The 144179-nt window shown below is 48.7% G+C and overlaps 2 protein-coding genes across 6 annotated transcripts; both read right to left on the bottom strand.

Moving 5' to 3' along the window:
* Nucleotides 1-9784: 9784 nt before the first annotated feature.
* TNK1 (tyrosine kinase non receptor 1) lies at nucleotides 9785-40424 on the bottom strand. Its single transcript, XM_077261475.1, has 14 exons — nucleotides 40132-40424; nucleotides 26400-26570; nucleotides 18122-18192; nucleotides 14930-15139; nucleotides 14703-14855; nucleotides 14335-14612; nucleotides 14131-14257; nucleotides 12998-13144; nucleotides 12793-12887; nucleotides 12510-12674; nucleotides 11843-11916; nucleotides 11409-11761; nucleotides 10398-10493; nucleotides 9785-10317 (listed from the first exon to the last, which is right to left on the bottom strand). The coding sequence occupies exons 2-14, from the start codon at nucleotides 26560-26562 to the stop codon at nucleotides 10192-10194; spliced, it is 2058 nt and encodes a 685-aa protein (XP_077117590.1). The 5' UTR covers nucleotides 26563-26570; nucleotides 40132-40424; the 3' UTR covers nucleotides 9785-10191.
* Nucleotides 40425-62463: 22039 nt separating this feature from the next.
* Nucleotides 62464-122619, bottom strand: TMEM95 (transmembrane protein 95). Of its 5 annotated transcripts, none has more exons than XM_077261472.1 (9): nucleotides 122439-122619; nucleotides 122251-122346; nucleotides 120967-121193; nucleotides 120831-120887; nucleotides 119185-119265; nucleotides 117149-117169; nucleotides 102663-102743; nucleotides 92667-92754; nucleotides 62464-62551 (listed from the first exon to the last, which is right to left on the bottom strand). In XM_077261472.1, exons 1-9 carry the CDS (start codon nucleotides 122504-122506, stop codon nucleotides 62518-62520), a joined length of 753 nt encoding a protein of 250 aa, XP_077117587.1. In that variant the 5' UTR covers nucleotides 122507-122619; the 3' UTR covers nucleotides 62464-62517. The 5 variants fall into 5 exon arrangements, with proteins under 5 accessions (XP_077117587.1, XP_077117584.1, XP_077117585.1 ...); XM_077261469.1 differs by having other exon boundaries at nucleotides 62467-62551; nucleotides 92671-92754; XM_077261470.1 differs by having other exon boundaries at nucleotides 62467-62551; nucleotides 92671-92754; nucleotides 120967-121190.
* Between the last annotated feature and the right edge of the window lie 21560 nt (nucleotides 122620-144179).

The raw sequence follows: 144179 nt of genomic DNA, 5'->3' as shown, positions 1-144179 counted from the left end.
CCCTGTGGCCGTGTGTGTTCTCTGCTGCCCCCTGTGGCCGTGTGTGTTCTCTGCTCCCCCTGTGGCCGTGTGTGTTCTCTGCTGACCCCCTGTGGCCGTGTGTGTTCTCTGCTGCCCTCCTGTGGCCGTGCGTGTTCTCTGCTCCCCCTGTGGCTGTGTGTGTTCTCTGCTCCCCCTGTGGCCGTGTGTGTTCTCTGCTCCCCCTGTGGCCGTGTGTGTTCTCTGCTCCCCCTGTGGCCGTGTGTGCTCTCTGCTGCCCCCTGTGGCCATTCGTGTTTTCTGCTGCCCCCTGTGGCCGTGTGTGTTCTCTGCTGCCCCCCTGTGGCCGTGTGTGTTCTCTGCTGCCCCCCTGTGGCCGTGTGTGTTCTCTGCTCCCCCTGTGGCCGTGTGTGTTCTCTGCTCCCCCTGTGGCCGTGTGTGTTCTCTGCTGCCCCCTGTGGCCGTGTGTGTTCTCTGCTGCCCCCTGTGGCCGTGTGTGTTCTCTGCTGCCCCCTGTGGCCGTGTGTGTTCTCTGCTCCCCCTGTGGCCGTGTGTGTTCTCTGCTCCCCCTGTGGCCGTGTGTGCTCTCTGCTGCCCCCTGTGGCCGTTCGTGTTCTCTGCTGCCCCCTGTGGCCGTGTGTGTTCTCTGCTGCCCCCCTGTGGCCGTGTGTGTTCTCTGCTCCCCCTGTGGCCGTGTGTGTTCTCTGCTCCCCCTGTGGCCGTGTGTGTTCTCTGCTGCCCCCCTGTGGCCGTGCGTGTTCTCTGCTCCCCCTGTGGCCGTGTGTGTTCTCTGCTCCCCCCTGTGGCCGTGTGTGTTCTCTGCTCCCCCTGTGGCCGTGCGTGCTCTCTGCTGCCCCTGTGGCCGTGTGTGTTCTCTGCTGCCCCCTGTGTGTGTTCTCTGCTTCCCCTGTGGCCGTGTGTGTTCTCTGCTCCCCCTGTGGCCGTGTGTGTTCTCTGCTCCCCCTGTGGCCGTGCGTGCTCTCTGCTGCCCCTGTGGCCGTGTGTGTTCTCTGCTCCCCCTGTGGCCGTGTGTGTTCTCTGCTCCCCCTGTGGCCGTGTGTGTTCTCTGCTGCCCCCTGTGGCCGTGTGTGTTCTCTGCTGCCCCCCTGTGGCCGTGTGTGTTCTCTGCTCCCCCTGTGGCCGTGTGTGTTCTCTGCTGCCCCCTGTGGCCGTGTGTGTTCTCTGCTGCCCCCTGTGGCCGTGTGTGTTCTCTGCTCCCCTGTGTGTGTTCTCTGCTCCCCCTGTGGTCGTGTGTGTTCTCTGCTCCCCCTGTGGTCGTGTGTGTTCTCTGCTGCCCTCTGTGTGTTCTCTGCTGCCCTCTGTGTGTTCTCTGCTGCCCTCTGTGTTCTCTGCTGCCCCGTGTGTGTTCTCTGCTCCAGTGTGTGTTCTCTGCTGCCCCCTGTGGCTGTTCGTGTTCTCTGCTCCCCCTGTGGCCGTGTGTGTTCTCTGCTCCCCCTGTGGCCGTGTGTGTTCTCTGCTCCCCCTGTGGCCGTGTGTGTTCTCTGCTGACCCCCTGTGGCCGTGCGTGTTCTCTGCTGCCCCCCTGTGGCCGTGCGTGTTCTCTGCTCCCCCTGTGGCCGTGTGTGTTCTCTGCTCCCCCTGTGGCCGTGTGTGTTCTCTGCTCCCCCTGTGGCCGTGTGTGTTCTCTGCTCCCCCTGTGGCCGTGTGTGCTCTCTGCTGCCCCCTGTGGCCGTTCGTGTTCTCTGCTGCCCCCTGTGGCCGTGTGTGTTCTCTGCTCCCCCTGTGGCCGTGTGTGTTCTCTGCTCACCCTGTGGCCGTGTGTGTTCTCTGCTGCCCCCTGTGGCCGTGTGTGTTCTCTGCTCCCCCTGTGGCCGTTCGTGTTCTCTGCTGCCCCCTGTGGCCGTGTGTGTTCTCTGCTGCCCCCTGTGGCCGTGTGTGTTCTCTGCTGCCCCCCTGTGGCCGTGTGTGTTCTCTGCTCCCCCTGTGGCCTTGTGTGTTCTCTGCTCCCCCTGTGGCCGTGTGTGTTCTCTGCTGCCCCCTGTGGACGTGTGTGTTCTCTGCTGCCCCCTGTGGCCGTGTGTGTTCTCTGCTGCCCCCTGTGGCCGTGTGTGTTCTCTGCTCCCCCTGTGGCCGTTCGTGTTCTCTGCTGCCCCCTGTGGCCGTGTGTGTTCTCTGCTCCCCCTGTGGCCGTGTGTGTTCTCTGCTCCCCCTGTGGCCGTGTGTGTTCTCTGCTCCCCCTGTGGCCGTGTGTGTTCTCTGCTGCCCCCTGTGGCCGTGTGTGTTCTCTGCTGCCCCCTGTGGCCGTGTGTGCTCTCTGCTCCCCCTGTGGCCGTGTGTGTTCTCTGCTGCCCCTGTGGCCGTGTGTGTTCTCTGCTCCCCCTGTGGCCGTGTGTGTTCTCTGCTGCCCCCTGTGGACGTGTGTGTTCTCTGCTGCCCCCTGTGGCCGTGTGTGCTCTCTGCTCCCCCTGTGGCCGTGTGTGTTCTCTGCTGCCCCTGTGGCCGTGTGTGTTCTCTGCTGCCCCCTGTGGCCGTGTGTGTTCTCTGCTCCCCCTGTGGCCGTGTGTGTTCTCTGCTCCCCTGTGGCCGTGTGTGTTCTCTGCTCCCTCTGTGGCCGTGTGTGTTCTCTGCTGCCCCCCTGTGGCCGTGTGTGTTCTCTGCTCCCCCTGTGGCCGTGTGTGTTCTCTGCTGCCCCCTGTGGCCGTGTGTGTTCTCTGCTGCCCCCTGTGGCCGTGTGTGTTCTCTGATCCCCCTGTGGCCGTGTGTGTTCTCTGCTCCCCCTGTGGCCGTGTGTGTTCTCTGCTGCCCCCTGTGGCCGTGTGTGTTCTCTGCTGCCCCCCTGTGGCCGTGTGTGTTCTCTGCTGCCCCCCTGTGGCCGTTCGTGTTCTCTGCTCCCCCTGTGGCCGTGTGTGTTCTCTGCTCCCCCTGTGGCCGTGTGTGTTCTCTGCTCCCCCTGTGGCCGTGTGTGTTCTCTGCTGCCCCCCTGTGGCCGTGTGTGTTCTCTGCTCCCCCTGTGGCCGTGTGTGTTCTCTGCTGCACCCTGTGGCCGTGTGTGTTCTCTGCTGCCCCCTGTGGCCGTGTGTGTTCTCTGCTGCCCCCTGTGGCCGTGTGTGTTCTCTGCTCCCCCTGTGGCCGTGTGTGTTCTCTGCTGCCCCCTGTGGCCGTGTGTGTTCTCTGCTGCCCCCCTGTGGCCGTATGTGTTCTCTGCTGCCCCCCTGTGGCCGTTCGTGTTCTCTGCTCCCCCTGTGGCCGTGTGTGTTCTCTGCTCCCCCTGTGGCCGTGTGTGTTCTCTGCTGCCCCCTGTGGCCGTGTGTGTTCTCTGCTGCCCCCTGTGGCCGTGTGTGTTCTCTGCTCCCCCTGTGGCCGTGTGTGTTCTCTGCTGCCCCCCTGTGGCCGTGCGTGCTCTCTGCTGCCCCCTGTGGCCGTGCGTGTTCTCTGCTGCCCCCTGTGGCCGTGTGTGTTCTCTGCTGCCCCTGTGGCCGTGTGTGTTCTCTGCTGCCCCCTGTGGCCGTGTGTGTTCTCTGCTCCCCCTGTGGCCGTGTGTGTTCTCTGCTGCCCCCCTGTGGCCGTGCGTGCTCTCTGCTGCCCCCTGTGGCCGTGCGTGTTCTCTGCTGCCCCCTGTGGCCGTGTGTGTTCTCTGCTGCCCCTGTGGCCGTGTGTGTTCTCTGCTCCCCCTGTGGCCGTGTGTGTTCTCTGCTGCCCCCTGTGGCCGTGTGTGTTCTCTGCTGCCCCCTGTGGTCGTGTGTGTTCTCTGCTGCCCCTGTGGCCGTGTGTGCTCTCTGCTGCCCCCTGTGGCCGTGTGTGTTCTCTGCTCCCCCTGTGGCCGTGTGTGTTCTCTGCTGCCCCCCTGTGGCCGTGTGTGTTCTCTGCTCCCCCTGTGGCCGTGCGTGCTCTCTGCTGCCCCCTGTGGCCGTGCGTGTTCTCTGCTGCCCCCTGTGGCCGTGTGTGTTCTCTGCTGCCCCTGTGGCCGTGTGTGTTCTCTGCTCCCCCTGTGGCCGTGTGTGTTCTCTGCTGCCCCCTGTGGCCGTGTGTGTTCTCTGCTGCCCCCTGTGGCCGTGCGTGCTCTCTGCTGCCCCCTGTGGCCGTGTGTGTTCTCTGCTGCCCCTGTGGCCGTGTGTGCTCTCTGCTGCCCCCTGTGGCCGTGTGTGTTCTCTGCTGCCCCTGTGGCCGTGTGTGTTCTCTGCTCCCCCTGTGGCCGTGTGTGTTCTCTGCTCCCCCTGTGGTCGTGTGTGCTCTCTGCTGCCCCCTGTGGCCGTGTGTGTTCTCTGCTGCCCCCTGTGGCCGTTCGTGTTCTCTGCTGCCCCCTGTGGCCGTGCGTGCTCTCTGCTGCCCCCTGTGGCCGTGTGTGTTCTCTGCTGCCCCTGTGGCCGTGTGTGCTCTCTGCTGCCCCCTGTGGCCGTGTGTGTTCTCTGCTGCCCCTGTGGCCGTGTGTGTTCTCTGCTCCCCCTGTGGCCGTGTGTGTTCTCTGCTCCCCCTGTGGCCGTGTGTGTTCTCTGCTGCCCCCTGTGGCCGTTCGTGTTCTCTGCTCCCCCTGTGGCCGTGCGTGCTCTCTGCTCCCCCTGTGGCCGTGTGTGTTCTCTGCTGCCCCCTGTGGCCGTGTGTGTTCTCTGCTCCCCCTGTGTGTGTTCTCTGCTCCCCCTGTGGCCGTGTGTGTTCTCTGCTCCCCCCTGTGGCCGTGTGTGTTCTCTGCTGCCCCCTGTGGCCGTGTGTGTTCTCTGCTGCCCCCTGTGGCCGTGTGTGTTCTCTGCTGCCCCCTGTGGCCGTGTGTGTTCTCTGCTGCCCCCTGTGGCCGTGTGTGTTCTCTGCTGCCCCCTGTGGCCGTGCGTGTTCTCTGCTGCCCCCTGTGGCCGTGTGTGTTCTCTGCTCCCCCTGTGTGTGTTCTCTGCTGCCCCCTGTGGACGTGTGTGTTCTCTGCTGCCCCCCTGTGGCCGTGCGTGTTCTCTGCTGCCCCCTGTGGCCGTGCGTGTTCTCTGCTGCCCCCTGTGGCCGTGTGTGTTCTCTGCTGCCCCCTGTGGCCGTGTGGGTTCTCTGCTCCAAATGTGGCCGTGCGTGTTCTCTGCTGCCCCCTGTGGCCGTGCGTGTTCTCTGCTGCCCCCTGTGGCCGTGTGTGTTCTCTGCTGCCCCCTGTGGCCGTGTGGGTTCTCTGCTCCCCCTGTGGCCGTGTGTGTTCTCTGCTGCCCCCTGTGGCCGTGTGTGTTCTCTGCTCCCCCTGTGTGTGTTCTCTGCTCCCCCTGTGGCCGTGTGTGTTCTCTGCTCCCCCCTGTGGCCGTGTGTGTTCTCTGCTGCCCCCTGTGGCCGTGTGTGTTCTCTGCTGCCCCCTGTGGCCGTGTGTGTTCTCTGCTGCCCCCTGTGGCCGTGCGTGTTCTCTGCTGCCCCCTGTGGCCGTGTGTGTTCTCTGCTCCCCCTGTGTGTGTTCTCTGCTGCCCCCTGTGGACGTGTGTGTTCTCTGCTGCCCCCCTGTGGCCGTGCGTGTTCTCTGCTGCCCCCTGTGGCCGTGCGTGTTCTCTGCTGCCCCCTGTGGCCGTGTGTGTTCTCTGCTGCCCCCTGTGGCCGTGTGGGTTCTCTGCTCCAAATGTGGCCGTGCGTGTTCTCTGCTGCCCCCTGTGGCCGTGCGTGTTCTCTGCTGCCCCCTGTGGCCGTGTGTGTTCTCTGCTGCCCCCTGTGGCCGTGTGGGTTCTCTGCTCCCCCTGTGGCCGTGTGTGCTCTCTGCTGCCCCCCTGTGGCCGTGCGTGCTCTCTGCTGCCCCCTGTGGCCGTGTGTGTTCTCTGCTGCCCCCTGTGGCCGTGTGTGTTCTCTGCTGCCCCCTGTGGCCGTGTGTGTTCTCTGCTCCCCCTGTGTGTGTTCTCTGCTGCCCCCTGTGGACGTGTGTGTTCTCTGCTGCCCCCCTGTGGCCGTGCGTGTTCTCTGCTGCCCCCTGTGGCCGTGCGTGTTCTCTGCTGCCCCCTGTGGCCGTGTGTGTTCTCTGCTGCCCCCTGTGGCCGTGTGTGTTCTCTGCTCCCCCTGTGGCCGTGTGTGTTCTCTGCTGCCCCCTGTGGCCGTGTGTGTTCTCTGCTGCCCCCCTGTGGCCGTGTGTGTTCTCTGCTGCCCCCTGTGGCCGTGTGTGTTCTCTGCTGCCCCCTGTGGCCGTGTGTGTTCTCTGCTGCCCCCTGTGGCCGTGTGGGTTCTCTGCTCCAAATGTGGCCGTGCGTGTTCTCTGCTGCCCCCTGTGGCCGTGTGTGCTCTCTGCTGCCCCCCTGTGGCCGTGCGTGCTCTCTGCTGCCCCCTGTGGCCGTGTGTGTTCTCTGCTCCCCCTGTGGCCGTGTGTGTTCTCTGCTCCCCCTGTGGCCGTGCGTGTTCTCTGCTGCCCCCTGTGCGTGTTCTCTGCTGCCCCTGTGGCCGTGTGTGTTCTCTGCTCCCCCTGTGGCCGTGCGTGTTCTCTGCTCCCCCTGTGGCCGTGTGTGTTCTCTGCTGCCCCCTGTGGCCGTGTGTGTTCTCTGCTGCCCCCTGTGGCCGTGTGTGTTCTCTGCTCCCCCTGTGGCCGTGCGTGTTCTCTGCTGCCCCCTGTGCGTGTTCTCTGCTGCCCCTGTGGCCGTGTGTGTTCTCTGCTCCCCCTGTGGCCGTGCGTGTTCTCTGCTCCCCCTGTGGCCGTGTGTGTTCTCTGCTGCCCCTGTGGCCGTGTGTGTTCTCTGCTGCCCCCTGTGGCCGTGTGTGTTCTCTGCTCCCCCTGTGGCCGTGTGTGTTCTCTGCTGCCCCCTGTGCGTGTTCTCTGCTGCCCCTGTGGCCGTGTGTGTTCTCTGCTCCCCCTGTGGCCGTGTGTGTTCTCTGCTGCCCCCTGTGCGTGTTCTCTGCTGCCCCTGTGGCCGTGTGTGTTCTCTGCTCCCCCTGTGGCCGTGCGTGTTCTCTGCTCCCCCTGTGGCCGTGTGTGTTCTCTGCTGCCCCCTGTGGCCGTGCGTGTTCTCTGCTGCCCCCTGTGCGTGTTCTCTGCTGCCCCTGTGGCCGTGTGTGTTCTCTGCTCCCCCTGTGGCCGTGCGTGTTCTCTGCTGCCCCCTGTGCGTGTTCTCTGCTGCCCCTGTGGCCGTGTGTGTTCTCTGCTCCCCCTGTGGCCGTGCGTGTTCTCTGCTCCCCCTGTGGCCGTGTGTGTTCTCTGCTCCCCCTGTGGCCGTGCGTGTTCTCTGCTGCCCCTGTGGCCGTGTGTGTTCTCTGCTGCCCCCTGTGGCCGTGTGTGTTCTCTGCTCCCCCTGTGGCCGTGTGTGTTCTCTGCTGCCCCCTGTGGCCGTGTGTGTTCTCTGCTGCCCCCCTGTGGCCGTGCGTGTTCTCTGCTGCCCCCTGTGCGTGTTCTCTGCTGCCCCTGTGGCCGTGTGTGTTCTCTGCTCCCCCTGTGGCCGTGTGTGTTCTCTGCTGCCCCCTGTGCGTGTTCTCTGCTGCCCCTGTGGCCGTGTGTGTTCTCTGCTCCCCCTGTGGCCGTGCGTGTTCTCTGCTCCCCCTGTGGCCGTGTGTGTTCTCTGCTGCCCCTGTGGCCGTGTGTGTTCTCTGCTCCCCCTGTGGCCGTGTGTGTTCTCTGCTCCCCCTGTGGCCGTGTGTGCTCTCTGCTGCCCCCTGTGTGTGTTCTCTGCTGCCCCCTGTGGCCGTGTGTGTTCTCTGCTCCCCCTGTGTGTGTTCTCTGCTGCCCCCTGTGGCCGTGTGTGTTCTCTGCTCCCCCTGTGTGTGTTCTCTGCTCCCCCTGTGTGTGTTCTCTGCTGCCCCCTGTGGCCGTGTGCTGCACTTGCTCCTGACCTCATACTTCAGATTCTTCCCAGGTTGCTCAGAGCTGGGGGCGCAGATACCAATCACACTGGAAATCCCCCACCCACCCTGTGCATTGTACCAGAAACACAGCACTGCCACCATGTGGTCATCAACGGTACTGCACCCTCCCGTTTTTCCTCAGCTCAGCACCTGCACTCAGCAGTGTGTGGTCCTCACCCAGCGGCCGGGGGACTGCACACAACGGTCGGGGGACTGCAGTCAACACAGCAGTCAGGGGGCTGCACACAGCGGTCAGGGGGCTGCACACAGCGGTCAGGGGGCTGCACACAGTGGTCGGAGGGCTGCACACAGCGGTCGGGGGGCTGCACACAGCGGTCGGGGGGCTGCACACAGCGGTCGGGGGGACTGCACAAAGCGGTCGGAGGGCTGCACACAGCGGTCGGAGGACTGCATACAGCGGTCGGAGGGCTGCACACAGCGGTCGGGGGACTGCACACAGCGGGCGGGGGACTGCACACAGCGGGCGGGGGACTGCACACAGCGGTCGGGGGGACTGCACAAAGCGGGCTGGGGGCTGCGGTCGGCACAGCGGTCGGGGGGCTGCGGTCGGGGGGCTGCACACAGCGGTCGGGGGGCTGCACACAGCAGTCGGGGGGCTGCACACAGCGGTCGGAGGGCTGCACACAGCGGTCGGGGGACTGCACACAGCGGTCGGGGGACTGCACTCAGCGGGCGGGGGGCTGCACACAACGGTCGGGGGGACTGCACAAAGCGGTCGGAGGGCTGCACACAGCGGTCGGAGGGCTGCACACAGCGGTCGGGGGGCTGCACACAGCGGTCGGAGGGCTGCACACAGTGGTCGGAGGGCTGCACACAGCGGTCGGAGGGCTGCACACAGCGGTCGGGGGACTGCACACAGCGGTCGGGGGACTGCACACAGCGGTCGGGGGACTGCACACAGCGGTCGGGGGACTGCACACAGCGGTCGGGGGGACTGCACAAAGCGGGCTGGGGGCTGCGGTCGGCACAGCGGTCGGGGGGCTGCGGTCGGCACAGCGGTCGGGGGACTGCACACAGCGGTCGGGGGACTGCACACAGCGGGCGGGGGACTGCACACAGCGGTCGGGGGGACTGCACAAAGCGGGCTGGGGGCTGCGGTCGGCACAGCGGTCGGGGGGCTGCGGTCGGCACAGCGGTCGGGGGGCTGCACACAGAGGTCGGGGGGCTGCACACAGGGGTCGGGGGCCGCACACAGCGGTCGGGGGGCTGCACACAGCGGTCGGAGGGCTGCACACAGCGGTCGGAGGGCTGCACACAGCGGTCGGAGGGCTGCACACAGCGGTCGGAGGGCTGCACACAGCGGTCGGGGGACTGCACTCAGCGGGCGGGGGACTGCACACAACGGTCGGGGGGACTGCACAAAGCAGTCGGAGGGCTGCACACAGCGGTCGGAGGGCTGCACACAGCGGTCGGAGGGCTGCACACAGCGGTCGGAGGGCTGCACACAGCGGTCGGAGGGCTGCACACAGCGGTCGGAGGACTGCACACAGCGGGCGGGGGACTGCACACAGCGGTTGGGGGGACTGCACAAAGCGGGCTGGGGGCTGCGGTTGGCACAGCGGTCGGGGGACTGCACACAGCGGTCGGGGGACTGCACACAGCGGTCGGGGGGACTGCACAAAGCGGGCTGGGGGCTGCGGTCGGCACAGCAGTCGGGGGGCTGCACACAGCGGTCGGGGGGCTGCACACAGCGGTCGGAGGGCTGCACACAGCGGTCGGAGGGCTGCACACAGCGGTCGGGGGACTGCACACAGCGGTCGGGGGACTGCACACAGCGGGCGGGGGACTGCACTCAGCGGTCGGGGGACTGCACACAGCGGTCGGGGGACTGCACTCAGCGGGCGGGGGACTGCACTCAGCGGGCGGGGGACTGCACTCAGCGGTCGGGGGACTGCACACAGCGGTCGGGGGTCCTCACCCAGCGCCCGGGGTCTGCGGTGCATGTGGACCTACACACCAATATGTGACCAATTTCTGTTGGGCAGATCTACCAATCACAGCGCTGCACGGTGGCTCCGGCTGATTGGCCGGCTCATTAACCCCTTCCCGGAGGCAGAGACGTGAGTGTGATTACAGCTTTATTGTCGGCAGTGAGCCGCTCCCTCCTCCGCACACATCGGACCAGTTCCGGCACATATGTAACATTCCTGCCAGTGTTCAGTCCACGCTGGGAGTTGTGATCCGCTCCCACAGTCACACTGCAGTGACCCTCTGATAACACTTCCTGGCTCCTCTGATAACACGGCTATGCCGCCTCTGTACGACACGTTTCGCGCCCCTTGTTCTGTGGCATGGGGCGCTCTCCATCCGGCGGTCCAGCAGATTCTGTTCTTCAATCCGTTGGGGTCCACCATAACGTCGTGACCCCCAGAACGAGGCGTCCAGCACCCCGGGGTCCTCAACATGGCGACCAGTTGGCCCCAAGAACTGGGGCCTTTGTCTTCATGACCGTGCCCGTCCTCTGGGCAGTCACTGGGGGTGCAGGGCCCGGCGCAGCACGTAGCGGGACGCGGCCTCCAGGTTCCACTGACACTTCTCCAGGATCCGGCGGCAATCCTCCTTACTGTGGCGGCTCACGTTGTACAGCTGCTCCACCTGCGCAGGAGAACACGAGGTCACAGCGGGCCGACCAGTGGCAGCTGCCCCCAACATGGCGCTCACAGGTCCCCACTCACCTTCAGAGCCTGCACCGCGCGGCCAAGGTCACCACCGAAGCTGCGGAGAGCGTCCCGGCACTCCTCTGTCGTCACCCCGTGAACTCGATCCTCCACCTGAGCAGAAGAGACAAGGTACTTCAGTCATCTCCAGAGCTGCGCTCACATCTCATACTCCAGAGCTGCACTCGCATCTCATTCTCCAGTCAAGTCCAGTGCTGCACTCGCATCTCATACTCCAGAGCTGCACTTGCATCTCATACTCCAGAGCTGCACTCGCATCTTCTACTCCAGTCACTCCAGAGCTGCACTCGCTTCTTCTACTCCAGTCAACTCCAGAGCTGTGCTCGCATCTCATACTCCAGTCACTCCAGAGCTGCACTCGCATCTCATACTCCAGTCACTCCAGAGCTGCACTCGCATCTCATACTCCAGTCACTCCAGAGCTGCACTCGCATCTCATACTCCAGTCACTCCAGAGCTGCACTAGCATCTCATACTCCAGTGCTGCACTAGCATCTCATACTCCAGTCACTCCAGAGCTGCACTCGCATCTTCTACTACAGTCACTCCACAGCTGCACTCGCATCTTATACTCCAGTCACTCCAGAGCTGCACTCGCATCTTCTACTCCAGTCACTCCAGAGCTGCACTCGCTTCTTCTACTCCAGTCAACTCCAGAGCTGTGCTCGCATCTCATACTCCAGTCACTCCAGAGCTGCACTTGCATCTCATACTCCAGTCACTCCAGAGCTGCACTCGCATCTCATACTCCAGAGCTGCACTCGCTTCTTATACTCCAGTCAACTCTAGAGCTGTGCTCGCATCTCATACTCCAGTCACTCCAGAGCTGCACTCGCATCTCATACTCCAGTCACTCCAGACACCTTCAGAGCTGCGCTCGCATCTTTTACTCCAGTCACCTCCAGAGCTGCACCTCCCATCTCCTAAAATGCAGCATAGCAGGTGATAGAACAAGGTCTGCAGCTCTGGATGTGACTGGAGACATGTTGGGATGATGAGGGTAGTCACCTCTTTGATCTTCCTCTGAAGGTCGTTCTCTGTTGAGCCTCCTTTCTGTGCTACCACTTTCCCGTCTGACGGCAACCTGTGGACTACATCCCCAGCTCGTATGATGGGGGAGGGGTAGTCAGTGTTGGGCAGGGGAAGGAATCTCTCCTTGGGGGCGGATAGCTTTGGTTTGGGCAGGATTGGTGGGCGGATATTGGCAAGGATTCTCCGCGGGGGTTGGTCACTCATTCGTCTGGGGGATGGGTCTCGGGGTGGGGAGCTCTCCAGATCTCGCCCGCGGAGTCGGGGTCCGGGCAGGTTCAGACGAGTGTTCTGTGGGAAGTCCGAGAGGGACTCCAGACTCTTCGAGAGTCCTGAGGTGGAAAAACCAAAAGTGAGATCAAGGGCCATCACCAGCTGGAGCAGCCAGGGGCTCGAGAACAGGGGGCACTCACGCTGCATGTGCAAAAGCTTGACTCCTCCTCCAGCTCCGCCTCTCCGGGCAGCATCTTTTCCTCTGTTACGCCTCCTGTAATTAACACAAAATGATAAGAACAAAAGCTACAGAGACAGGGGCGGGCCGAGCACAGGGATGGGGGTGGGCCGAGCACAGGGATGGGGGTGGGCCGAGCCCAGCGAAAGGCGGAGGGCCGAGCCCAGGAAAAGTGGGCAGGCTGAGCCCAAGGATAGGAGTGGGCCGAGCCCAGGGAAAAGGCGGCGGGCCGAGCCCAAGGATAGGAGTGGGCTGAGCCCAGGAAAAAAGGCGACTGGCTTAACCCAAGGATGGGACTGGGTCGAGCCCAGGGAAAAGGCGGCGGTCCGAGCCCAAGCATAGGAGTGGGCCGAGCCCAGGAAAAAGGCGACTGGCTGAACCCAAGGATGGGAGCGGGCCGAGCACAGGGAAAGGGGGCGGGCCGAGCCCAGGGAAAGAGGGGGGGGGGGCCGAGCCCAGGGAAAGGGGGCGGGCCGAGCCCAGGGAAAGACGGGGGGGGGGGGGGGGGGCCGAGCCCAGGGAAAGACGGGGGGGGGGGGGGGGGGGGGGCCGAGCCCAGGGAAAGAGGGGGGGGGGGGCCGAGCCCAGGGAAAGGGGGCGGGCCGAGCCCAGAGACATTGTGCACTCACTCGTTCTCGGTCTCTGCATCCCCCAGGTTCAGCTTCACCAGGCTACTTGTCACCTGTGTGCAGCTCCGTGCCTGAGCCATGTCTTCGGGGCCGACCACTGATGAGGGGAACAGGCCGGTTTTCAGAGTGCGGCGGTTCTGCCCTCTCCACATCTGTGAATCAGACCTATCAACATGGAATAAGGAGAGAGTTGTCATGGGGTGAGTAGATGAGTGGCAAACAGAGTAACCCACAAATCTCCGCTGCACCCTGAGATTCGGAGTGTTCCAGTAGTAGTACCTACCCTCCATCAATGACCGTGACTGTGTCCCCCGAATCCAAACGCAGCAAAGAGGGGTCCGCAATATCCTGCAGAACTCGGACCTCCGCCATACGCACCTGTCAAAGACATCGACTGGTCAGTATGAGGACTGGGGGTGCAAATGAGAATGGGAGTCTAGGGTATCATGGTACAGAGGTCTCGGGGGTGGGACATGGGGGGCACTCACCTCCTTGATCAGGTTGATCAGGCTGCTGAAGTTGGGGCGATGTTCTGGTTTGTGGGACCAGCACTTCATCATGATTGAGTAGATGCCCTGTGGACAGTCCTCCGTCCGCTCCAGCCGCTCACCCTCCCGGTCTATCTTAGCTAAGATCTGAGGACGCAAAGAAAAACTTCTAGAGAATGTCCAACTGGAGGCCATGGGGGACCCCAAAACTCAGCTGCCCGGAACCCTGCAGCACAGGAAGGGGCATCTGTCATATAGGAGGCTAAATGATCCCATGATATGGAGGGTGGGATTCTGGAGAACACCATGTTCCCTAGGAACACACGATCATGCAGGAAGTCCTCTGGGGGACCCCATGTTCTCTTATGAGGTAAACATCATACTGTGGAGGGTATCATGTTCTCTTGGGAATATGTAGGGGTCCGGAGACTCCATCTCCTCATGGGACATACCCATGATATGGAGGGGGGATTCTGGAGAACCATGTTCCCTAGGAACACATGATCATGCAGGAAGTCCTCTGGGGGACCCCATGTTCTCTCGTGAGGTAAACATCATATTGTGGAGGGTTCTCTTGGGAATATGTAGGGGTCTGGAGACTCCATCTTCTCATGGGACATACCCATGATGTGGAGGGGGGATTCTGGAGAACCACGTTCCCTAGGAACACACGATCATGCAGGAGGTCCTCTGGGGGACCCCATGTTCTCTCGTGAGGTAAACTTTATATTGTGAGGGTATCATGTTCTCTTGGGAATATGTAGGGGTCCGGAGACTCCATCTCCTCATGGGACATACCCATGATATGGAGGGGGGATTCTGGAGAACACCATGTTCCCTAGGAACACATGATCATGCAGGAAGTCCTCTGGGGGACCCCATGTTCTCTCGTGAGGTAAACATCATATTGTGGAGGGTTCTCTTGGGAATATGTAGGGGTCTGGAGACTCCATCTTCTCATGGGACATACCCATGATATGGAGGGGGGATTCTGGAGAACACCATGTTCCCTAGGAACACACGATCATGCAGGAAGTCCTCTGGGGGACCCCATGTTCTCAGAGGACATACCCATCATATAAAGGAAGCTCCGGGGACCCCATGTTCTCAGGACATATTTTATGAGGACATACCTGTCTTCCGCTTAGACCCAACCAGGGCTCCTGGCCATAGCTGAACATCTCCCACAGGGTGACCCCGAACATCCAGACATCGGACGGGTGGGAGAAGGTTCCGATCTTCAGACTTTCCGGGGAGCACCTGTAATGTATGGTAGAGTCATTACCGAGGCTCCTTGCACCTTGCTCCCCCTGCGCCCTGACTGTGCGGGGCCTCACCATGCGAAGGGAATCTTGCGGTGGGCAGACATGATGTAATGGTCGTTGTGCCCATTGAGCGCCCTCATCAGGCCGAAATCCCCGATCTTCACCACCTCCTCACTGCTCATCAGGATATTTCGTGCCGCCAGGTCGCGGTGGATGAACTTGCGAGATTCCAGGTAGCTCATCCCTGATGCGATCTGCATGGCATAGGACCACAGGAGCGACAGCGGGAAGGAGCCGTAACGAGACCGCAGGGTGTCATGGAGAGAGCCCAGGGGGGCCAGCTCTGTCACCTAGCAACCATAGAAACAATGAATGAGGAGAGTCGCCCCCAGACATCCCGGCCCGCTCTAATCTACGCCAGGCGTGCGGCAGGTCCTCACCATCTTCAGTGGCTGCGCCAGGACAACCCCGTACAGGCGGATGAGGTGCGGGTGATCCAGGGCGTACATAGAGTTCACCTCCTGCAGGAAGTCAACCAGAGCGTCGGGGTCGGTGCCGCCATCTGTGCGGAGCGACTTCACAGCGACATTCAACTGTAGAGACACACGGAGCCATTATATCAACCATTCCCATGATGCTCCAGGTGACAGGAAGAACTACCACGTACCACTCTCCCGCCTGGTATCCGCCATTCTCCTCTTCTGACCACCCCAAAACATCCGTCCCCGAGGCGTTCAAATAGGCTCAGGTCCCGCTCATTGATCAGACACTTCAGGGAGCAGTCCGAATCCCCCCGCGGAGCAGCAGAGGACGGCGAGGTGACGGGATCGGGGAAAGCGGGAGAATCCGGGCTGTCAGGACTCCGTGTAGAGAACATCTGTGGTGAAGGGAAAGAGGTGAGTGACAACAAATAGATGAAGCTGCCACTACAGAGGTTGTCAGACCCCGGCCCCCACAACAGCTGTAATGCCACAAAAAAAAAAAAATCACATAAAAACTCATGGGAGGGATATGATGGAGGAACGATCCGGAGATCGTGGGAGGGATATGATGGAGGAACGATCCGGAGATCGTGGGAGGGATATGATGGAGGAACGATCCGGAGATCGTGGGGGGGATATGATGGAGGAACGATCCGGAGATCGTGGGAGGGGGATATGATGGAGGAACGATCCGGAGATCGTGGGAGGGATATGATGGAGGAACGATCCGGAGATCGTGGGAGGGATATGATGGAGGAACGATCCGGAGATCGTGGGGGGGATATGATGGCGGAACGATCCAGAGATCGTGGGAGGGATATGATGGAGGAACGATCCGGAGATCGTGGGAGGGATATGATGGAGGAACGATCCGGAGATCGTGGGAGGGATATGATGGAGGAACGATCCGGAGATCGTGGGAGGGATATGATGGAGGAACGATCCGGAGATCGTGGGAGGGGGATATGATGGAGGAACGATCCGGAGATCGTGGGAGGGATATGATGGAGGAACGATCCGGAGATCGTGGGAGGGATATGATGGAGGAACGATCCGGAGATCGTGGGGGGGATATGATGGAGGAACGATCCAGAGATCGTGGGAGGGATATGATGGAGGAACGATCCGGAGATCGTGGGGGGGATATGATGGAGGAACGATCCAGAGATCGTGGGAGGGATATGATGGAGGAACGATCCGGAGATCGTGGGGGGGGGATATGATGGAGGAACGATCCGGAGATCGTGGGGGGGATATGATGGAGGAACGATCCAGAGATGATGGGAGGGATATGATGGAGGAACGATCCGGAGATCGTGGGAGGGATATGATGGCGGAACGATCCGGAGATCGTGGGAGGGATATGATGGAGGAACGATCCGGAGATCGTGGGAGGGGATATGATGGAGGAACGATCCAGAGATGATGGGAGGGATATGATGGAGGAACGATCCGGAGATCGTGGGAGGGATATGATGGCGGAACGATCCGGAGATCGTGGGAGGGATATGATGGAGGAACGATCCGGAGATCGTGGAAGGGGATATGATGGAGGAACGATCCGGAGATCGTGGGAGGGATATGATGGCGGAACGATCCGGAGATCGTGGGAGGGATATGATGGAGGAACGATCCGGAGATCGTGGGGGGGGATATGATGGAGGAACGATCCGGAGATCGTGGGAGGGATATGATGGCGGAACGATCCGGAGATCGTGGGAGGGATATGATGGCGGAACGATCCAGAGATCGTGGGAGGGATATGATGGCGGAACGATCCGGAGATCTTGGGAGGGATATGATGGAGGAACGATCCAGAGATGATGGGAGGGATATGATGGAGGAACGATCCAGAGATGATGGGAGGGATATGATGGAGGAACGATCCAGAGATGATGGGAGGGATATGATGGAGGAACGATCTAGAGATCGTGGGAGGGATATGATGGAGGAACGATCTAGAGATCGTGGGAGGGATATGATGGAGGAACGATCTAGAGATCGTGGGAGGGATATGATGGAGGAACGATCTAGAGATCGTGGGAGGGATATGATGGCGGAACGATCCGGAGATCGTGGGAGGGATATGATGGAGGAACGATCTAGAGATCGTGGGAGGGATATGATGGAGGAACGATCCGGAGATCGTGGGAGGGATATGATGGAGGAACGATCCGGAGATCGTGGGAGGGATATGATGGAGGAACGATCCGGAGATCGTGGGGGGGGATATGATGGAGGAACGATCCGGAGATCGTGGGGGGGGATATGATGGAGGAACGATCCGGAGATCGTGGGAGGGATATGATGGAGGAACGATCCAGAGATCATGGGAGGGATATGATGGAGGAACAATCTACAGATTGTAGGACATGGGAGATGGTGTGTTGGAGGTACGATCAGGAGATCATGGGGGAGGGTGTGATGGCGGTACAATCTGTACAATGTGGGAGAGGATGTAATGTTGGTATGATCCATAAGTTGATGGATAAACATGGCAGTACGATCCAGACATCATGGAGGAGGGTGAGGAACATGATCCAGGGTTTGTAGGGGACAGTGTGACTGAGGTTCCAGTGACTGTGGGACAGGGTGTGATGGTGGTATAATATGGAGATAGTAGGGTGCAGGGTGTGATGGCATGGTATGGAGATCTTAGGGGAGACTGTGGGGAACAACTGTGACGGGGGTACAGTTCATAAAGCGTGTAAGGCAGAATGTGAGGGTGATATGATCCGAAGATCATGGGTGGGGGGAAGAAACAGGATTTGATGGCTGCATCATCTGAAGATCATAGTGTAGCTGATGGACTTCATGAGACTTAGGCCGGGATCACACACAGCGAGATACGGCCGAGTCTCGCAGGTGAAAACCCAGCTCTGGCGCCGGCACTCCGGAGCGGAGCGTGAGGCCGCACAGCAATACATGGAGCTGCACGCTCCGCTGCGGACTGCCGGTGCCAGAGCTTGTTTTTAACCTTTGAGACTCAGCCGTATCTCGCTGTAGTGTGACTCCGGCCTTAGGCTTATATAAAGAAGTCCCATACAAAGAAGGGAATGTCCTCATGAAAAGTTCTACTGGTCACCCGGGCTCAACTGCTGATTCCTCCTCCACGCCAGGTTGCTTAGTCTACATCTCATCAACCTCTAGCAATAACGAGTAAACACCCGGCAGTGAATCACTTCTCCTGAGCCGCACCCGCATCTCTGTGTGAATCACTTGTGTAAATGACACCGGACATAGAGGTCACTACAGCAATAACAACCTGCGGCTGTAGGGGAACTACACTTACATACTTCCCTTCTGATGGGGCTCTAAGACGGCAAACCTCTCAAAATGGTAAGATTGGAGCCTCCATGGTTAAATCCAGCTCTCACCTTGTACATCCAGGATTTAGGCCGCACTTGAGGCTTCCTCCTCTTCAAAGCTTCAAAGAGTCTTCTCTGGGCTGAAATGAAAATGTGTGAAAATCATAAGAGGACAAAATTCCCACCAAACTGATAATCCAAGGAAATAAGATACGGCGCTCCCACAATGAGGTCCAGAAGGACAAGAGATAGTGCAGGGTGAAACTAGATGGGCAGGAGATGGTGGAGGAAGAAACTAGACGGACAGGAGATGGCAGAGGAAGGGACTAGACGGACAGGAGATGGCAGAGGAAGGGACTAGACGGACAGGAGATGGCATAGATGGATAGGAGGTGGTGGAGGATGTGACTAGATGGATAGGAGGTGGTGGAGGATGTGACTAGATGGATAAAAGATGACAGGATGACATTAAAAGGATGGAGATGGTCGAGGATGAGAGTACATAGACTAGAGATAGTGGAGAATGAGACTAGGTGGATAGGAGATAGTGGACGAAGTGACTTAATGGACAACAGATGACAGAGGATGAGATTATATGCATGTGAGATGGCAGAGTATGGGACTAGATGGACATGAGAGGATGGAGGAGGAGACTACATGGCTAAAAGATGAAAGGGGATGGAACTGGATGGACATGGCAGAGGAGGAGACTAGAGGGATAGAAGTAGATGAATATGAAATGGTGGAGGAATGGACAAAAGATGATGGAGTACGGGACTAGATGGACAGGAGATGGCAGAGGAAGGGACTAGACGGACAGGAGATGGCAGAGGAAGGGACTAGACGGACAGGAGATGGCAGAGGAAGGGACTAGACGGACAGGAGATGGCAGAGGAAGGGACTAGACGGACAGGAGATGGCAGAGGAAGGGACTAGACGGACAGGAGATGGCAGAGGAAGGGACTAGACGGACAGGAGATGGCAGAGGAAGGGACTAGACGGACAGGAGATGGCAGAGGAAGGGACTAGACGGACAGGAGATGGCAGAGGAAGGGACTAGACGGACAGGAGATGGCAGAGGAAGGGACTAGACGGACAGGAGATGGCAGAGGAAGGGACTAGACGGACAGGAGATGGCAGAGGAAGGGACTAGACGGACAGGAGATGGCAGAGGAAGGGACTAGACGGACAGGAGATGGCAGAGGAAGGGACTAGACGGACAGGAGATGGCAGAGGAAGGGACTAGACGGACAGGAGATGGCAGAGGAAGGGACTAGACGGACAGGAGATGGCAGAGGAAGGGACTAGACGGACAGGAGATGGCAGAGGAAGGGACTAGACGGACAGGAGATGGCAGAGGAAGGGACTAGACGGACAGGAGATGGCAGAGGAAGGGACTAGACGGACAGGAGATGGCAGAGGAAGGGACTAGACGGACAGGAGATGGCAGAGGAAGGGACTAGACGGACAGGAGATGGCAGAGGAAGGGACTAGACGGACAGGAGATGGCAGAGGAAGGGACTAGACGGACAGGAGATGGCAGAGGAAGGGACTAGACGGACAGGAGATGGCAGAGGAAGGGACTAGACGGACAGGAGATGGCAGAGGAAGGGACTAGACGGACAGGAGATGGCAGAGGAAGGGACTAGACGGACAGGAGATGGCAGAGGAAGGGACTAGACGGACAGGAGATGGCAGAGGAAGGGACTAGACGGTCAGGAGATGGCAGAGGAAGGGACTAGACGGACAGGAGATGGCAGAGGAAGGGACTAGACGGACAGGAGATGGCAGAGGAAGGGACTAGACGGACAGGAGATGGCAGAGGAAGGGACTAGACGGACAGGAGATGGCAGAGGAAGGGACTAGACGGACAGGAGATGGCAGAGGAAGGGACTAGACGGACAGGAGATGGCAGAGGAAGGGACTAGACGGACAGGAGATGGCAGAGGAAGGGACTAGACGGACAGGAGATGGCAGAGGAAGGGACTAGACGGACAGGAGATGGCAGAGGAAGGGACTAGACGGACAGGAGATGGCAGAGGAAGGGACTAGACGGACAGGAGATGGCAGAGGAAGGGACTAGACGGACAGGAGATGGCAGAGGAAGGGACTAGACGGACAGGAGATGGCAGAGGAAGGGACTAGACGGACAGGAGATGATGGAGGAAGAAACTAGACGGACAGGAGATGGCAGAGGAAGGGACTAGACGGACAGGAGATGGCAGAGGAAGGGACTAGATGGCCAGGAGATGATGGAGGAAGAAACTAGACGGACAGGAGATGGCAGAGGAAGGGACTAGACGGACAGGAGATGGCAGAGGAAGGGACTAGACGGACAGGAGATGGCAGAGGAAGGGACTAGACGGACAGGAGATGGCAGAGGAAGGGACTAGATGGAAAGGTTGGTCTGCAGTGCCTCTTTGGAAATTGTGGGATCTGTTAAATTTTGATAGCGAGACCACAGAATGTGTCCTACATCTCTGGGCAGGTGGTGAAGGTAACTAATACTAAATCTTAGTACAAAGAAAAGTAGAACTGCACCAGTGTTTCACAGTTGTAGATGTATGTCCCCTTACATTTCTGAAGTACAGCAGAAATTATCAGCATGAAAACGTCACTTGTAGAATCACGTTTGAAGAAGAAAATGCGGCACTCACCACGTTGATGCTGGTTTTCCAAAGTCCTTTATTTCTTTCACCTTTAGTGGTTTAGACATGAAAATGGAAGTGCAGACCATGGATGGAGACCCGTTGACACGATTACACGCAAAGCGGCCGTAGTCCATCTCCTTTCTCCCCGCATGCCTCCTTGACCTGCACGTCCATTTTCATGTCTAAGCCACTAAAGGTAAGTAAAGGACTATGGAGAACCAGCATCAACGTGGTGAGTGCTGCATCTTCTTCTTCAAACATGATAACTAATACTAATTCTACTCATTTAAGAGCAGCCTGATTCAACAGGCAACTGGAGAACGTGGCATACTTGATGGACAGGAGATGATGGAGGATGACACTGGATGGAAAGGAGATGGCAGAAGAGGAGACAAGATGGACAAGATATGGTGGAGAAGGAGACTAGATCAAAAGGAGATTATGAAGGATGAAACTAGATGGACCGGTGATGGCGGAGGAATGGACAGGAAGTGGAGTATGGCACTAGATAGACTATGGATGACAGAGAATAACACTAGTTACACAGAAGATGACAGAGGTTGGGAATAGATGGACAGGAGACAATGGAGGATGAAACTTGATTGACAATAGATGGTTGACAATAAGACTAGATGCAAAGGAGATTGTGTTGGATGAGACAGACAGATAGACAAACTGATAAAGGATTGGACTAGATGACCTATAGGTGATGAAGGATGAGACTGGATGTACAGGAGATGGCAGAAGATAGGACTACATGGACAACAGGTCATGGAGGGTTAGGCTAGATTGATAGGAGATGGAGGATGATACTAGATGGAATATAGATGGAGGACGAGACTAGACGGACAGGAGGTGACGAAGGATACAACTGGATACATGGGAGATGATGGAGGATGGAACTATGTGGACAAGCGATAGTAAAGGATAGGACTGAATGGATAGGAGATAGTGGAGGATGGAACGAGATGGATAGGAGGTGGTGGGGGATGTGACTAGATGGATAAAAGATAACAGGATGACATTAAAAGGATGTAGATGGTCGAGGATGAGAGTACATAGACTAGAGATAGTGGAGAATGAGACTAGGTGGATAGGAGATAGTGGACGAAGTGACTTAATGGACAACAGATGACAGAGGATGAGATTATATGCATGTGAGATGGCAGAGTATGGGACTAGATGGACATGAGAGGATGGAGGAGGAGACTACATGGCTAAAAGATGAAAGGGGATGGAACTGGATGGACATGGCAGAGGAGGAGACTAGAGGGATAGAAGATGACAGGATGGGAGTAGATGAATATGAAATGGTGGAGGAATGGACAAAAGATGATGGAGTATGGGACTAGATGGACTATTGATGGCAGGCTAACACTAGATGCACAGAAGATGACAGAGGTTGGGAATAGATGAGCAAGAGATAATGGAGGATGAAACTTGATCGACAATAGATGGTTGACAATGATACTAGATGCAAAGGAGATTGTGTTGGATGAGACTAGATGGACTATAGATCATGAAGGGTGAGACTGGATGCACAAGGGATGACAAAGGATAGGACTAGATGGACAACAGATCACGCAGGATGAGACTAGATTGACAGGAGACAGTGGAAGAGGAGACCAGATGGATAGAAGATGACAGATGATGGGACTAGATGGACAGGAGATGGTGGAAGATGGGACTACATGGACAGGAGATGGTGGAAGATGGGACTAGATGGACAGCAGATGGTGGAGGATGGGACTAGCTGGACTGGAGATGGTGGAGTATGCGACTGGATGGACAGGAGATGGTGGAGTATGCGACTAGATGGACAGGAGATGGTGGAGTATGCGACTAGATGGACAGGAGATGGTGGAGTATGCGACTAGATGGACAGGAGATGGTGGAGTATGCGACTAGATGGACAGGAGATGGTGGAGTATGCGACTAGATGGACAGGAGATGGTGGAGTATGCGACTAAATGGACAGGAGATGGTGGAGGATGAGACTAAATGGACAGGAGATGGTGGAGGATGGGATCAGATGGACAGGAGATGGTGGAGGATGAGAGTAGATGGACAGGAGATGGTGGAGGATGAGAGTAGATGGACAGGAGATGGTGGAAGATGGGACTAGATGGACAGGAGATGGTGGAGGATGGGATAAGATGGATAGGAGATGGTGGAGGATGAGACTAAATGGACAGGAGATGGTGGAGGATGAGACTAAATGGAAAGCAGATGACGCAAGATGGGACCAGATGGACAGGAGATAGTGGAGGATGGGATCAGATGGACAGGAGATGGTGGAGGATGAGAGTAGATGGACAGGAAATGATTAGGGTATTTTTTTATCCACTTCTATGGAAAATTGAATCAGCTTTTTAATTCTCCGCAAGCCGCTCCAGGAATGACGGGAGTATGAGAGATCTCCACACCTCATTCACTTCCCATGACTCAGGACACGTGAGAAAGTATCAGACACGAAGGAGGCAAATCACCAAGAACAACACAACATAGGAAGTCTTATGTAATGGACAAAGGAAAGGACACTTCCCTGCCAGACCAAAGCAGAACTACAGCCCCACCATGTGGGATCCAGTCCTACAGATCAGCACTACAGCCCCCATCATGTGGATCCAGTCCCATAGAACAGCACCACAGCCCCCATCATGTGGGATCCAGTCCTACAGATCAGCACCACAGCCCCCATCATGTGGATCCAGTCCCATAGACCAGCACCACAGCCCCCATCATGTGGGATCCAGTCCTACAGATCAGCACTACAGCCTCCATCATGTGGATCCAGTCCCATAGACCAGCACCACAGCCCCCATCATGTGGGGCCCAGTCCCATAGACCAGCACCACAGCCCCCATCATGTGGGACCCAGTCCTACAGATCAGCACCACAGCCCCCATCATGTGGGACCCAGTCCTACAGATCAGCACCACAGCCCCCCATCATGTGGGACCCAGTCCCATAGATCAGCACTACAGCCCCCATCATGTGGGATCCAGTCCCATAGATCAGCACCACAGCCCCCCCATCATGAGGGACCCAGTCCCATAGATCAGCACTACAGCCCCCATCATGTGGGACCCAGTCCCATAGACCAGCACCACAGCCCCCATCATGTGGGATCCAGTCCCATAGATCAGCACCACAGCCCCCCATCATGTGGGATCCAGTCCCATAGACCAGCACCACAGCCCCCATCATGTGGGATCCAGTCCCATAGATCAGCCACAGCTCCCATCATGTGGGATCCAGTCCCATAGACCAGCACCACAGCCCCCATCATGTGGGATCCAGTCCCATAGATCAGCACCACAGCCCCCCATCATGTGGGATCCAGTCCCATAGATCAGCACCACAGCTCCCATCATGTGGGATCCAGTCCCATAGACCAGCACCACAGCCCCCATCATGTGGGATCCAGTCCCATAGACCAGCACCACAGCCCCCCATCATGTGGGATCCAGTCCCATAGATCAGCACCACAGCCCCCATCATGTGGGACCCAGTCCTACAGATCAGCCACAGCTCCCATCATGTGGGATCCAGTCCCATAGACCAGCACCACAGCCCCCATCATGTGGGATCCAGTCCCATAGATCAGCACCACAGCCCCCCATCATGTGGGATCCAGTCCCATAGATCAGCACCACAGCTCCCATCATGTGGGATCCAGTCCCATAGACCAGCACCACAGCCCCCATCATGTGGGATCCAGTCCCATAGACCAGCACCACAGCCCCCCATCATGTGGGATCCAGTCCCATAGATCAGCACCACAGCCCCCATCATGTGGGATCCAGTCCTACAGATCAGCACCACAGCCCCCATCATGTGGGACCCAGTCCTACAGATCAGCACCACAGCCCCCATCATGTGGGACCCAGTCCTACAGATCAGCACCACAGCCCCCATCATGTGGGATCCAGTTCCATAGACCAGCACTACAGCCTCCATCATGTGGATCCAGTCCCATAGACCAGCACCACAGCCCCCATCATGTGGGATCCAGTCCTACAGATCAGCACCACAGCCCCCATCATGTGGGACCCAGTCCTACAGATCAGTACCACAGCCCCCATCATGTGGGACCCAGTCCTACAGATCAGCACCACAGCCCCATCATGTGGGATCCAGTCCCATAGATCAGCACTACATCTCCCATCATGTGGGATCCAGTTCCATAGATCAGCACCACAGCCCCCATCATGTGGGACCAAGTCTTACAGATCAGCACCACAGCCCCCATCATGTGGGATCCAGTCCTACAGATCAGCACCACAGCCTCCATCATGTGGATCCAGTCCCATAGAACAGCACTACAGCCCCCATCATGTGGAATCCAGTCCCATAGAACAGCACTACAGCTCCCATCATGTGCGATCCAGTCCCATAGAACAGCACTACAGCCCCCATCATGTGGGATCCAGTCCTACAGATCAGCACCACAGCCCCCATCATGTGGGATCCAGTCCCATAGAACAGCACTACAGCCCCCATCATGTGGGATCCAGTCCCATAGAACAGCACTACAGCCCCCATCATGTGGGATCCAGTCCCATAGAACAGCACTACAGCCCCCATCATGTGGGATCCAGTCCCATAGAACAGCACTACAGCTCCCATCATGTGGGATCCAGTCCTACAGATCAGCACCACAGCCCCCATCATGTGGGATCCAGTCCCATAGAACAGCACTACAGCCCCCATCATGTGGGATCCAGTCCCATAGAACAGCACTACAGCCCCCATCATGTGGGATCCAGTCCCATAGAACAGCACTACAGCCCCCATCATGTGGGATCCAGTCCCATAGAACAGCACTACAGCTCCCATCATGTTGGATCCAGTCCCATAGATCAGCACCACAGCCCCCATCATGTGGGATCCAGTCCTACAGATCAGCACTACAGCTCCCATCATGTGGGATCCAGTCCCATAGAACAGCACTACAGCTCCCATCATGTTGGATCCAGTCCCATAGATCAGCACTACATCACCCATCATGTGGGATCCAGTCCTACAGATCAGCACTACAGCTCCCATCATGTTGGATCCAGTCCCATAGATCAGCACTACAGCCCCCATCATGTTGGATCCAGTCCCATAGATCAGCACCACAGCCCCCATCATGTGGGATCCAGTCCCATAGATCAGCACTACATCACCCATCATGTGGGATCCAGTCCTACAGATCAGCACTACAGCTCCCATCATGTGGGATCCAGTTCCATAGACCAGCACTACAGCTCCCATCATGTGGGATCCAGTTCCATAGACCAGCACTACAGCTCCCATCATGTTGGATCCAGTTCCATAGATCAGCACCACAGCTCCCATCATGTGGGATCCAGTCCCATAGATCAGCACCACAGCTCCCATCATGTGGGATCCAGTCCGATAGATCAGCACCACAGCCCCCATCATGTGGGATCCAGTTCCATAGACCAGCACTACAGCCCCCCATCATGTGGGATCCAGTCCTACAGATCAGCACCACAGCTCCCATCATGTGGGATCCAGTCCTACAGATCAGCACCACAGCCCCCCATCATTTGGGATCCAGTCCCATAGACCAGCACCACAGCTCCCATCATGTGGGATCCAGTCCCATAGACCAGCACCACAGCTCCCATCATGTGGGATCCAGTCCCATAGATCAGCACTACAGCTCCCATCATGGATCTTACCTGGTCTCCCCATTCCGATCTGATCCAGGTCAAACGGCTTCACAAAGTCGAAGTGTCCCGGGCGCGTCACGTTCATCTCGTCCCGGATCTTGGCGTAGAACTGTTCCAGCTGGAGCTCCCGCAGGAGCGAGAGAAGCCACTCGGAGCCTTCCTCCGTCACCATGTCCGCACCTGGAGGGAAGAGAGCGCCGGTCAGGAGTGTGTGCGGCGGGGACGAGCAGCCGGGATTTATGGCTGCGGTGTACACCTCCACCACGCTGTATACACACAACACGCGCTGAGTGACGGGACACGCCTGCTCCGTGTGTACCGCGTCACCCTCACGTGTGGGACATCAGAGACAACATGTACGGGCAGGCGAGGAATGAGGAAGAGACAGGAGCATCAAAACACAGGGAACCTCTCCTCCTACCATTGTCCTGCCTAGTAATACTGCCCCATCATCGTCCTGCCTGGTAATACTGCCCCACTATTGTCCTGCCTGGTAATACTGCCCCATCATCACTGTCCTGCCTGGTAATACTGCCCCACCATCACTGTCCTGCCTGGTAATACTGCCCCATCATCGTCCTGCCTGGTAATACTGCCCCATCATCGTCCTGCCTGGTAATACTGCCCCACCATCATTGTCCTGCCTGGTAATACTGCCCCATCATCGTCCTGCCTGGTAATACTGCCCCATCATCGTCCTGCCTGGTAATACTGCCCCATCATCGTCCTAGTAATACTGCCCCATCATCGTCCTAGTAATACTGCCCCATCATCGTCCTAGTAATACTGCCCCATCATCACTGTCCTGCCTGGTAATACTGCCCCATCATCGTCCTGCCTGGTAATACTGCCCCACTATTGTCCTGCCTGGTAATACTGCCCCACCATCACTGTCCTGCCTGGTAATACTGCCCCATCATCGTCCTGCCTGGTAATACTGCCCCATCATCGTCCTGCCTGGTAATCCTGCCCCATCATCGTCCTGCCTGGTAATACTGCCCCACTATTGTCCTGCCTCGTAATACTGCCCCATCATCACTGTCCTGCCTGGTAATACTGCCCCACCATCTTCCTGCCTGGTAATACTGCCCCACCATCTTCCTGCCTGGTAATACTGCCCCACCATCGTCCAGCCTGGTAATACTGCCCCATCATCCTGCCTGGTAATACTGCCCCACCATCGTCCTGCCTGGTAATACTGCCCCATCATCGTCCTGCCTGGTAATACTGCCCCACCATCCTGCCTGGTAATACTGCCCCATCATCGTCCTGCCTGGTAATACTGCCCCACCATCGTCCTGCCTGGTAATACTGCCCTATTATTGTCCTGCCTGGTAATACTGCCCCATCATCGTCCTGCCTGGTAATACTGCCCCACCATCGTCCTGCCTGGTAATACTGCCCTATTATTGTCCTGCCTGGTAATACTGCCCCACCATCGTCCTGCCTGGTAATACTGCCCCACCATCCTGCCTGGTAATACTGCCCCATCATCGTCCTGCCTGGTAATACTGCCCCACCATCGTCCTGCCTGGTAATACTGCCCTATTATTGTCCTGCCTGGTAATACTGCCCCATCATCGTCCTGCCTGGTAATACTGCCCCACTATTGTCCTGCCTGGTAATACTGCCCCACCATCACTGTCCTGCCTGGTAATACTGCCCCACCATCACTGTCCTGCCTGGTAATACTGCCCCATCATCGTCCTGCCTGGTAATACTGCCCCATCATCGTCCTGCCTGGTAATACTGCCCCACCATCATTGTCCTGCCTGGTAATACTGCCCCATCATCGTCTTGCCTGGTAATACTGCCCCACCATCATTGTCCTGCCTGGTAATATTGCCCCATCATCGTCCTAGTAATACTGCCCCACCATCGTCCTGCCTGGTAATACTGCCCCACCATCGTCCTGCCTGGTAATACTGCCCCACCATCGTCCTGCCTGGTAATACTGCCCCACCATCGTCCAGCCTGGTAATACTGCCCCACCATCGTCCAGCCTGGTAATACTGCCCCACCATCGTCCTGCTTGATAATACTGCCCCATCATCTTCCTGCCTGGTAATACTGCCCCACCATCATCCTGCCTGGTAATACTGCCCCATCATCGTCCTACCTGGTAATACTGCCCCACCATCGTCCTGCCTGGTAATACTGCCCCACCATCGTCCAGCCTGGTAATACTGCCCCACCATCGTCCAGCCTGGTAATACTGCCCCACCATCGTCCTGCTTGATAATACTGCCCCATCATCTTCCTGCCTGGTAATACTGCCCCATCATCGTCCTACCTGGTAATACTGCCCCACCATCGTCCTGCCTGGTAATACTGCCCCACCATCTTCCTGCCTGGTAATACTGCCCCATCATCACTGTCCTGCCTGGTAATACTGCCCCATCATCATCCTGCCTGGTAATACTGCCCCATCATCGTCCTACCTGGTAATACTGCCCCACCATCCTGCCTGGTAATACTGCCCCACCATCTTCCTGCCTGGTAATACTGCCCCACCATCGTCCTACCTGGTAATACTGCCCCACCATCCTGCCTGGTAATACTGCCCCACCATCTTCCTGCCTGGTAATACTGCCCCACCATCGTCCTGCCTGGTAATACTGCCCCACCATCGTCCAGCCTGGTAATACTGCCCCACCATCTTCCTGCCTGGTAATACTGCCCCACCATCGTCCTGCCTGGTAATACTGCCCCACCATCGTCCTGCCTGGTAATACTGCCCCACCATCTTCCTGCCTGGTAATACTGCCCCACCATCTTCCTGCCTGGTAATACTGCCCCATCATCACTGTCCTGCCTGGTAATACTGCCCCATCATCATCCTGCCTGGTAATACTGCCCCATCATCGTCCTACCTGGTAATACTGCCCCACCATCTTCCTGCCTGGTAATACTGCCCCACCATCTTCCTGCCTGGTAATACTGCCCCACCATCGTCCTGCCTGGTAATACTGCCCCACCATCGTCCTGCCTGGTAATACTGCCCCACCATCTTCCTGCCTGGTAATACTGCCCCACCATCGTCCTGCCTGGTAATACTGCCCCACCATCTTCCTGCCTGGTAATACTGCCCCACCATCGTCCAGCCTGGTAATACTGCCCCATCATCCTGCCTGGTAATACTGCCCCATCATCGTCCTGCCTGGTAATACTGCCCCACCATCGTCCTGCCTGGTAATACTGCCCTATTATTGTCCTGCCTGGTAATACTGCCCCATCATCCTGCCTGGTAATACTGCCCTATTATTGTCCTGCACCGACGTCTGATACTGGACCTGTAGTGGAGGCTCCTCATGGGGTCTGGCCTCCATGTTGGGCTCTATCGTTCCTGTCAGGACAGTTTTGGAGGGAAACATTCCCGCCTAAAATTCTGTTGCTGGGCAGAGTCCTGTCAACAGCAGCTGATTGGGCTATACAAACACCTAATTGGGCTATACAAACACCTATGAGGTGCTGTTGCTGGGGTTGCATCTGCCCGGTGACAGGTGGTGATTGGATTCTCCCATCCATGTGACCCCTGCTACAGTATTTATAGCAGTCTCTGGGGCTGAGGGGCTCGTCAGTCGGGAATCATCTGCTGTGTGGGTGCGGTCTCCTGCCCCGGTTCTCATCACGATTCCTGTCGCTCTGTCTTTATTAGGAGGGTAATGTCACTCACCACATTGAAAAGTCTCCATACTGATGGTGGCCATTTATCATAGCGGGACTATCCTGAATTTCAGGAGCGGTCCCAGGAGGCCGGGGTACGTCCCGACTAAGCTCAGTCTGTGTCCTTAGGACCAATGTGCAGCTGATATAACAATGGAGCAGGAGCCGATAGCTCGTCCTCCACCATTCTGTCTATGTGAAGACTGAAGGACCTGACAGGACCTTTAGGTCATGTGACTGTCAGAGGAGAGGATCGGGACACAGGCCCATGAGGTGTGTATGTAGCACAGATGTGTGCGCGCTGATGTATAAGGGCAGTGTGTGTGCACAATGGGAGGACGTCATACTTTGGGATGGGCAGCATACTGTGTGACGGGGTACTGTGGGGGCATCTACTGTATACGGAGCACTGTAGGAACATGAAAATGGTTCCATACTCTGTGGGGTCACCAGTGGGCTCACCTAGTATTTCTGGGGTGGGCGTATATAAAGGACAAGGTTAGGTTACAGGATTATAAAGTAAAAATTGGCGTGAACCGCAGTACGTGTCTTTTTTTTACTACATTGGGAGGAGTGACTTTAAGGTTACGTTCCCTTAGAATGTTCTTGCTGTGGACCTCCGAGGTCCTGCTTTGCATGGCACCTATATCCATTGTGCATTGGCCATGTGGTAGCATGACACATCCTGGGGGCTTGATGGTAACAGGAATCCCTCTATTGTCCTACAGACCAGACGCCGGCCCTCTACCGTCCTTAACTGACAATTAATGGGGTCAGGACAGGCTCGGATGTGGAATACATGAACGTTGTTCCGGATAATTAGTAAATGAGTCATTAGAATTTTGTGCTGGGTGACTTCATGTCTCTCGGGGGTGCCGGCCTCACCCTACCCAGATATAAACAGGACATCACCAAATCTGCCAAATATTATCACTACCTATGCCGGGGGCGTCCACACCTATGACTGTGCCACAGCGGAGCAGGACCCAAAACATTCACAGCTTTTTATGATCTCGTCCCATCCCATGAACTCATGCAACTCAACACGTGTACCGCCACTTCCCAAACATCAGAGCCAACCCTAAAAATCCAGAGCCTCAGAACTAGATCTGATGTTAATCTGCAGAACCTTCTACCCGAAACATGGTCTACACCGTACACCCTTCACCGTTCCCCCAGTCCGCCCCAGCGCCTCAACCCCTGTCCGCCCCAGCGCCTCAACCCCTGCCCGCCCCAGCGCCTCAACCCCTGCCCGCCCCAGCGCCTCAACCCCGGCCCACCCCAGCGCCTCAACCCCGGCCCACCCCAGCGCTTCAATCCCGGCCCACCCCAGCGCCTCAAACCCGGCCCGCCCCAGCGCCTCATCCCCGGCCCATCCAAGCGCCTCAATCCCGGCCTACCACAGCCCCTCTCCCTGCCCACCCCAGCACCTCAACCCCTGCCCACCCCAGCACCTCAACCCCTGCCCACCCCAGCACCTCAACCCCTGCCCACCCCAGCGCCTAAACCCCTGCCCACCCCAGCGCCTAAACCCCTGCCCACCCCAGCGCCTCAACCCCTGTCCGCCCCAGCGCCTCACCCTCTGTCCGCCATATAGCACCCCTTCTTTCTCCACCTTGTGACACTAGGCTGTAATGACGGGCGTACACGAGGGCGCTCCATGGCAGGACAGCTTATTATAAACACTTTCTAAATCCAGAATAGTTTATGTAATTTTGGAAACAACCAGCGAGAGTATGAGCACAGCAAGATGAGCGGCCGCACCCCGCACCACTGCTCACGTGTGGTGGGTGTGACTGGCACATCGCCCACATTATGGGGCCACACGTGTCTCTGTCCTTCCCGGGCACTGATTTGTGTTTTCTGTTCTACCAGTGTACTGTGCCCCCATTACATGAGACACGAGTGTGACCTCTGAGGAGCCTGGGGTGACGGCACCCTCCCAAATACTGGGCAACAGAGCTAACCATCTATCACGCCCTCACCGGCAGTGCGGTGTGCGAACACTCCACAGAATACACACCGTCACAATTATACGCTCACCCTCCCTATAGTGCGTGCACACTCAGTCTGTGGCGCGGGGCAGTGGGCTATGTGGCCCCCGGCCCGTTACATGAAGGTGGGGTCCTGGCTGGGAGTGTGGACTTGTGCTGTGGGGGCGCTACGCCGGTGCAGGCCGCATGGAACCAGTGACTTTGGTTGGCCAGGATCAGGTGTTGGACAGTTCAATGAGGGAGACCACCACTCAGAAACAATGACTTGGGGGGGGGGGGATTATACACGGTAGATGGACGTTCCTCCACAACACGGAGCATTTTCACACAAACCCGTGTGTCCCGTGTCCTCACTTGTCCCCTCTACTCCACCACAAGCGTCCAGTGAGAGTCCTAGTCCCACCCGCGGTTCCGCGTCTGTAAGGGTGCCACCATGGCCGCTGACGCTCTGGACCACCTGCCCAGGACACTCTCTCCGTCTTACACACTCTCTCCCGTCCTGGCTCATTATCTCCGAGTTATAAGCTCAGGGCCGTACTGCCCGCTGTCCTCTGCCAGGACCCGTCTCCGATCGATCACTCGGTTTTCGGTCACTTCTCTCATTCCTCCCACTAGGACCTTGCTATCCACAGTCACGGGCTCCTGTCTTGTTAGGGACACGCGTGTCACAAGACCCTGCTCACTGATCAGATCTTAGGTCTTCTTTCTACACACAACAGGCCCTGTCTGACGTTATGGAGGGAAACAGTCTCTGTCCCTTCATATTAGCCCCTCTCACTCTGGGCTGGTCCCAATCAATAACTCTAAGTCTCTCTACAGTCTAGCAACATTTAACATTAACGCATGTCACAGTTCACATTACACTTGTTCTTCAAGGGGGCATGTGGGCAGTATGTCCATCTCCTTACACTATCACACTACTTCACAGTGTTACACTCAGGCTGTGGATACACCACACTACATTACACAGAGACACACTTACCAGTGTTGTACCCGCAGACTGAGTGTGAGTGTAACACTGAGTGTGTGTCCGTGTAATGTACTGTGAGTGTGTGATGTAAGGTGATGTACCCATAGACTAATTGTCAGTGTATCACCCTATGTCACACACTCACGGTACATTACATGGACACACACTTAGTGTTACACGCACACTACATTACACGGACACACACTCAGTGTTACACTCACGGTACATTACACAGACACACACTCAGTGTTACACTCACTACATTACACAGACACACACTCAGTGTTACACTCACGGTACATTACACGGACACACACTCAGTGTTACACTCACACTACATTACACAGACACACACTCAGTGTTACACTCACGGTACATTACACAGACACACACTCAGTGTTACACTCACACTACATTACACAGACACACACTCAGTGTTACACTCACGGTACATTACACGGACACACACTCAGTGTTACACTCACACTACATTACACGGACACACACTCAGTGTTACACTCACACTACATTACACAGACACACACTCAGTGTTACACTCACACTACATTACACGGACACACACTCAGTGTTACACTCACGGTACATTACACAGACACACACTCAGTGTTACACTCACACTACATTACACGGACACACACTCCGTGTTACACTCACACTACATTACACACACACACTCTGTTACACTCACACTACATTACACAGACACACACTCAGTGTTACACTCACGGTACATTACACAGACACACACTCAGTGTTACACTCACACTACATTACACGGACACACACTCCGTGTTACACTCACACTACATTACACAGACACACACTCAGTGTTACACTCACTACATTACACAGACACACACTCAGTGTTACACTCACTACATTACACAGACACACACTCAGTGTTACACTCACGGTACATTACACGGACACACACTCAGTGTTACACTCACACTACATTACACAGACACACACTCAGTGTTACACTCACACTACATTACACGGACACACACTCAGTGTTACACTCACACTACATTACACAGACACACACTCAGTGTTACACTCACACTACATTACACGGACACACACTCAGTGTTACACTCACACTACATTACACACACACACTGTTACACTCACACTACATTACACAGACACACACTCAGTGTTACACTCACTACATTACACAGACACACACTCAGTGTTACAGTGTTACACTCACTACATTACACAGACACACACTCAGTGTTACACTCACGGTACATTACACGGACACACACTCAGTGTTACACTCACACTACATTACACAGACACACACTCAGTGTTACACTCACTACATTACACGGACACACACTCAGTGTTACACTCACGGTACATTACACGGACACACACTCAGTGTTACACTCACACTACATTACACAGACACACACTCAGTGTTACACTCACTACATTACACGGACACACACTCAGTGTTACACTCACGGTACATTACACGGACACACACTCAGTGTTACACTCACACTACATTACACGGACACACTCAGTGTTACACTCACGGTACATTACACGGACACACACTCAGTGTTACACTCACGGTACATTACACGGACACACTCAGTGTTACACTCACACTACATTACACGGACACACTCAGTGTTACACTCACGGTACATTACACGGACACACACTCAGTGTTACACTCACACTACATTACACGGACACACACTCAGTGTTACACTCACGGTACATTACACAGACACACACTCAGTGTTACACTCACACTACATTACACGGACACACTCTGTTACACTCACACTACATTACACAGACACACACTCAGTGTTACACTCACTACATTACACAGACACACACTCAGTGTTACACTCACGGTACATTACACGGACACACACTCAGTGTTACACTCACGGTACATTACACGGACACACACTCAGTGTTACACTCACACTACATTACACGGACACACACTCAGTGTTACACTCACGGTACATTACACAGACACACACTCAGTGTTACACTCACACTACATTACACGGACACACTCTGTTACACTCACACTACATTACACAGACACACACTCAGTGTTACACTCACTACATTACACAGACACACACTCAGTGTTACACTCACGGTACATTACACGGACACACACTCAGTGTTACACTCACGGTACATTACACGGACACACACTCAGTGTTACACTCACACTACATTACACGGACACACACTCAGTGTTACACTCACGGTACATTACACAGACACACACTCAGTGTTACACTCACACTACATTACACGGACACACTCTGTTACACTCACACTACATTACACAGACACACACTCAGTGTTACACTCACTACATTACACAGACACACACTCAGTGTTACACTCACGGTACATTACACGGACACACACTCAGTGTTACACTCACACTACATTACACGGACACACTCTGTTACACTCACACTACATTACACAGACACACACTCAGTGTTACACTCACTACATTACACGGACACACTCAGTGTTACACTCACGGTACATTACACGGACACACACTCAGTGTTACACTCACACTACATTACACGGACACACACTCAGTGTTACACTCACGGTACATTACACAGACACACACTCAGTGTTACACTCACACTACATTACACACACACACTCTGTTACACTCACACTACATTACACAGACACACACTCAGTGTTACACTCACTACATTACACAGACACACACTCAGTGTTACACTCACGGTACATTACACGGACACACACTCAGTGTTACACTCACACTACATTACACAGACACACACTCAGTGTTACACTCACACTACATTACACGGACACACACTCAGTGTTACACTCACACTACATTACACAGACACACACTCAGTGTTACACTCACACTACATTACACGGACACACACTCAGTGTTACACTCACACTACATTACACACACACACTGTTACACTCACACTACATTACACAGACACACACTCAGTGTTACACTCACTACATTACACAGACACACACTCAGTGTTACAGTGTTACACTCACTACATTACACAGACACACACTCAGTGTTACACTCACGGTACATTACACGGACACACTCAGTGTTACACTCACGGTACATTACACGGACACACACTCAGTGTTACACTCACACTACATTACACAGACACACACTCAGTGTTACACTCACTACATTACACGGACACACACTCAGTGTTACACTCACGGTACATTACACGGACACACACTCAGTGTTACACTCACACTACATTACACGGACACACTCAGTGTTACACTCACGGTACATTACACGGACACACACTCAGTGTTACACTCACGGTACATTACACAGACACACACTCAGTGTTACACTCACGGTACATTACACGGACACACTCAGTGTTACACTCACACTACATTACACGGACACACTCAGTGTTACACTCACGGTACATTACACGGACACACACTCAGTGTTACACTCACGGTACATTACACAGACACACTCAGTTACACTCACGGTACATTACACGGACACACTCAGTGTTACACTCACGGTACATTACACAGACACACACTCAGTGTTACACTCACGGTACATTACACGGACACACTCAGTGTTACACTCACGGTACATTACACGGACACACACTCAGTGTTACACTCACGGTACATTACACGGACACACACTCAGTGTTACACTCACACTACATTACACAGACACACACTCAGTGTTACACCCACGGTACATTACACAGACACACACTCAGTGTTACACTCACGGTACATTACACGGACACACTCAGTGTTACACTCACGGTACATTACACGGACACACACTCAGTGTTACACTCACGGTACATTACACGGACACACACTCAGTGTTACACTCACGGTACATTACACGGACACACACTCAGTGTTACACTCACACTACATTACACAGACACACACTCAGTGTTACACTCACACTACATTACACAGACACACACTCAGTGTTACACCCACGGTACATTACACGGACACACACTCAGTGTTACACTCACGGTACATTACACGGACACACACTCAGTGTTACACTCACGGTACATTACACGGACACACACTTAGTGTTACACTCACACTACATTACACAGACACACTCAGTGTTACACTCACACTACATTACACAGACACACACTCAGTGTTACACTCACGGTACATTACACGGACACACACTTAGTGTTACACTCACACTACATTACACAGACACACACTCAGTGTTACACTCACTACATTACACAGACACACACTCAGTGTTACACTCACGGTACATTACACAGACACACTCAGTTACACTCACGGTACATTACACGGACACACTCAGTGTTACACTCACGGTACATTACACAGACACACTCAGTTACACTCACACTACATTACACGGACACACACTCAGTGTTACACTCACACTACATTACACGGACACACACTCAGTGTTACACTCACTACATTACACGGACACACACTCAGTGTTACACTCACACTACATTACACGGACACACACTCAGTGTTACACTCACGGTACATTACACGGACACACACTCAGTGTTACACTCACACTACATTACACGGACACACACTCAGTGTTACACTCACGGTACATTACACGGACACACACTCAGTGTTACACTCACACTACATTACACAGACACACACTCAGTGTTACACTCACACTACATTACACAGACACACACTCAGTGTTACACCCACGGTACATTACACGGACACACACTCAGTGTTACACTCACGGTACATTACACGGACACACACTCAGTGTTACACTCACGGTACATTACACAGACACACACTCAGTGTTACACTCACACTACATTACACGGACACACTCAGTGTTACACTCACGGTACATTACACGGACACACACTCAGTGTTACACTCACGGTACATTACACAGACACACACTCAGTGTTACACTCACGGTACATTACACGGACACACACTCAGTGTTACACTCACGGTACATTACACAGACACACTCAGTTACACTCACGGTACATTACACGGACACACTCAGTGTTACACTCACGGTACATTACACAGACACACTCAGTTACACTCACGGTACATTACACAGACACACACTCAGTGTTACACTCACTACATTACACGGACACACACTCAGTGTTACACTCACACTACATTACACGGACACACACAGTGTTACACTCACACTACATTACACGGACACACACTCACTGTTACACTCACACTACATTACACAGACACACACTCAGTGTTACACTCACACTACATTACACGGACACACACTCAGTGTTACACTCACGGTACATTACACGGACACACACTCAGTGTTACACTCACACTACATTACACGGACACACACTCAGTGTTACACTCACGGTACATTACACGGACACACACTCAGTGTTACACTCACGGTACATTACACGGACACACACTCAGTGTTACACTCACACTACAGTACACGGACACACACTCAGTGTTACACTCACGGTACATTACACGGACACACACTCAGTGTTACACTCACGGTACATTACACGGACACACACTCAGTGTTACACTCACACTACAGTACACGGACACACACTCAGTGTTACACTCACGGTACATTACACGGACACACACTCAGTGTTACACTCACTACATTACACGGACACACACTCAGTGTTACACTCACACTACATTACACGGACACACACAGTGTTACACTCACTACATTACACAGACACACACTCAGTGTTACACTCACACTACATTACACAGACACACACTCAGTGTTACACTCACTACATTACACGGACACACACTCAGTGTTACACTCACGGTACATTACACGGACACACACTCAGTGTTACACTCACACTACATTACACAGACACACACTCAGTGTTACACTCACTACATTACACGGACACACACTCAGTGTTACACTCACGGTACATTACACGGACACACACTCAGTGTTACACTCACACTACATTACACGGACACACACTCAGTGTTACACTCACGGTACATTACACGGACACACACTCAGTGTTACACTCACACTACATTACACAGACACACACTCAGTGTTACACTCACGGTACATTACACAGACACACACTCAGTGTTACACTCACACTACACGGACACACTCAGTGTTACACTCACGGTACATTACACGGACACACACTCAGTGTTACACTCACGGTACATTACACGGACACACACTCAGTGTTACACTCACGGTACATTACACAGACACACTCAGTTACACTCACGGTACATTACACGGACACACACTCAGTGTTACACTCACGGTACATTACACAGACACACTCAGTTACACTCACGGTACATTACACGGACACACTCAGTGTTACACTCACGGTACATTACACAGACACACACTCAGTGTTACACTCACTACATTACACGGACACACACAGTGTTACACTCACACTACATTACACGGACACACACTCAGTGTTACACTCACACTACATTACACAGACACACACTCAGTGTTACACTCACACTACATTACACGGACACACACAGTGTTACACTCACACTACATTACACGGACACACACTCAGTGTTACACTCACACTACATTACACAGACACACACTCAGTGTTACACTCACGGTACATTACACGGACACACACTCAGTGTTACACTGACGGTACATTACACGGACACACACTCAGTGTTACACTCACATTACACGGACACACACTCAGTGTTACACTCACACTACATTACACGGACACACACTCAGTGTTACACTCACGGTACATTACACGGACACACACTCAGTGTTACACTCACACTACATTACACGGACACACACTCAGACCCCAGTAACAGCAGGACATGGACGCTCTCTCCTTACAGTATAGACAGGTGAGAGGGGCCACATTTACATGTGGACAGGTGACGACCCCCAGGACCCCACACCCCATCACTCGCCATTGTGGCCCCCGACTACTGACAGACATAACCTGGATCCCACAGGTCCACTCACCTGCGAGACGGCCAAAGAGCAGACGAGCAGTCTGAATCCACACCAGGGCGCCTGTCTCTTGTGGCCTGAGGCCTGCTGCACTCTAGGAGACTCTCCGCACACACCGCCCTATACCGGACTATATACCGTCCTCTCCTCCTACCACTTTCTCCTGTCCCCGCCTGTCTCTCTCTGATGTTACCCGGGCTGTCTCTTACATGGGTCCTCCAGGCCTCTCTCTGCACAATGGCTGCACTCACTGTGGATCTCTCAGTATCTGCAGTCTCTTGTGTCTCTGTGGGACCAGTCTGACCACCTGTACCTGTCCCTCCCTGTAACGTGACCCCGGCCACCGCCATTACAGACCTCCCCCATTAGAGGCCTCAGTGCAGTAGAATGTCAGCTCTCGGGCTCAGCTGTGTCCTCCTGTAATGTGACCCCGGCCTCCCCCATTAGAGGCCTCAGTACAGTAGAGTGTCAGCTCTTGGGCTCAGCTGTGTCCCCCTGTAATGTGACCCCGGCCTCCTCCATTAGAGGCCTCAGTGCAGTAGAGTGTCAGCTCTTGGGCTCAGCTGTGTCCTCCTGTAATGTGACCTCGGCCTCCCCCATTAGAGGCCTCAGTGCAGTAGAGTGTCAGCTCTTGGGCTCAGCTGTGTCCTCCTGTAATGTGACCCCGGCCTCCTCCATTAGAGGCCTCAGTGCAGTACAGTGTCAGCTCTTGGGCTCAGCTGTGTCCCCCCTGTAATGTGACCCCGGCCTCCCCCATTAGAGGCCTCAGTGCAGTAGAGTGTCAGCTCTTGGGCTCAGCTGTGTCCCCCTGTAATGTGACCCCGGCCTCCCCCATTAGAGGCCTCAGTGCAGTAGAGTGTCAGCTCTCGGGCTCAGCTGTGTCCTCCTGTAATGTGACCCCGGCCTCCCCCATTAGAGGCCTCAGTGCAGTAGAGTGTCAGCTCTCGGGCTCAGCTGTGTCCTCCTGTAATGTGACCCCGGCCTCCCCCATTAGAAGCCTCAGTGCAGTAGAGTGTCAGCTCTCGGGCTCAGCTGTGTCCTCCTGTAATGTGACCCCGGCCTCCCCCATTAGAGGCCTCAGTGCAGTAGACTGTCAGCTCTCGGGCTCAGCTGTGTCCTCCTGTAATGTGACCCCGGCCTCCCCCATTAGAGGCCTCAGTACAGTAGAGTGTCAGCTCTCGGGCTCAGCTGTGTCCTCCTGTAATGTGACCCCAGCCTCCCCCATTAGAGGCCTCAGTGCAGTAGAGTGTCAGCTCTTGGGCTCAGCTGTGTCCTCCTGTAATGTGACCCCGGCCTCCCCCATTAGAGGCCTCAGTGCAGTAGAGTGTCAGCTCTCGGGCTCAGCTGTGTCCCCCCTGTAATGTGACCCCGGCCTCCCCCATTAGAGGCCTCAGTGCAGTAGAGTGTCAGTCCTCGGGCTCAGCTGTGTCCCCCTGTAATGTGACCCCGGCCTCCCCCATTAGAGGCCTCAGTGCAGTAGAGTGTCAGCTCTCAGGCTCAGCTGTGTCCTCCTGTAATGTGACCCCGGCCTCCCCCATTAGAGGCCTCAGTGCAGTAGAGTGTCAGCTCTTGGGCTCAGCTGTGTCCTCCTGTAATGTGACCCCGGCCTCCCCCATTAGAGGCCTCAGTGCAGTAGAGTGTCAGCTCTCAGGCTCAGCTGTGTCCTCCTGTAATGTGACCCCGGCCTCCCCCATTAGAGGCCTCAGTGCAGTAGAGTGTCAGCTCTCGGGCTCAGCTGTGTCCTCCTGTAATGTGACCCCGGCCTCCCCCATTAGAGACCTCAGTGCAGTAGAGTGTCAGCTCTCGGGCTCAGCTGTGTCCTCCTGTAATGTGACCCCGGCCTCCTCCATTAGAGGCCTCAGTGCAGTAGATTGTCAGCTCTCAGGCTCAGCTGTGTCCTCCTGTAATGTGACCCCGGCCTCCCCCATTAGAGGCCTCAGTGCAGTAGAGAGTCAGCTCAGGCTCAGCTGTGTCCTCCTGTAATGTGACCCCGGCCTCCCCCATTAGAGGCCTCAGTGCAGTAGAGTGTCAGCTCTCGGGCTCAGCTGTGTCCTCCTGTAATGTGACCCCGGCCTCCCCCATTAGAGGCCTCAGTACAGTAGAGTGTCAGCTCTCAGGCTCAGCTGTGTCCTCCTGTAATGTGACCCCGGCCTCCCCCATTAGAGGCCTCAGTGCAGTAGACTGTCAGCTCTCGGGCTCAGCTGTGTCCCCCTGTAATGTGACCCCGGCCTCCCCCATTAGAGGCCTCAGTGCAGTAGAGAGTCAGCTCTCAGGCTCAGCTGTGTCCTCCTGTAATGTGACCCCGGCCTCCCCCATTAGAGGCCTCAGTGCAGTAGAGTGTCAGCTCTCAGGCTCAGCTGTATCCTCCTGTAAGGTGACCCCGGCCTCCCCCATTAGAGGCCTCAGTGTAGTAAAGTGTCAGCTCTTGGGCTCAGCTGTGTCCTCCTGTAATGTGACCCCGGCCTCCCCCATTAGAGGCCTCAGTGCAGTAGAGTGTCAGCTCTCGGGCTCAGCTGTGTCCTCCTGTAATGTGACCCCGGCCTCCCCCATTAGAGGCCTCAGTGCAGTAGAGTGTCAGCTCTCAGGCTCAGCTGTGTCCTCCTGTAATGTGACCTTGGCCTCCCCCATTAGAGGCCTCAGTGCAGTAGAATGTCAGCTCTTGGGCTCAGCTGTGTCCTCCTGTAATGTGACCCCGGCCTCCCCCATTAGAGGCCTCAGTGCAGTAGAGTGTCAGCTCTCGGGCTCAGCTGTGTCCCTCCTGTAATGTGACCCCAGCCTCCTCCATTAGAGGCCTCAGTGCAGTAGAGTGTCAGCTCTCAGGCTGAACTGTGTCCTCCTGTAATGTGACCCCGGCCTCCCCCATTAGAGGCCTCAGTGCAGTAGAGTGTCAGCTCTTGGGCTCAGCTGTGTCCTCCTGTAATGTGACCCCGGCCTCCCTCATTAGAGGCCTCAGTGCAGTAGAGTGTCAGCTCTCGGGCTGAGCTGTGTCCTCCTGTAATGTGACCCCGGCCTCCCCCATTAGAGGCCTCAGTGCAGTAGACTGTCAGCTCTCAGGCTCAGCTGTGTCCTCCTGTAATGTGACCCCGGCCTCCCCCATTAGAGGCCTCAGTGCAGTAGAGTGTCAGCTCTTGGGCTCAGCTGTGTCCTCCTGTAATGTGACCCCGGCCTCCCCTATTAGAGGCCTCAGTACAGTAGAGTGTCAGCTCTTGGGCTCAGCTGTGTCCTCCTGTAATGTGACCCCGGCCTCCCCCATTAGAGGCCTCAGTGCAGTAGAGTGTCAGCTCTTGGGCTCAGCTGTGTCCTCCTGTAATGTGACCCCGGCCTCCCCCATTAGAGGCCTCAGTGCAGTAGAGTGTCAGCTCTCAGGCTCAGCTGTGTCCTCCTGTAATGTGACCCCGGCCTCCCCCATTAGAGGCCTCAGTGCAGTAGAGTGTCAGCTCTCAGGCTCAGCTGTGTCCTCCTGTAATGTGACCCTGGCCTCCCCCATTAGAGGCCTCAGTGCAGTAGAGTGTCAGCTCTGGGGCTCAGCTGTGTCCCTGCTGTAATGTGACCCCGGCCTCCACCATTAGAGGCCTCAGTGCAGTAGACTGTCAGCTCTCAGGCTCAGCTGTGTCCTCCTGTAATGTGACCCCGGCCTCCCCCATTAGAGGCCTCAGTGCAGTAGAGTGTCAGCTCTTGGGCTCAGCTGTGTCGCTCCTGTAATGTGACCCCGGCCTCCCCCATTAGAGGCCTCAGTGCAGTAGGCTGTCAGCTCTCGGGCTCAGCTGTGTCCTCCCTGTAATGTGACCCCGGCCTCCTCCATTAGAGGCCTCAGTGCAGTAGAGTGTCAGCTCTCGGGCTCAGCTGTGTCCTCCTGTAATGTGACCCCGGCCTCCTCCATTAGAGGCCTCAGTGCAGTAGATTGTCAGCTCTTGGGCTCAGCTGTGTCCTCCTGTAATGTGACCCCGGCCTCCCCCATTAGAGGCCTCAGTGCAGTAGAGTGTCAGCTCTCGGGCTCAGCTGTGTCCTCCTGTAATGTGACCCCGGCCTCCTCCATTAGAGGCCTCAGTGCAGTAGAGTGTCAGCTCTCGGGCTCAGCTGTGTCCTCCTGTAATGTGACCCCGGCCTCCCCCATTAGAGGCCTCAGTGCAGTAGACTGTCAGCTCTCAGGCTCAGCTGTGTCCCCCTGTAATGTGACCCCGGCCTCCCCCATTAGAGGCCTCAGTGCAGTAGAGTGTCAGCTCTCAGGCTCAGCTGTGTACTCCTGTAATGTGACCCCGGCCTCCCCCATTAGAGGCCTCAGTACAGTAGAGTGTCAGCTCTCAGGCTCAGCTGTGTCCTCCTGTAATGTGACCCCGGCCTCCCCCATTAGAGGCCTCAGTGCAGTAGAGTGTCAGCTCTTGGGCTCAGCTGTGTCCTCCTGTAATGTGACCCCGGCCTCCCCCATTAGAGGCCTCAGTTCAGTAGAGTGTCAGCTCTTGGGCTCAGCTGTGTCCTCCTGTAATTTGACCCCGGCCTCCCCCATTAGAGGCCTCAGTGCAGTACAGTGTCAGCTCTTGGGCTCAGCTTTGTCCTCCTGTAATGTGACCCCGGCCTCCCCCATTAGAGGCCTCAGTGCAGTACAGTGTCAGCTCTTGGGCTCAGCTGTGTCCTCCTGTAATGTGACCCCGGCCTCCCCCATTAGAGGCCTCAGTGCAGTACAGTGTCAGCTCTCAGGCTCAGCTGTGTCCTCCTGTAATGAGACCCCGGCCTCCCCCATTAGAGGCCTCAGTGCAGTAGAGTGTCAGCTCTCGGGCTCAGCTGTGTCCTCCTGTAATGTGACCCCGGCCTCCCCCATTAGAGGCCTCAGTGCAGTAGACTGTCAGCTCTCAGGCTCAGCTGTGTCCCCCTGTAATGTGACCCCGGCCTCCCCCATTAGAGGCCTCAGTGCAGTAGAATGTCAGCTCTCGGGCTCAGCTGTTTCCTCCTGTAATGTGACCCCGGCCTCCCCTATTAGAGGCCTCAGTGCAGTAGAGTGTCAGCTCTCGGGCTCAGCTGTGTCCTCCTGTAATGTGACTCCGGCCTCCCCCATTAGAGGCCTCAGTGCAGTAGAGTGTCAGCACTTGTGCTCAGCTGTGTCCTCCTGTAATGTGACCCCGGCCTCCCCCATTAGAGGCCTCAGTTCAGTAGAGTGTCAGCTCTTGGGCTCAGCTGTGTCCTCCTGTAATTTGACCCCGGCCTCCCCCATTAGAGGCCTCAGTGCAGTACAGTGTCAGCTCTTGGGCTCAGCTGTGTCCTCCTGTAATGTGACCCCGGCCTCCCCCATTAGAGGCCTCAGTGCAGTACAGTGTCAGCTCTCAGGCTCAGCTGTGTCCTCCTGTAATGAGACCCCGGCCTCCCCCATTAGAGGCCTCAGTGCAGTAGAATGTCAGCTCTTGGGCTCAGCTGTGTCCTCCTGTAATGTGACCCCGGCCTCCTCCATTAGAGGCCTCAGTGCAGTAGATTGTCAGCTCTTGGGCTCAGCTTTGTCCTCCTGTAATGTGACCCCGGCCTCCCCCATTAGAGGCCTCAATGCAGTAGAGTGTCAGCTCTCGGGCTCAGCTGTGTCCTCCTGTAATGTGACCCCGGCCTCCCCCATTAGAGGCCTCAGTGCAGTAGACTGTCAGCTCTCAGGCTCAGCTGTGTCCTCCCTGTAATGTGACCCCGGCCTCCTCCATTAGAGGCCTCAGTGCAGTAGAGTGTCAGCTCTTGGGCTCAGCTGTGTCCTCCTGTAATGTGACCCCGGCCTCCCCCATTAGAGGCCTCAGTGCAGTAGAGTGTCAGCTCTGGGGCTCAGCTGTGTCCCTCCTGTAATGTGACCCCGGCCTCCACCATTAGAGGCCTCAGTGCAGTAGACTGTCAGCTCTCAGGCTCAGCTGTGTCCTCCTGTAATGTGACCCCGGCCTCCCCCATTAGAGGCCTCAGTGCAGTAGAGTGTCAGCTCTTGGGCTCAGCTGTGTCGCTCCTGTAATGTGACCCCGGCCTCCCCCATTAGAGGCCTCAGTGCAGTAGAGTGTCAGCTCTCGGGCTCAGCTGTGTCCTCCCTGTAATGTGACCCCGGCCTCCTCCATTAGAGGCCTCAGTGCAGTAGAGTGTCAGCTCTCGGGCTCAGCTGTGTCCTCCTGTAATGTGACCCCGGCCTCCTCCATTAGAGGCCTCAGTGCAGTAGAGTGTCAGCTCTCAGGCTCAGCTGTGTCCTCCTGTAATGTGACCCCGGCCTCCCCCATTAGAGGCCTCAGTGCAGTAGACTGTCAGCTCTCAGGCTCAGCTGTGACCCCCTGTAATGTGACCCCGGCCTCCCCCATTAGAGGCCTCAGTGCAGTAGAGTGTCAGCACTTGTGCTCAGCTGTGTCCTCCTGTAATGTGACCCCGGCCTCCCCCATTAGAGGGCTCAGTGCAGTAGAGTGTCAGCTCTTGGGCTCAGCTGTGTCCTCCTGTAAGGTGACCCCGGCCTCCCCCATTAGAGGCCTCAGTGCAGTACAGTGTCAGCTCTCAGGCTCAGCTGTGTCCTCCTGTAATGTGACCCCGGCCTCCCCCATTAGAGGCCTCAGTGCAGTAGAGTGTCAGCTCTCAGGCTCAGCTGTGTCCTCCTGTAATGTGACCCCGGCCTCCCCCATTAGAGGCCTCAGTGCAGTAGAATGTCAGCTCTCGGGCTCAGCTGTGTCCTCCTGTAATGTGACCCCGGCCTCCCCTATTAGAGGCCTCAGTGCAGTAGAGTGTCAGCTCTCGGGCTCAGCTGTGTCCTCCTGTAATGTGACCCCGGCCTCCCCCATTAGAGGCCTCAGTGCAGTAGAGTGTCAGTGCAGCGCCCCAGAGTCCTGGTTGTTGCAGTACTGTGGCTCCGCCACTATGGGGAGCTATGGTACGTCTGATTGCACTAAGGAGTTTCTCTGACCAGGTACACTCACACCACACTTCACACTCCGGCCACCAGGGGGAGCGGTTCTATCTAGTAGGCCACTCCTCACAACTCTGGTAAAACTGGGGGTTGGACAGGAAGACAGGGAGAAGTAGCTGGGAAGAGCTAGTGAGAGGACCTGTCAGGGATGGGATCCTGGCAGACTCCTCAGAGCAGAACTAACCAGTGCACAACGGGAATACAGTAAAGAAGTATTGGGACCAGAAGGAGTCGTGCTGTTAGACCGAGGCAACATCCTTCTGAGGCGCAAACAGTCGGTGGCCGGAACGCCGAGCAAGTAAGAGACTTTAAGTACACTGCAAACCACGGCCGGACAGCTAATTACAGGTTGGCTGTCTCACTTAACACCTAAGCAGACAACGGAGGCAGCTGTGGGAGAGGGGCGACTCTAGGGTCCCGGAAGAACTCCAGGCCTACCCCGTCATACGGGTGCGTCCTACCATATCACCTGGGGGACGAAGAGAACGAACATCAGAGACAGACAGAAACAGTTGTGAGGACTATCCCGGGAGCTCAGCAGGGAAGAACTACAACACCCAGCGCTAGCAGGTAGACACTGATTCCCACCTGTAAAGAGAACTCCTGATGTGCCTTTGGACCAGCCGGTCTCTGACAACCCAGTTAACAGCGCTCTGGACTGAGGTCTCCAAAACCTTCAGTAAAGAGGTAAAGAGACTGCAACCTGGTGTCCTCATTATTTACCGCGACCGGCACCCCACAACTGCACCATTATCACCACTTATTGCACTGGACGTTCCCCACTCACAGACAGGGCCACGGACCGGGTCTAGCCACCGTGACAACCCCAGGACTGAGACCCAGAGGCCCGGCTCCGGGTACCCCTCGGCCCTGCGGCGGTGTGGGGGCGCTCTAACTTGGCGTCACGAACAGGATCTACTTAAGCCTGAAGAATCAGGTCATGTGTGCCTTGGAACTGTGATTTATTGTGCTTGGACTGTACTTTATTGAAAAGACTCTGTGCTGTGCCATTTACCGCCAAAATTCGCCATTGCCGCGCACGGAGGGAGGAGCCCTAGCTACGCGGGCAGAACCAGCCAAAAGAAGCGCGGAACGGAAAGCGCGGTAAGGTGCCAATCCCGGAAGAGGAACTCCGACCTCCAGCAGGTTAGTGGGAGGAAGGGACAGCCATGTCCGAGTCGGGAGGAGAGGAGGCGGCGGCCGCAGCCGCGGACGCCGGGGCAGCTCCGGTCCCCGCAGCGAGCGAAGCCGTGGCCCTAATGCCACCACCAGTAGCCGCAGAACCCGCTGCCCCCAGCAGTCAGTCGGACACTGCTGCTAACACAAAAGCCATAATGCCCTTCTCTATGCCGTACCTGCCCGGAGCGGCCTGGCTCCCACGATACTCTGGGGAGTCGCATACATTCACTGACTTTAAGGAAGGGCTCTGCAGCCTGCTCGAGTTCTATCCCCTGACAGAGCCCCAGAAGGTTCATATGATAACCGGCCAACTCTTTGGGGCGGCTCTGAGAGAATTGAAATCCTGGCCCGCTGAGGATAAAGGAACTGCACAACAGATTTTTGCCAAGCTTAAAGCCACCTTTGATACTCGCACTGCTACGGAAATTAAACTGACTTTTTATGGATGCAAACAGAGGCCGCAGGATAGCTTACGGGACTATGCTCTTAATCTCCAGGAGGCGATGCGGGCCATTAAGCAGAGTGACCCCGGCAGCATGCAGGATGAGGATAAACTTCTGAAGGAGCGGTTCATTGAGGGGCTCCTGTGCAGTCACCAGCGGGGCCAATTGCACTTCCTGGCCATGCAAAATCCAGACTTGACTTTTGCGCAGTTCAAAGATAAAGCTATCCAGGCATTGCAGGAGCGACAGCCCAGCCGCGCAATACCACCCAGGCGCCCCGCTCTCACATACCACCAGGAGGTGGCATCGGATACCCCAGTTGCCGCGGAGGCCGACGCCCAGAGCTTCGAGGACGACTCCCCTGCAGGACTCCGTCTTCAGATGCAGGAGCTGACCAAGAACGTTGCTGCCCTAGCCCGGACGGTGCAGTCCCTACAGGAGGCCCCCAAGAAAAAGATCCAGCTAGCCTCCGGACCAGAGGATGTTCCCTGGACGCGACAGAAGAGGACCCCACCGACCAGAGGCCGGGACAGCGATCGTTTCCATCAGGACGGACGACCCATCTGCCGCCGATGTCACCAGGTGGGCCATCTTGCAAGGTACTGTCCTTTAAACGAGCAACCCCTGGGGCAAAGGGCCAACCCCCAGGAGTAGGACGGTCAGGCCCGCAGCATTGGAGAACCAAGTATATTGGAGGACGACCAGTTCTCCCTGTAGTGATTGATGGAATCCCCTTGAATGCTTTGCTGGACACCGGTTCTCAGGTGACGACTATACCTTACGTGCTCTACAAACGGTATTGGGAGGACGCTGATATTACTCGTGGCCCTGACGATGATTTCACCATAATCGCCAGTAATGGTCAGCCGTTGCCACAAGTGGGGTATAAGGAGGTCACCATCAAAGTGGGGCGGGTGGAATTGAAAGCCCAAGGGATTGTGATTGTTGATATTGATCGTCGAGAATGTAATCCCATGATGACTCTTGGTACTAATGTTATAGAAAATTGTCTTGCAGAAGTGATTGTTTTGTTGCAACAGGTGGCAGAAACCGCTGGCCACAGTGAGCAACGTGCCCTGCAGAAGGAAATCAGAGCTCTGATGCAGAGACAACAGGTAGAGCTGACTGGTGGTGAGATTGGTCGTGTCACTGTGAGTGATTCAAACCCCATCGCGATACCCCCCAAGAGTGAAATGTTAATATGGTGTCGAGCAGCCATAGGCCTCAGGGGTAAGGACTACCAGGCCTTGGTAGAACCCGTATATTCAGACCATAGGCCTACTGTTCTGACAGCCCGGGGGGTGGTCGACGTCCGTCAGGGGAGAGTGCCCGTACGTGTCCTCAATTGTGGGGAGGAAGAGGTTCACCTCACCAAGTATACCACGCTCGCCAAATTGTTCACTGTCAATAATAATGTGATACAGACACCTGAACCCTTGGTCCCGTCAAACTTGGCGGAGAACAAAGGTTCTGCAGAGCCCTCGAAGGACTGGTGTCGGGAATTGCATGTGGGCACTGACTCTACCCCATCCCATCAAAAACAGGGGGCCTACAGGGTGGTACACGAGTACGAGCAGATATTCAGCAAACACCCCTCAGATTTTGGGCAGGTGAAAGGGATACAACATCACATCCCCACGGGAGATCACCGACCCATAAAAGAGAGATATCGCCCTGTACCCCCAGCTCATTACCAGTGTGCCAAGGACATGTTGCGGGAAATGAAGGAGGCTGGGGTGGTGAGAGACAGCTGTAGCCCCTGGGCAGCTCCGTTAGTCCTTGTTAAAAAGAAAGATGGTACAATGAGGATGTGTGTTGATTACAGGCAGTTGAATCGCCTTACACATAAGGACGCATACCCACTGCCTAGGATAGAGGAGTCTCTGGCTGCCTTAAAATCTGCTAATTACTTCTCTACCTTAGATCTCACCAGTGGGTACTGGCAGGTTCCTGTAGCGGAGGCGGACAAAGAGAAGACGGCCTTCACGACGCCAATGGGTCTCTGTGAGTTCAACTACATGCCCTTCGGATTGTGCAATGCTCCCGGAACGTTCCAGAGGATGATGGAGTGCTGCCTGGGACACCTGAACTTTGAAACCGTGCTGCTATATTTGGATGATGTCATTGTCTTCTCTAAGACCTACGAAGACCACCTGAAGCACCTGGCCGAGGTGTTTGAAGCCCTATCCAACTTCGGCTTAAAGGTGAAACCGTCCAAGTGTCATCTGCTGAAACCTAAAGTGCAGTACCTGGGCCATGTGGTGAGCGCTGAAGGAGTGCCCCAGACCCCGACAAGGTCACAGTGATTAAGGACTGGCCAAAGCCCAGTGACCTCCACGAAGTCCGGCAGTTCCTCGGGCTGGTAGGCTATTACCGGAGGTTCATTAAGGACTTCACCAAGAAGGCCGCACCCTTGCAAAACCTGTTGGTGGGCCAACCAAAGAAGACCAAGGGGAGGAACACCCCCTTTGATTGGAACGAAGAGCTGGAGGAATCCTTCACCTGTTTGAAGTCGGCACTGACGGGAGAAGAGGTACTGGCTTACCCCGAATACGACCAACCGTTTGTGCTGTACACAGATGCCAGTAATGTGGGACTAGGAGCCGTGCTGTCTCAAGTCCAGAAAGGCAAGGAAAGAGTGATCGCTTACGCCAGCAGGAAACTCCGTCCCACGGAAAGGAACCCTGACAACTACAGTTCCTTCAAACTGGAATTCCTTGCCCTTGTCTGGGCAGTGACAGAGAGGTTTAAGCACTACCTGGCCTCCGCGAAATTCACCGTCTTCACGGACAACAATCCACTAACGCATCTGGGTACTGCCAAACTCGGGGCTTTGGAACAGCGGTGGATGGCCCGGCTGTCCAACTATGATTTCACCATCAAATACCGGGCAGGACACCAGAATGCCAATGCCGATGCTCTGTCCCGAATGCCCAATTTACCAGAAGTGGGAGAAGACCCGGAGGCACTTGAAGAGGTGGAGCTGCCTGCCTTCCATCGCCCCAAAGCCACTCAGAACTCTCACCATGTGAAGAACAGGCACAAGAACCAACCGGATGCCACGCTGAATCCCCTGCCCCACCACGGATGGGCAGAAACCCAGGATAGTGACCCCGCGGTCCGTCAGGTGAAGGAGCTCTTGACGCAGGCTGGGTTGCACCCTGGCCCAGATGATCCACAAGAAACCCAACAGCTGTGGAAGGGGAGAAGCAAGCTGTTTATCCATGATGGCAAGCTGTGCAGGAGGAGCATCGACCCACGTACTCATGAATTGGTGTGGCAGATAGTGGTGCCAAGGCGAGATGCGCCCATGGTTCTGGGAGCCTACCATGATGGAGCCGGACACTTCGGATGGAGGAAGCTGGAGAAGCTACTCCGAGGGAGGTTCTATTGGATTGGCATGAAGAGAACCATTGAGAAGTGGTGTCGGGAGTGTGGTCCATGTAGTCTGCGCAGAAAGGACCGTGACAGTCAACGGGCTCCCCTGCGGCCTATCATCACCAAACGGCCGCTTGAACTGGTCGCGCTGGATCATGTGAAGCTGACACCTAGCCGGTCGGGCTATATCTACGCCCTTACCATCGTGGACCACTACTCCAGGTTTTTGGTGGTTGTGCCTGTTAAAGATCTAACGGCCAGGACTGCCGCCAGGGCCTTCCAGCAGCACTTTTGTAGGCCCCATGGCTACCCAGAGAAGGTACTGACCGACCAGGGACCTGCCTTTGAAGCAGAAGTGTTCCAAGAATTCTGCCAGCTGTACGGGTGTAAGAAGATCAGAACCACCCCGTACCACCCTCAAACCAACGGGATGTGCGAGAAGATGAACCAGGTAGTGATCGATTTATTGAAGACCTTGCCTGTGGAGGAACGGAACCTGTGGCCGACAAAGTTGCCTGACCTAGTGGATATGTACAACCACATCCCAGTAAGTTCCACCAACTGTACTCCAGCGTACCTGATGCGAGGAAGGTCTAGTCGGTTACCCGTTGATCTGGACATGGGGGTCCTAGTACCCGAAGATACCTCGCCGGAGGCAGATTGGGATACAGAAAGGCAGCGAAGATACCGCGAAGTACAGGAGTGTGTAGAGAGAAGTCTCGCCCAGGCTAGGCAGAAACAAGAAAAGGACTACAATCAACACGCTCCTGCGATTCCCCTGTCACCTGGTGAGCAAGTGCTTAAACGAAAGAGGAGGTTACACAAGCTCGATGACCAATGGGAAGCGGAACCGTATACCATCTTGCCATCCGACTTCGACAACACTAAGGTCTGTCTCATCAGCAAGGACAGAGGGGAGACCTCGACAGCGGTATCCAGGGATCACCTTAAGGTCTGCCCCGATAAGTTGAAAGAGAGGGGCACGGCCCCAGAAATCTCCCCGCCGGTAGAAAAGGAGAAAATGTTCCATACTGTCCTTGGTGACTTTCCCCAGTCCTGGACTCAGATAAACCAAGCCGTTGTGGTACCTGTCGTAATGTTTCAACAGCCGGACCCGCCAGAAACAATGGTGGTACCAGATCATCTGGCTCCACTACCTCAACAAGCCTTACCTGATGAAGCCCTGCCAATCGTTGAACCGGCAAGTCCTCCCTCTGCTATCAGTGAATCTGCTGTACCCACTGTTGATAACCGCAGCTCTGAGAGCCCTAACCTGCCAGTGCTACCCAGACTCACTAGAAGTGTAGTTAGAAGACAGCGCACTACACCAGCGGTAGCAAGCATAGCGGGCCCTGTTAGGCCAATAGCAACCCCTGCGCTGCGAAGGTCCACACGCAGCACTCAAAATCAAACCCCCCTCCACTACAAAACTTGGAGGTATTAATAAGGGCTGCTATTTAATTGTAAATGGTTGTATATATATATCTTTTTATTACAGGTTTTTAAATGGACACTAGAGTAATGGACGGTGAATTGCTCAAAAACTTTCAAAAAGGGGGGCCCCTTTGTTTACCCGGGGTCCCCGCTGTTTCAACCACTGAACTGAGAGTCATAAACTGTGCATGACCTAACTTTCGCAACGTTCAAGAGTCCTCACCTCCCGTAAAGGGAAGCATTGTTATGTTTAATTGTTTATGCTATTTCAAAATGTTGTGTGTTTCCTGTTAACATGTATGTTTGTTCTTGTTTTCCCAGTCCCGGAGTACTGGATTTAACCGGGGGGGAGTGCAGCGCCCCAGAGTCCTGGTCGTTGCAGTACTGTGGCCCCGCCACTATGGGGAGCTATGGTACGTCTGATTGCACTAAGGAGTTTCTCTGACCAGGTACACTCACACCACACTTCACACTCCGGCCACCAGGGGGGGTGGTCCTATCTAGTAGGCCACTCCTCACAACTCTGGTAAAACTGGGGGTTGGACAGGAAGACAGGGAGAAGTAGCTGGGAAGAGCTAGTGAGAGGACCTGTCAGGGATGGGATCCTGGCAGACTCCTCAGAGCAGAACTAACCAGTGCACAACGGGAATACAGTAAAGAAGTATTGGGACCAGAAGGAGTCATGCTGTTAGACCGAGGCAACATCCTTCTGAGGCGCAAACAGTCGGTGGCCGGAACGCCGAGCAAGTAAGAGACTTTAAGTACTACTGCAAACCATGGCCGGACAGCTAATTACAGGTTGGCTGTCTCACTTAACACCTAAGCAGACAACGGAGGCAGCTGTGGGAGAGGGGCGACTCTAGGGTCCCGGAAGAACTCCAGGCCTACCCCGTCATACGGGTGCGTCCTACCATATCACCTGGAGGACGAAGAGAACGAACAATAGAGACAGACAGAAACAATTGTGAGGACTATCCTGGGAGCTCAGCAGGGAAGAACTACAACACCCACCGCTAGCAGGTAGACACTGATTCCCACCTGTAAAGAGAACTTCTGATGTGCCTTTGGACCGGCCGGTCTCTGACAACCCAGTTAACAGCGCTCTGGACTGAGGTCTCCAAAACCTTCAGTAAAGAGGTAAAGAGACTGCAACCTGGTGTCCTTGTTATTTACCGCGACCTGCACCTCACAACTGCACCGTTACAACACCACTTATTGCACCGGACGTCCCCCACTGACAGACAGGGCCACGGACCGGGTCTAGCCACCGTGACAACCCCAGGACTGAGACCCAGAGGCCCGGCTCCGGGTACCCCTCGGCCCTGCGGCGGTGTGGGGGCGCTCTATCAGCTCTTGGGCTCAGCTGTGTCCTCCTGTAATGTGACCCCGGCCTCCCCCATTAGAGGCCTCAATGCAGTAGAGTGTCAGCTCTTGGGCTCAGCTGTGTCCTCCTGTAATGTGACCACGGCCTCCCCCATTAGAGGCCTCAGTGCAGTAGAGTGTCAGCTCTTGTGCTCAGCTGTGTCCCCCTGTAATGTGACCCCGGCCTCCCCCATTAGAGGCCTCAGTGCAGTAGAGTGTCAGCTCTTGGGCTCAGCTGTGTCCCCCTGTAATGTGACCTCGGCCTCCCCCATTAGAGGGCTCAGTGCAGTAGACTGTCAGCTCTCAGGCTCAGCTGTGTCCTCCTGTAATGTGACCCCGGCCTCCCCCATTAGAGGCCTCAGTGCAGTAGAGTGTCAGCTCTTGGGCTCAGCTGTGTCCCCCTGTAATGTGAGCCCTGCCTCCCCCATTAGAGGCCTCAGTGCAGTAGAGTGTCAGCTCTTGGGCTCAGCTGTGTCCCCCTGTACTGTGACCCCGGCCTCCCCCATTAGAGGCCTCAGTGCAGTAGAGTGTCAGCTCTCGGGCTCAGCTGTGTCCTCCCTGTAATGTGACCCCGGCCTCCCCCATTAGAGGCCTCAGTGCAGTACAGTGTCAGCTCTCGGGCTCAGCTGTGTCCTCCCTGTAATGTGACCCCGGCCTCCCCCATTAGAGGCCTCAGTGCAGTAGAGTGTCAGCTCTCGGGCTCAGCTGTGTCGCTCCTGTAATGTGACCCCGGCCTCCCCCATTAGAGGCCTCAGTGCAGTAGAGTGTCAGCTCTTGGGCTCAGCTGTGTCCCCCTGTAATGTGACCCCGGCCTCCCCCATTAGAGGCCTCAGTGCAGTAGAGTGTCAGCTCTTGGGCTCAGCTGTGTCGCTCCTGTAATGTGACCCCGGCCTCCCCCATTAGAGGCCTCAGTACAGTAGAGTGTCAGCTCTCGGGCTCAGCTGTGTCCCCCCTGTAATGTGACCCCGGCCTCCCCCATTAGAGGCCTCAGTGCAGTAGCGTGTCAGCTCTCAGGCTCAGCTGTGTCCTCCTGTATTGTGACCCCGGCCTCCCCCATTAGAGGCCTCAGTGCAGTAGAGTGTCAGCTCTCGGGCTCAGCTGTGTCCTCCTGTAATGTGACCCCGGCCTCCCCCATTAGAGGCCTCAGTGCAGTAGAGTGTCAGCTCTCGGGCTCAGCTGTGTCCCCCTGTAATGTGAGCCCGGCCTCCCCCATTAGAGGCCTCAGTGCAGTAGAGTGTCAGCTCTTGGGCTCAGCTGTGTCCTCCTGTAATGTGACCCCGGCCTCCCCCATTAGAGGCCTCAGTGCAGTAGAGTGTTAGCTCTTGGGCTCAGCTGTGTCCTCCTGTAATGTGACCCCGGCCTCCCCCATTAGAGGCCTCAGTGCAGTAGAGTGTTAGCTCTTGGGCTCAGCTGTGTCCTCCTGTAATGTGACCCCGGCCTCCCCCATTAGAGGCCTCAGTACAGTAGAGTGTCAGCTCTCGGGCTCAGCTGTGTCCTCCTGTAATGTGACCCTGGCCTCCCCCATTAGAGGCCTCAGTGCAGTAGAGTGTCAGCTCTTGGGCTCAGCTGTGTCCCCCTGTAATGTGAGCCCGGCCTCCCCCATTAGAGGCCTCAGTGCAGTAGAGAGTCAGCTCTCAGGCTCAGCTGTGTCCCCCTGTAATGTGACCCCGGCCTCCCCCATTAGAGGCCTCAGTGCAGTAGAGTGTCAGCTCTCGGGCTCAGCTGTGTCCTCCTGTAATGTGACCCCGGCCTCCCCCATTAGAGGCCTCAGTGCAGTAGACTGTCAGCTCTCAGGCTCAGCTGTGTCCTCCTGTAATGTGACCCCGGCCTCCCCCATTAGAGGCCTCAGTGCAGTAGAGTGTCAGCTCTTGGGCTCAGCTGTGTCCTCCCTGTAATGTGACCCCGGCCTCCTCCATTAGAGGCCTCAGTGCAGTAGAGTGTCAGCTCTTGTGCTCAGCTGTGTCCTCCTGTAATGTGACCCCGGCCTCCCCCATTAGAGGCCTCAGTGCAGTAGAGTGTCAGCTCTTGGGCTCAGCTGTGTCCTCCTGTAATGTGACCCCGGCCTCCCCCATTAGAGGCCTCAGTGCAGTAGAGTGTCAGCTCTCGGGCTCAGCTGTGTCCTCCTGTAATGTGACCCCGGCCTCCCCCATTAGAGGCCTCAGTGCAGTAGACTGTCAGCTCTTGGGCTCAGCTGTGTCCTCCTGTAATGTGACCCCGGCCTCCTCCATTAGAGGCCTCAGTGCAGTAGAGTGTCAGCTCTCGGGCTCAGCTGTGTCCTCCTGTAATGTGACCCCGGCCTCCCCCATTAGAGGCCTCAGTGCAGTAGAGTGTCAGCTCTCGGGCTCAGCTGTGTCCTCCTGTAATGTGACCCCGGCCTCCCCCATTAGAGGCCTCAGTGCAGTAGAGTGTCAGCTCTCAGGCTCAGCTGTGTACTCCTGTAATGTGACCCCGGCCTCCCCCATTAGAGGCCTCAGTGCAGTAGAGAGTCAGCTCTCAGGCTCAGCTGTGTCCTCCTGTAATGTGACCCCGGCCTCCTCCATTAGAGGCCTCAGTGCAGTAGAGTGTCAGCTCTCGGGCTCAGCTGTGACCTCCTGTAATGTGACCCCGGCCTCCCCCATTAGAGGCCTCAGTGCAGTAGAGTGTCAGCTCTTGGGCTCAGCTGTGTCCTCCTGTAATGTGACCCCGGCCTCCCCCATTAGAGGCCTCAGTGCAGTAGACTGTCAGCTCTCGGGCTCAGCTGTGTCCCCCTGTAATGTGACCCCGGCCTCCCCCATTAGAGGCCTCAGTACAGTAGAGTGTCAGCTCTCAGGCTCAGCTGTGTCCCCCTGTAATGTGACCCCGGCCTCCCCCATTAGAGGCCTCAGTGCAGTAGAGTGTCAGCTCTCGGGCTCAGCTGTGTCCTCCTGTAATGTGACCCCGGCCTCCCCCATTAGAGGCCTCAGTACAGTAGAGTGTCAGCTCTTGGGCTCAGCTGTGTCCTCCTGTAATGTGATCCCGGCCTCCCCCATTAGAGGCCTCAGTGCAGTAGACTGTCAGCTCTCAGGCTCAGCTGTGTCCTCCTGTAATGTGACCCCGGCCTCCCCCATTAGAGGCCTCAGTGCAGTAGACTGTCAGCTCTTGTGCTCAGCTGTGTCCCCCTGTAATGTGACCTGGCCTCCCCCATTAGAGGCCTCAGTTCAGTAGAGTGTCAGCTCTTGTGCTCAGCTGTGTCCCTCCTGTAATGTGACCCCGGCCTCCTCCATTAGAGGCCTCAGTGAAGTAGAGTGTCAGCTTTCAGGCTCAGCTGTGTCCTCCTGTAATGTGACCCCGGCCTCCCCCATTAGAGGCCTCAGTGCAGTAGAGTGTCAGCTCTTGGGCTCAGCTGTGTCCTCCTGTAATGTGACCTTGGCCTCCCCCATTAGAGGCCTCAGTGCAGTAGAGTGTCAGCTCTTGGGCTCAGCTGTGTCCTCCTGTAATGTGACCCCGGCCTCCCCCATTAGAGGCCTCAGTGCAGTAGAGTGTCAGCTCTTGTGCTCAGCTGTGTCCCCCTGTAATGTGACCTGGCCTCCCCCATTAGAGGCCTCAGTTCAGTAGAGTGTCAGCTTTCAGGCTCAGCTGTGTCCTCCTGTAATGTGACCTTGGCCTCCCCCATTAGAGGCCTCAGTGCAGTAGAGTGTCAGCTCTCGGGCTCAGCTGTGTCCTCCTGTAATGTGACCCCGGCCTCCCCCATTAGAGGCCTCAGTGCAGTAGAGTGTCAGCTCTCAGGCTCAGCTGTGTCCTCCCTGTAATGTGACCCCGGCCTCCTCCATTAGAGGCCTCAGTGCAGTAGATTGTCAGCTCTTGGGCTCAGCTGTGTCCTCCTGTAATGTGACCCCGGCCTCCCTCATTAGAGGCCTCAGTGCAGTAGAGTGTCAGCTCTCGGGCTCAGCTGTGTCCTCCTGTAATGTGACCCCGGCCTCCCCCATTAGAGGCCTCAGTGCAGTAGACTGTCAGCTCTCGGGCTCAGCTGTGTCCTCCCTGTAATGTGACCCCGGCCTCCCCCATTAGAGGCCTCAGTGCAGTAGAATGTCAGCTCTTGGGCTCAGCTGTGTCCCTCCTGTAATGTGACCCTGGCCTCCCCCATTAGAGGCCTCAGTGCAGTAGAGTGTCAGCTCTCGGGCTCAGCTGTGTCCTCCTGTAATGTGACCCCGGCCTCCCCCATTAGAGGCCTCAGTGCAGTAGAATGTCAGCTCTTGGGCTCAGCTGTGTCCTCCTGTAATGTGACCCCGGCCTCCCCCATTAGAGGCCTCAGTGCAGTAGACTGTCAGCTCTCAGGCTCAGCTGTGTCTCCTGTAATGTGACACCGGCCTCCCCCATTAGAGGCCTCAGTGCAGTAGAGTGTCAGCTCTCGGGCTCAGCTGTGTCCTCCTGTAATGTGACCCCGGCCTCCCCCATTAGAGGCCTCAGTACAGTAGAGTGTCAGCTCTTGGGCTCAGCTGTGTCCCCCTGTAATGTGACCCTGGCCTCCCCCATTAGAGGCCTCAGTGCAGTACAGTGTCAGCTCTTGGGCTCAGCTGTGTCCTCCTGTAATGTGACCCCGGCCTCCCCCATTAGAGGCCTCAGTGCAGTAGAGTGTCAGCTCTCAGGCTCAGCTGTGTCCTCCTGTAATGTGACCCCGGCCTCCCCCATTAGAGGCCTCAGTGCAGTAGAATGTCAGCTCTTGGGCTCAGCTGTGTCCTCCTGTAATGTGACCCCGGCCTCCCCCATTAGAGGCCTCAGTGCAGTAGAGTGTCAGCTCTCGGGCTCAGCTGTGTCCTCCTGTAATGTGACCCCGGCCTCCCCCCTTTAGAGGCCTCAGTGCAGTAGAGTGTCAGCTCTCGGGCTCAGCTGTGTCCTCCTGTAATGTGACCCCGGCCTCCCCCATTAGAGGCCTCAGTGCAGTAGAGTGTCAGCTCTTGGGCTCAGCTGTGTCCTCCTGTAATGTGACCCCGGCCTCCCCCATTAGAGGCCTCAGTGCAGTAGAGTGTCAGCTCTCGGGCTCAGCTGTGTCCCCCTGTAATGTGACCCCGGCCTCCCCCATTAAAGGCCTCAGTGCAGTAGAGTGTCAGCTCTCGGGCTCAGCTGTGTCCCCCTGTAATGTGACCCCGGCCTCCCCCATTAGAGGCCTCAGTGCAGTAGAGTGTCAGCTCTCAGGCTCAGCTGTGTCCTCCTGTAATGTGACCCCGGCCTCCCCCATTAGAGGCCTCAGTGCAGTAGAGTGTCAGCTCTCGGGCTCAGCTGTGTCCCCCTGTAATGTGACCCCGGCCTCCCCCATTAGAGGCCTCAGTGCAGTAGAGTGTCAGCTCTTGGGCTCAGCTGTGTCCTCCTGTAATGTGACCCCGGCCTCCCCCATTAGAGGTCTCAGTGCAGTAGAGTGTCAGCTCTTGTGCTCAGCTGTGTCCTCCTGTAATGTGACCCCGGCCTCCCCCATTAGAGGCCTCAGTGCAGTAGACTGTCAGCTCTCAGGCTCAGCTGTGTCCTCCTGTAATGTGACCCCGGCCTCCCCCATTAGAGGCCTCAGTGCAGTAGAGTGTCAGCTCTCGGGCTCAGCTGTGTCCCCCTGTAATGTGACCCCGGCCTCCCCCATTAGAGGCCTCAGTGCAGTAGAGTGTCAGCTCTCGGGCTCAGCTGTGTCCCCCTGTAATGTGACCCCGGCCTCCCCCATTAGAGGCCTCAGTGCAGTAGAGTGTCAGCTCTCGGGCTCAGCTGTGTCCTCCTGTAATGTGACCCCGGCCTCCCCCATTAGAGGCCTCAGTGCAGTAGAGAGTCAGCTCAGGCTCAGCTGTGTCCTCCTGTAATGTGACCCCGGCCTCCCCCATTAGAGGCCTCAGTGCAGTAGAGTGTCAGCTCTTGTGCTCAGCTGTGTCCCCCTGTAATGTGACCCTGGCCTCCCCCATTAGAGGCCTCAGTGCAGTAGAGTGTCAGCTCTCGGGCTCAGCTGTGTCCCCCTGTAATGTGAGCCCGGCCTCCCCCATTAGAGGCCTCAGTGCAGTAAAGTGTCAGCTCTCGGGCTCAGCTGTGTCCTCCCTGTAATGTGACCCCGGCCTCCCCCATTAGAGGCCTCAGTGCAGTACAGTGTCAGCTCTCGGGCTCAGCTGTGTCCTCCCTGTAATGTGACCCCGGCCTCCTCCATTAGAGGCCTCAGTGCAGTAGAGTGTCAGCTCTTGGGCTCAGCTGTGTCCTCCTGTAATGTGACCCCGGCCTCCCCCATTAGAGGCCTCAGTGCAGTAGAGTGTCAGCTCTCGGGCTCAGCTGTGTCCCTCCTGTAATGTGACCCCGGCCTCCCCCATTAGAGGCCTCAGTGCAGTAGAGTGTCAGCTCTCGGGCTCAGCTGTGTCCTCCTGTAATGTGACCCCGGCCTCCCCTATTAGAGGCCTCAGTGCAGTAGAGTGTCAGCTCTCGGGCTCAGCTGTGTCCTCCTGTAATGTGACCCCGGCCTCCCCCGTTAGAGGCCTCAGTGCAGTAGAATGTCAGCTCTTGGGCTCAGCTGTGTCCCCCTGTAATGTGACCCCGGCCTCCCCTATTAGAGGCCTCAGTGCAGTAGAGTGTCAGCTCTTGGGCTCAGCTGTGTCCTCCTGTAATGTGACCCCGGCCTCCCCCATTAGAGGCCTCAGTGCAGTAGAGTGTCAGCTCTCGGGCTCAGCTGTGTCCTCCTGTAATGTGACCCCGGCCTCCCCCATTAGAGGCCTCAGTGCAGTAGAGTGTCAGCTCTCGGGCTCAGCTGTGTCCTCCTGTAATGTGACCCCAGCCTCCTCCATTAGAGGCCTCAGTGCAGTAGAATGTCAGCTCTTGGGCTCAGCTGTGTCCTCCTGTAATGTGACCCCGGCCTCCCCCATTAGAGGCCTCAGTGCAGTAGGCTGTCAGCTCTCAGGCTCAGCTGTGTCCTCCTGTAATGTGACCCCGGCCTCCCCCATTAGAGGCCTCAGTGCAGTAGGCTGTCAGCTCTCAGGCTCAGCTGTGTCCCCCTGTAATGTGACCCCGGCTTCCCCCATTAGAGGCCTCAGTGCAGTAGAGTGTCAGCTCTTGGGCTCAGCTGTGTCCTCCTGTAATGTGACCCCGGCCTCCCCCATTAGAGGCCTCAGTGCAGTAGACTGTCAGCTCTCAGGCTCAGCTGTGCTCTCCTGTAATGTGACCCCGGCCTCCCCCATTAGAGGCCTCAGTGCAGTAGAGTGTCAGCTCTCAGGCTCAGCTGTGTCCTCCTGTAATGTGACCCCGGCCTCCCCCATTAGAGGCCTCAGTGCAGTAGAGTGTCAGCTCTCGGGCTCAGCTGTGTCCCCCTGTAATGTGACCCCGGCCTCCCCCATTAGAGGCCTCAGTGCAGTAGAGTGTCAGCTCTTGGGCTCAGCTGTGTCCCCCTGTAATGTGACCCCGGCCTCCCCCATTAGAGGCCTCAGTGCAGTAGAGTGTCAGCTCTCGGGCTCAGCTGTGTCCTCCTGTAATGTGACCCCGGCCTCCCCCATTAGAGGCCTCAGTGCAGTAGAGTGTCAGCTCTCGGGCTCAGCTGTTTCCTCCTGTAATGTGACCCCGGCCTCCCCCATTAGAGGCCTCAGTGCAGTAGAATGTCAGCTCTTGTGCTCAGCTGTGTCCTCCCTGTAATGTGACCCCGGCCTCCCCCATTAGAGGCCTCAGTGCAGTAGAATGTCAGCAGAGAGAAGCAGCCGCAGACAGAAGTTTATTTATCGGTAGAGATCAGCAGTAACGAGAGGACGCTCATCCCCGAAGCGAGGCCGTCCGCCTGCAGTACCTGCCGCCAGAGGAGAGGGCGAGAGATAAGAATAAAAGTATCAATAAATCTAATAACAATAGTGATGATGTATAAGTGTGATAATAATAAGTGTAATAATAATAAATGTAACAATCGTCTTCTAATACTTCTGACAGTGATGGGAATGCACCAGTTGCAGACACCATAGCAGCGGCCGCAGTCTGGACATTGCTAGTAGAGAATTGTGCCGCGCTCACTAATAACGCCATGATGTAACCTGTACAGTGAGGAGGAACGTGTCGCCACCGCGCTGTGTGCAGCAGAGGACTACAGGTGTGACCGCGATCACACACAAACGTGCAGAACATGAGGAAGTGTACAATGTCCTGAGGACATCACAGCATGTCACCCTGACAGGAAACAGGTCATGGGGTGAAGGAGGTCATCTGACGAGGGGCTTAGATTGTGTGATGAGGCAATAGATCGAGTGATGGGGCTGAGTTTGAAGGAGAGCTGAGGATGTGTGATGAGAAGCTGAGGTTGTGTGATGAGGGGCTGAGGTTGTGTGATGAGGGGCTGAGGTTGTGTGATGAGGGGCTGAGGTTGTGTGATGAGGGGCTGAGGTTGGTGGTTGAGAAATTGAGGTTCTGTGATGCGGGGCTTAGGTTGTGTGATGCGAGGCTGAGGTTGTGTTATGAGGGGCATAGGTTGTGTGATGAGGGGCTTAGGTTGTGTGATGAGGGGCTGAGGTTGTGTGATGAGGGACTGAGGTTGTGTTATGGGGACTGAGGTTGTGTGATGAGAAGCTGAGGTTGTGTCATGAGGAGCTGAGGGCATATGAGGACCTGAGTTTGTGTGGTGAGGGGCTGAGGTTGTGTGATGCGGGCCTGAGATTGGGTGATGAGAAGCTGAGGTTGTGTGATGAGGGGCTGAGGTTGTGTGATGAGGGGCTGAGGTTGGTGGTTGAGAAATTGAGGTTCTGTGATGCGGGGCTTAGGTTGTGTGATGCGAGGCTGAGGTTGTGTTATGAGGGGCATAGGTTGTGTGATGAGGGGCTTAGGTTGTGTGATGAGGGGCTGAGGTTGTGTAATGAGGGACTGAGGTTGTGTTATGGGGACTGAGGTTGTGTGATGAGAAGCTGAGGTTGTGTCATGAGGAGCTGAGGGCATATGAGGACCTGAGTTTGTGTGGTGAGGGGCTGAGGTTGTGTGATGCGGGCCTGAGATTGGGTGATGAGAAGCTGAGGTTGTGTGATGAGGGGCTGAGGTTGTGCGATGAGGAGCTGAGTTTGATGGTTGGGAAGCTGAGGTTGTGTGATGAGGGGCTGAGGTTGGTGGTTGGGAAGCTGAGGTTGTGTGATGAGGGGCTGAGGTTGTGCGATGAGGAGCTGAGTTTGATGGTTGGGAAGCTGAGGTTGTGTGATGAGGGGCTGAGGTTGGTGGTTGAGAAACTGAGGTTGTGTGATGCGGGGTTTAGGTTGTGTGATGAGCGGCTGTGGTTGGTGGTTGAGAAATTGAGGTTGTGTGATGCGGGCCTTTTGTTGAGAGACGAGGGGCTTAGGTTGAGAGATGAGGGGCTGAGTTCGTGTGATGAGGATTGAAGTAGTGTGATGAGAACTGAGGTTGTGTGACGAGAAGCTGAGTTCATGTGATGAGGGGCTGAAGTCGTGTGATCAGGATTGAGCTCGTGTGATGAGGGACTGAAGTCGTGTGAGGAGAGAAATGTTTTGAAGTTATTGGTACATTGTACATTTCCTCATGTTCTGCACGTTTGTGCACACCTCTATGTCCTCTCCTGTGCACTACATGGCTTCTGTATTTTATGCACCGCAGAACATTCCTCCTCACTGTACCCAAGGCAGTTACATAACTGAGGAAGATAAACCTGTCTGACTAGGAAACCAACGTTGTGTCAGCACATATCATTACCATATAACATTACCAGGAAACCAGAGCTTACCTTCACCACTTTCAACATCACTGCCCGGAAACCAGAGCTTACCTTCATAACTCCATCATCACTGCCCGGAAACCAGAGCTTACCTTCATTACTCCAACATCACTGCCCGGAAACCAGAACTTACCTTCATTACTCCAACATCACTGCCCGGAAACCAGAGCTTACCTTCACCACTTTCAACATCACTGCCCGGAAACCAGAGCTTACCTTCATTACTCCAACATCACTGCCCGGAAACCAGAGCTTACCTTCATAACTCCATCATCACTGCTCGGAAACCAGAGCTTACCTTCATTACTCCAACATCACTGCCCGGAAACCAGAGCTTACCTTCATAACTCCATCATCACTGCTCGGAAACCAGAGCTTACCTTCATTACTCCAACATCACTGCCCGGAAACCAGAGTTGACCTTCATCACTGTAATATCATAGCAAGAACCAGAGATGACCTTCATCACTACAAAATTGATTCTTAGAACTCAGAGCTCAGCTCATCTCCCAGACATCATTGTCCTGAACCTAGGGCTGACCTTCATCACCTCAACATTACCAACAGAGATTACACCAACCCAGAGCTGTCGTTCCACACTCCAACATCATGACCTGTAATCCAGAGGCTACTTTACTATCACTGCGTTAAACCTGCCAAGATCCTAGAGCTGACATACTTCAACCCAACATCACCACTGAGAAATCTGAGCTCACCTTCATTCACCGAATATCATGGCCCCCATGCCAGAGCTTACTTTCATTTCCCCAAAGCCACTTTTTCACACCAAGAGCTGACATTTTTCATCCCAAGGTCACTGCCTCAAACCCAGAGCTAACCACCCCAACATCACTGCCCAGTGCCTAATGTTCGGTATACAAGAATCACTGCACTCATCCAGTTCAGAGAAAACAAAAGTTCTTTGCTGAAGTGAAAAATTTATTTTTAGAAAATGGTGATGCAGATGAAACGGAAAGTGGTTATGGCAGTTTTAACGTTTCGACCACACAGTGGTCTTGATCACAATACAGTGCTGTAACAAGAAATAAAAAAACGGTGTATAAGTACAAAATTATATATAGTGGTGAACTACTATTTACAAGTTATGACAAACTAGATCAACAATTACTATGTACAAAATTGGAGGCTATGGAACAAATGTCAGAAATCCATAAATGGCAAACACAACCAGTAAGACTACTGGTGGTCCTACGACCTATATTACAAAAGAACATTTAAACTAGAGTCTGGCGTCACAAGAAATCCAATTACGTAGGAGACTACAAAGGAGGTAAAGCCCAATGCACATACCCTTATAGGTTATTCGTTTCAAGTATAATATGCTGCATCATTCGTGTACACACGAAGAAGGAGATAGAGAAGGTAATGAGAAAGGATAAGCCAATGACTAATAATCACGTAGGTCCCAGTGTGTGTGGATATAAACCCTACCAATGACAACCCCTCGGTATGCGGTCATATGTAGAGAAATCTGTACGTGTGAGGAGTCTGGGCTAGATATAGAAAAGGTAATTACCACAATTTCTAGGGAAGCAAAATCTGTGAAACAAACCAAGAGCGCCTGGAAAGGTGAATATATGCCCCAAACCATCAATTAGCGCATACGATTGGCTGTAAAAGATAGACAGAAGCATGTGTTGGATATGGAGTATTGCCGAATGATTGGTGAAGTGTCAGGGCACATATATACACATACTTCAATCCCGCTTGCCCATGCAGAGTTATGCTGAATCTGTAAGTGTGAGCTGACAGCAAGGAGTGTGTCACCATCACACAGGATGGATAAGATAGCTTGCTCCTGGAAGAGAGGGGTGACGGCAAATTATAGCTCCATACAAGAAAGGGGGGTGACTTATCTGAGATTCGGATAGCTCCATACACATGTGCTGCGCGGTGTGGAGAGTGGAGTACCCGGTGACCAGCGTTGGTGGTCCAGTGGGAGGTGCCGACACGGTCCGTGTCCTGGCAAGTGACTTAGCTGCTGGGCGCCGTTCTATATCCGGATGAGCCGGTCATGTGACCGGAGATGCTGTGAGGACGCCGGCGCCTGCGCAGAATGCAGCGTCGCCGGTAACCAAGGGGAATAGACAGAGCCTGCGTGATTGGACAAGGCTCTGTGCATGCGCAGTAGAAGACCGCTATGATAGCGGCTCCCAGAGTGACCGCAAGGGGCGCACCCTATCCAGGGGAGATAACTAGTGTATGCGGTTGGAGAAACCACAGTGAAGGGGGCCCTAAGTGAAGATCTGGCCACGGTTATATGTTAGGAGATAGGGATAACTGAATATAACGCTAATATAGCCAAAAACAGGGAACAGCAGTGTAGAAGGCTGTAATACTGAAGCCTGAACAACCACATATAATAAGCAGAGCGGGATAAAATGATGAAAAATAGGTATAAATGTATGGTTCATATGGCAACAGAAAAACATACAGATAAACAATATCAACAAATAGTAGGAGTCCAAACTAGAATGATTATTCACAGAGCAGTCACTGAGTTGAATACATGAATGGGATAAAAGAAAAAATAGAAAAAATAATAATAAAAATAAATGTAAAAATAAAAATAAATATAAAAATAAAAATGAATAAATAAAAATAATAATAAAAATAAATAAAGAATAAAAAATAATAAAAAAATAAAAATAAATGTAAAAATAAAAATAATAATAAAAATAAAATAAAAAATAAAAAATATGTAAATAAATAATAAAATAGAAAAAATAGAAAAAAGCTAATGGGGGAAAAATGAAACTTGAATAGCTCCTAAGGGGTAGAGGGTCTTACCATCCTGCGTAAAAGGGGTATCGAGTCTACAAATACGATGGGTCAACACGCCTGGAGAGAGACACAAAAACCTGGTTAGATTAGCCAATCCATTTCCCTATTTAGGCCTCGAGGGTGGAGGGTGTCTAACGTATAGATCCAAAAAGTTTCTCGCTGTTTTAACAATTGAACATGATTGCCACCCCTTCTGGGGCGTTGTACTTTCTCAATAACTTGGTATCTTAATTGAGCGACCGTGTGTTGAGCTTCTTTGAAATGAAAGGGAAGAGGTAGCCATGTTTTCCCGCACCTGATGGTCGACTTGTGGCTAGAGATCCTGTCTCTAATGGTTTGGGTGGTCTCGCCTACATATAGTAGTCCACATGGGCATTTGATGACATATACCACAAACTTGGACTCACAAGTGTGGTATTCTTTGATCGGGAAGGATTTGCCAGTGCGTGGGTGCAGTACCTCGCTACCCTTGATCACGTTAGAGCAGCTCATACAACTTAGGCAGGGGAATGTACCTGTCCTCTTTTGGCCCGTCAATGTCCTGGGTGGAGATGGTTTTGATGTCCCCAAGTCGGCCCTAACCACTCTATCCTTTACATTCTGTGGGCGTCTCATGCACATTAGGGGTGGATCCTTAAAAATTTGGATCTGTGGGTAAGCTTTAGTAAGAAGAGGCCAGTGGCCTCGTATGAGGTTGTGAATCCTGCGCATGGTGGGGTGATGATTATGAACAAACGGAAGTCTGGGATTTTTGTGTCTGGTTATGGCTGTTTCGACAGTTTCACTAAGGGCTTTGGTAGACTCTATTTCTAGGAGTTTAGTTGGGTAATTACGTGCCCTAAATTTGTCGGACATTTCTCGTACTCTGGTCTCCCTGGTCACCGGATTGGAAACAATCCTAGTGACCCTTTTGAATTGTGATCTGGGGAGGCTCTCCTTGGTGGAATTTGGGTGGCAGCTATTGTAGAGTAGTAGGCTGTTACAGTCTGTTGGTTTCGTATATAAGTCAGTACTGAGGTTGCCGGATGCATCTTTCATAATTTTGGTGTCAAGGAACGATATTGCCTCATTATGGTGTACCAGAGTGAATAAGAGCTCGGGTCTGATGGTATTAATAGTGTTGAAGAAATCCCAGAGACTGGTTAGATCACCTTTCCAAATGCAGAAAATATCGTCTATATATCGGAACCATGTCAGGGCGTTATGTTGAAAGACCGGGTTTGGATAAACGTATGTGCGTTCAAAATGGCAGACAAGGGAGGGGCGACGGTGGTTATGAACAAAAATCAGTACGTTGCAGAAATTAGACCTCAACTCTCTGACCCTTCCACCTATAAGAAACTGCATGCTGATCCCACATATGGAGTACGCCAGAAAATCAATACTGTATTAGACAAACACGTACAGCTTAGAACCATTGACACTAAAACTAGAACATACCTCATTAACCACCACCCGGTAACCCCGGTCCTGTACATCCTCCCTAAAATACATAAAGACCTCCACAACCCTCCCGGACGCCCTATAGTGGCATCGACTGACTCTATATTGAACCCCCTATCAATTTTCCTTGAGAAAATTCTTACCCCGTATGCTCGCTCAACAAGATCATACATCTTGGATACAGGTGACTTCCTGAACAGGATCCACAATATCCATAACATTCCCCCCGACAGCACCCTGTGTACCCTTGATGTAAACAGCTTGTACACATCCATCACACACGACAGAGGTATCGAAGCTGTGTCAATTACCCTCCAGGAGGCCAACATTGACAAAAACACCCAGGACCTTTGCCTGGATCTACTCAATCTGGTCCTTAGGGAGAACTTCTTTATGTTTGAGGATAATTTCTTCCTACAGACCTGTGGTACTGCCATGGGGTCCAATGTGGCCCCGGCATATGCGAATCTCTATATGGACCATTTTGAACGCACATACGTTTATCCAAACCCGGTCTTTCAACATAACGCCCTGACATGGTTCCGATATATAGACGATATTTTCTGCATTTGGAAAGGTGATCTAACCAGTCTTTGGGATTTCTTCAACACTATTAATACCATCAGACCCGAACTCTCATTCACTCTGGTACACCATAATGAGGCAATATCGTTCCTTGACACCAAAATTATGAAAGATGCATCCGGCAACCTCAGTACTGACTTATATACGAAACCAACAGACTGTAACAGCCTACTACTCTACAATAGCTGCCACCCAAATTCCACCAAGGAGAGCCTCCCCAGATCACAATTCAAAAGGGTCACTAGGATTGTTTCCAATCCGGTGACCAGGGAGACCAGAGTACGAGAAATGTCCGACAAATTTAGGGCACGTAATTACCCAACTAAACTCCTAGAAATAGAGTCTACCAAAGCCCTTAGTGAAACTGTCGAAACAGCCATAACCAGACACAAAAATCCCAGACTTCCGTTTGTTCATAATCATCACCCCACCATGCGCAGGATTCACAACCTCATACGAGGCCACTGGCCTCTTCTTACTAAAGCTTACCCACAGATCCAAATTTTTAAGGATCCACCCCTAATGTGCATGAGACGCCCACAGAATGTAAAGGATAGAGTGGTTAGGGCCGACTTGGGGACATCAAAACCATCTCCACCCAGGACATTGACGGGCCAAAAGAGGACAGGTACATTCCCCTGCCTAAGTTGTATGAGCTGCTCTAACGTGATCAAGGGTAGCGAGGTACTGCACCCACGCACTGGCAAATCCTTCCCGATCAAAGAATACCACACTTGTGAGTCCAAGTTTGTGGTATATGTCATCAAATGCCCATGTGGACTACTATATGTAGGCGAGACCACCCAAACCATTAGAGACAGGATCTCTAGCCACAAGTCGACCATCAGGTGCGGGAAAACATGGCTACCTCTTCCCTTTCATTTCAAAGAAGCTCAACACACGGTCGCTCAATTAAGATACCAAGTTATTGAGAAAGTACAACGCCCCAGAAGGGGTGGCAATCATGTTCAATTGTTAAAACAGCGAGAAACTTTTTGGATCTATACGTTAGACACCCTCCACCCTCGAGGCCTAAATAGGGAAATGGATTGGCTAATCTAACCAGGTTTTTGTGTCTCTCTCCAGGCGTGTTGACCCATCGTATTTGTAGACTCGATACCCCTTTTACGCAGGATGGTAAGACCCTCTACCCCTTAGGAGCTATTCAAGTTTCATTTTTCCCCCATTAGCTTTTTTCTATTTTATTATTTATTTACATATTTTTTATTTTATTTTTATTATTATTTTTATTTTTACATTTATTTTTATTTTTTTATTATTTTTTATTCTTTATTTATTTTTATTTTTATTTATTCATTTTTATTTTTATATTTATTTTTATTTTTACATTTATTTTTATTTTTATTATTATTTTTTCTATTTTTTCTTTTATCCCATTCATGTATTCAACTCAGTGACTGCTCTGTGAATAATCATTCTAGTTTGGACTCGTACTATTTGTTTTATTGATATTGTTTATCTGTATGTTTTTCTGTTGCCATATGAACCATACATTTATACCTATTTTTCATCATTTTATCCCGCTCTGCTTATTATATGTGGTTGTTCAGGCTTCAGTATCACAGCCTTCTACACTGCTGTTCCCTGTTTTTGGCTATATTAGCGTTATATTCAGTTATCCCTATCTCCTAACATATAACCGTGGCCAGATCTTCACTTAGGGCCCCCTTCACTGTGGTTTCTTCAACCGCATACACTAGTTATCTCCCCTGGATAGGGTGCGCCCCTTGCGGTCACTCTGGGAGCCGCTATCATAGCGGTCTTCTACTGCGCATGCGCAGAGCCTTGTCCAATCACGCAGGCTCTGTCTATTCCCCTTGGTTACCGGCGACGCTGCATTCTGCGCAGGCGCCGGCGTCCTCACAGCATCTCCGGTCACATGACCGCCTTATCCGGATATAGAACGGCGCCCAGCAGCTAAGTCACTTGCCAGGACACGGACCGTGTCGGCACCTCCCACTGGACCACCAACGCTGGTCACCGGGTACTCCACTCTCCACACCGCGCAGCACATGTGTATGGAGCTATCCGAATCTCAGATAAGTCACCCCCCTTTCTTGTATGGAGCTATAATTTGCCGTCACCCCTCTCTTCCAGGAGCAAGCTATCTTATCCATCCTGTGTGATGGTGACACACTCCTTGCTGTCAGCTCACACTTACAGATTCAGCATAACTCTGCATGGGCAAGCGGGACTGAAGTATGTGTATATATGTGCCCTGACACTTCACCAATCATTTGGCAATACTCCATATCCAACACATGCTTCTGTCTATCTTTTACAGCCAATCGTATGCGCTAATTGATGGTTTTGGGCATATATTCACCTTTCCAGGCGCTCTTGGTTTGTTTCACAGATTTTGCTTCCCTAGAAATTGTGGTAATTACCTTTTCTATATCTAGCCCAGACTACTCACACGTACAGATTTCTCTACATATGACCGCATACCGAGGGGTTGTCATTGGTAGGGTTTATATCCACACGCACTGGTACCTACGTGATTATTAGTCATTGGCTTATCCTTTCTCATTACCTTCTCTATCTCCTTCTTCGTGTGTACACGAATGATGCAACATATTATACTTGAAACGAATAACCTATAAGGGTATGTGCATTGGGCTTTACCTCCTTTGTAGTCTCCTACGTAATTGGATTTCTTGTGACGCCAGACTCTAGTTTAAATGTTCTTTTGTAATATAGGTCGTAGGACCACCAGTAGTCTTACTGGTTGTGTTTGCCATTTATGGATTTCTGACATTTGTTCCATAGCCTCCAATTTTGTACATAGTAATTGTTGATCTAGTTTGTCATAACTTGTAAATAGTAGTTCACCACTGTATATAATTTTGTACTTATACACCGTTTTTTTATTTCTTGTTACAGCACTGTATTGTGATCAAGACCACTGTGTGGTCGAAACGTTAAAACTGCCATAACCACTTTCCGTTTCATCTGCATCACCATTTTCTAAAAATAAATTTTTCACTTCAGCAAAGAACTTTTGTTTTCTCTGAACTGGATGAGTGCAGTGATTCTTGTATACCGAATGTTTATGGGACCATTGGTTCCTTTCACGTGCACCTCCGAACCCTACAATTAGTCGAGTGCTAGCTCTTCGTTTTCTGTACTACAGAGCCTAATGTTGACCTTCACGGCCCTACATCACTGCCTCAACATCACTGCACGGATGGTCAGTTTCTACTAAAAACTGCAGTATGAAGAGAAACCAATGTAGGAGGTCACCACGGCCCATGGTAGAGTTGTGGAGTGGGAGGAGGATACATATAATATATATCACTATATCTTACAATATTAGGGAGGGCCAGCTGGGGAGGCCAACAATGAACTTGGTCGTGGAAGAACTCATTGTCTGAAGGCCAGGGCTGCATGGAGCATGGACCCCGACAAGTGGTCCTGTGACGGTCTTACCACAAAGGACAAATGTACAGAAAACCTTACATAATAGTGAACTTGGAAGAGGTAGGGCATGATGTGAAATGCCGTAGGATGGCTCCTGGGCAAATCTATCTAGGAGTAACAAGTGTGCTAATAGTATTAAAAGTCTGCTGTCAAATGCAAGAAGTCTTGCAAACAAAATGAATGAACTGAAGGCTCTTATGTCAGCCACAGAATACGATGTGGTGGGTATCACGGAAACCTGGCTGGACAAAAGGACAGGAAAGACATGTCTATTTTCATAAAATCCAACTTAAGACCTGTGCTCAATGATGACATTGAGGGCGCTGCAACAATGTAGAGTCAGTGTGGATAAGATGGAAAGCTGCTAATTAGCGATGAGCGAATATACTCGAATATATTCGATGTCTATCCAGACTCTGTTTGAAGACTTCCTTTGAAAGAGGACTCACCACCTCTCGTGGCCGCCTGTTCCACTCACTGATCACCTCACTGCAAAAAAGTTTTTTCTAATATCTAATCTGTATCTCCCTTTCAGTTTCATCCCATTGCTTCTTGTGTTTCCATGTGCGAATAAGGATGATCCCTCTACACTGTGACAGCTCTTCAGATATTTGTAGACAGCTTTTAAGTCTCCTCTTAGCCACCTTCTTTTTTTGCAGCTAAACATTCCCAGATCCTTTAAAGGTTCCTCGTAGGATATACTTTGCAGTCCTCTCACCATCCTGGTCGCTGTCACGTCCCGCCATTCAGTCATCCGTACCTCTGGACAACGCCATTACCACCTGTGTGAGCTCCACGACATCTGTTAACCCTGCTTGTCCGACTGTCCCGCTGAGACACCTACCACGTATGCGGGGTCTAACTGGAGGTAGCACCCATGTCCCCCAGGCATTCCATTCCGACCCTGTTCGAGGGGACTTACCACGGGTGCCTGGGGCTCACGTAGTCACGCCCCCTTCAGAGCCCCTCAGACCGTGGTCCCGAGGTTCCACAAAAATATCAATAAAAAACGAATGCGAACTTCACCACCTGTGCCTCCGCTTCCATTCGTTACACAACATATTTTTTGAGGAGAGATTGATGAAACGCATTATGGATCCTAAAAGAGGGCAGCAAAGAAAGGCAGAATGCTACTGGATTGACGACGGTCACAATCTTATAAGCACCAATAAACGTGTGACACAGTTTCCAAGAGAGAACCTTCAACTTAATGTTCCTAGTGGACAGCAACATCAAGTCACCAATACACAGGTCTGAACCCACCAAATATCTGAACCCACCAAATATCTCCAATCAACCACACTCTTATATTTGGACCCCATCTTCCTCAAATTATCAGCAACCCCCTGCCATACGGATGTAATAGATGATCAAAACCGTTCTACTTCAGGTAATCCAGAAGAACGGTTCTTATTAAATAAGCTGAACTGAGGATGAAACCCATACGGACCAAAGAACGGGGACTTACCAGTAGACTCATGACAACGATTATTTACCACAAATTCGGCTAGAGGTATGTAGGTGACCCGCTGACATGGATGGATCCATGATAAAATCGACCTACACGTGAGTCCAAGGTCTACTGGGAATCTCCAATGGTTGGAGAAACCCCGACGCACGAGTATGAGAGGTCTCATAACGCGCACAGACACTGCAGGCAGCTATATACTTCCAGATATCCTGATGAACCCCTGGCCACCAAAAACGCCGAGTAAAATGATCAGTGTTGGCTTTATTACCAGGATGTCCGGCCAAGACCAAATCATGATGATCACTAAGGACTCTCAGACGAGGATTCACAGCTACAAAAAGTTTACCTAATGGACAGCAACAACCTCTTTTTCAATATCGGAGCATTTGGACGCCATAACCACCCCTTTTTCTAGTATAGGAACTGGTTCACAATTATTTCCACCCTCAAGAAAATGACAAGATAAGGCACCCGCCTTAATGTTTTTGTTCCCGGCCTATATGTGACAAAAAAGTTAAAGGGAACCTGTCACCCCGTTTTCTCAGTATGAGATAAAAATACTGTTAAATAGGGCCTGAGCTGTGCATTACAATAGTGTATTTTGTGTACCCTGATTCCCCACCTATGCTGCCGAAATACCTTACCAAAGTCGCCGTTTTCGCCTGTCAATCAGGCTGCTCTGGTCAAATGGGCGTGGTGACATCGCTGTTTCTTCCCCCAGATCTTGCTTATCTTTCCGTTGGTGGTGTAGTGGTTTGCGCATGCCCAACTGCCGAATCCACTGCACAGGTGAGGGAAAAGAGCGCGATCTGCGCTATTCCCCTGGTTATCGTGGAGGCGGCCATCTTCCTGAGGCCACGCATGCGCAGATGGAGCGCTCTGCTGCCCGGGGCTTCAGGAAAATGGCCGCGGGATGCCGCGCGTGCGCAGATGAAGATTGCGGCGGCCATTTTCCTGAAGCCCCGGGCAGCAGAGCGCTCCATCTGCGCACGCGCGGCCTCAGGAAGATGGCCGCCCCCACGATAACCAGGGGAATAGCGCAGATCGCGCTCTTTTTCTTCACCTGCACAGAGAATTCGGCAGTTGGGCATGCGCAAACCACTACACCACCAACGGAAAGATAAGCAAGATCTGGGGGAAGAAACAGCGATGTCACCACGCCCATTTGACCAGAGCAGCCTGATTGACAGGCGAAAACGGCGACTTTGGTAAGGTATTTCGGCAGCATAGGTGGGGAATCGGGGTCCACAAAATACACTATTGTAACACACAGCTCAGGCCCTATTTAACAGTATTTTTATCTCATACGGAAAAAATGGGGTGACAGGTTCCCTTTAAACCTGATGAACAACAATGCCCCTCTTACATGTCGAGGCATTAAATGTTTTGCAGATTCTAAATATACAAGATTCTTATGCTTCGTGATCACCATAACTGGATGAACTGCCCCCCTCCAGAAAATGACGCCACTCTTTAAAGGCCCACTTAATTACCAAGAGTTCCCTGTTACCAATGTCAGAATTTCTCTCTGCAGACAACAGTTTTTTCGAAAAATATGCACATGATCGCCATTTACCAGAAGACACACCCTGTGACAATACAGCCCCCACCCCCACTTCAGACACGTCAACTTCTACAATAAAAGACTGAGTGACCTCAGGCTGTATGAGAATTGGCACAGATGCAAATAACTTCTTCAAGGTATCGAATGCCTCCCTAGCCAGACTGGACCACTTGGAAAAGTCTATCCCCTTCCTAGTCATAGTCACCTACTACCAAAAACTTCTTGATAAACTAATGATAGTAGTTGGCGAAACCCAAAAATCTTTGTAACGCCTTCAAATCCTCTGAATGATCCCAATCCAGTACCGCCCAGACCTTCGCCGGATCCATGCGAAAACCGGTGGACAATAACACATATCCTATAAAAGGGATCTCCTCAACTGAAAACATACATTTCTCTAGTTTGACAAATAACTTATTGTGTCTGAGTATCTGTAAGACCTGCCTGACATGTACTTGATGTGACACAAGGACAGGTGAATAAATTAATATGTCATGAAGGTCAATTACCACAAATCTACCTACCAGGTGACTAAAGATGTTATTAAGAGCTGAAAGATTGCGGCAGTGTTTGTCAACCCACATGGCATCACCAGGTTCTCGTAGTGTCCCTCAGGCATATTGAAAGCTGTTTTTCACTCAACCCTTTCTTTAATGCGGATGAGATTATACACCCCTCTGAGGTCCAGTTTTGAGATGAAAGGGATTGGATATGTATCCCAGACCGTGATCAGATTGAGTTAGCGGAAATCTAGGCATGGGTGTAACCCCCCATATTTCTTCTTTACAAAGAAAACCCCCACAGCAATGGGGGATGAGGATGGTCTGATATGACCCTTTGCCAAACTTTCTGCGATATAATTCTTCATGGCTTGCCTCTCTGGACCAGAGATATTATACAGTTTGCTCTTAGGCAGCTTGGCCCCACGAACAAGATTAATGGCGCGGTCATAAGGACAATGGGGAGGAACTTCTTGGCACCCATGCTCTAAGAACACCTCTCCAAAGTCAGACAGATATTTAGGTACAGATTGGGTAGCCACCCTAGCAAACCGGGTACCCAAGCAGTGTCCTTGACCATACTCACTCCACTTTTCCACTTCCCGAGTCTTCCAATCTACCACAGGTTTGTGCAGAATGAGCCAAGGAAATCCAAGAACCACAGGAGAGGGCAGATTCCCTAGCACACAATAGTCTATTACTTCAGAGTGCATGGCCCCCACCTGTAGATGTAACCCTTGGGCGGCTTGAGTAAAATGCCCGTCTCAATGGTGTAGTGTCAATGGCGATTATGTGTATAGGTCTGGACAGCGTATGTGGATTGAGGCCCCGGACCTGGATGAACCTAGTGTTGATCAAGTTAAACCCGCCCCATTGTCCAGAAATGTAGACACAACCACTTTAATTTCATCCAGATGAATCTCAGCTGGCAGAAAAAATTGTGTCCTTCCCACGGTGGGGATAAGTACACCCGGGTTGCTAACTTCATCGCAACCTGGGCCTCTTAGTTTTCTGGCGGCTGTTTTACTGTGAGATCGGGAAGGACACGTGCCCACAATATGGCCCTTTCTACCACAGTAAAAACACACTCCCCTTTGCGCCAAACAGACTGCTTTCCAGAACGACATGCCCCTCACAACTGCATGGGTTCCCCAGATGACGCAGACCTGATCTCCCTTGGCCCCGGATCTCCCGCACATTGAGGTGTCTCCCTATGTCTCTGGCGAAGACTATGATCAACCCGGATAGCCAGAGACATGGTCGCCTCAAGAGAAACTGGAGTCTCATACAGGGCTAAGACATCCTTCACCCTAACTGATAGCCCTTCATACAACTGGCTACAGAGAGCGGGGTTATTCCACCTAGTGTCAGTGGACCACCTCTGAAACTCGGAGCAATACTCTTCCGCTGGCCAGTATCCCTGCTGAAGATAATGCAGTGTGGACTCAGTCAGCGAGATGCGTTTGGGGTCATCGTATATATGACCCAGAAGCAGAAAAAAGTACAGATTACAGGCCTCACTGAACACAGCAAACTTGTCACACCCCCAGAGAACATGTCAGGCAAAACAATCTTGGGCTCCAGCAAGGGTTGCATTGGAGTCATTTTCCCCAAACCTGATATGTTAGGGTGCTGTAAAATGACAGTGTGCAGATCTGCCACCTCCAGGCTGAGCTGCTGCAGTTACCCTGTTAGAGCAGTGATAGGATCCATAATGGATCAAAAAACGGTTTTGGTCAGAGCAGGAGGCTGGGGCGTCCCCTTGGGCCTCCAACTGCTCACTCTCCAGCTCAGGGTACAATGCTGAAATGACTACCTCCTTCTGCAAAATCGGGGCAGGGTTCTCATGGTCACCATCTCCAGGGAAGGTCCGGGAAAAAGCATCAGCCTTGACATTTTTGACTCCTGGACGGAAAGTGACCACCAAATTGAATATAGTAAAAAAACAGGGACCATCTAGCTTGCCTAGGGTTGAGACGTTTAGCCGATTGAAGATAAGAGAGGTTCTTATGGTCAGTAAAAACAGTAATGGAATGGACTGCCCCCTCCAACCAATGTCGCCATTCTTCAAATGCCAATTTAATTGCCAAAAGTTCCCTATTGCCCACGCCATAATTTCTCTCAGCCGAGGACAATTTCTTAGAAAAGAAAGCGTATGGATGCCATTTTCTTGGGGACGGACCCTGAAACAACACATCTCCAACCGTCACTTCCGACGCATCAAGCTCCACAACAGCAACAAAGGGTTGGGAAACATCGGGTTAACTGAGTATAGGGGCCGTGGCAAAACAGCTCTTTAGGGAGGAAAAAGCCTGCAGGGTGGCATCCGATCATTTGGAAAAATCAGCCTCTTTCCTTGTCATGTCAGTAAGGGGTTTCACAACTACAGAATAATTTTGGATGAATTTCCAGTAAAAATTAGTTAAGCCCAGAAAACGTTGTGGCGACTTCAAGTTCTCTGGATGGTCCCAATCAAGGACAGCACAGATCTTCTCAGGATCCTTCCGAATACCTGAAGATGACAACAGGTACCCTAAAAACTGTACCTCATGGTTTTGTGAAAACACATTTTTCTAGTTTGGCATATAGTTTTCTATCCCTTAATATTTGCAACATCTGCTTAACATGCCCCCGATGTGTCTGCAAATCAGGAGAGTAAACCAAAATATCGTCCAGGTAGACCACCAAAAACCTGCCCACCAAATGAAGGAAAATATCATTAATGAAATGTTGGAAAACTGCAGGTGCACTGGTCAGACGAAAAGGCATGACCAGACTCTCGAAATGACCCTCAGGGGTATTGAATGCCGTCTTCCATTCATCCCCTTCTCTGATTGTAATCAGGTTGTACCCCCCCCCCCCTTAAATCCAACTTGGATAAAACTGGTAAAAAATTCTGGAATCGGGGATTCTTGCATTGCAGGGATCCCCTTCATTGGATGGTTATGTGTTGGTGGTGATCTGTGAGACTTAGGTGATACCCGGCGTTGCAAGTCGGGTGCACGGTAACGATGTTTGGGTACCCGACGACAGAAGTTGGGTACAGGTTAACGGTGTGGAGGCAATCTTTTCCCTCTATTCATAGTGCTTCCGAGCCTGGGAAAAAACAACTGGAAGTAAGGCTGGGAGGGAAGGGACAATGCCAACAAAATAATCACCAGACCAGGACTGTGGTAGCTTCGAGGGCCCCATCAAGTGTCTTTAATTATTAATAAAATTGGCTGCTGTGGCCATTTTTATCCAAAGACTAATGGTTGTGACTTGTCCTTTATTTGGGAGAGAGGGGGAGGGAACGCCGGGAAGAAGCGGGTAGGTGTGTTGGGTTGAAAGTCACGGGAAGTCGACCTTTCCAGAGTCATGTAGAAAGATAAATATTTAGACAGTTCTCATGGCAGCAATCTCCCAACTCAACGATCTCCCTGGCTTGCCAGTCCACCAATGGATTATATTTCACCAACCAGGAAGACCCAATACATTTAGGGTGGGAAGACAGTCCAGGACCCAGCAAGGAATTATCTCACAATGAACCGACCATCAGACTTACATTATGTACAATCTGAGTCAGAGCTTTCTGTGCAAGTGGCGCTGAGTCGATGGCGGAAATGGGAATGGGCTTAGCTAAAGTACAGAAAACCAGCACCTGAGTTCTAGCAAACTCAGCATCAACCATGCTGACTCCAGCTCTACTGCCAACAAACACAGAAATCATCTCGGTTTTGTTCTCCAGCACCACCTCTGCTGTTAGGACAAACCGGGAACTGCAGGTTGACGATAAATGCACCCTTTGCTTATTCAACTCCAGACAACTAAGGGTTAAACGAGTCTCCTTTAGCCTAATAATAGTAATAATAATCTTCATTTATATAGCGCCAACATATTCCGCAGGGCTTTACAATACAACAGATGTGTTTTGAGGAAGCGCTTAAAGCTGTGTAAGTTGTGGATACTCCTAATTTCTTGGGGTAGAGCATTCCATACAAGACCACTAATTGTGCGGTAAAACACGCTACTATCAGGGTATAATATAAGGTAGTACACGTCTTACTGATATAGCAGTGGTTGGGGTAATCCCCCTCATAGAATATAATGTAGCCCCTCATAGAATATAATGTAGCCCTCCTCACAGGATATAATGTAGCCCCCTCATAGAATATAATGCAGCCCCCCTCACAGGGTATAATGTAGCCCCCTCATAGAATTTAATGCAGCCCCCCTCACAGGGTATAATGTAGCCCCCTCATAGAATATAATGCAGCCCCCCTCACAGGGTATAATGTAGCCCCTTCATAGAATATAATGCAGCCCCCCTCACAGGGTATAATGTAGCCCCCTCATAGAAAATAATGCAGCCCCCCTCATAGAATATGTAGTCCCCCCTAATAGAGTATAATGCAGCCCCCCTCATAGAATATAATATAGCCCCCTCATAGAATAAAATGTATCCTCTCATAGAATATAATGTAGCCCCCCTCACATGGTATTATGTAGCCCCCTCATAGAATATAATGCAGCCCCCCTCATAGAATATGATGTAGCCCCCCCATAGAGTATAATCCAGCCCCCTCATAAAGTATAATGCAGCCCCGATAGAATATACTGTAGCCCCCTCATATAGTATAATGCAGCCCCCCTCATAGCATATAATGCAGCCCACTCATAGGATATAATGCAGCCCCCCATAGAGCATATTGCAACCCCCTCTTAGGGTATAATGTAGCCCCCTCATAGAATATAATGTAGCCCCCTCACGGAATATAATGAAGCCCCCTTCATAGAATATGATGTAGTCCCCCCTAATAGAGTATAATGCAGCCCCATCATAGAATATAATATAGCCCCCTCATAGAATATAATGTAGCCCCTCATAGGATATAATAGAGCCCAATAGAATATAATCTAGCCCCCCTCATAGAATATAATGTAGCCCACCTCATAGAATATATTGTAGCCCCATCATAGAGTATAATGCAGCCCCTAATAGGGTATAATGCAGCCCCCCATAGAATATAATGCAGCCTCCTCATAGAGTATAATGCAGCCCACTCATAGGGTATAATGGAACCCACTCATAGGATATAATGCAGCCCCCCATAGAGCATATTGCAACCCCCTCTTAGGGTATAATGTAGCCCCCTCATAGAATATAATGTAGTCCCTCATAGGATATAATATAGCCCCCTAATAGAATATAATGTAGCCCCCCCACATGGTATAATGTGGCCCCCCTCATAGAATATAATGCAGCCCCCTCAAAGAATATGATGTAGCACCCCCATAGAGTATAATCCAGCCCCCTCATAAAGTATAATGCAGCCCCCATAAAATATACTGTAGCCCCCCATATAGTATAATGCAGCCCCCCTCATAGCGTATAATACAGCCCACTCATAGGATATAATGCAGCCCCCCATAGAGCATATTGCAACCCCCTCTTAGGGTATAATGTAGCCCCCTCATAGAATATAATGTAGCCCCCTCACGGAATATAATGAAGCCCCCTTCATAGAATATGATGTAGTCCCCCCTAATAGAGTATAATGCAGCCCCCTCATAGAATATAATATAGCCCCCTCATAGAATATAATGTAGCCCCTTATAGGATATAATATAGCCCCCTAATAGAATATAATATAGCCCCCTCATAGAATATAATGTAGCCCACTTCATAGACTATATTGTAGCCCCCTCATAGAGTATAATGCAGCCCCTAATAGGGTATAATGCAGCCCCCCATAGAATATAATGCAGCCTCCTCATAGAGTATAATGTAGCCCATTCATAGGGTATAATGGAACCCACTCATGGGATATAATGCAGCCCCCCATAGAGCATATTGCAACCCCCTCTTAGGGTATAATGTAGCCCCCTCATAAAATATAATGTAGTCCCTCATAGGATATAATATAGCCCCCTAATAGAATCTAATGTAGCCCCCTCATAGAATATCATGTAGCCCACCTCATAGAATATATTGTAGCCCCCCTCATAGAGTATAATGCAGCCCCCAATACAGTATAAAATAACTTCCTCATAGAGTATACTGTAGCCCCCTCATAGAATATAATGCAGCCCCATCATAGAATATAAGGCAGCACCCTCATAGAATATATTGTAGCCCCCCCTCATAGGGTATAATACAAACCCCTCATAGGGTATAATGCAGCCCTCAATTGAGTATAATGCAGCCCCCCGATAGAGTATAATGCAGCCCCCTCATAGGGTATAAAGCAGTGCCCTCATAGGGTATACTGTAGCACCTTAATAGAATATAATGCAGCCCTCCTCATAGGGTATAATGCAGCCTCCTCATAGGGTATAATGCAGCCCCCCATAGAATATACTGTAGCCCCCTCATAGAATATATTGTAGCCCTCCTCATAGGGTATAATGCAGCCCACCCATTGAGTATAATGCAGCCCCTCATAGGTTATACTGTAGCCCCCTCATAGAATATAATGTAGCCCCTTTCATAGAATATATTGTAGCCCTCCTCATAGGGCATAATGCAGCCCACTCATAGGGTATACTGTAGCCCCCTCATAGAATATAATGCAGCCCCCTCATAGAATATATTGTAGCCCTCCTCATAGGGCATAATGCAGCCCAATCATAGGGTATAATGCAGCCCCCCCATTGAGTATAGTGCAGCCCCCCATAGGGTATACTGTAGCCCCCTCATAGAATATAATGTAGCCCCCCTCATAGAATATATTGTAGCCCCCTCATAGGGTATAATGCAGCCCCCTCATAGGGTATAATGCAGCCCCCCACACAGGGTATAATGTAGCCCCCTCATAGGGTATACTGTAACCCCCTCATAGAATATAATGCAGCCCCCTCATAGAATATATTGTAGCCCCCTCACAGGGTATAATGCAGCCCCCTCATAGGGTATACTGTAGCCCCCTCATAGAATATACTGCAGCCCCCTCATAGAATATATTGTAGCCCTCCTCATAGGGTATAATGCAGCCCCCTCATAGGGCATACTGTAGCCCCCTCATAGAATATAATGTAGCCCCCTCATAGAATATATTGTAGCCCCCTCATAGAATATATTGTAGCCCCCTCATAGGGTATAATGCAGCCCCCTCATAAGGTATAATGCAGTCCCCATAGAGTATAATGCAGCCCCCTCATAGAGTATAATGCAGCCCATTAATAGTTTGTAATGCAGCCCCCCATAGAATATAATGTAGCCTCCTCATAGAGTATAATGCAGCCCACTCAGAGGGTATAAAGGAGCCCACTCATAGCATATAATGCAGCCCCCATATAGCATATTGCAACCCCCTCTTAGGGTATAATGTAGCCCCCCTCATAGAATATAATGTAGCCCACCTCATAGAATATATTGTAGCCCCCCTCACAGAGTATAATGCAGCCCCCTCATGGGATATAAAGCAGACCCCTCATAGGGTATACTGTAGCACCTTAATAGAATATAATGCAGCCCTCTCATAGAATATATTGTAGCTCTCCTCATAGGGTATAATGCAGCCCCATCATAGGGTATACTGTAGCCCCCTCATAGAATATAATGCAGACCCCTCATAGAATGTATTGTAGCCCTCCTCATAGGGCATAATGCAGCCCACTCATAGGGTATAATGCAGCCCCCCATTGAGTATAATGCAGCCCCCTCATAGGGTATACTGTAGCCCCCTCATAGATTATAATGTAGCCCCCTCATAGAATATATTGTAGCCCCCTCATAGGGTATAATGCAGCCCCCATAAAGTATAATGCAGCCACCTCATAGAGTATAATGCAGCCCCCTCAGAATTATATAATGCCGATACAATTGAATGCGGAGCTCACTGGGGGGGCGTGTTATGGACCTGGTGGTTAGGTGCACCAGGAATGACCTGATAGTTAAACAAGGAATCGGGACGAGCTCTGGGGAAATGGGAACTCTGCTGACCGCAAACCCTACTCCTATCAACACAACTAGAAATAGCCGTGGAGCTTGCCTGACTGCTTAGATGCCTCTTCACAGCCTAAGAGCTAACTAGAGAAATTTCCCCAAAGGTAAAAGCAGCCCCCCACAAGTATTGACTGTGAGTTAAGAGGAAATCACAAACACAGGATGAAATAGGCTTTAGCAAAGAGAGGCCAGTCTAACTAAACAGATTGAGGATAGAAAAGGGATCTTTGCGGTCAACACAACAAACTACAAAAACCACGCAGAGTGTGCAAAAAATACCCCAGCACCGACTCACGGTGCGGTGGTGCCACTCTGCACCCCCAGAGCTTCCAGCTAGCCAGGCAGTTTCATGATAGCAAGCTGGACTAGAACTTAGCAAGAAAAACCATAAGTAACAAATAAACAAGCCAGAACTTAGCTTTTGCTGGAGTAGTCAGGTCCTCAGAAAGATCCAGGAGAGATCTGAACCAGTACTAGAACATTGACAGCTGGCATGGAGTAACGATCTGAGTGGAGTTAAATAGAGAATCCAGCCTAGCCCTAAACGAGGGCAGCTGGGGAAGGAATCTCAGAACCAGCAGCTCCACTCACAGCCACCAGAGGGAGTCCACGGACAGAACTCACTGAAGTACCATTCATGACCACAGGAGGGAGTTCGAGAACGGAATTCACAACAGGGGCGGGGCTGGCACTAGGCGGTCCTCCCTGACTCCAAGGGTCTCATAGCAGCCGCGTGCCAGTGGCTGGGGGCCTCTGAGGGAATGGGCTAGCCCTTAACGCCGACCCTGATAATGGGCAGCTGATGCAGGAACTGTTGACTGTGGCTAACACTGCCCACTATTAAAGTGACATGAATTCTCACTGCTCCCCATGCCCATGGGTGTGGGGAGCAGTGAATATTCATTTCTCTTTAGCAGCGGCACATGCTTTAGCTGCAGCAGCCGGCTCCTGCCTCCTGTCACCCGCTCCACCGCTGCTCTGCTGATGCAGACTAGCCCCCCCTGGCTCACGGGACCCATAGCAGCTGAGTGGTGTGTGCTATTAGCGACACGCCACTGTCTGGGGGCAGCGGGGGTACCAGGCAGCTGACGGCCCTGCAAGCCAGCAGATGTCAGTGCCTGGGCCCACTGGACAATCCTCCGGTGGGCCAGTCCGACCCTGCTTATGCTGAAGTTCCAGGAGCCGGGACTGAGGGAAACTATATGCAGATGGATAGAAAACTGGCGAAAAGGCAGAAAACAGTCATCATAAATGGTATGTTCTCTAACTGGGATATAGTCAGTAGTGGGGTCCCCAGGGATCTGTACTGGAAGCACTGGGGACCGCAGGGATCTGTACTGGGAGTAGCGGGGGCTGCAGGGAGCTGTACTGGGAGCAGTGGGGACCGCAGGGATCTGTACTGGGAGTAGCGGGGGCTGCAGATAGCTGTACTGGGAGCAGTGGGGACCGCAGGGATCTGTACTGGGAGTAGCGGGGGCTGCAGGGATCTGTACTGGGAGCAGTGGGGACCGCAGGGATCTGTACTGGGAGTAGCGGGGGCTGCAGGGAGCTGTACTGGGAGCAGTGGGGACCGCAGGGATCTGTACTGGGAGTAGCGGGGGCTGCAGGGATCTGTACTGGGAGCAGTGGGGACCGCTGGGATCTGTGCTAGGACTGATTTCTTTTTAACCTCTTTTTTAATGACCTTGTGGATGGATTGGGGGTATCCATCAGGGGTGGACCGGTCCCGGGCGTTGTGTCACACCCACCATGGGTAAGCTCTGCTGCTATTAGATGCATGGTTATTATTTTCTCACTCCTCAGTGTCAGCACCGGCTTATACAATAGCCTGAGGGGTTTACGTTATATTTAGGACATGTAGCCTTAGGAGTAACACCCTGGTTACGTGAACGATGCCTACATTTGATGCTGGAGGCCTCTATGGTCCGCTGACTAATAGTGATACATTACTAGCACCATGGTGATACACATAATTGTTCTTTATGCCCGGGGGTCACTTGTTTGCTGCTAGGGTCTCTTTCTTTGTTGTTTTTTGATTTTGTTAATTTGTGATATATCATGTAACGGTATTTATAACAAAATCTACATTTTTTTACCTAATTTATGTGTATGGCACTCCGATTTAAATGTGTATTGGGAGTATACACCTGCTATGTAGATACTCTAGGGGTATGTACCTAAGATCACTGAGCCATTACTTGTTATATGGGACCCATATTCTCTATGTGAGTTTATTATTCATGGGTAGGTTGTTGGAACAATCTGAATCCATGAACGGTGACGCGGGTCCTGCTCCCGTGATGGATGCCACAGGTGAAGCTTCTGGGTCCTGCTCCCGTGATGGATGCCACAGGTGAAGCTTCTGGGTCCTGCTCCCATGATGGATGCCACAGGAGAAGCTTCTGGGTCCTGCTCCCATGATGGATGCCACAGGTGAAGCTTCTGGGTCCTGCTCCCGTGATGGATGCCACAGGTGAAGCTTTTGGGTCCTGCTCCTGTGATGGATGCCACAGGTGAAGCTTCTGGGTCCTGCTCCCGTGATGGATGCCACAGGTGAAGCTTCTGGGTCCTGCTCCAGTGATGGATGCCACAGGTGAAGCTTCTGGGTCCTGCTCCCATGATGGATGCCACAGGTGAAGCTTCTGGGTCCTGCTCCCGTGATGGATGCCACAGGTGAAGCTTCTGGGTCCTGCTCCTGTGATGGATGCCACAGGTGAAGCTTCTGGGTCCTGCTCCTGTGATGGATGCCACAGGTGAAGCTTCTGGGTCCTGCTCCCATGATGGATGCCACAGGAGAAGCTTCTGGGTCCTGCTCCCATGATGGATGCCACAGGTGAAGCTTCTGGGTCCTGCTCCCATGATGGATGCCACAGGTGAAGCTTCTGGGTCCTGCTCCCATGATGGATGCCACAGGTGAAGCTTCTGGGTCCTGCTCCCGTGATGGATGCCACAGGTGAAGCTTCTGGGTCCTGCTCCTGTGATGGATGCCACAGGTGAAGCTTCTGGGTCCTGCTCCCGTGATGGATGCCACAGGTGAAGCTTCTGGGTCCTGCTCCCGTGATGGATGCCACAGGTGAAGCTTCTGGGTCCTGCTCCTGTGATGGATGCCACAGGTGAAGCTTCTAGGTCCTGCTCCCATGATGGATGCCACAGGTGAAGCTTCTGGGTCCTGCTCCCGTGATGGATGCCACAGGTGAAGCTTCTGGGTCCTGCTCCCGTGATGGATGCCACAGGAGAAGCTTCTGGGTCCTGCTCCCGTGATGGATGCCACAGGAGAAGCTTCTGGGTCCTGCTCCCGTGATGGATGCCACAGGTGAAGCTTCTGGGTCCTGCTCCCGTGATGGATGCCACAGGTGAAGCTTCTGGGTCCCGCTCCCATGATGGATGCCACAGGTGAAGCTTCTGGGTACTGCTCCCGTGATGGATGCCACAGGTGAAGCTTCTGGGTCCTGCTCCCATGATGGATGCCACAGGTGAAGCTTCTGGGTCCTGCTCCCGTGATGGATGCCACAGGTGAAGCTTCTGGGTCCTGCTCCCGTGATGGATGCCACAGGTGAAGCTTCTGGGTCCTGCTCCCGTGATGGATGCCACAGGTGAAGCTTCTGGGTCCTGCTCCCGTGATGGATGCCACAGGTGAAGCTTCTGGGTCCTGCTCCCGTGATGGATGCCACAGGTGAAGCTTCTGGGTCCTGCTCCCGTGATGGATGCCACAGGTGAAGCTTCTGGGTCCCGCTCCCATGATGGATGCCACAGGTGAAGCTTCTGGGTACTGCTCCCGTGATGGATGCCACAGGTGAAGCTTCTGGGTCCTGCTCCCATGATGGATGCCACAGGTGAAGCTTCTGGGTCCTGCTCCCGTGATGGATGCCACAGGTGAAGCTTCTGGGTCCTGCTCCCGTGATGGATGCCACAGGTGAAGCTTCTGGGTCCTGCTCCCGTGATGGATGCCACAGGTGAAGCTTCTGGGTCCTGCTCCCATGATGGATGCCACAGGTGAAGCTTCTGGGTCCCGCTCCCGTGATGGATGCCACAGGTGAAGCTTCTGGGTCCTGCTCCCGTGATGGATGCCACAGGTGAAGCTTCTGGGTCCTGCTCCTGTGATGGATGCCACAGGTGAAGCTTCTGGGTCCTGCTCCCGTGATGGATGCCACAGGTGAAGCTTCTGGGTCCTGCTCCTGTGATGGATGCCACAGGTGAAGCTTCTGGGTCCTGCTCCCATGATGGATGCCACAGGTGAAGCTTCTGGGTCCTGCTCCCGTGATGGATGCCACAGGTGAAGCTTCTGGGTCCTGCTCCCGTGATGGATGCCACAGGAGAAGCTTCTGGGTCCTGCTCCCGTGATGGATGCCACAGGAGAAGCTTCTGGGTCCTGCTCCCGTGATGGATGCCACAGGTGAAGCTTCTGGGTCCTGCTCCCGTGATGGATGCCACAGGTGAAGCTTCTGGGTCCCGCTCCCATGATGGATGCCACAGGTGAAGCTTCTGGGTCCTGCTCCTGTGATGGATGCCACAGGTGAAGCTTCTGGGTCCTGCTCCCGTGATGGATGCCACAGGTGAAGCTTCTGGGTCCTGCTCCTGTGATGGATGCCACAGGTGAAGCTTCTGGGTCCTGCTCCCATGATGGATGCCACAGGTGAAGCTTCTGGGTCCTGCTCCCGTGATGGATGCCACAGGTGAAGCTTCTGGGTCCTCCTCCCATGATGGATGCCACAGGTGAAGCTTCTGGGTCCTGCTCCCGTGATGGATGCCACAGGTGAAGCTTCTGGGTCCTGCTCCTGTGATGGATGCCACAGGTGACGCTTCTGGGTCCTGCTCCCGTGATGGATGCCACAGGTGAAGCTTCTGGGTCCTGCTCCCGTGATGGATGCCACAGGAGAAGCTTCTGGGTCCTGCTCCCGTGATGGATGCCACAGGTGAAGCTTCTGGGTCCTGCTCCTGTGATGGATGCCACAGGTGAAGCTTCTGGGTCCTGCTCCCATGATGGATGCCACAGGTGAAGCTTCTGGGTCCTGCTCCCGTGATGGATGCCACAGGTGAAGCTTCTGGGTCCTGCTCCTGTGATGGATGCCACAGGTGACGCTTCTGGGTCCTGCTCCCGTGATGGATGCCACAGGTGAAGCTTCTGGGTCCTGCTCCCGTGATGGATGCCACAGGTGAAGCTTCTGGGTCCTGCTCCTGTGATGGATGCCACAGGTGACGCTTCTGGGTCCTGCTCCCGTGATGGATGCCACAGGTGAAGCTTCTGGGTCCTGCTCCCGTGATGGATGCCACAGGAGAAGCTTCTGGGTCCTGCTCCCGTGATGGATGCCACAGGAGAAGCTTCTGGGTCCTGCTCCCGTGATGGATGCCACAGGTGAAGCTTCTGGGTCCTGCTCCCGTGATGGATGCCACAGGTGAAGCTTCTGGGTCCTGCTCCCATGATGGATGCCACAGGTGAAGCTTCTGGGTCCTGCTCCCGTGATGGATGCCACAGGTGAAGCTTCTGGGTCCTGCTCCTGTGATGGATGCCACAGGTGACGCTTCTGGGTCCTGCTCCCGTGATGGATGCCACAGGTGAAGCTTCTGGGTCCTGCTCCCGTGATGGATGCCACAGGAGAAGCTTCTGGGTCCTGCTCCCGTGATGGATGCCACAGGAGAAGCTTCTGGGTCCTGCTCCCGTGATGGATGCCACAGGTGAAGCTTCTGGGTCCTGCTCCCGTGATGGATGCCACAGGTGAAGCTTCTGGGTCCTGCTCCTGTGATGGATGCCACAGGTGACGCTTCTGGGTCCTGCTCCCGTGATGGATGCCACAGGTGAAGCTTCTGGGTCCTGCTCCCGTGATGGATGCCACAGGAGAAGCTTCTGGGTCCTGCTCCCGTGATGGATGCCACAGGAGAAGCTTCTGGGTCCTGCTCCCGTGATGGATGCCACAGGAGAAGCTTCTGGGTCCTGCTCCCGTGATGGATGCCACAGGTGAAGCTTCTGGGTCCTGCTCCCGTGATGGATGCCACAGGAGAAGCTTCTGGGTCCTGCTCCCGTGATGGATGCCACAGGAGAAGCTTCTGGGTCCTGCTCCCGTGATGGATGCCACAGGAGAAGCTTCTGGGTACTGCTCCCGTGATGGATGCCACAGGAGAAGCTTCTGGGTCCTGCTCCCGTGATGGATGCCACAGGAGAAGCTTCTGGGTCCTGCTCCCGTGATGGATGCCACAGGAGAAGCTTCTGGGTCCTGCTCCCGTGATGGATGCCACAGGAGAAGCTTCTGGGTCCTGCTCCCGTGATGGATGCCACAGGTGAAGCTTCTGGGTCCTGCTCCCGTGATGGATGCCACAGGAGAAGCTTCTGGGTCCCGCTCCCATGATGGATGCCACAGGTGAAGCTTCTGGGTCCTGCTCCCGTGATGGATGCCACAGGAGAAGCTTCTGGGTCCCGCTCCCATGATGGATGCCACAGGTGAAGCTTCTGGGTCCTGCTCCCGTGATGGATGCCACAGGTGAAGCTTCTGGGTCCTGCTCCCATGATGGATGCCACAGGTGAAGCTTCTGGGTCCTGCAATTAGCGGACAATGTCGTGGAAGTGACTTCTGATGAGAGCAGGACTCGTCCTGTGAGGAGTAGGAACAGTCTGCGGACGATCACTCACAGGAGCCGGACACCACAATCAAGTGATGCCGGAGACTCCCAGGGATCTGGAGAAGGCCCAAACAGTAAACCAGATGGCGTCCTCAGAAACAGCATCCGCCATTTTTGAAAAGGGAGAGTTAAGCTGCACAATAGTGGCCTCCGGTGGTCAGGAGTGAGAATGCAGCGCAATTTCTCCACATGTACAACAGCAGCCTCTGGTGGTCAGTCAGCAGAAGACAGCGGGATCCTGAGAAGAGATGACGCCGCTCCTGGCCTAGGGAATATGGAGGAGGCAGAGGCATCCTGGGTCACTGAGGAGCAGATGGTGGGACCGAGGTGATCATGGATATACAGAGGGAAGGAACACAGGGGTTGTCAGAGTGTCGCATGTGCTTGCGATGGCGGGGAGGAAGTTGTGTCACATACTGAGGTGGCCGGGTCCAGCGGAGGAGTGTGACACCTGAAATGGAAGGAGAGCAGGTGGTCTCTGGAGAACAGGCTACTATCAATATGGTGGTGCCCCCACATGCCTGACAACCCCGCGTCTGAGAACACATAACCACTGTGCTTCCGTGCTGCTAACCACTGAGCCACTATACTAATCACTGAGCGACATCGTACTAACTACTGAGCCACCATACTAATCACTGAGCAACACCATACTAACTACTGAGCCACCATACTGATCACTGAGCCACCATAGTAACGACTGAGTCACCGTACTAATGACTGAGCCACCATACTAATTACTGAGCCACACCGGACTAACTACCGAGCCATACTGATTACTGAGCCACCATAGTAATGACTGAGCCACCATACTAATCACCGAGCGACACCGTACTAACTACTGAGCCACCATAGTAATCACTGAGCCACACTGGACTAACTACTGAGTAACCATAGTAACCACTGAGCCACTGTACTAATCACTGTGAAGGAACAGATGATTGGCCTCGGGAGACCAAAACATCCAACACCGCGGAGACACCATCACGTGTTTCTCAACGCAGTGATCCAGAACACTGCCCCCATCCCTTATGGGAAATATGCAAATGCATGTAGGATAGCTGCGGAGACACCATCACGTGTTCTGGATCACTGCGTTGAGAAACACGTGATGGTGTCTCCGCGGTGTTGGATGTTTTGGTTTCCCCGAGGCCAATCATCTGTTCCTTCACAGCCTTTTACTAGGCACTGCTCCTAATAGCCAGATTCGTACTCCACACTGATGAGGGGCAAACACCCCGAAACAGCTGTCTGTGGATGGATACCATGCTTGGCATAGGTGGTTTTCCTGTATTGGATGTTTCCTTTACTGGATGCTGCCCTTCCCGTGGTTGTTCCCTCCCGGGGAAAGGTCTGGCTATTCACTGCTTGCGTTGAGAAACACGTGATGGTGTCTCCGCAGCTATCCCACATACTGTACTAATCACTGACCCACCGTACTAATAACTGAGCCACACCGGACTAACTACTGAGTAACCACTGAGCCACCATGCTGCTAACCACTGAGGGGATGAATCACTTCTGATGCTAATTGGCCATGGATTGAGGGGTTGATGACATTGTTATGGCAGCCGGGGGCTAATGAAGGCCGCCGTCCCTTCCATGTCTGCCCCACAGGGCCACATAGGAGGTAGGTGCTCGGTATCACTGCACCGGTGACCGCAGGTTCTTGTCCCCATAGATTAATACAAAATGGAAAACAATGATAAATATTTTTGAAAATTGAAAAGCAAATAAAATGTATAAAGACAACAATAACATTGGGTCTCAGCACAGGCAAGACAGGAAGAAATCGTCCTATGAGAATCGCTGATTTCTAGTCACATGATCTCCCCAGAATAATAGGTGATACGTACTCACAGCCGCAGATGAGGAGGCCTAGAAGAAGTGACACCAGAGAGCAGTAGAGCAGCAGCAGCACATTCTCATACATGGTCCTAGTGCCTGCAAGATACAAGGGGAGGGGAACATCACACACTACACGGGCGGGCGGACGATGGTGGTGGTAGTTGTGGTACCGAGGATTATGGTGGTGGTAGTTGTGGTGGTACCGGGGATTATGGTGGCGGTAGTTGTGGTGGTACCAGGGATTATGGTGGTGGTAGTTGTGGTGTTACCAGGGATTATGGTGGTGGTAGTTGTGGTACCGGGGATTATGGTGGTGGTAGTTGTGGTGGTACCGGGGCTTATGGTGGTGGTAGTTGTGGTTCCCAGGGATTATGTTGGTGGTAGTTGTGGTACCAGGGATTATGGTGGTGGTAGTTGTGGTGGTACCAGGGATTATGGTGGTGGTAGTTGTGGTGGTATCAGGGATTATGGTGGCGGTAGATGTGGTGGTACCGGGGCTTATGGTGGTGGTAGTTGTGGTGGTACCGGGGCTTATGGTGGTGGTAATTGTGGTGGTACCAGGGATTATGGTGGTGGTAGTTGTACCAGGGATTATGGTGGTGGTAGTTGTGGTGGTACCAGGGATTATGGTGGCGGTAGTTGTACCTGGGATTATGGTGGCGGTAGTTGTGGTGGTGCCGGGGATTATGGTGGCGGTAGTTGTGGTGGTACCAGGGATTATGGTGGCGGTAGTTGTACCAGGGATTATGGTGGCGGTAGTTGTACCAGGGATTATGGTGGTGGTAGTTGTGGTGGTACCAGGGATTATGGTGGCGGTAGTTGTACCAGGGATTATGGTGGCGGTAGTTGTGGTGGTGCCGGGGATTATGGTGGCGGTAGTTGTGGTGGTACCAGGGATTATGGTGGCGGTAGTTGTACCAGGGATTATGGTGGCGGTAGTTGTGGTGGTACCAGGGATTGTGGTGGCGGTAGTTGTACCAGGGATTATGGTGGCGGTAGTTGTGGTGGTGCCGGGGATTATGGTGGCGGTAGTTGTGGTACCAGGGATTATGGTGGCGGTAGTTGTACCAGGGATTATGGTGGCGGTAGTTGTGGTGGTGCCGGGGATTATGGTGGCGGTAGTTGTGGTGGTACCAGGGATTATGGTGGTGGTAGTTGTACCAGGGATTATGGTGGCGGTAGTTGTGGTGGTACCAGGGATTATGGTGGTGGTAGTTGTGGTGGTACCAGGGATTATGGTGGCGGTAGTTGTGGTGGTACCAGGGATTATGGTGGTGGTAGTTGTGGTGGTACCAGGGATTATGGTGGTGGTAGTTGTACCAGGGATTATGGTGGCGGTAGTTGTGGTGGTACTGGGGCTTATGGTGGCGGTAGTTGTGGTGGTACCGGGGCTTACGGTGGTGGTAGTTGTGGTGGTACCAGGGATTATGGTGGCGGTAGTTGTGGTGGTACTGGGGCTTATGGTGGCGGTAGTTGTGGTGGTACCGGGGCTTACGGTGGTGGTAGTTGTGGTGGTGCCGGGGATTATGGTGGTACTGGGGCTTATGGTGGCGGTAGTTGTGGTGGTACCGGGGCTTACGGTGGTGGTAGTTGTGGTGGTACCAGGGATTATGGTGGCGGTAGTTGTGGTGGTGCTGGGGATTATGGTGGCGGTAGTTGTGGTGGTGCTGGGGATTATGGTGGCGGTAGTGTGGCGCCCGTGGCTGCTTGTGTGATGTAATTTCTCGGTATTGCCAGCTATGGTGAGGGTCAGTTCCCTGCTGTGATACCTGCATCCACACATTGTACCCGATCCCTTACTGGCAGATTGTACACCTTTGCCTGAAGCAGGAGGTGTGCACCATCCCTCAGAGGGGCAGAGGCAGGCCCGGATTGCTAATCTGCCCTTTCGGGCATCTGCCCAGTGGGCCGCCTCTTGGGGGAGATTTAGTTTTCATTGCCTCAGCTGCTGGATGATTTGTGACTGTTAGGGTATGTGTCCACGTTCAGGATTGCATCAGGATTTGGTCAGGATTTTCCATCAGTATTTGTAGCCAAAACCAGGAGTGGAACAATGAGAGGAAAAGTCTAATAGAAACATCTGCTCCACTTCTGTATTTATCACCCACTCCTGGTTTTGGCTACACATACTGATGGAAAATCCTGATGCAATCCTGAACGTGGACACATACCCTTAGCCAGGCTGATTACATGTGGGGATTCCCTAGCAACCAGGCCACGCCCACATGTACTTATGCTGGCCAGTAGCTGTAAATAATTCAGCTGCCGCGATGAAAACGAAATCTCCGAGCACTAACGAATACTCGGAGGACCCCGAGTAACGAGGACACTCGCTCCTCACTGGTCTGAACCTTCTCAGTCACTGCTTTGTCAGGCTCCCCAGTAGTAGGCCCACCACCAGGACACTGTGTTTTAAGTTATGAAATGTTTGTTTTTCCTTCTTTTTTATGTTGTTTTCTCTACAATAAGCCAAGTATGAAGACTGGAGGACTCGCAGGAGGCCCAGGAACGGCGCTCCACATTAGTGATAAGAAAGCTTTGACGTTTACTACCTGACAGCATTAATAATGGCACCTAAGGTATGTGAATGTTAGTGGCCTCTGCAGTCCCCCATAAGATCATTTCTGTGGAGGGAGGCGACGTCTTCTCGGTGATATTTTTTGCGCCCAGGAAACACATCATCTGAAAGTACGCGGACAGATGGCGGCATCGTCTCTCTCCACACGATACAAGAAGTAGCAGAGAGGGCGACGCCGGCCGGATGTAACACAGTCATGGATTCCCAGGGTAGATACACAGTGGGTGCGGAAAGTCTTCACACCCTTTACATTTCTCACTGTTTGTTTCATTGCAGCCATTTGGTAAATTCAGTAAAGTTCATTTTTTCTCATTAATGTTCACTCTGCACCCCATCTTCACTGAAAAAACAGAAATGAAGACATTTTTGCAAATTTATGAAAAAGGAAAACCTGAAATATCCCATGGTCATAAGTCTTCAGCCCCTTTGCTGAGTATTGAGTAGAAGCCCCTTTTGAGCTAGTACAGCCATGAGTCTTCTTGGGAATGATGCCACAAGTTCTCACCCCTGGATTTGGGGATCCTCGGCCATTCTTCCTTGCAGATCCTCTCCAGTTCCGTCAGGTTGGATGGTGAACGTTGGTGGATGCCGTTTTCAGGTCTCCAGAGATGCTCCATTGGGTTTAGGTCAGGGCTCTGGCTGGAATGCTCACAGAGTTGTTCTGAAGCCGCTCCTTTGTTATTTTAGCTGTGTGCTTAGGGTCATTGTCTTGTTGGAAGGAGAACCTTCGGCCAAGTCTGAGGTCCAGAGCACTCTGGAACAGGTTTTCATCTAGGATATCTCTGTACTTAGCCGCATTCATGTTTCCTCTAATGACAACCCGTCATCCTGTGTCTGCAGCTGAAAAACACCCCCATAGCATGATGCTGCCTGTCAGGAAATAGGAAGAAGTTCTCACTACTTTAATTACACATACAGTGCTCTCAGCTGCAGTTTCATGCGCCTGCGTGTGTAATCTTAAATCCCTCGTTTCCCCCTCCCTCAAGAATTTTTATGGCTTTGAGCTGCGACAAACAGGCTCTCCCTACACTACTCATTCCCCCCTCCCACCTGATACTGGTTAAAACTAGTGATGAGCGAATATACTCGTTACTCAAGATTTCTCGAGCACACTCGGGTGTCCTCCGAGTATTTTTTAGTGCTCGGAGATTTAGTTTTTCTTGTCGCAGCTGAATGATTTACATCTGTTAGCCAGCATAAGTACATGTGGGGGTTGCCTCGTTGCTAGGGAATCCCCACATGTACTTATGCTGGCTAACAGATGTAAATCATTCAGCTGCGACAAGAAAAACTAAATCTCCGAGCACTAAAAAATACTCTGAGGACACCCGAGCATGCTCGAGAAATCTTGAGTAACGAGTATATTCGCTCATCACTAGTTAAAACTGGTACATAAAGCATGGGATTCTATTGTTCTTTTAAAGTTGTATTTATGGGCACCGTCCAGAGCTAGAGATATAAGGATTATATATTCCGGATGTCCATCGAGGGATCTATAACTCCCTGAAATCGATAGAAGCTAAACCCAATGAGTGCAAGGAGTGGGTTTCTCCATAAGCGGGTCATGTAACTACGCCCTCCGACATGGTGCACCTCCTGATCATTGTGTCATCCATATACGAGGTTCATACAGTGAGCTATGTCAAAAAATGGTTTGTCATACCTCTAAGAAAAGAGGAGTGCATTTCATAACTCAGCCAACTCAGTGATGTCACAATGAGAGGGCATAACCCTGCTGAGTTGTGAGTGTGTCTTTTGTCCGGGGTCTAGCTGTTATACAGGGGTGATGCATCTGGATATATGCTCGCCTTCCCCCACAGCACAAGGTCAGCCATGAGATGATATGACATAACAAAATGTAAGTGTTCTTTTCAACTTTAATCCCATTTTATTTGTAATTGTGCTGTATATACGACTTGTGTTCTTTATAATATTTTTTTACTCTTTGTAAACACTGCCTACCTTTTTTGGAGTAAAATATATAAAATTCCTAGTTTTGTTTCTCCTTGCTCTATAACAAACTGTCACGTCCTCTGAAATGAATTACGCTACTAATCTCCAGACCCACTAATAACTAAGAAATCAGAGCTGGTGGCAGTGATTTTGGCCTGTGCATTTGGGGAGGCTTTGTAGCGACTGGCGGCATTGATAATTATCGTTCCCGCCTGAGTGGGAGTAGTTATATCGCACTCGCTGCAGGGTGCCCATTAGCCAGTACAAAGTAAAAGAGCCTTTCTGGTGACTAATTATCCTTGGTGCAGTGCCCTGACTGACCTGAGGGTAAGGGGGCGCCAGAGAGCTGCAAGTTCCAAACCGGAACTGGGATATAGATAAATCCCCTTCAGAAAGAACCAGGGGCAACCAAACAACCCCGGTTCGTGACAAATTGGTGTCAGTGGTGGGGATGATAAAGGTATCCTCCTCGGGAATCGTAACACCGCCACCACAATGTTTCACTTTTGGGATTCTATTGGACAGGTGATGAGCAGTGCCTGGTTTTCTCCACACATACCGGTTAGAATTATCACCAGAAAGGTCTATCTTTGTCTCATCAGACCAGAGAATCTTATTTCTCATAGTCTGGGAGTCCTTCATGTGTTTTTTAGTAAACTCTATGCGGCTTTGATATGTCTTGCACTGGGGAGAGGCTTCCATCGGGCCACTCTGTTGGCTTTGTGGAACTTTCTCCCATCTCCCTACTGCATCTCTGGAGCTCAGCCACAGTGATCTAGGGGTTCTTCTTTACCTCTCTCACCAAGGCTTATCTCCCACGATTGCTCAGTTTGGCTGGACGGACAGGTCTAGGAAGACTTCTGGTGGTCACAAACATCTTCCATTTAAGTATTATGGAGGCCACTGTGCTCTTAGGAACCTTGCGTACTGCAGAAATTCTGTTGTAACCTTGGCCAGATCTGTGCCTTGCCACAATTCTGTCTCTGAGCTCCTTGGCCGGTTCCTTTGACCTCATGATTCTCATTTGGCCTGACATGCACTGTGAGCTGTGAGGTCTTATATAGACAGGTGTGCGCCTTTCCAAATCAAGTCCTATCAGTTTAATTACACACAGCTGGACTCCAATGAAGGAGTAGAACCATCTCAAGGAGGATCACAAGGAAATGGACAGCATGGGACTTAAATATGAGTGTCTGGGGGGGGGGGGGAGACCTAGCACTTCATGTGAGAAGGACTTGTCAGGACTCCTCCACTGTAATCTTGATTTTATCTGATTGAAAGTGCCTCCAGAGTACCGGTACTGCCCTATACCGGGATGGATAGGGAGGGCATATCACTCCACATACTCCTCATATGCCAGGGATGTCTCGTTGTTGGTGGGAGCGTCCACACCATTTGAGGAAATTGAAAGCCATGTCGACAGTGAAGGCCAATACATTTTGTAATCTGTACAATTTATGAACAATTGTTATGTATGGTCGCCATATAAATACCACCTCCGTACATGGGGAAAAAGATCCAGGAGGTGATAGAGTTGTACAAAAGGGATGCGGGACTACCAATATTAATTATTGGCGATTTTAATAATGTGATGGATGAGGGATGGGATAGGCATAAACAGGGAATAGGAAAGGGTGGCCGGAAATTGACTACATTTGGGAACTATGTGAAAGAGCTTGGAATGGTGGAATGGTGGACCTGTGGAGGGTAAGGAATGAAGATGTGGAGTGTTACTCCTGCTACTCTACTACTCAGGGATCTCTCTCGCGAATTGATTTGGTGCTAGGTAATGAATTGTTGACACAATTGATTTGTGGAGTGGAATATCTCTGAAGAGTGATCACGGACCATAAACATCTGGAGCTGCATATTAAAAAGACCGGGGGTGGTCTAGACAGAGGAGTGGGTGGAGGCTCCATCGACTATGGTTGGAACATATTAAAATGGGCAGTTAGACGAATATTGGCAGATCAATGAAGGTAGTGCTGACAGGCGAGTGTTGTGGGATGCCATGAAGGCTTATTTGAGGGATCTTCTGTTTCGTGAAATTTCTAGATGTAAGTCTAAAACTAGATCGGAAGGCAGGGCAGTGATGGAGGCTTTAGAAAGGGAGGAAGGTGAACTGATAGTGAACCCATCAGTGGAGAGTCAGAATGGGCTCAAGAAAGCTCAGGAGGGAGTCAACGAACTAGATATAAAGAAAGTAGAGAGGAAAAGAGCTTTCCAGAAGGCACGATTCTACGATGAGGGTGAAAGGGTGGGGAATTTGCTATCAGTAGTAGGGGCAGCACAGAGGGAATCCTCATTTGTACACAAGCTGAAGACGGAAGAGGGGACGGAGGTGGTGGATACGGAGGATATACTGGAAGATTTTAGACGGTTTTATGAGCAGCTATATTCTTCCAAGTCAGGAGCCTCATCAGCAGAGATGGAAGGATTTCTTGGGGCGGAGGGACTCCCTAGGATTGCAGAGAGTGACAGGATGGAAGAGCCTGTAACACAGGAGGAGGTTGAAACAGCTATAATGTCAATGACAAATAATAGGGCTCCGGGGGCGGACGGACTCCTGGGTGAGATCTATAAGCAATTGGTTGAGATGGTAGCACCTAGACTAAAGGTGGTCTTCAAGGAGGCCTTGGAGTGTGGTGCACTACCGTTGTCCATGAGGGAGACTGTGGTATGGGTCATCCCTAAGGAAGGTAGAGATCTGGAGTTGGCGGAGTCCAACAGGCCCTTTTCATTGCTGACGGCGGATGTAAAAATTCTGGCTAAAATTCTGACCAACCGTGTCACAATCCATGTTTGGATCTGTGGCAGATCCGGCTTCTCAGATTAAAACTTTTTTCCTTTCAGGCTATCGGGGGTTAATGCAGTTTTTACCCAGTGGCCTCTGGTGTAATTGCATTGCAGCTTGTTCTGCTGATGTGTTGGTGACCACTTCCACCTTCCTTTAAAAGGTCACCTGGTGCATCAGCTGACTGTTGGTTATACAGGTCCTTTTAGACACCAACCTGGCTGGAGAAGGAGCTTGCTGAGTGCTGTGGTTCTTCTGCTGAATTCTGAGATCTGGTGCCTTACTCTGCTGTACGGTGCATTGCAGCAGAGAAGCTAAGTGTGGTGTTATTGTTTCTTTGTCACTTTGTTGTCTGTAACTTTCCCTGTGTTGCATTAGTGCAGCGGTGGGACCAGTGCTCTCACCTGCCAGCTCCCTACTTAGGGATAGGAGCAGGGCAAGTGAGGGCTTAGGTATCCTGCTCGGCGACTGGGTGAAAGAACCCGCATAGGGACGTCAGGGAGATCAGGGCACATCCTTAGGAGAGTGCAGGAAGTGTCCATTCCCCGTTCCCTACCGACAGGGCCCACCATTTCTAAAGTGTCCCTGATGTACCCTTGTGTGTTTCAACGTTTGGTGACCGTCCATTCGTTGGGTAGTGTAATGCTAGGACAGTCACTTTCGTGACAAACCGATTAACGAGTGTGGTGCAAGATTTTGTCCACCCCAATCAATCCGGATTTATGCCGAATAGGTCTACAGCAATAAACATAGGTAGACTCTTCCTTAATTTGCAGCTGCCATCATATAACGGGGGTCGTAGGGTGGTAGTGTCGTTGGAGCACATAAAGCATTCAACAGCATCAAATGGAGCTATCTTTAGAAGGGAGCTACTGCGCAGGCTCTAACTGTGCGTGCTCCTGAGATCCCGGCCAGTGATAATGTGCAGTACAGGAGTGAGGTGGGCGGGCAGGAAGCTACTGTGCAGGCTGTAACTGTGCGTGCTCCCAAGATCCCAGCCAATGATAATGTGCAGGAGGGAGGTAGGCGGGCAGGAAGCTACTGCGCAGGCTCTAACTGTGCGTGCTCCCGAGATCCCAGCCAATGATATTGTAAAGTGCAGGAGAGAGGTAGGCAGGCAGGAAGCTACTGCACAGGCTCTAACTGTGCGTGCTCCCGAGATCCCAGCCAATGATATTGTGCAGTGCAGGAGAGAGGTAGGCGGGCAGGAAGCTACTGCACAGGATCTAACTGTGCGTGCTCCTGAGATCCCGGCCAGTGATAATGTGCAGTGCAGGAGAGGTAGGCGGGCAGGAAGCTACTGCGCAGGCTCTAACTGTGCGTGCTCCCGAGATCCCAGCCAATGATAATGTGCAGGAGGGAGGTAGGCGGGCAGGAAGCTACTGCGCAGGCTCTAACTGTGCGTGCTCCCGAGATCCCGGCCAATGATATTGTGCAGTGCAGGAGAGAGGTAGGTGGGCAGGAAGCTACTGCACAGGCTCTAACTGTACGTGCTCCCGAGATCCCGGCCAATGATATTGTGCAGTGCAGGAGTGAGGTGGGAGGGCAGTAAGCTACTGTGCAGGCTCTAACTGTGTGCGCTCCCGAGATCTCGGCCAATGACAATGTGCAGTGCAGGAGTGAGGTGGGCGGGCAGGAAGCTACTGTGCAGGCTCTAACTGTGCGTGCTCCCGAGATCCCGGCCAATGATAATGATAGTGGCTGTAACCATGGATACCTGAGTGACGGCGATACTCTGCACATGGGGGCAGCAATACCACTAAAATATCCTATACAGAGTGTGTAATTGTGGGAAATTACTAATATTATTAATGGGGTCTTGCAGATGGGAATAGTCCGGTATCTCTGCAGCACGACTCATCTCTGCCGTCATCTCCTGACACATTATGTCCGTTCCATTATAAAACACTGCACACGACGTGTGTGAATTCTGTGCTACTGGGGCCATAGGGTACATATTAGTGATGATGGGCGTAGTCCGGCGCTGCAGAACAGATGATGGTGAGGATTGTTGTGATAGGTGGCTCAGTGGCTAGCACTGCACCGTGGCTCAGTGGTTAGCCTGCGCAGTGGCTCAGTGGTTAGCACTGCACGGTGGCTCAGTGGTTAGCCTGCATGGTAGCTCAGTGGTTAGCCTGCATGGTGGCTTAGTAGTTAACACTGCACGATAGTTCAGTGGTTAGCCTGCATGATGGCTCAGTGGTTAGCACTGCACGGTGGCTCAGTGGCTAGCCTGCACGGTGGATCAGTGGTTAGCACTGCACGGTGGCTCAGTGGGTAGCACTGCACGGTGGCTCACAGGTTAGCACTGCATGGTGGCTCAGTGGTTAGCACTGCACGGTGGCTCACAGGTTAGCACTGCATGGTGGCTCAGTGGTTAGCAGTGCAGCCTTGCAGCACTGGGTCCTGAATTCAAATCCCACCAAGGACAATATCTGCGAGGAGTTTGTATGTTCTCCCCATATTTCATGCGTTTCCTCGCGCTCTTCATAGACTGGTAGGGAATGTAGATTGTGAGCCCCGATGGGGACAGAGATGATGATGTCTATAAAGCTGTGGAACTAATGGTGCGATATAAGTGAGTAAAATACATAAATAAACAAAATGTATGATAAAGTGCTGATGATGGGAGTTGTGGTGCTGATAAGCCGATGCTGCCCTCCCACCGCGGCTCCGCACCTGGGTAACAGATCTTGTGGTCCCAACACTGCATCCAGCGGAGGCGACACAGCGAGCAGTTCATGGCCAACGTCTTCTCACCTGCGGAGAGACAAAAATGATCCACCTGGTGCTCGGTCACCTGCAGCCGCCACCGACTCATCCCCCCCAATCCTGGGGAACTATGGGTATAATCAGGACGTATAACCACTCGTCACCTATGTGTAATACAGGGTGGATCTGATCCCTCCTCTATGTGTAATACAGGGTGGATCTGATCCCTCCTCTATGTCTAATACAGGGTGGATCTGATCCCTCCTCTATGTCTAATACAGGGTGGATCTGATCCCTCCCCTATGTCTAATACAGGGTGGATCTGATCCCTCCTCTATGTCTAATACAGGGTGGATCTCATCCCTCCCCTTTGTCTAATACAGGGTGGATCTGATCCCTCCTCTATCTCTAATACAGGGTGGATCTGATCCCTCCTCTATGTCTAATACAGGGTGGATCTGATCCCTCCCCTATGTCTAATACAGGGTGGATCTGATCCCTCCTCTGTGTCTAATACAGGGTGGATCTGATCCCTCGTCTATGACTAATACAGGGTGGATCTGATCCCTCCTCCTTCTCTAATAAGGAGTGGATCTGATCCCTCCTCTGTGTCTAATACAGGGTGGATCTGATCCCTCCTCCTTGTCTAATAAGGAGTGGATCTGATCCCTCCTCTGTGTCTAATACAGGGTGGATCTAATCCCTCCTCTATGTGTAATACAGGGTGGATCTGATCCCTCCTCTGTGTCTAATACAGGATGGATCTGTTCCCTCCTCTATGTGTAATACAGGGTGGATCTGATCCCTCCTCTATGTCTAATACAGGGTGGATCTGATCCCTCCTCTATGTCTAATACAGGGTGGATCTGATCCCTCCCCTATGTGTAATACAGGGTGGATCTGATCCCTCCTCTGTATCTAATACAGGGTGGATCTGATCCCTCCCCTATGTGTAATACAGGGTGGATCTGATCCCTCCTCTATGTCTAATACAGGGTGGATTTGATCCCTCCTCTATGTCTAATACAGGGTGGATCTGATCCCTCCCCTATGTCTAATACAGGGTGGATCTGATCCCTCCCCTATGTCTAATACAGGGTGGATCTGATCCCTCCTCTATGTCTAATACAGGGTGGATCTGATCCCTCCCCTTTGTCTAATACAGGGTGGATCTGATCCCTCCTCTATCTCTAATACAGGGTGGATCTGATCCCTCCTCTATGTCTAATACAGGGTGGATCTGATCCCTCCCCTATGTCTAATACAGGGTGGATCTGATCCCTCCTCTGTGTCTAATACAGGGTGGATCTGATCCCTCGTCTATGACTAATACAGGGTGGATCTGATCCCTCCTCTATGTCTAATACAGGGTGGATCTGATCCCTCCCCTATGTGTAATACAGGGTGGATCTGATCCCTCCTCTGTATCTAATACAGGGTGGATCTGATCCCTCCCCTATGTGTAATACAGGGTGGATCTGATCCCTCCTCTATGTCTAATACAGGGTGGATTTGATCCCTCCTCTATGTCTAATACAGGGTGGATCTGATCCCTCCCCTATGTCTAATACAGGGTGGATCTGATCCCTCCCCTATGTCTAATACAGGGTGGATCTGATCCCTCCTCTATGTCTAATACAGGGTGGATCTGATCCCTCCCCTTTGTCTAATACAGGGTGGATCTGATCCCTCCTCTATCTCTAATACAGGGTGGATCTGATCCCTCCTCTATGTCTAATACAGGGTGGATCTGATCCCTCCCCTATGTCTAATACAGGGTGGATCTGATCCCTCCTCTGTGTCTAATACAGGGTGGATCTGATCCCTCGTCTATGACTAATACAGGGTGGATCTGATCCCTCCTCCTTCTCTAATAAGGAGTGGATCTGATCCCTCCTCTGTGTCTAATACAGGGTGGATCTGATCCCTCCTCCTTGTCTAATAAGGAGTGGATCTGATCCCTCCTCTGTGTCTAATACAGGGTGGATCTGATCCCTCCTCTATGTGTAATACAGGGTGGATCTGATCCCTCCCCTATGTGTAATACAGGGTGGATCTGATCCCTCCTCTGTGTCTAATACAGGGTGGATCTGATCCCTCCTCTATGTCTAATACAGGGTGGATCTGATCCCTCCTCTGTATCTAATACAGGGTGGATCTGATCCCTCCCCTATGTGTAATACAGGGTGGATCTGATCCCTCCCCTATGTCTAATACAGGGTGGATCTGATCACTCTATGTCTAATACAGGGTGGATCTGATCCCTCCCCTATGTCTAATACAGGGTGGATCTGATCCCTCTATGTCTAATACAGGATGGATCTGATCCCTCCCCTATGTGTAATACAGGGTGGATCTGATCCCTCCTCTATGTCTAATATAGGGTGGATCTGATCCCTCCTCTATGTCTAATACAGGGTGGATCTGATCCCTCGTCTATGTCTAATACAGGGTGGATCTAATCCCTCCTCCTTGTCTAATAAGGAGTGGATCTGATCCCTCCTCTGTGTCTAATACAGGGTGGATCTGATCCCTCCTCTATGTCTAATACAGGGTGGATCTGATCCCTCCTCTATGACTAATACAGGGTGGATCTGATCCCTCCTCCTTGTCTAATAAGGAGTGGATCTGATCCCTCCTCTGTGTCTAATACAGGGTGGATCTGATCCCTCCTCTATGTCTAATACAGGGTGGATCTGATCCCTCCCCTATGTCTAATACAGGGTGGATCTGATCCCTCCTCTATGTCTAATACAGGGAGGATCTGATCCCTCCTCTATGTCTAATACAGGGTGGATCTGATCCCTCGTCTATGTCTAATACAGGGTGGATCTGATCCCTCCTCTGTGTCTAATACAGGGTAGATCTGATCCCTCCCCTATGTCTAATACAGGGTGGATCTGATCCCTCCTCTATGTCTAATACAGGGTGGATCTGATCCCTCCTCTATGTCTAATACAGGGTGGATCTGATCCCTCCTCTATGTCTAATACATGGTGGATCTGATCCCTCTATGTCTAATACAGGGTGGATCTGATCCCTCCTCTATGTCTAATACAGGGAGGATCTGATCACTCTATGTCTAATACAGGGTGGATCTGATCCCTCCCCTATGTCTAATACAGGGTGGATCTGATCCCTCCCCTATGTCTAATACAGGGAGGATCTGATCCCTCCTCTATGTCTAATACAGGGTGGATCTGATCCCTCCCCTATGTCTAATACAGGGTGGATCTGATCCCTCCCCTATGTCTAATACAGGGTGGATCTGATCCCTCCTCTATCTCTAATACAGGGTGGATCTGATCCCTCCTCTATGTCTAATACAGGATGGATCTGATCCCTCTATGTCTAATACAGGGTGGATCTGATCCTTCCTATATGTCTAATATGGGGGGGATCTGATCCTCCTCTGTGTCTAATACAGGGTGGATATGATCCCTCCTCTATGTCTAATACAGGGTGGATCTGATCCCTCCTCTATGACTAATACAGGGTGGATCTGATCCCTCTATGTCTAATACAGGGTGGATCTGATCCCTCTATGTCTAATACAGGGTGGATCTGATCCCTCCTCTATGTCTAATATGGGGGGGATCTGAACCCTCCTCTGTGTCTAATACAGGGTGGATCTGATCCCTCCTCTATGTCTAATACAGGGTGGATCTGATCCCTCCTCTATGTCTAATACAGGGTGGATCTGATCCCTCGTCTATGACTAATACAGGGTGGATCTGATCCCTCCTCTGTGTCTAATACAGGATGGATCTGATCCCTCCCCTATGTGTAATACAGGGAGGATCTGATCCCTCCTCTATGTCTAATACAGGGTGGATCTGATCCCTCCCCTATGTGTAATACAGGGTGGATCTGATCCCTCCCCTATGTCTAATACAGGGTGGATCTGATCCCTCCCCTATGTGTAATACAGGGTGGATCTGATCCCTCCTCTATGTCTAATACAGGGTGGATCTGATCCCTCCCCTATGTGTAATACAGGGTGGATCTGATCCCTCCTCTATGTCTAACACAGGGTGGATCTGATCCCTCTATGTCTAATACAGGGTGGATCTGATCCCTCCCCTATGTGTAATACAGGGTGGATCTGATCCCTCCCCTATGTCTAATACAGGGTGGATCTGATCCCTCCTCTATGTCTAATACAGGGTGGATCTGATCCCTCCTCTATGTCTAATATAGGGTGGATCTGATCCCCCCGATGTGTAATACAGGGAGGATCTGATCCCTCCTCTATGTCTAATACAGGGTGGATCTGATCCCTCTATGTCTAATACAGGATGGATCTGATCCCTCTATGTCTAATACAGGGTGGATCTGATCCCTCCTATATGTCTAATATGGGGGGGATCTGATTCCTCCTCTATGTCTAATACAGGGTGGATCTGATCCCTCCTCTATGTCTAATACAGGGTGGATCTGATCCCTCCCCTATGTCTAATACAGGGTGGATCTGATCCCTCCCCTATGTCTAATACAGGGAGGATCTGATCCCTCCTCTATGTCTAATACAGGGTGGATCTGATCCCTTCTCTGTGTCTAATACAGGATGGATCTGATCCCTCCCCTATGTCTAATACAGGGTGGATCTGATCCCTCCCCTATGTCTAATACAGGGTGGATCTGATCCCTTCTCTGTGTCTAATACAGGGTGGATCTGATCCCTCCCCTATGTCTAATACAGGGTGGATCTGATCCCTCCCCTATGTCTAATACAGGGTGGATCTGATCCCTTCTCTGTGTCTAATACAGGATGGATCTGATCCCTCCCCTATGTCTAATACAGGGTGGATCTGATCCCTCCCCTATGTCTAATACAGGGTGGATCTGATCCCTCCCCTATGTGTAATACAGGGAAGATCTGATCCCTCCTCTATGTCTAATACAGGGTGGATCTGATCCCTCCCCTATGTCTAATACAGGGTGGATCTGATCCCTCCCCTATGTCTAATACAGGATGGATCTGATCCCTCCTCTATGTCTAATACAGGGTGGATCTGATCCCTCCTCTATGTCTAATACAGGGTGGATCTGATCCCTCGTCTATGACTAATACAGGGTGGATCTGATCCCTCCTCTGTGTCTAATACAGGGTGGATCTGATCCCTCCCCTATGTCTAATACAGGGTGGATCTGATCCCTCCTCTATGTCTAATACAGGGTGGATCTGATCCCTCCTCTATGTCTAATACAGGGTGGATCTGATCCCTCCCCTATGTCTAATAAGGAGTGGATCTGATCCCTCCCCTATGTCTAATACAGGGTGGATCTGATCCCTCTATGTCTAATACAGGGTGGATCTGATCCCTCTATGTCTAATACAGGGTGGATCTGATCCCTCCTATATGTCTAATATGGGGGGATCTGATCCCTCCTCTATGTCTAATACAGGGTGGATCTGATCCCTCCTCTATGTCTAATACAGGGTGGATCTGATCCCTCCTCGTCTAATAAGGAGTGGATCTGATCCCTCCTATGTCTAATACAGGGTGGATCTGATCCCTCCTCTATGTCTAATACAGGGTGGATCTGATCCCTCCTCTATGTCTAATACAGGGTGGATCTGATCCCTCCTCTATGTCTAATACAGGGTGGATCTGATCCCTCCTCTATGTCTAATACAGGGTGGATCTGATCCCTCCCCTATGTCTAATACAGGGTGGATCTGATCCCTCCTCTATGTCTAATACAGGGAGGATCTGATCCCTCCTCTATGTCTAATACAGGGTGGATCTGATCCCTCGTCTATGTCTAATACAGGGTGGATCTGATCCCTCCTCTGTGTCTAATACAGGGTAGATCTGATCCCTCCCCTATGTCTAATACAGGGTGGATCTGATCCCTCCTCTATGTCTAATACAGGGTGGATCTGATCCCTCCTCTATGTCTAATACAGGGTGGATCTGATCCCTCCTCTATGTGTAATACAGGGTGGATCTGATCCCTCCCCTATGTCTAATACAGGGTGGATCTGATCCCTCCTCTGTGTCTAATACAGGGTGGATCTGATCCCTCCTCCTTGTCTAATAAGGAGTGGATCTGATCCCTCCTCTGTGTCTAATACAGGGTGGATCTGATCCCTCCTCTATGTCTAATACAGGGTGGATCTGATCCCTCCCCTATGTCTAATACAGGGTGGATCTGATCCCTCCTCTATGTCTAATACAGGGAGGATCTGATCCCTCCTCTATGTCTAATACAGGGTGGATCTGATCCCTCGTCTATGTCTAATACAGGGTGGATCTGATCCCTCCTCTGTGTCTAATACAGGGTAGATCTGATCCCTCCCCTATGTCTAATACAGGGTGGATCTGATCCCTCCTCTATGTCTAATACAGGGAGGATCTGATCCCTCCTCTATGTCTAATACAGGGTGGATCTGATCCCTCGTCTATGTCTAATACAGGGTGGATCTGATCCCTCCTCTGTGTCTAATACAGGGTAGATCTGATCCCTCCCCTATGTCTAATACAGGGTGGATCTGATCCCTCCTCTATGTCTAATACAGGGTGGATCTGATCCCTCCTCTATGTCTAATACAGGGTGGATCTGATCCCTCCTCTATGTGTAATACAGGGTGGATCTGATCCCTCCCCTATGTCTAATACAGGGTGGATCTGATCCCTCCTCTGTGTCTAATACAGGGTGGATCTGATCCCTCCTCCTTGTCTAATAAGGAGTGGATCTGATCCCTTCTCTGTGTCTAATAGAGGGAGGATCTGATCCCTCCTCTATGTCTAATACAGGGTGGATCTGATCCCTCCCCTATGTGTAATTCAGGGTCGATCTGATCCCTCCCCTATGTCTAATACAGGGTGGATCTGATCCCTCCTCTATGTCTAATACAGGGTGGATCTGATCCCTCCCCTATGTCTAATACAGGGTGGATCTGATCCCTCCTCTGTGTCTAATACAGGGTGGATCTGATCCCTCCTCTATGTCTAATACAGGGTGGATCTGATCCCTCCCCTATGTGTAATTCAGGGTGGATCTGATCCCTCCCCTATGTCTAATACAGGGTGGATCTGATCCCTCCCCTATGTCTAATACAGGGAGGATCTGATCCCTCCTCTATGTGTAATACGGGGTGGATCTGATCCCTCGTCTATGACTAATACAGGGTGGATCTGATCCCTCCTCCTTGTCTAATAAGGAGTGGATCTGATCCCTCCTATGTCTAATACAGGGTGGATCTGATCCCTCCCCTATGTGTAATACAGGATGGATCTGATCCCTCCCCTATGTCTAATACAGGGTGGATCTGATCCCTCCTCTGTCTTATACAGGGTGGATCTGATCCCTCCTCTGTGTCTAATACAGGGTGGATCTGATCCCTCCTCTATGTCTAATACAGGGTGGATCTGATCCCTCCTCTATGTCTAATACAGGGTGGATCTGATCCCTCCCCTATGTCTAATACAGGGTGGATCTGATCCCTCCCCTATGTGTAATACAGGATGGATCTGATCCCTCCTCTATGTCTAATACAGGTGGATCTGATCCCTCCCCTATGTCTAATACAGGGTGGATCTGATCCCTCCTCTATGTCTTATACAGGGTGGATCTGATCCCTCCTCTGTGTCTAATACAGGGTGGATCTGATCCCTCCTCTATGTCTAATACAGGGTGGATCTGATCCCTCCTCTATGTCTAATACAGGGTGGATCTGATCCCTCCCCTATGTCTAATACAGGGTGGATCTGATCCCTCCCCTATGTGTAATACAGGATGGATCTGATCCCTCCTCTATGCCTAATACAGGGTGGATCTGATCCCTCCCCTATGTCTAATACAGGGTGGATCTGATCCCTCCTCTATGTCTAATACAGGGTGGATCTGATCCCTCCCCTATGTCTAATAGAGGGTGGATCTGATCCCTCCTCTATGTGTAATACAGGGTGGATCTGATCCCTCCTCTATGTCTAATACAGGGTGGATCTGATCCCTCCCCTATGTCTAATAGAGGGTGGATGTGATCCCTCCTCTATGTCTAATACAGGGTGGATCTGATCCCTCCTCTGTGTCTAATTCGGGGGGATCTGAGTTTCTAATTTTTGGCAGTTTTTGATTCCCATCCATTTGAACATTGTCACTGTCTCCCAGATCTCCTTGTAGGGTCTGCCATAGAAAAGCTTGGATTCAAGTAACGAGCGTCCAAGCATTTTACTGCTCCCTCATCCCTAATGTACCCACAACCTTAAACAGGGAAAGTATAAACGTACCCACAACCTTAAAGAGGGAAAGTATAAACGTACCCACAACACTGAAGAGGGAAAGTACCGTCCGCTTGTGTTACCCTGTGTTTTTTGCAGAGTGCAGGCAGAGGACCTATAAGGTTCTTGAGAAAGCTGGGTGGTGTGTGCTGCTGTGTGACTCGGTGTCGGCAGTTTGCCGGCCGACCAAAACAATAAGTGGTAGCAGCAAGAAGTGTGGTCTGGGTGACGGCACCGGCTGTAGGCGCAGCTCATTGTCGGCCTGTGGTGAGTGCGTGGGAAGCGGAGTCGTCCTGTACAGTCACGTGTTGTTGTGAATTTGGATTCTGGGCTCCCCCGGTGGCCGCTTGTGGAATTGGACTTGTCATCCTCTTTCCTGTTTCACCTGGTTCCATCAGTAGTGGGTGTCGCTATTTAAGCTCATTTCTCTGGTGGTTTCTTGCCGGTCAACAATGTTATCTGATGCCTCTCAGTGCTTGTTCCTGCTTCTAGACAACTACTAGATAAGTTGGACTTTTGTCCATGTTTTGTTTTGCCTATTTGTTCCAGTTCACAGCTGAAGTTTTGTTACTGTGTCTGGAAAGCTCTCGTTGATCAGGGATTGCTACTCTGGCGTTATGAGTTAATGCCAGAGTTTAAGGTAATCTCTGGATGGTGTTTTGTTAGTGTTTTTCTGCTGACCATGAAAGTATACTATCTGTCTTCTGCTATCTAGTAAGCGGACCTCAAATTTGCTAAGACTATTTTCCTGCTGCGTTTGTTGTTTCATCTGAACTCACCGTCATTATATGTGGGGGGCTACTGTCTTCTTTGGAATATTTCTCTAGAGGTGAGCCAGGTCTTATATTTCCCTCTGCTAGCTATTTAGGTCTTAGGCCAGAGCTGGGCATCTAGCGATAAATAGGAAATGCTACCTGGCTATTTCTAGTTGCGCGGCAGGCTTAGTTCATGGTCAGTATAGTTCCATCTTCCGAGAGCTTGTCCCTCTATAGGCTTGCTATGATCTCTGCCTGCAGAGATCATGACAGTTTGACCGGACCAATAAAGTGTTAAAGACCCAGGTTGAGAAAGGAGAGTTATAAGAAGTCTGCTGGAATTTTTTTTTTTTTTTTTTTTTTTTTTTTTTTTCCTCCAGTCTGCCTTGCTGCAGTCTTTTTTCTCTCTCTCCTCCTAATCTCTGTGTGCACCTGACAATAATGGATCTCCAGAGTGTAACTGCGGGTTTGAATAATCTCATCACGAAAGTACAAAATTTACAAGATTTTGTGGTACATGCTCCGGTATCTGAGCCGAGAATTCCTTTGCCGGAGTTTTTCACAGGGAATAGAGCTAGCTTCCAGAATTTCCGAAATAATTGTAAGCTTTATTTGTCCCTGAAGTCTCGTTCAGCTGGAGACCCTGCTCAGCAGGTTAGGATTGTGATTTCCTTGCTCAGGGGTGACCCTCAAGATTGGGCCTTCTCATTGCCAGCAGGGGATCCTGCGTTACGCGATGTGGATGCGTTTTTTCTGGCCTTGGGCTTGCTTTATGAGGAACCTCATTTGGAACTTCAGGCAGAAAAAACTTTGATGGCACTATCTCAGGGGCAAGACGAAGCTGAAGTTTTCTGCCAAAAATTCCGTAAATGGTCTGTGCTTACTCAGTGGAATGAGTGCGCCTTGGCGGCAACTTTCAGAGAAGGTCTCTCTGATGCCGTTAAGGATGTTATGGTGGGGTTCCCTTTGCCTGCAGGTCTGAATGAGTCCATGACAATGGCTATTCAGATTGATAGGCGTCTGCGGGAGCGCAAACCGGTGCACCATCTGGCGGTGTCTATGGAAAAGACGCCAGAAAGTATGCAGTGTGATAGAATTCTGTCCAGGAGCGAGCGACAGAATTTTAGACGGAAGAATGGATTGTGTTTCTATTGTGGGGATTCTACTCATGTTATATCAGCATGCTCTAGGCGTACAAAGAAGCTTGATAAGTCTGTTTCCATTGGCACCATTCAGTCTAAGTTTATTTTGTCTGTAACCCTGATTTGCTCTTTGTCATCCATTGCCACGGACGCCTATGTTGACTCTGGCGCCGCTCTGAGTCTTATGGATTGGTCTTTTGCCAATCGTTGTGGTTTTGATTTAGAGCCTTTGGAGACTCTTATTCCTCTGAAGGGGATTGACTCCACCCCATTGGCTAATAATAAACCACAATACTGGACACAAGTAACCATGCGTATCAATCCGGATCACCAGGAGATTGTTCGTTTCCTGGTGCTGTATAATTTACATGACGATTTGGTACTGGGATTGCCATGGTTGCAGTCTCACAACCCAGTCTTGGACTGGAGAGCAATGTCTGTGTTGAGCTGGGGATGTAAGGGTATTCATGGGGACGTACCTTTGGTTTCTATTTCGTCGTCCATTCCCTCTGAAGTCCCTGAGTTCCTCTCTGATTATCAAGACGTCTTTGACGAACCCAAGCTTGGGTCGTTACCTCCGCACCGTGAGTGCGATTGTGCCATAGATTTGATACCGGGTTGTAAATATCCAAAGGGTCGTTTGTTTAATTTGTCTGTGCCGGAACATGCTGCTATGCGGGAATATATAAAGGAGTCTTTGGAAAAGGGACATATTCGTCCATCTTCTTCTCCCTTGGGAGCTGGGTTTTTCTTTGTCTCAAAAAAAAACGGCTCTTTGAGACCATGTATTGATTATCGGCTTCTGAATAAGATCACTGTTAAGTATCAATACCCATTGCCATTGCTTACTGATTTGTTTGCTCGTATAGAGGGTGCTAAGTGGTTCTCTAAAATTGATCTTCGTGGGGCGTATAATTTGGTGCGGATCAGGCAGGGGGATGAGTGGAAGACCGCATTTAATACGCCCGAGGGCCACTTTGAGTATTTGGTCATGCCTTTTGGTCTTTCTAATGCCCCTTCAGTTTTCCAGTCTTTTATGCATGATATTTTCCGCGATTTTCTGGATAAATTTATGATAATATATCTGGATGATATTCTGATTTTTTCTGATGACTGGGACTCTCATGTCCAGCAGGTCAGGAGAGTTTTTCAGGTTCTGCGGTCTAATTCTTTATGTGTGAAGGGGTCTAAGTGCGTTTTTGGGGTCCAGAAAATTTCCTTTTTGGGGTATATTTTTTCTCCCTCTTCCATTGAGATGGATCCCGTCAAGGTGCAAGCTATTTGTGACTGGACTCAGCCCTCCTCTCTTAAGGGTCTTCAGAGATTTTTGGGCTTTGCCAACTTTTACCGCCGATTTATTGCTGGTTTTTCGGATGTCGTTAAACCACTGACTGATTTGACCAGACAAGGCGCTGATGTTGCTAATTGGTCCCCTCATGCTGTAGAGGCCTTTCAGGAGCTTAAGCGCCGTTTTGCCTCTGCCCCTGTGTTGCGTCAGCCTGATGTGAATCTGCCTTTTCAGGTTGAGGTTGACGCTTCGGAGATCGGAGCTGGGGCAGTGTTGTCGCAGAAAGGTTCCGACTGCCCCGTCATTAGGCCTTGTGCCTTCTTTTCTCGCAAATTTTCGCCCGCAGAGCGGAATTATGATGTTGGGAATCGGGAGCTTTTGGCCATGAAGTGGGCGTTTGAGGAGTGGCGCCATTGGCTCGAGGGGGCTAGGCATCAGGTGGTGGTATTGACTGACCACAAAAATTTGATTTATCTTGAGACTGCCAGACGCCTGAATCCTAGACAGGCGCGCTGGTCTTTATTTTTTTCTCGCTTTAATTTTGTGGTGTCATACCTACCGGGTTCTAAGAATGTTAAGGCAGATGCCCTTTCTAGGAGTTTTGACCCGGACTCTCCTGGTAATTCTGAACCCACAGGTATCCTTAGGGAGGGAGTAATTTTGTCGGCCGTTTCTCCTGATCTGCGGCGGTCCTTGCAAGAGTTTCAGGCGGATAGACCGGATCGTTGTCCGCCTGATAGACTGTTTGTTCCGGATGATTGGACCAGCAGAGTCATCTCTGAGGTACATTCTTCTGCATTGGCAGGTCATCCCGGAATTTTTGGTACCAGGGATTTGGTGGCAAGATCCTTCTGGTGGCCTTCCCTGTCACGAGATGTGCGAGTCTTTGTGCAGTCATGTGACGTTTGTGCTCGGGCCAAGTCTTGTAGTTCTCGGGCTAGCGGACTGCTGTTGCCCTTGCCTTTTCCTAAGAGGCCTTGGACACACATCTCGATGGATTTTATTTCAGATCTGCCTGTTTCCCAGAAGATGTCTGTCATCTGGGTGGTCTGTGACCGTTTCTCTAAAATGGTCCATTTGGTTCCTCTGCCCAAGTTGCCTTCTTCTTCTGAGTTGGTTCCTCTGTTTTTTCAGAATGTTGTCCGATTGCACGGTATTCCTGAGAATATTGTTTCTGACAGAGGTACCCAATTTGTGTCTAGATTTTGGCGGGCATTCTGTGCTAGGATGGGCATAGATTTGTCTTTTTCATCTGCTTTTCACCCTCAGACTAATGGCCAGACCGAGCGGACTAATCAGACCCTTGAGACATATCTGAGGTGTTTTGTCTCTGCTGACCAGGATGATTGGGTTGCTTTTTTGCCATTGGCAGAGTTCGCCCTCAATAATCGGGCCAGTTCTTCCACCTTGGTGTCCCCGTTTTTCTGTAATTCGGGGTTTCACCCTCGATTTTCCTCCGGTCAGGTGGAATCCTCGGATTGTCCTGGAGTGGATGCGGTGGTGGAGAGATTGCATCACATCTGGGGGCAGGTTATGGACAATTTGAAGTTGTCCCAGGAGAAGACTCAGCGTTTTGCCAACCGTCATCGTCGTGTTGGTTCTCGGCTTTGTGTTGGAGATTTAGTGTGGTTGTCTTCTCGTTTTGTCCCTATGAGGGTCTCTTCTCCTAAGTTTAAACCTCGGTTCATCGGCCCTTATAGAATATTGGAGATTCTTAATCCTGTTTCTTTCCGTTTGGACCTCCCTGCGTCCTTTTCCATTCATAACGTTTTTCATCGGTCGTTATTGCGCAGGTATGAGGTACCTGTTGTACCTTCAGTTGAGCCTCCTGCTCCGGTGTTGGTTGAGGGTGAGTTGGAGTACGTTGTGGAGAAAATTTTGGACTCTCGTGTTTCCAGACGGAGACTCCAGTATCTGGTCAACTGGAAGGGTTACGGCCAGGAGGATAATTCTTGGGTCAATGCATCTGATGTTCATGCTTCTGATCTTGTTCGTGCCTTCCATAGGGCTCATCCTGGTCGCCCTGGTGGATCTGGTGAGGGTTCGGTGCCCCCTCCTTGAGGGGGGGGTACTGTTGTGAATTTGGATTCTGGGCTCCCCCGGTGGCCACTTGTGGAATTGGACTTGTCATCCTCTTTCCTGTTTCACCTGGTTCCATCAGTAGTGGGTGTCGCTATTTAAGCTCATTTCTCTGGTGGTTTCTTGCCGGTCAACAATGTTATCTGATGCCTCTCAGTGCTTGTTCCTGCTTCTAGACAACTACTAGATAAGTTGGACTTTTGTCCATGTTTTGTTTTGCCTATTTGTTCCAGTTCACAGCTGAAGTTTTGTTACTGTGTCTGGAAAGCTCTCGTTGATCAGGGATTGCTACTCTGGCGTTATGAGTTAATGCCAGAGTTTAAGGTAATCTCTGGATGGTGTTTTGTTAGTGTTTTTCTGCTGACCATGAAAGTATACTATCTGTCTTCTGCTATCTAGTAAGCGGACCTCAAATTTGCTAAGACTATTTTCCTGCTGCGTTTGTTGTTTCATCTGAACTCACCGTCATTATATGTGGGGGGCTACTGTCTTCTTTGGAATATTTCTCTAGAGGTGAGCCAGGTCTTATATTTCCCTCTGCTAGCTATTTAGGTCTTAGGCCAGAGCTGGGCATCTAGCGATAAATAGGAAATGCTACCTGGCTATTTCTAGTTGCGCGGCAGGCTTAGTTCATGGTCAGTATAGTTTCATCTTCCGAGAGCTTGTCCCTCTATAGGCTTGCTATGATCTCTGCCTGCAGAGATCATGACACGTGTGCAGCGAATGGGCCGGGTTCACTCCAAGTTCTATCTGTATCTTCTCCAGTCACATCCAGAGCTGCGGGCAAGTACAGGATTATGGCTCCGCCCCCGCTTATGTCCTTCCGCAGAGTGGGCAGCATTGCTCTAGGTGCTGGTGATTGTGTATGAGGCCCATCAGGGGGCAGCTGTTATTGTGACCCTTCTCTAGTGCACATACATGACACGTGGCGCCCACTACAGGGGACAGAAGTACTTACTGCACATAGGGGGGCACAGGACTGTGGAGAGAAGAGCACAGAGATTATTACTACTCTCATTAAGGTCAGTCAGCAGTCCTGTGTAACACCCCCTGCCGTGCCAGTCCTGTCTAAGCCTCTCTTGCCCCATCAGTCCATTGTAAGCCTCTTTTGCCCCGTCAGTCCTGTGCAAGCCTCTTTTGCCCCGTCAGTCCTGTGCAAGCCTCTTTTGCCCCGTCAGTCCTGTGTAAGCGTCTCTTGCCCCGTCAGTCCTGTGTAAGCCTCTCTTGCCCCGTCAGTCCTGTGTAAGCCTCTCTTGCCCCATCAGTCCTGTGTAAGCCTCCCTTGCCCCGTCAGTCCTGTGTAAGCCTCTCTTGCCCCATCAGTCCTTTGTAAGCCCCTCTTGCCCCGTCAGTCCTGTGTAAGCCTCTCTTGCCCCGTCAGTCCTGTGTAAGCCTCTCTTGCCCCGTCAGTCCTGTGTAAGCCTCTCTTGCCCCGTCAGTCCTGTGTAAGCCTCTGTTGCCCCGTCAGTCCTGTGTAAGCCTCTCTTGCCCCATCAGTCCTGTGTAAGCCTCTCTTGCCCCGTCAGTCCTGTGTAAGCCTCTGTTGCCCCGTCAGTCCTGTGTAAGTCTCTCTTGCCCCGTCAGTCCTGTGTAAGCCTCTCTTGCCCCATCAGTCTTGTGTAAGCCTCTGTTGCCCCGTCAGTCCTGTGCAAGCCTGTTGCCCCGTCAGTCCCGTGTAAGCCTCTCTTGCCCCATCAGTCCTGTGTAAGCCCCTCTTGCCCCGTCAGTCCTGTGTAAGCCCCTCTTGCCCCGTCAGTCCTGTGTAAGCCCCTCTTGCCCCGTCAGTCCTGTGTGAGCCTCTCTTGCCCCGTCAGTCCTGTGTAACTCTGTCTTGCCCCATCAGTCCCGTGTAAGCCTCTGTTGCCCCGTCAGTCCTGTGTAAGCCTCTCTTGCCCCGTCAGTGCTGTGTAAGCCCCTCTTGCCCCGTCAGTCCCGTGTAAGCCTCTCTTGTCCCGTCAGTCCTGTGTAAGCCCCTCTTGCCCCGTCAGTCCTGTGTAAGCCCCTCTTGCCCCGTCAGTCCTGTGTAAGCCCCTCTTGCCCCGTCAGTCCTGTGTAAGCCCCTCTTGCCCCGTCAGTCCTGTGTAAGCCTCTCTTGCCCCGTCAGTCCTGTGTAACTCTGTCTTGCCCCATCAGTCCCGTGTAAGCCTCTGTTGCCCCGTCAGTCCTATGTAAGCCTCTCTTGCCCCGTCAGTCCTGTGTAAGCCCCTCTTGCCCCGTCAGTCCCGTGTAAGCCTCTCTTGTCCCGTCAGTCCTGTGTAAGCCCCTCTTGCCCCTTCAGTCCTGTGTAAGCCCCTCTTGCCCCGTCAGTCCTGTGTAAGCCCCTCTTGCCCCGTCAGTCCTGTGTAAGCCCCTCTTGCCCCGTCAGTCCTGTGTAAGCCTCTCTTGCCCCGTCAGTCCTGTGTAACTCTGTCTTGCCCCATCAGTCCCGTGTAAGCCTCTCTTGCCCCGTCAGTCCTGTGTAAGCCCCTCTTGCCCCGTCAGTCCCGTGTAAGCCTCTCTTGTCCCGTCAGTCCTGTGTAAGCCCCTCTTGCCCCGTCAGTCCTGTGTAAGCCTCTCTTGCCCCGTCAGTCCTGTGTAACTCTGTCTTGCCCCATCAGTCCCGTGTAAGCCTCTCTTGCCCCGTCAGTCCTGTGTAAGCCCCTCTTGCCCCGCCAGTCCTGTGTAACTCTCTCTTGCCCCGTCAGTCCTGTGTAAGCCTCTGTTGCCCCGTCAGTCCTGTTTAAGCCCCTCTTGCCCCGTCAGTCCTGTGTAAGCCCCTCTTGCCCCGTCAGTCCCGTGTAAGCCTCTCTTGCCCCATCAGTCCTGTGTAAGCCTCTGTTGCCCCGTCAGTCCTGTGTAAGCCTCTGTTGCCCCGTCAGTCCTGTGTAAGCCTCTCTTGCCCCGTCAGTCCTGTGTAAGCCCCTCTTGCCCCGTCAGTCCTGTGTAAGCCTCTTTTGCCCCGTCAGTCCTGTGTAAGCCTCTCTTGTCCCGTGTAAGCCCCTCGGCGGTCCATACCTTCCTTGGTGTACTCCAGCAGTTTCACCTCGTGCAGCCAGTCCCAGTACGCAGCGATTCCCAGCTGGTCTCGGTTGATCTCTGTGGGGGACGCACAGGGTTACTCTGGAGTTGGGGGTCGCTGCCATGTACTACAGGTGCGGCCTGGAGACCCCAGACCCCGGCAGGACGGAGTGTCAGGTCCTGGGCCCGGACCACCAGGGGCTCCCACTAATCAGAATACAACGTAGGAGAACGTGGTCCAATTCTGCGCTGCTGAGCCATGTAGTCCAGAGGTGTTATTACAGGTGGTCTTTATTCAGCGCTTCTGAGGTTCAAACAACTCCTTCATGAGGAGACACCACAACCATTCTAATGATCCTGGTGAAGTTGTTAGAACCTCAGAAGCGCTGAATAAAGACCACCTGTAATAACACCTGTGGACTACATGGTTCAGCAGCGCAGAATTGGACCACGTTCTCTTACGTTGTATTCGGCCGGTCCCTCGTGGATCTGTGGATCTCTCCAGTGCTTGTCTTGAGCGACGTCTGGTGAGGGCTTCACCTTGCACTGACTGATTAATCTCGGATAAAACCCTATTGCGCTATTTTCCTCCAGCAATAACTAATCTGCAGGTGTAAGGAGCAGCTGAGGAGATGGCCGGTGTGTGAGATGATGCGGGATCCCTGCAGGTGGCGCTGTATACAAGGGCGGCCATCATGTCCTGTGCGGGGAAGAGCGGTAAGGGCTGCGGAGTGTGCGGGAGGAGACACAGCGCTGGAGTGGGTGGAGGGCACTGGTGGAGCGTGTGGGGGGTGATGTCGATATAGAGGTATTGCATTGGTGGAGCATGCGGGGGGTTGGCGGCATTGGTGGAGCATGCGGAGGTTGGCGGCATCGGGGGCGTGTAGGGAGGAGTTGGCATCGGTGGAGCATGCGGAGGTTGGCAGTATCGGTGGAGCGTAGGGAGGAGTTGGCGGCATTGGTGGAGCATGCGGGGGTTGGCGGTATCGGTGGAGTATGTGGGGGGTTGGCGGCATCGGAGGAGCGTAGGGAGGAGTTGGCGGTATCGGTGGAGCATGTGGGGGGTTGGCGGCATCGGTGGAGCGTAGGGAGGAGTTGGTGGCATTGGTGGAGCATGCGGAGGTTGGCGGCATCGGTGGAGCGTAGGGAGGGGTTGGTGGCATTGGTGGAGCATGCGGAGGTTGGCGGCATCTGTGGAGCATGCGGAGGTTGGCAGCATCGGTGGAGCGTAGGGAGGGGTTGGCGGCATCGGTGGAGCGTAGGGAGGGGTTGGCGGCATTGGTGGAGCATGCGGGGGTTGGCGGTATCGGTGGAGCGTAGGGAGGAGTTGGCGGCATCGGTGGAGCATGCGGGGGTTGGCGGTATTGGTGGTGCATGCAGAGGTTGGTGGCATTGGTGGAGTGTAGGGAGGAGTTGGCGGCATTGGTGGAGCATGCGGGGGTTGGCGGTACCGGTGGAGCATGCGGAGGTTGGCGGCATCGGTGGAGCGTAGGGAGGAGTTGGCGGCATTGGTGGAGCATGCGGGGGTTGGCGGTATCGGTGGAGCGTAGGGAGGGGTTGGTGGCATCGGTGGAGCGTAGGGAGGGGCTGGCGGCATCGGTGAAGCATGTGGAGGTTGGCGGTGCCGCCGTTCACTTCCTCACCCAGCACTCTGAACACACGATGAGTCTTCTCGGTGATGAACAGCAGGGCGTCCTCCTCTGTAGAGGAGAGGGCAGTCAGTGGCTGTGGTTGGCGCACACCTCGGCGGTGCAGTGTGTGGCATGTTATGGCGCTCACCTAGGCCGTACTTGTGGAAGTTGCGGGGCCCCGGGTGGCGGGTGCAGTTGTCGCTCCCCTTCACGGCTTTATAAGCTTCACATAACTTCTCAAACCTGTTCCTCAGATTCCTGTCGTGACGGCGGCAAAAGACGCAACCGGAGACCGAGGTCAGGAGCAGCAGGACGGGCACCAGGCGCAGGGGCCACATCTGTGAGCAGGGGCCCGACACGGGGGACGTGTGACTGCTGAGGAGAGGAGAGAGGGCATGAACCCGGACAGCACAGGATGGCGGCATTCTTGGTCTCTTGTGCCGTCGCTTTCTGCCGCCAAGTGACGACTTATTCTCCGTCCCGAGCCGTCGCCTCTTTGGATCTCATTTTGGGGTAGATCCGGTAGATCCGGTGTCCTGGTGACTGGTTACATATTTCCGGAGCAGCCGCGCAGTTCGGGGTTAGTTGTGTGTTTGCACGGCCCGGACTCGCACGGACGCCGCAGCGACAAATCTACATTGTTATTAATGTCCTTATTTCTAACAAGACGCGACTTGAACTTTTCAAAAAAGTTTTTCATAATTTTAAAACCTTTTTCTTTCTTAGGACCTTGTGGATCGTTGCGGGACGTGATCCTGCGAGCGTGGGATCCCCGACAGCAGAGTGTCGCAGTGTTACGTCTGCATCCTCTGGAGCCAGGTACAGACTGGGGCTGACGTTCAGTCCTGGCATTTGGAATCACACAGGTCCGTGGTGTCCCCGTCCCCATGAACCAGATGGGATCTATGACTAATATTACCCTGGAGGGAGGAAAGGAAGATCTACGACAAGACCAATATTTCTAATGATCCCCGTGGCTGCTGGGGTGAGTGACGGAGTCAGCGACTTGTACTCCGCCACAACTCTTCACAGTACGGGGGTCCTGAGACCACTGATTGTGTTAACAACGTAGCAGACAAGGCGGCCACGACCAGACCGGCCCTTCTGGAGCCAAGATGACACCCGGCAGACCCTGGGGGCCGCGCTGACCCATCAGTGCCCCGAGGTCACGTCATGGGGGCGACGGCGCACGTTTAATGTCCGTCCTCCGACTGCAACACTCGGGTGGGCGATTACGTCCCCAGTCAGGATCAGCTCACACGTAGCGGCTGAGATGTGGGCGACAGCCGAGCCGCGATTTATGGGGATTGTGGGAACACGGGGGGTCAGCAGGCGCACCGCTCCGCTAGCCGAAACCGCACGGGGCAGGGACCATCCCACCGACTCCTCGGCCCCCCAACGCTGTATCTCTAGTATCAGTGCAGTGACTCACGATAGTCTGTGACGTGCGGCGCAGCGGTGTCCACAGTAACCAGAGGAGACCCAGGACCAGGACCCAAAAAACGTACAGCGCAGGTGTGATGCTGCTCTAGGAACACAAGAGACGAAAATAAAAGACATAAAAACCTCAGAAGACGACAAACCAAGAAAGAAACCTAGGAGGCCCGAGCCTGCCCCAACCTGAGCCGTACTGAGAGGAACCGGACAGATCCAACTGATAAACTGCCGAGAACAGCGGGTGCTGCCATGAGCCTGCACTACTGGTCACCGCCACCAGAGGGAGCCTGCACTACCGGACATCACCACCAGAGGGAGGCTGCATTACCGGACATCACCACCAGAGGGAGCCTGCACTACCGGACATCACCACCAGAGGGAGACTACACTACCGGACATCACCACCAGAGGGAGCCTGCACTACTGGTCACCGCCACCAGAGGGAGCCTGCACTACTGGTCACCGCCACCAGAGGGAGCCTGCACTACTGGTCACCGCCACCAGAGGGAGCCTGCACTACTGGTCACCGCCACCAGAGGGAGCCTGCACTACTGGTCACCGCCACCAGAGGGAGCCTGCACTACTGGTCACCGCCACCAGAGGGAGCCTGCACTACTGGTCACCGCCACCAGAGGGAGCCTGCACTACTGGTCACCGCCACCAGAGGGAGCCTGCACTACTGGTCACCGCCACCAGAGGGAGCCTGCACTACCGGACATCACCACCAGAGGGAGGCTGCATTACCGGACATCACCACCAGAGGGAGCCTGCACTACCGGACATCACCACCAGAGGGAGACTACACTACCGGACATCACCACCAGAGGGAGCCTGCACTACTGGTCACCGCCACCAGAGGGAGCCTGCACTACTGGTCACCGCCACCAGAGGGAGCCTGCACTACTGGTCACCGCCACCAGAGGGAGCCTGCACTACTGGTCACCGCCACCAGAGGGAGCCTGCACTACCGGACATCACCACCAGAGGGAGCCTACACTACCGGACATCACCACCAGAGGGAGCCTGCACTACTGGTCACCGCCACCAGAGGGAGCCTGCACTACTGGTCACCGCCACCAGAGGGAGCCTGCACTACCGGTCACCGCCACCAGAGGGAGCCTGCACTACTGGTTACCGCCACCAGAGGGAGCCTGCACTACTGGTCACCGCCACCAGAGGGAGACTACACTACTGGTCACCGCCACCAGAGGGCGCCTGCACTACCGGACATCGCCACCAGAGGGAGCCTGCACTACTGGTCACCGCCACCAGAGGGAGCCTGCACTACCGGTCACCACCACCAGAGGGAGCCTGCACTACTGGTCACTGCCAACAGAGGGAGCCTGCACTACTGGTCACCGCCACCAGAGGGAGCCTGCACTACCGGTCACCACCACCAGAGGGAGCCTGCACTACTGGTCACCGCCACCAGAGGGAGCCTGCACTACTGGTCACCGCCACCAGAGGGAGCCTGCACTACCGGTCACCGCCACCAGAGGGAGACTGCACTACCGGTCACCGCCACCAGAGGGAGCCTGCACTACTGGTCACCGCCACCAGAGGGAGCCTGCACTACCGGACATCGCCACCAGAGGGAGCCTGCACTACTGGTCACCGCCACCAGAGGGAGCCTGCACTACTGGTCACCGCCACCAGAGGGAGCCTGCACTACTGGTCACCGCCACCAGAGGGAGCCTGCACTACTGGTCACCGCCACCAGAGGGAGCCTGCACTACTGGTCACCGCCACCAGAGGGAGCCTGCACTACTGGTCACCGCCACCAGAGGGAGCCTGCACTACTGGTCACCGCCACCAGAGGGAGCCTGCACTACCGGACATCACCACCAGAGGGAGCCTACACTACCGGACATCACCACCAGAGGGAGCCTGCACTACTGGTCACCGCCACCAGAGGGAGCCTGCACTACTGGTCACCGCCACCAGAGGGAGCCTGCACTACCGGTCACCGCCACCAGAGGGAGCCTGCACTACTGGTTACCGCCACCAGAGGGAGCCTGCACTACTGGTCACCGCCACCAGAGGGAGCCTGCACTACCGGTCACCACCACCAGAGGGAGCCTGCACTACTGGTCACTGCCAACAGAGGGAGCCTGCACTACTTGTCACCGCCACCAGAGGGAGCCTGCACTACCGGTCACCACCACCAGAGGGAGCCTGCACTACTGGTCACTGCCAACAGAGGGAGCCTGCACTACTGGTCACCGCCACCAGAGGGAGCCTGCACTACCGGTCACCACCACCAGAGGGAGCCTGCACTACTGGTCACCGCCACCAGAGGGAGCCTGCACTACTGGTCACCGCCACCAGAGGGAGCCTGCACTACTGGTCACCGCCACCAGAGGGAGCCTGCACTACCGGACATCACCACCAGAGGGAGGCTGCATTACCGGACATCACCACCAGAGGGAGCCTGCACTACTGGTCACCGCCACCAGAGGGAGCCTGCACTACCGGTCACGCCACCAGAGGGAGACTGCACTACCGGTCACCGCCACCAGAGGGAGCCTGCACTACTGGTCACCGCCACCAGAGGGAGACTACACTACTGGTCACCGCCACCAGAGGGAGACTACACTACTGGACACCGCCACCAGAGGGAGCCTGCACTACTGGTCACCGCCACCAGAGGGAGACTACACTACTGGTCACCGCCACCAGAGGGAGACTACACTACTGGTCACCGCCACCAGAGGGAGCCTGCACTACTGGTCACCGCCACCAGAGGGAGCCTGCACTACTGGTCACCGCCACCAGAGGGAGCCTGCACTACTGGTCACCGCCACCAGAGGGAGCCTGCACTACCGGACATCACCACCAGAGGGAGCCTGCACTACCGGACATCACCACCAGAGGGAGCCTGCACTACCGGACATCACCACCAGAGGGAGCCTGCACTACAGAGCAGCAACAATGATTTTTACATACATTTTACACTTATCTATATGTATGAATCATAATGATAATTATACCGGAAGTTGTAATTAATGTGGGAGATATCATTATATATATATATACTGTATAGTAATGGGGAGATATCATTATATATATATATATATATATACTGTATAGTAATGGGGAGATATCATTATATATATATATATTGTATAGTAATGGGGAGATATCATTATATATATATATACTGTATAGTAATGAGGAGATATCATTATATATATATATACTGTATAGTAATGAGGAGATATCATTATATATATATACTGTATAGTAATGAGGAGATATCATTATATATATATATATACTGTATAGTAATGAGGAGATATCATTATATATATATATATACTGTATAGTAATGAGGGGATATCATTATATATATATATACTGTATAGTAATGAGGAGATATCATTATATATATATATATACTGTATAGTAATGGGGAGATATCATTATATATATATATACTGTATAGTAATGGGGAGATATCATTATATATATATATACTGTATAGTAATGGGGAGATATCATTATATATATATATACTGTATAGTAATGAGGAGATATCATTATATATATATATACTGTATAGTAATGAGGGGATATCATTATATATATATATATACTGTATAGTAATGAGGAGATATCATTATATATATATATACTGTATAGTAATGAGGAGATATCATTATATATATATATATACTGTATAGTAATGAGGAGATATCATTATATATATATATACTGTATAGTAATGAGGGGATATCATTATATATATATATATACTGTATAGTAATGAGGAGATATCATTATATATATATATATACTGTATAGTAATGAGGAGATATCATTATATATATATATATACTGTATAGTAATGAGGAGATATCATTATATATATATATACTGTATAGTAATGAGGAGATATCATTATATATATATATACTGTATAGTAATGAGGAGATATCATTATATATATATATACTGTATAGTAATGAGGAGATATCATTATATATATATATACTGTATAGTAATGAGGGGATATCATTATATATATATATACTGTATAGTAATGGGGAGATATCATTATATATATATATACTGTATAGTAATGAGGGGATATCATTATATATATATATACTGTATAGTAATGGGGAGATATCATTATATATATATATATACTGTATAGTAATGAGGAGATATCATTATATATATATATACTGTATAGTAATGAGGGGATATCATTATATATATATACTGTATAGTAATGGGGAGATATCATTATATATATATATACTGTATAGTAATGGGGAGATATCATTATATATATATATACTGTATAGTAATGAGGGGATATCATTATATATATATATATACTGTATAGTAATGAGGGGATATCATTATATATATATATACTGTATAGTAATGGGGAGATATCATTATATATATATATACTGTATAGTAATGGGGAGATATCATTATATATATATATACTGTATAGTAATGGGGAGATATCATTATATATATATATACTGTATAGTAATGGGGAGATATCATTATATATATATATATACTGTATAGTAATGAGGGGATATCATTATATATATATACTGTATAGTAATGGGGAGATATCATTATATATATATATACTGTATAGTAATGGGGAGATATCATTATATATATATATACTGTATAGTAATGAGGGGATATCATTATATATATATATACTGTATAGTAATGAGGAGATATCATTATATATATATATACTGTATAGTAATGAGGAGATATCATTATATATATATATACTGTATAGTAATGAGGGGATATCATTATATATATATATACTGTATAGTAATGAGGGGATATCATTATATATATATATACTGTATAGTAATGAGGAGATATCATTATATATATATATATACTGTATAGTAATGAGGGGATATCATTATATATATATATACTGTATAGTAATGGGGAGATATCATTATATATATATATACTGTATAGTAATGGGGAGATATCATTATATATATATATACTGTATAGTAATGAGGGGATATCATTATATATATATATACTGTATAGTAATGAGGAGATATCATTATATATATATATACTGTATAGTAATGAGGAGATATCATTATATATATATATACTGTATAGTAATGAGGGGATATCATTATATATATATATACTGTATAGTAATGAGGGGATATCATTATATATATATATACTGTATAGTAATGAGGGGATATCATTATATATATATATACTGTATAGTAATGAGGGGATATCATTATATATATATATACTGTATAGTAATGAGGAGATATCATTATATATATATATACTGTATAGTAATGAGGAGATATCATTATATATATATATACTGTATAGTAATGGGGAGATATCATTATATATATATATACTGTATAGTAATGGGGAGATATCATTATATATATATATACTGTATAGTAATGAGGGGATATCATTATATATATATATACTGTATAGTAATGAGGAGATATCATTATATATATATATACTGTATAGTAATGAGGAGATATCATTATATATATATATACTGTATAGTAATGAGGGGATATCATTATATATATATATACTGTATAGTAATGAGGGGATATCATTATATATATATATACTGTATAGTAATGAGGGGATATCATTATATATATATATACTGTATAGTAATGAGGGGATATCATTATATATATATATACTGTATAGTAATGAGGAGATATCATTATATATATATATACTGTATAGTAATGAGGAGATATCATTATATATATATATACTGTATAGTAATGAGGGGATATCATTATATATATATATACTGTATAGTAATGGGGAGATATCATTATATATATATATATACTGTATAGTAATGAGGGGATATCATTATATATATATACTGTATAGTAATGGGGAGATATCATTATATATATATATACTGTATAGTAATGGGGAGATATCATTATATATATATATACTGTATAGTAATGAGGAGATATCATTATATATATATATACTGTATAGTAATGAGGAGATATCATTATATATATATATACTGTATAGTAATGAGGAGATATCATTATATATATATATACTGTATAGTAATGGGGAGATATCATTATATATATATATATACTGTATAGTAATGGGGAGATATCATTATATATATATATACTGTATAGTAATGAGGAGATATCATTATATATATATATATATACTGTATAGTAATGAGGGGATATCATTATATATATATATATACTGTATAGTAATGAGGAGATATCATTATATATATATATACTGTATAGTAATGGGGAGATATCATTATATATATATATATACTGTATAGTAATGGGGAGATATCATTATATATATATATACTGTATAGTAATGAGGGGATATCATTATATATATATATACTGTATAGTAATGAGGAGATATCATTATATATATATATACTGTATAGTAATGAGGGGATATCATTATATATATATATACTGTATAGTAATGAGGAGATATCATTATATATATATATACTGTATAGTAATGAGGGGATATCATTATATATATATATACTGTATAGTAATGAGGAGATATCATTATATATATATATACTGTATAGTAATGAGGGGATATCATTATATATATATATATATACTGTATAGTAATGGGGAGATATCATTATATATATATATATATATATACTGTATAGTAATGAGGAGATATCATTATATATATATATATACTGTATAGTAATGAGGAGATATCATTATATATATATATATATACTGTATAGTAATGAGGAGATATCATTATATATATATATATATACTGTATAGTAATGGGGAGATATCATTATATATATATATATATACTGTATAGTAATGAGGAGATATCATTATATATATATATATACTGTATAGTAATGAGGAGATATCATTATATATATATATACTGTATAGTAATGGGGAGATATCATTATATATATATATATACTGTATAGTAATGAGGAGATATCATTATATATATATATATACTGTATAGTAATGAGGAGATATCATTATATATATATATACTGTATAGTAATGGGGGGATATCATTATATATATATATACTGTATAGTAATGAGGAGATATCATTATATATATATATATACTGTATAGTAATGAGGAGATATCATTATATATATATATATACTGTATAGTAATGAGGAGATATCATTATATATATATATACTGTATAGTAATGGGGGGATATCATTATATATATATATACTGTATAGTAATGAGGAGATATCATTATATATATATATACTGTATAGTAATGAGGGGATATCATTATATATATATATATACTGTATAGTAATGAGGGGATATCATTATATATATATATACTGTATAGTAATGAGGAGATATCATTATATATATATATATACTGTATAGTAATGAGGAGATATCATTATATATATATATACTGTATAGTAATGAGGGGATATCATTATATATATATATACTGTATAGTAATGAGGAGATATCATTATATATATATATACTGTATAGTAATGAGGAGATATCATTATATATATATATACTGTATAGTAATGGGGAGATATCATTATATATATATATATACTGTATAGTAATGAGGAGATATCATTATATATATATATATATATACTGTATAGTAATGAGGAGATATCATTATATATATATATACTGTATAGTAATGAGGAGATATCATTATATATATATATATACTGTATAGTAATGAGGAGATATCATTATATATATATATACTGTATAGTAATGAGGAGATATCATTATATATATATATACTGTATAGTAATGAGGAGATATCATTATATATATATATACTGTATAGTAATGAGGGGATATCATTATATATATATATACTGTATAGTAATGGGGGGATATCATTATATATATATATACTGTATAGTAATGAGGAGATATCATTATATATATATATACTGTATAGTAATGAGGAGATATCATTATATATATATATATACTGTATAGTAATGGGGAGATATCATTATATATATATATACTGTATAGTAATGAGGAGATATCATTATATATATATATATATATACTGTATAGTAATGAGGGGATATCATTATATATATATATACTGTATAGTAATGAGGGGATATCATTATATATATATATACTGTATAGTAATGAGGAGATATCATTATATATATATACTGTATAGTAATGAGGAGATATTATATATATATATATATACTGTATAGTAATGAGGAGATATCATTATATATATATATACTGTATAGTAATGAGGAGATATCATTATATATATATACTGTATAGTAATGAGGAGATATCATTATATATATATATACTGTATAGTAATGAGGAGATATCATTATATATATATATACTGTATAGTAATGAGGGGATATCATTATATATATATATACTGTATAGTAATGGGGAGATATCATTATATATATATATACTGTATAGTAATGAGGAGATATCATTATATATATATATATACTGTATAGTAATGGGGAGATATCATTATATATATATATACTGTATAGTAATGAGGAGATATCATTATATATATATATATACTGTATAGTAATGGGGAGATATCATTATATATATATATACTGTATAGTAATGAGGAGATATCATTATATATATATATACTGTATAGTAATGAGGGGATATCATTATATATATATATACTGTATAGTAATGAGGAGATATCATTATATATATATATATACTGTATAGTAATGGGGAGATATCATTATATATATATATATACTGTATAGTAATGAGGAGATATCATTATATATATATATATACTGTATAGTAATGAGGAGATATCATTATATATATATATACTGTATAGTAATGAGGAGATATTATATATATATATATATACTGTATAGTAATGGGGAGATATCATTATATATATATATATACTGTATAGTAATGAGGAGATATCATTATATATATATATATACTGTATAGTAATGAGGGGATATCATTATATATATATATATATACTGTATAGTAATGGGGAGATATCATTATATATATATATATACTGTATAGTAATGGGGAGATATCATTATATATATATATACTGTATAGTAATGAGGAGATATCATTATATATATATATACTGTATAGTAATGAGGAGATATCATTATATATATATATACTGTATAGTAATGGGGAGATATCATTATATATATATATATACTGTATAGTAATGGGGAGATATCATTATATATATATATATACTGTATAGTAATGGGGAGATATCATTATATATATATATACTGTATAGTAATGAGGAGATATCATTATATATATATATACTGTATAGTAATGAGGAGATATCATTATATATATATATACTGTATAGTAATGAGGGGATATCATTATATATATATATACTGTATAGTAATGGGGAGATATCATTATATATATATATATACTGTATAGTAATGGGGAGATATCATTATATATATATATATACTGTATAGTAATGAGGAGATATCATTATATATATATATACTGTATAGTAATGGGGAGATATCATTATATATATATATACTGTATAGTAATGAGGAGATATCATTATATATATATATATACTGTATAGTAATGAGGAGATATCATTATATATATATATATATACTGTATAGTAATGGGGAGATATCATTATATATATATATACTGTATAGTAATGGGGAGATATCATTATATATATATATACTGTATAGTAATGAGGAGATATCATTATATATATATATATACTGTATAGTAATGAGGAGATATCATTATATATATATATACTGTATAGTAATGAGGAGATATCATTATATATATATACTGTATAGTAATGAGGAGATATCATTATATATATATATATACTGTATAGTAATGAGGAGATATCATTATATATATATATATACTGTATAGTAATGAGGAGATATCATTATATATATATATACTGTATAGTAATGAGGAGATATCATTATATATATATATATACTGTATAGTAATGAGGAGATATCATTATATATATATATATACTGTATAGTAATGAGGAGATATCATTATATATATATATACTGTATAGTAATGAGGAGATATCATTATATATATATATATACTGTATAGTAATGAGGAGATATCATTATATATATATATACTGTATAGTAATGAGGAGATATCATTATATATATATACTGTATAGTAATGAGGAGATATCATTATATATATATATATACTGTATAGTAATGAGGAGATATCATTATATATATATATATACTGTATAGTAATGAGGAGATATCATTATATATATATATACTGTATAGTAATGGGGAGATATCATTATATATATATATATATATACTGTATAGTAATGAGGAGATATCATTATATATATATATATACTGTATAGTAATGAGGAGATATCATTATATATATATATACTGTATAGTAATGGGGGGATATCATTATATATATATATACTGTATAGTAATGAGGAGATATCATTATATATATATATACTGTATAGTAATGAGGAGATATCATTATATATATATATATACTGTATAGTAATGAGGAGATATCATTATATATATATATATACTGTATAGTAATGGGGAGATATCATTATATATATATATACTGTATAGTAATGAGGAGATATCATTATATATATATATATATACTGTATAGTAATGAGGAGATATCATTATATATATATATACTGTATAGTAATGGGGAGATATCATTATATATATATATATATATACTGTATAGTAATGAGGAGATATCATTATATATATATATACTGTATAGTAATGAGGGGATATCATTATATATATATATACTGTATAGTAATGAGGAGATATCATTATATATATATATACTGTATAGTAATGGGGAGATATCATTATATATATATACTGTATAGTAATGGGGAGATATCATTATATATATATATATACTGTATAGTAATGAGGAGATATCATTATATATATATATACTGTATAGTAATGGGGAGATATCATTATATATATATATATATATACTGTATAGTAATGAGGAGATATCATTATATATATATATACTGTATAGTAATGAGGGGATATCATTATATATATATATACTGTATAGTAATGAGGAGATATCATTATATATATATATACTGTATAGTAATGGGGAGATATCATTATATATATATATACTGTATAGTAATGGGGAGATATCATTATATATATATATACTGTATAGTAATGAGGAGATATCATTATATATATATATATACTGTATAGTAATGAGGGGATATCATTATATATATATATACTGTATAGTAATGAGGAGATATCATTATATATATATATACTGTATAGTAATGGGGAGATATCATTATATATATATATACTGTATAGTAATGGGGAGATATCATTATATATATATATACTGTATAGTAATGAGGAGATATCATTATATATATATATACTGTATAGTAATGAGGGGATATCATTATATATATATATATACTGTATAGTAATGAGGAGATATCATTATATATATATATATATATACTGTATAGTAATGGGGAGATATCATTATATATATATATATACTGTATAGTAATGGGGAGATATCATTATATATATATATATACTGTATAGTAATGAGGGGATATCATTATATATATATATATACTGTATAGTAATGAGGAGATATCATTATATATATATATATACTGTATAGTAATGAGGGGATATCATTATATATATATATATACTGTATAGTAATGAGGAGATATCATTATATATATATATACTGTATAGTAATGGGGAGATATCATTATATATATATATATACTGTATAGTAATGAGGAGATATCATTATATATATATATATACTGTATAGTAATGGGGAGATATCATTATATATATATACTGTATAGTAATGAGGAGATATCATTATATATATATATACTGTATAGTAATGGGGAGATATCATTATATATATATATACTGTATAGTAATGGGGAGATATCATTATATATATATATACTGTATAGTAATGAGGGGATATCATTATATATATATACTGTATAGTAATGGGGAGATATCATTATATATATATATATACTGTATAGTAATGGGGAGATATCATTATATATATATATACTGTATAGTAATGAGGGGATATCATTATATATATATACTGTATAGTAATGGGGAGATATCATTATATATATATATATACTGTATAGTAATGAGGAGATATCATTATATATATATATACTGTATAGTAATGAGGGGATATCATTATATATATATATATACTGTATAGTAATGAGGAGATATCATTATATATATATATATACTGTATAGTAATGGGGAGATATCATTATATATATATATACTGTATAGTAATGAGGAGATATCATTATATATATATATACTGTATAGTAATGAGGAGATATCATTATATATATATATACTGTATAGTAATGGGGAGATATCATTATATATATATATACTGTATAGTAATGAGGAGATATCATTATATATATATATACTGTATAGTAATGGGGAGATATCATTATATATATATATATACTGTATAGTAATGAGGGGATATCATTATATATATATATACTGTATAGTAATGAGGAGATATCATTATATATATATATACTGTATAGTAATGGGGAGATATCATTATATATATATATACTGTATAGTAATGAGGGGATATCATTATATATATATATACTGTATAGTAATGGGGAGATATCATTATATATATATATACTGTATAGTAATGAGGAGATATCATTATATATATATATACTGTATAGTAATGAGGGGATATCATTATATATATATATACTGTATAGTAATGAGGAGATATCATTATATATATATATACTGTATAGTAATGAGGAGATATCATTATATATATATATATACTGTATAGTAATGGGGAGATATCATTATATATATATATACTGTATAGTAATGGGGAGATATCATTATATATATATATACTGTATAGTAATGAGGAGATATCATTATATATATACTGTATAGTAATGGGGAGATATCATTATATATATATACTGTATAGTAATGGGGAGATATCATTATATATATACTGTATAGTAATGGGGAGATATCATTATATATATATACTGTATAGTAATGGGGAGATATCATTATATATATATATACTGTATAGTAATGAGGAGATATCATTATATATATATATACTGTATAGTAATGAGGAGATATCATTATATATATATATACTGTATAGTAATGGGGAGATATCATTATATATATATATACTGTATAGTAATGAGGAGATATCATTATATATATATATATACTGTATAGTAATGGGGAGATATCATTATATATATATATACTGTATAGTAATGAGGAGATATCATTATATATATATATACTGTATAGTAATGAGGAGATATCATTATATATATATATACTGTATAGTAATGGGGAGATATCATTATATATATATATACTGTATAGTAATGAGGAGATATCATTATATATATATATACTGTATAGTAATGAGGAGATATCATATATATATATATATATATACTGTATAGTAATGAGGAGATATCATTATATATATATATACTGTATAGTAATGAGGAGATATCATTATATATATATATACTGTATAGTAATGAGGAGATATCATTATATATATATATACTGTATAGTAATGGGGAGATATCATTATATATATATATACTGTATAGTAATGAGGAGATATCATTATATATATATATACTGTATAGTAATGAGGAGATATCATTATATATATATATACTGTATAGTAATGAGGGGATATCATTATATATATATATACTGTATAGTAATGAGGAGATATCATTATATATATATATATACTGTATAGTAATGAGGAGATATCATTATATATATATATATATACTGTATAGTAATGAGGAGATATCATTATATATATATATACTGTATAGTAATGGGGAGATATCATTATATATATATATACTGTATAGTAATGAGGAGATATCATTATATATATATATACTGTATAGTAATGAGGAGATATCATTATATATATATATACTGTATAGTAATGAGGGAGATATCATTATATATATATATATACTGTATAGTAATGAGGAGATATCATTATATATATATATACTGTATAGTAATGGGGAGATATCATTATATATATATATATACTGTATAGTAATGAGGAGATATCATTATATATATATATACTGTATAGTAATGAGGAGATATCATTATATATATATATACTGTATAGTAATGAGGAGATATCATTATATATATATATACTGTATAGTAATGAGGAGATATCATTATATATATATATACTGTATAGTAATGAGGAGATATCATTATATATATATATACTGTATAGTAATGAGGAGATATCATTATATATATATATACTGTATAGTAATGAGGAGATATCATTATATATATATATACTGTATAGTAATGAGGAGATATCATTATATATATATATACTGTATAGTAATGAGGAGATATCATTATATATATATATACTGTATAGTAATGAGGAGATATCATTATATATATATATATACTGTATAGTAATGAGGAGATATCATTATATATATATATACTGTATAGTAATGGGGAGATATCATTATATATATATATATATACTGTATAGTAATGAGGAGATATCATTATATATATATATACTGTATAGTAATGGGGAGATATCATTATATATATATATAACTGTATAGTAATGAGGAGATATCATTATATATATATATACTGTATAGTAATGAGGAGATATCATTATATATATATATACTGTATAGTAATGAGGAGATATCATTATATATATATATACTGTATAGTAATGAGGAGATATCATTATATATATATATACTGTATAGTAATGAGGAGATATCATTATATATATATATACTGTATAGTAATGAGGAGATATCATTATATATATATATATACTGTATAGTAATGAGGGAGATATCATTATATATATATATACTGTATAGTAATGAGGGAGATATCATTATATATATATATACTGTATAGTAATGAGGGAGATATCATTATATATATATATACTGTATAGTAATGAGGAGATATCATTATATATATATATACTGTATAGTAATGAGGAGATATCATTATATATATATATATACTGTATAGTAATGAGGAGATATCATTATATATATATATACTGTATAGTAATGGGGAGATATCATTATATATATATATATACTGTATAGTAATGAGGAGATATCATTATATATATATATACTGTATAGTAATGGGGAGATATCATTATATATATATATACTGTATAGTAATGAGGAGATATCATTATATATATATATACTGTATAGTAATGAGGAGATATCATTATATATATATATATACTGTATAGTAATGGGGAGATATCATTATATATATATATACTGTATAGTAATGAGGAGATATCATTATATATATATATACTGTATAGTAATGAGGGGATATCATTATATATATATATACTGTATAGTAATGAGGGAGATATCATTATATATATATATATACTGTATAGTAATGGGGAGATATCATTATATATATATATACTGTATAGTAATGAGGAGATATCATTATATATATATATACTGTATAGTAATGGGGAGATATCATTATATATATATATACTGTATAGTAATGAGGAGATATCATTATATATATATATATACTGTATAGTAATGAGGGGATATCATTATATATATATATACTGTATAGTAATGAGGGAGATATCATTATATATATATATATACTGTATAGTAATGAGGAGATATCATTATATATATATATACTGTATAGTAATGGGGAGATATCATTATATATATATATACTGTATAGTAATGAGGAGATATCATTATATATATATATACTGTATAGTAATGAGGAGATATCATTATATATATATATACTGTATAGTAATGAGGAGATATCATTATATATATATATACTGTATAGTAATGAGGAGATATCATTATATATATATATACTGTATAGTAATGAGGAGATATCATTATATATATATATACTGTATAGTAATGAGGGGATATCATTATATATATATATATACTGTATAGTAATGAGGGAGATATCATTATATATATATATACTGTATAGTAATGAGGAGATATCATTATATATATATATACTGTATAGTAATGAGGAGATATCATTATATATATATATACTGTATAGTAATGAGGGATATCATTATATATATATATACTGTATAGTAATGAGGAGATATCATTATATATATATATACTGTATAGTAATGAGGAGATATCATTATATATATATATACTGTATAGTAATGAGGAGATATCATTATATATATATATATACTGTATAGTAATGAGGAGATATCATTATATATATATATACTGTATAGTAATGAGGGAGATATCATTATATATATATATATATACTGTATAGTAATGAGGAGATATCATTATATATATATATACTGTATAGTAATGAGGAGATATCATTATATATATATATACTGTATAGTAATGGGGAGATATCATTATATATATATATACTGTATAGTAATGAGGAGATATCATTATATATATATATACTGTATAGTAATGAGGAGATATCATTATATATATATATACTGTATAGTAATGAGGAGATATCATTATATATATATATACTGTATAGTAATGAGGAGATATCATTATATATATATATACTGTATAGTAATGAGGAGATATCATTATATATATATATACTGTATAGTAATGAGGAGATATCATTATATATATATATACTGTATAGTAATGAGGAGATATCATTATATATATATATACTGTATAGTAATGAGGAGATATCATTATATATATATATACTGTATAGTAATGGGGAGATATCATTATATATATATATACTGTATAGTAATGGGGAGATATCATTATATATATATATACTGTATAGTAATGAGGAGATATCATTATATATATATATACTGTATAGTAATGGGGAGATATCATTATATATATATATACTGTATAGTAATGAGGAGATATCATTATATATATATATACTGTATAGTAATGGGGAGATATCATTATATATATATATACTGTATAGTAATGAGGAGATATCATTATATATATATACTGTATAGTAATGAGGAGATATCATTATATATATATATACTGTATAGTAATGAGGAGATATCATTATATATATATATACTGTATAGTAATGAGGAGATATCATTATATATATATATACTGTATAGTAATGAGGAGATATCATTATATATATATATACTGTATAGTAATGAGGAGATATCATTATATATATATATACTGTATAGTAATGAGGAGATATCATTATATATATATATACTGTATAGTAATGAGGAGATATCATTATATATATATATACTGTATAGTAATGAGGAGATATCATTATATATATATATATACTGTATAGTAATGAGGAGATATCATTATATATATATATATATACTGTATAGTAATGAGGAGATATCATTATATATATATATACTGTATAGTAATGAGGAGATATCATTATATATATATATACTGTATAGTAATGAGGAGATATCATTATATATATATATACTGTATAGTAATGAGGAGATATCATTATATATATATATACTGTATAGTAATGGGGAGATATCATTATATATATATATACTGTATAGTAATGAGGAGATATCATTATATATATATATACTGTATAGTAATGAGGAGATATCATTATATATATATATATACTGTATAGTAATGAGGAGATATCATTATATATATATATACTGTATAGTAATGGGGAGATATCATTATATATATATATATACTGTATAGTAATGAGGAGATATCATTATATATATATATACTGTATAGTAATGAGGAGATATCATTATATATATATATATACTGTATAGTAATGAGGAGATATCATTATATATATATATACTGTATAGTAATGAGGAGATATCATTATATATATATATATACTGTATAGTAATGAGGAGATATCATTATATATATATATACTGTATAGTAATGAGGAGATATCATTATATATATATATACTGTATAGTAATGAGGAGATATCATTATATATATATATACTGTATAGTAATGAGGAGATATCATTATATATATATATACTGTATAGTAATGAGGAGATATCATTATATATATATATATACTGTATAGTAATGAGGAGATATCATTATATATATATATACTGTATAGTAATGAGGAGATATCATTATATATATATATACTGTATAGTAATGAGGAGATATCATTATATATATATATACTGTATAGTAATGAGGAGATATCATTATATATATATATACTGTATAGTAATGAGGAGATATCATTATATATATATATACTGTATAGTAATGAGGAGATATCATTATATATATATATACTGTATAGTAATGAGGAGATATCATTATATATATATATACTGTATAGTAATGAGGAGATATCATTATATATATATATACTGTATAGTAATGAGGAGATATCATTATATATATATATATACTGTATAGTAATGAGGAGATATCATTATATATATATATACTGTATAGTAATGAGGGAGATATCATTATATATATATATACTGTATAGTAATGAGGAGATATCATTATATATATATATACTGTATAGTAATGAGGGAGATATCATTATATATATATATATACTGTATAGTAATGAGGAGATATCATTATATATATATATACTGTATAGTAATGAGGAGATATCATTATATATATATATATACTGTATAGTAATGAGGGGATATCATTATATATATATATACTGTATAGTAATGAGGAGATATCATTATATATATATATACTGTATAGTAATGAGGAGATATCATTATATATATATATACTGTATAGTAATGAGGAGATATCATTATATATATATATACTGTATAGTAATGAGGAGATATCATTATATATATATATACTGTATAGTAATGAGGAGATATCATTATATATATATATACTGTATAGTAATGAGGAGATATCATATATATATATATACTGTATAGTAATGAGGAGATATCATTATATATATATATACTGTATAGTAATGAGGGAGATATCATTATATATATATATACTGTATAGTAATGAGGAGATATCATTATATATATATATACTGTATAGTAATGAGGAGATATCATTATATATATATATACTGTATAGTAATGAGGAGATATCATTATATATATATATATACTGTATAGTAATGAGGAGATATCATTATATATATATATACTGTATAGTAATGAGGAGATATCATTATATATATATATATACTGTATAGTAATGAGGAGATATCATTATATATATATATACTGTATAGTAATGAGGAGATATCATTATATATATATATACTGTATAGTAATGAGGGAGATATCATTATATATATATATACTGTATAGTAATGAGGAGATATCATTATATATATATATACTGTATAGTAATGAGGAGATATCATTATATATATATATACTGTATAGTAATGGGGAGATATCATTATATATATATATATACTGTATAGTAATGAGGAGATATCATTATATATATATATACTGTATAGTAATGAGGAGATATCATTATATATATATATACTGTATAGTAATGAGGAGATATCATTATATATATATATATACTGTATAGTAATGAGGAGATATCATTATATATATATATACTGTATAGTAATGAGGAGATATCATTATATATATATATACTGTATAGTAATGAGGAGATATCATTATATATATATATATACTGTATAGTAATGAGGAGATATCATTATATATATATATATACTGTATAGTAATGAGGAGATATCATTATATATATATATACTGTATAGTAATGAGGAGATATCATTATATATATATATACTGTATAGTAATGAGGAGATATCATTATATATATATATACTGTATAGTAATGAGGAGATATCATTATATATATATATACTGTATAGTAATGGGGAGATATCATTATATATATATATACTGTATAGTAATGAGGAGATATCATTATATATATATATACTGTATAGTAATGAGGAGATATCATTATATATATATATACTGTATAGTAATGAGGAGATATCATTATATATATATATATACTGTATAGTAATGAGGAGATATCATTATATATATATATACTGTATAGTAATGAGGAGATATCATTATATATATATATATACTGTATAGTAATGAGGAGATATCATTATATATATATATATACTGTATAGTAATGAGGGGATATCATTATATATATATATACTGTATAGTAATGAGGAGATATCATTATATATATATATATACTGTATAGTAATGAGGAGATATCATTATATATATATATATACTGTATAGTAATGAGGGAGATATCATTATATATATATATATACTGTATAGTAATGAGGGAGATATCATTATATATATATATATACTGTATAGTAATGAGGAGATATCATTATATATATATATACTGTATAGTAATGAGGGAGATATCATTATATATATATATACTGTATAGTAATGAGGAGATATCATTATATATATATATACTGTATAGTAATGAGGAGATATCATTATATATATATATACTGTATAGTAATGAGGAGATATCATTATATATATATATACTGTATAGTAATGAGGAGATATCATTATATATATATATACTGTATAGTAATGAGGAGATATCATTATATATATATATATACTGTATAGTAATGAGGAGATATCATTATATATATATATACTGTATAGTAATGAGGAGATATCATTATATATATATATATACTGTATAGTAATGAGGAGATATCATTATATATATATATACTGTATAGTAATGAGGAGATATCATTATATATATATATATACTGTATAGTAATGAGGAGATATCATTATATATATATATATACTGTATAGTAATGAGGAGATATCATTATATATATATATACTGTATAGTAATGAGGAGATATCATTATATATATATATATACTGTATAGTAATGAGGGGATATCATTATATATATATATATACTGTATAGTAATGAGGAGATATCATTATATATATATATACTGTATAGTAATGAGGAGATATCATTATATATATATATACTGTATAGTAATGAGGAGATATCATTATATATATATATAACTGTATAGTAATGAGGAGATATCATTATATATATATATATACTGTATAGTAATGAGGGGATATCATTATATATATATATACTGTATAGTAATGAGGGGATATCATTATATATATATATACTGTATAGTAATGAGGAGATATCATTATATATATATATACTGTATAGTAATGAGGGAGATATCATTATATATATATATATACTGTATAGTAATGAGGAGATATCATTATATATATATATACTGTATAGTAATGAGGAGATATCATTATATATATATATATACTGTATAGTAATGAGGAGATATCATTATATATATATATACTGTATAGTAATGAGGGAGATATCATTATATATATATATACTGTATAGTAATGAGGAGATATCATTATATATATATATACTGTATAGTAATGAGGAGATATCATTATATATATATATACTGTATAGTAATGAGGAGATATCATTATATATATATATATACTGTATAGTAATGAGGAGATATCATTATATATATATATATACTGTATAGTAA

The sequence above is a fragment of the Ranitomeya variabilis genome, chromosome 5, assembly GCF_051348905.1.
Source record: "Ranitomeya variabilis isolate aRanVar5 chromosome 5, aRanVar5.hap1, whole genome shotgun sequence".
In the NCBI taxonomy this organism is placed as follows: Eukaryota; Metazoa; Chordata; class Amphibia; order Anura; family Dendrobatidae; genus Ranitomeya; species Ranitomeya variabilis.
Note: the sequence above shows the minus strand (reverse complement) of the source record. Positions and strands in the feature narration are given on the sequence as shown.

Coding starts and splice junctions, on each gene's coding strand:
- TMEM95 (XM_077261469.1), bottom strand. CDS start 122,506: ATGGCAGCACCCGCTGTTCTCGGCAGTTTATCAGTTGGATCTGTCCGG. Junction 120,888..120,966: donor CTTCCACAAGTACGGCCTAG/GTGAGCGCCATA, acceptor TCTCCTCTACAG/AGGAGGACGCCCTGCTGTTC. Junction 102,744..117,148: donor CCTGTGCCCCCCTATGTGCA/GTAAGTACTTCT, acceptor GTCTCTCCGCAG/GTGAGAAGACGTTGGCCATG.
- TNK1 (XM_077261475.1), bottom strand. CDS start 26,562: ATGGTGACGGAGGAAGGCTCCGAGTGGCTTCTCTCGCTCCTGCGGGAG. Junction 13,145..14,130: donor TGGGTCTAAGCGGAAGACAG/GTATGTCCTCAT, acceptor TTGCGTCCTCAG/ATCTTAGCTAAGATAGACCG. Junction 10,318..10,397: donor GCGCGGTGCAGGCTCTGAAG/GTGAGTGGGGAC, acceptor TCTCCTGCGCAG/GTGGAGCAGCTGTACAACGT.